General features: G+C 36.9%; 2 protein-coding genes across 5 annotated transcripts; one reads left to right on the top strand and one right to left on the bottom strand.

Annotated features, from left to right (window-relative positions):
• The first annotated feature begins 6,945 nt into the window (after window positions 1–6,945).
• On the top strand, window positions 6,946–27,907 carry LGALS8 (galectin 8). Of its 4 annotated transcripts, none has more exons than XM_044676865.1 (10): window positions 6,946–7,419; window positions 9,564–9,654; window positions 12,364–12,452; window positions 16,117–16,327; window positions 19,907–20,026; window positions 21,527–21,583; window positions 22,685–22,714; window positions 23,411–23,499; window positions 24,883–25,051; window positions 27,409–27,907. In XM_044676865.1, exons 2-10 carry the CDS (start codon window positions 9,613–9,615, stop codon window positions 27,556–27,558), a joined length of 957 nt encoding a protein of 318 aa, XP_044532800.1. In that variant the 5' UTR covers window positions 6,946–7,419; window positions 9,564–9,612; the 3' UTR covers window positions 27,559–27,907. The 4 variants fall into 4 exon arrangements, with proteins under 4 accessions (XP_044532800.1, XP_044532801.1, XP_044532802.1 ...); XM_044676866.1 differs by lacking the exon at window positions 6,946–7,419 and adding an exon at window positions 8,197–8,662; XM_044676867.1 differs by lacking the exon at window positions 6,946–7,419 and having other exon boundaries at window positions 9,468–9,654; window positions 22,688–22,714.
• A 19,644-nt stretch (window positions 27,908–47,551) lies between these two features.
• Window positions 47,552–104,385, bottom strand: HEATR1 (HEAT repeat containing 1). The gene is made up of 44 exons (XM_044676944.1): window positions 104,244–104,385; window positions 101,866–102,082; window positions 100,842–100,983; window positions 100,401–100,502; window positions 98,792–98,932; window positions 97,688–97,899; window positions 97,406–97,539; window positions 95,532–95,634; window positions 94,778–94,888; window positions 91,057–91,174; window positions 89,517–89,624; window positions 88,760–88,855; window positions 86,563–86,651; window positions 85,809–86,020; window positions 84,979–85,100; window positions 83,811–83,999; window positions 79,914–80,094; window positions 79,573–79,706; window positions 79,020–79,212; window positions 75,152–75,321; window positions 74,412–74,570; window positions 73,178–73,420; window positions 72,335–72,466; window positions 69,594–69,697; window positions 68,305–68,448; window positions 67,401–67,519; window positions 67,185–67,306; window positions 63,909–64,037; window positions 60,303–60,533; window positions 58,788–58,917; window positions 58,433–58,593; window positions 58,076–58,122; window positions 57,630–57,753; window positions 57,212–57,352; window positions 56,726–57,018; window positions 56,111–56,261; window positions 55,427–55,585; window positions 55,079–55,213; window positions 54,308–54,412; window positions 54,050–54,218; window positions 50,818–50,972; window positions 49,553–49,711; window positions 48,472–48,580; window positions 47,552–47,833 (listed from the first exon to the last, which is right to left on the bottom strand). The coding sequence occupies exons 1-44, from the start codon at window positions 104,383–104,385 to the stop codon at window positions 47,745–47,747; spliced, it is 6,426 nt and encodes a 2,141-aa protein (XP_044532879.1). The 3' UTR covers window positions 47,552–47,744.
• Between the last annotated feature and the right edge of the window lie 21,637 nt (window positions 104,386–126,022).

The following is a 126,022-nucleotide window of genomic DNA, read 5'->3' as shown; positions in this document are numbered from 1 at the left end:
TGTGAAGGAAGCGACGACCTGAACAGGATTCTGAGACACGCTCCATTCCATTCTCTGCGTCCTTTTCTGCGGTGCCTCATTTTGCGCCCCTTGCCTAATGCTGGAAGAGGTTCTTCTGTGAGCCGGGGCAGAAGAACCGTTGGCTTCACGAAGAGAGAATACGACATTTTCCATTGTGAATATGGATGAAGAATTAGTCTTCATTCCTACCACTTGCAGATGTTTAAAGACAATTATCCCCGTCACCCCACGTGATATAATCGATGAGTAAACCATGTACACAGAGCCAATAGCCAACAGGGTTAAATCTGTGTGTCTGTAGCGAGAATGTCACCAAGAAACTTCATTTCCCGTCATGCTTCGGGCTAGAGGAGCATCGATCATTGGTTTGGATTCCAAGAGGGTTGTTTATGTGCCTGAGGTGTGATGACGTCACTGGGCAGACTACTGGAAATGTGGGAGTTTCTTTTTTGCGGAGAGGGAGGGGGAGTTTCTAAAAGAGCAATTCCCGTGGAGGGAATAGACGCAGAGAGATAAAGATGATGAAGCTGTGGGAAGCAGTATGGCGTTATGGTTGGACCACCATGCCCCAGGGCTGAGGCAGAAAGTTTCTGACAATTTTCTAGTCTGCTGCAACCGATGGCTGCAAAGGAGGAGGAGACGGGGATGAGAAGCATTTATATAAGGCCCGCTAGATTATAGGCACTTTACAAATACCACATTTGATTCTCCCAACAGCCCGGGGAGTTGGGTGCTGCTAATTATCGCCATTTTACAGTCAGACAAACTGAGGCAAACGGGTTATGTTTCTCCCTCCCCACCCCCACCCCCCATAGTGTCTGACGTAGGATCTGAACGTAGGTCTTCCTGACTCTAAAAACTTCTCCCCACTTCTTTGTCTGACAGCACTGCATTCTGAACATGAAATGCTGAAGCGATGAGATCTAAAGAGGTAATATAGGTAAAGCACTTTGGAAACCGTAGTGCCACATAAACGAGGATTAGGATGCCGTGATTGTCCTCCCATTATGCTAGGAAATCAGACTGCTTTAGAATTAGATTGGAAATTTCATATAGAATATTGTAAAAAATATTTTATTGCTAGTTTCCCTTCCTTGTTTATCTTTTTTTCACATCTTAGTTAAAGACCTAATAAATGCTTAATAAATTCTTGTGAGCTGTCTGCCTTTTATCTGGTGGATGTAGGTATTGCCTTATGATATACAAGGGAGAGAAACTATGCATTGGACACATGAAAACATATGGTTTATCACTTGTTGATTTGGGTATATGTTTGGGAAGTTGGGTTTTATAAAATTATTCATTTACAAAAATGAATAATATGGAAATATGTCTTGTGGGATAATAACTGTATAACCCAGACCCAATTGCTTGTTAGCTCTGAGAGTGGGAAGGGAAGAAGGGAGGGAGACAATATGGATCCTATAACTTGGGAAAACTTATGTGGAAATTTGTTATTAAAAGAAAAAAATTTAAAAGAGAAATTTAAAATTTAAAAAAGAAACTACACATTGGATGGGGGCTTGGCAGGTGTTCACATCTGTTTATCCCAAACAGCCCCAGAGAACTTGAGAGAAGCATAGGACCATACAAATATTATGTTCAATAAGAGAGATTTTTTAAAACCCTTACCTTCTATCTTAGAATCAATACTGTGTATCGGTTCTAAGGCAGAAGATCAATAAAGGCCAGGTAATGGAGGTAAAGTAACTTTTGCCCAGAGGCACACAGCTAAGAAATGTCTGAGGTGGGCAACTGGGTGGCTCAGTGGATTGAGAGTCAGGCCCAGAGTTGGGAGGTCCTGCGTTCAAATCTATCCTCAGACACTTCCTAGCTGTGTGACCCTGGGCAAGTCACTTAACCCCCATTGCCTAGCCCTTACCACTCTTCTGCCTTGGAACCAGTACATAGTATTGATTCCAAAATGGAAGGTAAGGGTTTAAAAAAAAAAAAAATGCCGGAGGTCAGATTTGAACCTAGGACCTCCCTTCTCTATGTCTGCCTCTCAATCTATGGAGCTTCCCCCTCAATAAGAGATTTTAAAAATAAAAATTAAAAAAAAATTTTAATTAACATCATTAGATATTATTTTTCTGTTCATAATAAACAGCCCATTCATAGGAACTTGTAGTAAAGGCCTTTTATGAACACAAATATATATAGGAAGTCCCATAAGTTTAACCTGTTTTTAAGATATTAAGCCTTAAAATGGCACTAAGGCTTTTGGGACACCCTATATCACCTGTTATTTACTGGCATCCTCTATGAAACAGCAGCTTTCACATTCTCATATGCTGGACTAACATACGGCTTCATTCCTGAAGAGCTCTTTGGTTTTCAGTGGAGTTATATTAATTTATACCTGAAGCTTCATTGGAAAAAAAAAAGGTTATAGGGTATAGAAAAAACAAAGAAAACACAGAATTTACCAAAGAGGAAACCCCTCCCTCTCCTTGTTGCCACTAATGTCATTGGCTTAACAAACAAACATTCATCGTTGGGTGAATCTGGGATGATTTTAGGTTGCTGTGATTCCTGGGAGCTTAGCCTGATGCTTACTGACAGCCAGCCAGGACCAGAGATGCTGAAATGCTGAAGATGGTGCTGGCCTCATTCCTTCTTCCTGTCCTCTCCCCACCCCCCACCCCCACTTCCTGATTTAATGGAGTATTAAGGTCACAGGCAGCAGTGGGAGGATTTGCAAAAACAATGATCCCTACTGAATCATAGTGATTTTGCTTTTCCTCTTGGGGAAAGAAAGAGAAAAAATATAAGAGGAGACTTTCAGGGAGTAGTGGAACAATCCAGTCCAGCAATGACCGTATATCACTGCCTGGCTCAACCTTCTGGGTCAAATGAGGGAACACTAAATGCTTAGCTAACCTTAAAGCCCTATAAATGGTAGTTATCATTGTCATAATTGTGAAAATACAAACACCTCTTTTTGGCATTTAAAGCCCTTTACAATTTGGGTGAAATCTCTCTTTCCATATTAATTTCATATTACTCTTCCTCATCAACTCTACATTCCAGCCCAACTGCCTATTGGCTTCTACCCATCCATATACAACATTCTATCCCCCTGCTGAGTCCTCGCTTAAGCTGGAATGCTGGCCCATCTTTACCTCTATTTCTTGGAATTCCTAGCCCTCTCTAAGGTTCAATTCCAGTGCCAACTCTTACATGAGACTTTTCCTAATGCCCCCTTTTTTTGAGCTTTCCTCTCCCCAGAATTACTTTGTTTTTTCTTTGTATTTTTTGGTAGTTATTTCAAAGTATAGTTTAGAGCAAGGGTGTCAAACTCATGACCTGTGCACAGTTGAACCAAATTAAAATGTAATTAGGAAAAGTTTAACAACATTTTAAAAAATACAATATAATATTTTATTATATATGTAACAGTGTTGTTATATATGTATACATAAATATAAGACAATGTTAATTACATGTATGAATATAGGTAAGTGTATATATTATACACACATATTTTATACAACATATATTACAAATATTTAATATTTAATAAACAGATACTCTTACGGAGTGTTCAGAGAAAACTAGCACCTCTGGTCTGAGGGTTTGCTGAGCCCTTTTCAAAGCTGTTCAACCTCCTTCGGTGTCTACCTGCCACCCAGCTCTCATCGGTGGCTCTAAGAAACGATAGCATACACAGCAACCACATCTGTTTATAATAAACCTGATAAACCATCCTAGCAGACAGGCTAAACCAAGTTGAGGCTAAATCTAAGCATGTGAAGACTCACCCCCAGCAAAATAAATAGATGAGAATTCTATATTTGCTCCAGTAGCCAGGAAGGTGGTGGAAACAAGCTCTGTGGAGAGCTGAGAACTCGGTCAGATATAGAATAGGTCAAGGTCATCCACTGCATCCAGGGCCATCACTAGTCATCTTGACTTTCGTCTTGCCACTAGACTTTGATGACCCTGGAAGAGAAAATACATCTGAAGACCATGCAACTCTGCTTCACTTAAATCTAATATACTTGGGGGCAGCTGGGAAGCTCAATGGATTGAGAGTCAGGCCTAGAGACAGAAGATCCTAGTTTCAAATCCAGCCTCAGACACTTCCCAGCTGTGTAACCCTGGGCAAGTCACTTGACCCCCATTGCCCACCTATACCACTCTTCCACCAAGGAGCCAATACACAGAAGTTAAAGTTTTAAAAAAACAAACAAACAAATAAATAAATCTAATATACTAGCAAGTCAAAACATCACCCCATGATGTGACTGGTTCTCTTGGAAGGAAATGAAAAACATTAGTGACCCTCCTCTAAGGTAAATCTCAACCTTTCTAATAGGAGGAGTTAAATGAACTAGATTAGGATCTGTGTAACTTAAAATGTCCTAACAATCAGTTCTTCAGAAGTGAGAGAATGGGATAGCTGAAGTATTTAAATGAAGCCTTAGACATGCTGTAAAGTTTACTGAGTGTAAACTGAGGAGATTCCTATTCACATATGATCTGGATTTGATGGCCCCTTAGGTCTCTTCCAAAAAGGAGATTTTGTGGCTTTATTTTTCTCACTGAAGCCTGTCTGTCAGTGTCTGTGTTTTGGAGGTTACTGGCCCAGGCATAATTATCTGCTTCCCCAAAATATCTGTTACTATTGACATAACATGTGGCTAAAGAGTCATTTCCCTAGAGATCCTAGGTCAATGTCGAGATTTCTTCCAAGGTCCCTTCCAGATCTAAATATATAATCCTATGATTTATTTAACACTTTGACATATTTGTTGTTGTTCAGTAATAGCCCTACTTTTGTGACCCCACTTGGGATTTTCTTGGCAAAGACACTGGAGTGGTTTGCCATTTCCTTCTCCCTTTCATTGTTACAGATGAGGAAACTGAGGGAAACAGGGTTAAATAACTTGCTCAGGGTCACACAGCTACTAAGTGTCTGAGGCCAGATTTTAACTCCGAAAGTGAATATTCCTGATTCCAAGTCCAGTGCTCTATCCGCTGTGCCACCTCATTGACCACTTTGACATATACAAAGCAATATTTTTCTCCCAACAAACCAATGAAGTAGGTAATACAAGTATTATTACTTCCATTTTATAGATGAGGAAACTGAGACACAGAAAGAAAGATAAAGATGAAGGAACTACCAAAATTATACAACTGGTTAGCAGCATTGGAGACCAAACTCTAGATCTAACTCTAAGCCAAATATCTAGTTTTGTTTTGGTTTCCAATTGTATCAGGCTCTCAGACAAGACAAACCCCCATTTCCCTGACATTGTCTAACCTAGGTAAATCTCAGGATCTTGTTGAGCTTTGAGATTCTCTAATTCTATGACATACAGGCAAAGGTTCTAGAACTTTGTGTCTTCAATGCCACTAGAGAACACAAGGGGAACATGGGTGGTTCCAAAGTCCAAGGGAGACAGTAAGGAACAAATAGAAGTTTGGAGAAACATCTTTCTCTCTCTCTTTGAGGATTCTACCCTAGTGGCATCAGATTTGTGGAGAAATGGAGTGTGCTGAACCTGATCTAGGAAAGGTGGATGGAATGAAAGAGATTGAGTCAGGCCAGATTGGAGAGGATTAAGCCAGAGAAGCAGGTAAAATCAGTAAAATTCTCAAGAAAGTGAAGAAAAAGATTTTTAAAAAATGTGAAAGGTGGTGGTTTAGCAAGTAAATTTAACTCTTACTGAACAAAGAAGGGAGAGAGAGAGAAGCAAAAAAGTAGTCAGAGACTATAGTGATGTTTCCCTCTAAACTTGAGTTATTTTCAGTAGAATTCATTTGACAATTAGTCATGTACAGTCTTGCAACATCTCTTCCATTGTCTGAATTATTCAGATCTTCCATCATTTTAACTTGTCACATGTTGGTGCCTTATTTCCTCATCTAAAGGTGAGGGCCCCTAGAAGGGGAATGATGGGTTCAGATCTGGCCTTAGACACTTCCTATCTGTGTGACCCTGGACAAATCACTTAATCCCAATTGCCTAGCCCTTAACCACTCTTCTGCCTTGGAACCAATACTTAACATGGAACCAAAGACAGAAGTTAAGGATTTTTAAATATTAAAAAAAGGGGCTGGGGATGAGAGAGTAAAGCCAGGTCCAGGGTGCAGTGGGGAACAAGACGTGCTAATGAAAGCTTTTTTTATGGCACTCAGGAAGGATAAAAATGCAAATTAAGGGCTAGCTTGTCTGTCTGATCACTTTATTCAATCCTTTTCCCCACTTCTGTCTGAAGTCATACGATTATAGATGTTGAGCTGGAAAGATTTAAAGTACAAGTCCTTCCTTTCTCAGATGAAGAAACTGAGATCCAGAGAGATTAAATGACTTCTGGTCCAAGGTCACATACCTAGTCAGAAGACTCTGGGGCAGAATTTGAATCCAGGTCTTTCTGATTCCAAGATTGATACTCTCCACTAGACGGCACTACCCCCCCATCACGGTACTCCTTTTGAGTCACCATCTTCTCCAGAAAGATTTCCTTTGCCTAGCTGAGTAGGTGAAAAGAATCCATTCTTCCTTGCACTCTTATCTGGATTTCACCTTCTCATAGTATCACAGCCCTTGGAGTATTTAGCTACCCTACCTTCCCCCATTTAGATCCTAAGCTCTTGGAGAACAGTCTGTCCCAGCTCTCTTTGCAATTCCAAGGTCTACCAGAGGGTGCTCTTCCGTCAGTCTCTCCCTTCACTCTCTTCCTGCTCCCTCCCTTGGCAGTGCCATGCCCAGCAGTGATTCTGCAGTGTCCTGAGGTATCCTTCCACCCGTATCCTGGAATCCCGTGTCGCATTTTTATGCCCCCGCCCCCCACTACCCACCACCCCCGCCAGGCATGTATAATTGTGCTTGTCCTTAATGATTAAGATTAGGGTGCAATTCTAGACCGGTGAAGATGACAGTCAGCCAATTAGCATTTATTTAACTTCTACTATGTGCCAGGCACAGCTGCTGCCAGGACGTTAGAGTAAAAAGTGGCAAGCTCTTGTCCTCTCTCCAGGCAGAAGGATCTCCCTTTCATTTCCCCTGCCTCTAATTAAGAATCGACCTCGTACGAATTTGTTTATTCGGTTTTTTTAATGGTTTAGTTCTGTTTCTCCCACTGTTTACTTTTGCTCATTTGGAAACTAAAATCGGTCAGAGTTCTATGAAGCTGAGGATAGACAACAGCTCCCCCCTCGCTCACCGAATTGTGGGCAAGGGTAGGAAATTCAGCTCTGTAGGCTTCCTAAACTCGGCTTCAGGACGATGACGTCAAGGTGGAGGGACGCGTGAACCAGGAACTGGAAGCGACTCATTTTTGCTCTCCACCACCCACACATTGCTAAGTTATGCCTTCAGAAGACCACAAACTTGCGGGACTGACGGGCTTGTGCCGGGCTCTTCTGGAGGGCTGAGCACCCAGGGTGAGTAGGAAACGAAACTGATCTTTCTGGAGCCATGATGACTGTGCTGTGCTCTAGCGGAGGAATTCGTACGGGACTGGCTGGGTCTGTGGACCGAGCCCTCTGACACTGCCCGCGCGAGATCGTGGAAAGCATTAGAGAGAGGATGTTCCATAAACTCCTAACTTATTGGTTTGGGTCTGGCTGCCGCTGCTGGAGAGGAGCGAGTGCTCTCTTTGCCCCTTCTGGTAACACTTTACTTTGCAACGGGGAAGGCTGGTAACTTAAAACTCGCTTCTCTCCCAGTGACACTTCTTGGATCCGTTAGGAAGGAACATTTCCAGCTTTCACTCTTCTCCACAATTCCACAACCTCCCTCTACATATCCGGAAGCAGATTTGTTTACAGAGGTTTTACCCTTTATGGAAAAACTGTGACCACAGCGGGAGTAGTGGGATTGGAGGGATATGGGGGAAGTGTATAGCCTTAGAAGAGTAAAGATCCGCTTAGGCTGCACTTAACCCTTTCCGACCTAGTTTGCATTGATTTATCTTATCTCTAATCTCCCCATTCTTACTAGGGACCAGTATTCATTTCCCCTGTTCTGTGTGTGGTAAAGGTATCATAGATTAAGAAGAGACCTTCGAGGTTCTTTTTACAGATAGAAAACTGAAATTAGGCGATTCCTACAAGGGTGACACCAGAGGCAGGACTTGAACCCAAGTCCTCCAACTCCACTGCTAATGTTAGGTTCTTCCTCCCCCCCCCCCCCATGCTTCCTAACTTTTGTAGGAAAACCAGCGTTTATAGGGATATAACAGTCTTTACTCCCTTACGACTAGTTTCAAGGCCGCGCTCCAAGCTCCCCACCCCCACCCCGTTAATTACTCTTCTTTTCGAAAACACGTGATCTCATTTGCTGAGTCATCTCATGAGGAAAAAAAAGGATTAAAAACAATGCACCACAACAGAGTTTCACCTCTCCTGATTTCCTGGAAATCTTAGTCTAGATTCTCGTTCCTGTCTGGAGGAATGAATGCCGCGCTTGGGTCCTCTCAGAGTAATCCACTTTTAAAAAAAAACCTTCCACCCAAAGAAAAGTTCACGGAATGTGCCTTTAAGTAGGGCATTGCATCCTGAACTATTTTAATTATGAATGTGGATGTGCGGCTCTCTGTCCTCTTTATGGAACAAACTCCTCTCTCTTCTCGAAAGCTTTCTGAATTGCGAGTTTCAGTTGCTGAGTTTTAAAGCGATCTAACCGGTAGGACGCGGGGCGGGGTGAGGGGGTAAACTTTGGGCGAGTTTTTTTTTTTTTTCTCTTTAAGCTGGGCTGTGGAGCAAAAGGGGATTCGCAGTTTTCAGCGGAGAGAGACCAATCTATAATTTTGGTTGCTGTGCGTTGCCTTGGAGAAAAAAGACAGAGTTTCTGAAAATAGATTGGGGAGCACTTTAGTTTAATTCCTCTCCTGCTGGCAGTTATTAACTTAAGATTTTCCTGTAGAGAGTGCAGTACGCACAGTTCGAGTGGGTGTGGTTTGGTTTGTTTATTTTTTTCCCTCTTCAGAGTCCTAGCTGGGCCCGGTGCATTTTATCTGGACCTAGTACTTCTCTAGCCAAAGTATTGGCCAAAACATAGAAAAACCAAACCAACCAAAAAGCCAAAACATCGCTTGATTGGCTTTCTTTTTACCTCCCCAGGTACTGCTTCGGGTCTATGGTCCAGGTAATTAAGGGCTATGGCTTAAGTGCTGCTTAATATTGCGTTTTGGGGGCTTTTCAATAGTTTATTAAACCCTATATCATATAGTGTATACTGGTTTCTAGTATTTAAAAGAATTTCGTTTATGAATAAATCAGATAAAGGTTTAAGACTCAGTGCACTGTATTCTGTAAATATGATTAATAACAAAAAACTTAAATGAAAGATAGCTAGAGAGGGAGGAGTGGGGAATTACATTCATTAGAGTATAATCTCCCCCAGAGTGGGGATTTTTCATTCTTTCTATTTGTACCTTCAGTGTCTAGTATATAAGGAATGATTTAATAAATTCTTGTTGATTGATTGATTGTGTTGTGTTTTTTTTTTAATTTCATTTTATGCTGGGGCAGTTCCCCAGATTCCACCAGAAATAGCTTCAAATAAAACTTATTTAAATCCATAGGTCAGTGACACAAGAGAGACCCAAATCAACAATCAACTGGAAAGACAACATGATGTTCTCAAATAATCTACAAAATGTCGTCCACAATCCGGTAACTGACTTCTATGAAATTAATTTTTTGCTTAGGGAGAGAGTACTATTTAATATGGCTATGGTTAGTTTATTTATAAGAATATGAATGAAATCATAAATTATCTAATATTTTGGAATTATTTTTAGTATTTTAGTATTTATTATTTGTAATTAATACCAAAAATCTCACCTTATTCAAGAGATACAACTTCTTCCCCTGTGTTTTTTGTCAGACATATTTAATAAAGAGCAAAATAAAAATTGTATCAGTTCTTCTCATCCTTCCTTTGGTAGAAGTATATGGTTAAAAACCTTAGAATTGGAATGGAACTCATTATAGGATCATAGCTCTGGGGTATCAGAAACCAGCTAGTCTGACCTCCACAGAGGAAAGAAATGAGGCCCACAGAGGCTGTGACTTAGCCAAGGTCACAGAGATAATAAGTAATAGAGTCGGGATTTTAGCTCAGGACTTTCCTCCAAATATATCAATATAGATCACTGATCCACAATGAAATGAAAGGTTTTAGGGGAAAGAGAGGATATAAAGAGTCTGCCCAAAGCCACAGGAGACTTACTTATCTCCTAAATCATTGAGGATTGACTGTATCTTCTTAAGTAGGTAGACTTGGGGAGGGGGACGAAGTGGCAGGGGGAGACATACACAGAGGGAGATAGAGAAAAAGATAGATAGATTTAGAGACAAGTGGAGATAAGCAGGTAGATAAATGTTAGAGATATAGGCAAACAGATGCAGGTAGATAAATGTTAGAGATATAGGCAAACAGATGCAGGTAGATAAATGTTAGAGATATAGGCAGACAGATAAGTAGAGATAGAAATGGATAAGCAGAGATAGAAAGCTATAGATAGGTGGAGATAATAGATATAGGCTGGCAGATAGAAATAGATGTAGACAGACTGATAGAGGTATGTACTGATACATAGATAAGGAGAGATGGATAAAGGCAGATAGATAGAGAGTGGAGATATAGAGAAATAAGGAGAGATGGATAAAAAGAAAGATATAGATAGGTAGAGATGTGAACTGAAGTACAGAGAAAGAAAGAAAGAAAGAAAGAAAGAAAGAAAGAAAGAAAGAAAGAGAAAGACAGAAAGAAGGAAAAAGGGAAGAGAACAAATTTAACAACAAAACTCTTGGTTTATATAGTGATGCAACTATTGGGAAATGTGCTGATCTTCACGTTTTTCAGGCTGAGAGGTGTTTGCGGGCCTAAAGAGGAAACATCTTCCTCAGGGTCTTTGCTGGAGAATTTTGGACAAGGGAAGGAAGGTCAACTCAGGTGGGCAGAGGAGATGATGGTACAAGGTACCAGGGCATGGGAGAGAAAGTCTGGAATCAGGAGCACAGTCTGGAGAGGGATGACAATGTCACTGGCTCACTCAACCATCCCGGGGACAGGCCATCAGATCAGAAGGTGCTTCCAGTAGGAGAAGTGGTCCAGGGATGGCACAGCCTTCCTGGGTAAATAGATTTCAGTGGCCTGCTAGGGAATGTCTGTGAATTTCAGTGGAATTCAGTGGGCTTCAGTGACTTACTCAGAATCACAGCTAGACCAGGGTCACATTTCTAGTAAATGTCTGAAGCAGGATTTGAATTAGGATCTTTCTAACTTTAGCTCTAGCACTCTGTATTTCCTGGCCCAATGAGCCTCTTAAATGATTTAATCTCCTTGCAGAGCAAGGAAAATGGATTCCAAAGGAACACACTTAACTTCTATCCTTCATAGAAAAAAAATATTGTGTATTTGAATATCAGATTTAATTCATCCATTCAACAAATATTAAGCACCATCTGCCTGCAAGGTGAGAAGCATGATGCTATAAGAGCCAGGCTTAGATTCACCTCCGACACATGCTGGCTGAGAGGGAGTTTGGGCAAGTTACTTCCATAACCTCTGAGCACTCCACACCACTCTCTTAGGACTAAATTATAGAACTTTAACTTTCCTCATTGTAAGCTCTCCAAAGCGGTGAAATCATAGACCTGAAGAAAAAAAATAATATACAAGCTTTAGAGGTAAAACAGCATAAAAATAGCCCCTTCCCTCCCCTCCCCTAAGATAATCTTTCTCTTTTTAAGTCAGTACTATTTTTTCAGGGTCTCTCTAGAATGTGGATTAAATGGAAAGTCTAGCTGGGTCTTTTGCTTCTTTCTTTAGCCTTTGGGAGATTTCTGTGTTCTACAGTGCAATGCCAGGGCTGGGCAAGTTGAAATGAATAAAAACCTCACCCCTGATTTATTATTAAACATATATTGAATGCCCATAATGCACTCAAGTCCTTCCTCTCTCTGGTTTGTAGTTGGCTGCCCTTCTAGTGTCTGAAAGGCACAACAAGGTTCCAAATAGCTCCTCTGATCCATGAAGACTTGGAAAAGTTCTGGCTTCCGTTCCCATAAACATATTGTCAATCCATATAAACACCTTGTTATTTATCTCCTACTAGGACACAAACTCTCGTTCCATTTTAATTTTGTCTTCAAAAAGGCACACGCCTCCCTTTTATCTTTTTGATTTCTTTTATCTTAAAAAAAAAAAGTCTTTGAACCTACTATCCCTTTCAGCTACTTTTTTTACTTTACTTTCAGCTATTGCATTTCTTTTGTCTAACAATCATTTGTTAATGCTTCTACCATTTAGTAAAATAATTTATTTTCCTGTTAAACTGAAGTGTATTGAGAGAAAACTGTTTTCTTTTTCCCTAGGTGATTCCATATGTTGGCACACTCCCTGAGGAGCTGAGGCCTGGGAAGTTAATTGTCATCCACGGTCGTGTGCCTAATGACGCAGATAGGTAACTCTCTCCCTGGTGAGGGTCCTCTGCCTTGGCTTCTGTGACATGGAAAAAGACAAGAAAGAAATTGAATTCTTGTGGCTAGGAGCAAAAAGAAAAATCAAACACAAAGGAAAGACCATTCTGATAACCTTGTTCTTTCTCCTCCTTAACTTTAAGTCATGAAACTGATCTTATAAATAACAACTTACACTTTATACACTTTGAAATTAAAAAATACTTTCCCCCTTATTAGATTAGGTGCTTGGTAAAGGATGGATCAGAGATCCAGGGAGCGGTGATGGTCACAGGTGCATTTGGGGGTGGTGAATGACAAGGGGAGCTAAGTAATATTTTTTCTGGAAAGGGGGCGGTAGGCCAAAAAAGTTTGGGAACCACTGGGATAGAGTGTCAACCCTGGAGTTAGGAGACCTGGGTTCAAATCTGATTTCAGATACATCATAATTTAACCCCCACTGCCTAGCTCTTGCCATTCTTCTCTTAGAATTGATACTGGCAGAAGGTAAGAGTTTAAAAAAATTAAATTAAACAAAACTAAATAATACTAGCCCCCTCAAACCTTGCAGATCAGCATTTGCTAACTGCTGGTCAATTTACCAGAAAATTTCATGGGTCACTGATATCCTGATGATTAAAGTGAATATTAGCACAGCCTTATATGACAGAGTAAGTAAGCACTGGTCATTTTTTTCTTTGTACTTTTGATGCTGGGATTTGCCCTTGGGATATGTATATATCTCCAGGGTTTTTCTTCAAAAGACCTATCCCGATATTTGTAAAAATGGTTTCTTTTGTATCCATATCTCAGAAACTGTAGTGACCTTTGTCTGTCAAGTTCAGATATTTGAAATGATAGCTTTGAAAAAAGTAAACTGCCTTTTTCATTTTGAAAAACAAAAAACAAATGTTAAGTACCTGATGATGCAGTCTGCTTATTTTCATGGAGATTTTAAGATTTGTATTTACAATTTGGGAATTTGCCTTTTGTCAGTTAGTGAAAGATGACAAATTCTTACTGTATGATTATAGCTACCATGTCATATCTTGCTAAGTATTTGGTGGGTCATTATTATGATTGTCATCATCATCATCATCATCATCATCTCATACTTTCTCTTTTAAAAGGGTTCAGATAGAAACCATCCTGGGACAAGTTGTGATTCTACTGTTTCTCTTACATTTAATCTTCTGTGGACTTACTGCTACTTGTTGTTCAGTTGTTTTTCAGTTGTGTCATTCAATCCCATTTGGGATTTTCTTGGCAAAGATACTGGAGAGGTTTGCCATTTCCTCCTTCAGCTCATTTTACTGATTAGGAAACTGAGGCCAACAGGGTTAAGTGACTAGTCCAGGATCATACATCTAGTGTCCGAGGTGGAATTTGAACTCTGGAGGAGGAAAACATAGAAAACATCCTTTGTAGGATTCTAGTAGCAGAAAAGACGGTAGGAATGATAATAGGCTAATTTTATCCTGTTCTGTGTGATTTTGATCTCCTGCTAGATCTCTCTATATCGAAGCTTTTTATTCTAAGTAGTTTGGAGACTTGGAATGTTTGGAGTGGTGACATTTAGTTAAGATCTTTTCATTTTTCTGATCCTTGTTTTGGTTGTTTGGTTAATTCTGTTGTCTGCAGATGATTTGGCCCCTTCTTTCCTTCTTCCTTCTTCTCTGTTCTTCCTTCCTTCCTTCCTTCCTTCCTTCCTTCCTTCCTTCCTTCCTTCCTTCCTTCCTTCCATCCCTCCTTCCTTCCATCCCTCCTTCCTTCCCATTCTTTTTCCCTTCTCCCCTCCCTCCCTCCCTTATCTCACTATTTCACTTTCACTTTTGCAGCTATGACAAAAGATTTGGGGAGGTTGAAAGTAATAGCCAAAGTGTTGTTTTTTGGATTATTTCTCTCTGTTTTGTTTATATGCAGAATTCTTGCCTAATACATAGCAGACACTTAACAAATGTTTCTTGATGATTTCTCTCAATATCAAGAATCAGAATATTCCCTAAAAGGATAAACAACTATTGAAAGTTGCCATTAGAGGACAGTGGAATCAATGGAATTGCATATTGGAAAATCTAGTCATTTAACTCCCTGTTGCTTAGCCCTTACCTCTCTTCTGCGGTATCTTTTATACAGTAGTTAAAAAAAACAGGAGGGTTTGTTGTTTTTTTTTTTAAAGAAACAAACACACAAATAACTATCATACAACTTCAAAAGTAATGGGTCAGGGGGCAGCTGGGTAGCTCAGTGGATTGAGAGCCAGGCCTAGAGACAGGAGGTCCTAGGTTCAGATCTGGCCTCAGACACTTCCCAGCTGTGTGACCCTGAGCAAGTCACTTGACCTCCATTGCCTACCCTTACCAATCTTCCACCTATAAGTCAATACACAGAAGTTAAGGGTTTAAAATTAAAAAAAAAAAAAAAAGTAATGGGGCCCGTAGAAGATGGCAAATAAAAAGACTCCCAGAGGGAAGAAATCATTCTTCCTTGAGATATCAGGGAGGGTATGATAGAGAAGTTCTATCAGTCAATTAGCATTTTTTTTGTCCCTAAAATCTTTCTGTCTATATCAATTCTGAGACAAAAGAGCAGCAAGGGCCACCCAATTAGGGTTAAGTATTTTGCCCAGGCTCACACAGCTAGGAAGTGTCTGAGGTCTGATTTGAGCCCACAACCTCCTGGCTGCAGGCCTCTGTCCACCTCGTGAGTGCCAATGACGGGGGTATCCGATCTAGGCCTCGGGTGTTTGTACTTTCTGGGCACGAGGGCCTTAGACTCCTCAGACACTCCAGAAGAGCCATGGCTGACCCTTTCCCAGGTGCCCCGCTCTGGCCATCTGAGCCTTCTATGATGCCCAGACTGGGACGCCAAAACCAAACACAAAACTCTAAATGGATTTCTGTTATAATGGCTTTCTGCTGGAGTATCTCAGAAACCAATCCAGGCATCCCTACCACATCGTGACTTTCCCCATCTCCGGGCGGCAGGAAAACGTCAAGTGGGAATTTGGGGGGAGTTTCACGGACGTTGCGGAGGACGTACAAAGGCCAATAGATGACGCAGAAAAAATGTGGAAACTCAGAAATGCGTTCCCTATATATAGTGTTATATGATATGAACATATTTCATCTCTTAATACTATAAACCTACACGATTTCTTTTTTAAACTTAAAATAAGTAAAAAAGTTAAAGTTTTTTTTAAAGGACATATAAAGGCTAGAAATGGAGAGATAAGATCTTAACACCCAACTGCACACAGCCCATGACTTAACCCAGATTTTAGGAGAAGGTACTGTAAACACCCCACCAAGAAAAAGAATAAAATTCAGATTACTTCTCTGATTCAAAGGGAGGGCCGAGAACTTTTATGTGGATTGTTGGGGGGGGGCAGGGCCGGGCCCCTCACCCCAGCTGTGGGGAAGAATTCCTGGCCAGGGGCACTGCCGGGGAAGAGGCAAAGATCCCTGTTGGGCCCTTATGAGGAATTGGGGATGTCTTGGGGAAGCCGCAGAACCACTGGGGCTCGGGATAGGACCCCTGGAGGAGTGGCGGCCTTCTTGGTCTGGAGTAAAAATGGAGAGTAGGCCAGGGAGGGGAAGGGGGTGAAGGAAGCGATTTCTCTCATTTCCTAAAAGACAAAAGGCCCCTCACAGACTCCTCTCCAAACAGGTTCCAGGTGGATTTCCAGTGTGGCAGCAGCGTGAAGCCCCGCGCCGACGTGGCCTTCCACTTTAACCCGCGGTTCAAGAGGTCGGGCCACGTCGTGTGCAACACCCTGACGAAGGAGAAGTGGGGAAGTGAGGAGATCACCTATGAGATGCCTTTTGAGAAAGGAAAACCTTTCGAGATCATCATTATGGTTCTGAAGGACAAGTTCCAGGTCAGTTTGGGGGGAAAGAAATGATTGATTTATCCTCTGGTAGAGGATCTTCATCGCGTCGTGGATTTAGAGTTGGAAGCAGCGTAGACCAACGTGCTCATTCTCCAGATAAGGAAAAGGAGATCGTCAGAGGTACAATGACTTGTCCACAGAGGCCTCGGGAGGATCAGAGGCCGTCCTTGGACTCCAGATCTAGGGCTCTTTCTACATAATTTCAAATGTAAGGTTTTTAATCATCTCAGCCTTTCGCTCACTGAATCAGCTGCTCTAAGCTGGCTTTGGCACATGTTCCCCAAAGGGTTGCTGTCTAGTACATCCTCTTCTGTTCAGCCTCTTGTATGCCCTGGGAAGGGTGATGTCAGGCATTCATTATAGGTTTCAGAGTTGAGGATGGAAGTAGGAGGAAGGAAGGTGGAATAATTTTATTACATTCTAGACATTAAGTTATAAATTGCTTTAACTGCCTCTTGGAAAGGGACTCATCCCTTATTACTAAACATGCTTCTGATTTTGATTTTCAGTCTTTTCCATTTTGTTTAACTCTTTGCCTATATTTACCTCCCCTAAATTCTTTCATTGAAAAAACTTGGAAACCTTTCCTTAGATTAGCCAGAAGTTGTTATGCCCTATTGTACATTATTTTCTTTAATGCTATCAATTCCCAATACCACTCCTTCCTCAATGTAACCTCAATATATTATATATAATTTTAACATATTATATATAATAACCTCAATATATTATATATAATTGTATATGTTATATGTAATAACCTCAGTGTTATATGTAATTGCATAAATAATAACCTCAATATATCATACATAATTATGTTATATAATAATTTCAGTATATTATATGTAATTATATATGTTATATAATCACCTCAGCATATGATATATAATTGTATATTTATAACCTCAATATATTATATAATTATATATATTAAAAATAATAACCTCAGTATATTATATATAATTATATATGTTATATAACTACCTCAATATATGATATATAATTGTATATATAGTACTTATAATAACTTCAATATATGATATATAATAGTGTACATACATTACTTATAACCTCAATATATTATATATAATTATATGTTATATATAATAACCTCAATATATGATATATAAATATATATTTATAACCTCAATATATGATATATACTTGTATACACATATTACTTATAATAACTTCAATATATTATATATAACCATATGTGTAATATATAATAGCTTCAATATATTATATGTAATTATACACATATAACCTCAACATATATATATAATTATATATATTATGTATAATCTCAACATATTATATATAATTGTATATATTACATATAACCTCAATATATTATATATATGTTATATATAATAACCTCAATATGTTATATAGAATTATATAGAATATCGAATTTCTCAATAGAACCCTTTATAGTGGCAAAGAAAAAGAATTAAGCAAAACAACAGACCAATACTTTGACTATATCTGAGATCGTACAATTCTCCCCCTCTGTAGTCCACCATCTCTCTGCTTTGTTAGCCCCCTGGAGGCAGGATCAGAACCCTGATCCACCTTCTGAAATCATTCACTGTTACCTTCCTTTATATTATTGTAGTTATTGCAGATGTTGTTCTCTTGACTTTTTTACCTGCTTCTCTACCTGATTTAGCTGTTATTTAACTATGATGGGTCTAATTCAGTGGTTCCCAAACTTTTTTTGGCCTATCGCCCGCTTTCCAGAAAAAATATTACTTAGCCCCCTGGAAATTAATTTTTAAAAAATGTTAATAGCAATTAATAGGAAAGATAAATGCACCTGTGGCCATCACTGCCTTCCTGGATCGCTGCAGCACCCACCAGGGGGCGGTAGCGCCCACTTTGGGAATCACTGGCCTAAATAATGTGCTCAATATTTTCCTAGAAGGATAAGATCTCCTTTTTCTCTAGGATCTCACCAAATAAGGACATGCAAATCCACAGATCCTTAGATCTGGAACAGCCCTAAGACTTTGGTCCAATCCCTTCCTATGAAAGATATGAAGGCTTAGCACAAAAAGTGAATTAATTTCTAATATTCCCTCAAAAATATTCATTTCTAAACGAGTTAAAAACTTGAGGGAGAAAAGTGTTGTCCAGCCCTCCGTCGCTCCAATCCAGGCCGGGGGACACCTGCCAGGTTATGACCCGGCTGATTTTCATCTGACACATCAAAGGAAACTGTTCTCGAGCGGCATTCCTGCAGAGAAACTCAGCCAGAAACGATCGTCTTCCGCCCGGGCAGCCAGTCATCAATTCTGTTAGACCTCCTGTAGACATGGTCCAACATCATTATAAATAAGGAACTAACTAGTCCCAGAAATGAGTGAGATCACGAGACTTCATGTGGAAAATTGCTTCTCTTTGAAACCAAAAAACAATTCTTTAATACCAGCATTCATTTGGTGATGCTCTTTGTTCAGGTGTTCTAGTTTTGTTTAAACTTCATGACCCCATTTAGAGTTTTCTCAGCAAAGATACTAGAGTGATTTGCTGTTTCCTTCTCCAGCTCATTTTATAGATGAGGAAATTGAGGCAAACATAGTGAAGTGACTCACCCACATAAAATCTATCATCAAAAAGGCATATAAAAAAAGGTATGTGGGGGCAGCTGGTTAGCTCAGTGGATTGAGAGCCAGGCCTAGAGACAGGAGGTCCTAGGATCAAACCCGGCCTCAGACACTTCCCAGCTGTGTGACCCTGGGCAAGTCACTTGACCCCCATTGCCTACCCTTACCACTCTTCCACCAAGGAACTAATACACAGAAGTTAAGGGTTTAAAAAAAAAAAAAAGGTATGTGGCTAGAAAAGGAGGCGAACTAATAATGAAGTAAGAGTAAGAAATAACAGGTGGCCAGCCTTCTGTGCTGCCTTGGTACCAACTTAATTTCATGAGAACTAGAGGAAAAGAGCCATCACTCCTTGGAAAGATGTGTGGATGGTTTGTAGGACGTTATGTACAGGACTTCTACAGGAGGAGCTGCCACCTGTTTCCAGAGGTGACATTACCTGGGTCTTGGAGTAAGAATGTATCTTCCCAACATGGTGCAGCATTAAAGTGAAATTCTAGCATGTAGTAAAAACTTAATAAATAGGTGTTAATTGATTGAGAGCATAACAAAGCCAACATAACTGTGAAAGCAATGAAGAAAGAATGGAGAAAGAACGTGGTGCCAGGGAAGGACTTTTCAGCTTGGAGGATGGAATTTGGTTTCATTGGTCTTGAGTTCAGATCCTGACTCTGCCACTTACTACCTTGGGCATGTTACCTAATTTCTCAGGACCTCACCTGTAAAAAGATGGAATTGTACTAAATGACCTATATGTTCACTTTCAGCTCTAGATCTGTGATCCTAATGAAATTAATTCCAAATTAGAGATCAAAACTGTTAGCTATCCCAAACTTGGAGGTTTTAAATTAATTATTTAATTTGATTTTAATTTTAAGTTAAGTTTAAATTTTAAATTAAAGTTTAAACTGAAAGCTTTAAATTGCAGTGTATTTCTAGTTTTCTGCTCTCTTTGTAGGTGTCTGTGAATGGAAAGCATCTGTTGCTTTACAAATACAGGATTGATCCAGAGAAAATAGATACTCTGGGAATTTATGGCAAAGTACAGATTGAGTCGCTTGGATTTCGCAATAACTTTGTAAGTATTCCTTGGTAGCTTCATGTTTTCTTTTGGAATTGGTTTTCTAGCAATACTGTATACCTATAGGAACCAAGATCTTATTGTGTAAGCATCCTCAACCAACTGTCCATCAACTTAGTTTTATGATTTTTTTTTCTTAAGATAGGTGGGTAGGTAGATAAGACAGATAACTACATTTCAGTATGTATAATTAATATCCTTGGTAATACACTATATTTTATTTCATGCATTTAAAAACATTATTCTCAAAAGGGGTCAATAGGCTTCACCAGACTGTCAAAGGGATCCATGACACAAAAAGGTTAAGAACCCCTCATCTAGTGAGACAGAAAGAGCTGGAGCTCTTTAGGAAATATCTCAATAAGTATATTACTTGCCTTTTGGGGCGTTAATTAAGTCCTTTAGGTTTCTAGAAAACCAATGAATAAGCCTGATTTTATTGGAGTCTTTATAATGTGTACTATTTCAGATCTGGAATTATTTTTTATATTTTTAGGTGAGTTCAGGAATTTATACTGAGCCATTCCTGATCCCACTAAATAAATGATGTCTTTCCTCAAATTTTTATTCTTTTAGTCTGTCTGAATCTCCTTTGCCTTTATCACACTCTCTTATTATACTTCTTTGTGTATATGTTATACAATTCTTCTCCCCCAGACCCCATTGGATTGGAAGCTCTCAGAGAAGGTACTGCATAATTTTTAATCTTGTATTCTCAGCACCTAGAACAGTTCCTGACATATAGGAGGCCAATAATAAATGTTTGTTGGATTTAGTTAGCCAACACGGGCTATAAGAATTTGGCCTTCTGTTTTTAACTTCATCATTGTAGTACTGTTATTGTCAGAGAAATGAATAGTTTCTGGGAAAAGTACTTTTCCCCAAAGCTGAGTAATGGATTCCAGAGAGAATGTCATCCATAAAACCAAAACCAAAACCTTCTTTGGTCCTCTTTCCTTTCGGTTTCATAGATGTGGAAAGCTCAAAGAAAAATGTTTTAAATGACTCACTTGAAGTTAGGTCAGTGTATAGATAAATAGATATCTCTTGTCCTCTTTTATTGTTCTGAGGGGGAAAATTACTGTATCAACTAATGAATTCCATTTATATTTTAAGAACATGTCATCCCTTAAGCAGACCAGACTAAGAAAGAATGTTTTGAAGTGATAGATAATCTAATTTTTTTTAACTTGAAATTCTTCTATTTTTAAAATTTGTAATTGTACAATACTACAGCAGCTGAAATATGCTGTGTGTCTTATCTCCCTATATTAGGATATGAAATTGTTGAGAGTAGGTACCATCACCTTTCTATTTGTCTGCCCAGAACTTAGTGCTGTGCCTTGCACATAGTAAGCATTTTTTTTTTAAAAAGCTTTCTAAAATTAATTCATTAAACAAACATTTATTAGTATCTATTTTTCAAGACTGCTAAACTAGGGGATAAAAAATGAACTAAGACTTATGGGATAATCTAATTCTTAATCTGTTTTTCAGTCTTTACAAGGAACCCAAGAAACTTCCCTGGGAATGTTGAAGACGAATTCAGGAAATGTAAGTAGGAAAAATCACTGGGGTAGCTAAGAGTCTTTGGACCACTTTGTAAATAAGGTGCAGAAAAAAATTATTTTTCTAATTGTATCTCAAATAGGAGACCAGGCTAGAGGTGAATACATGAAAATGAAGAGAAACACTTTATATTTCTAGAGTTCCAGGTTCAGGCAGGAGCTTAAGCTAGCAATGAAAGGATCATCTTTCTTGATAAAAAAAATAGCTCTTTCCTAGCTGATTGGAAACCCATTACATCAGCCACTGAAAGTTAGAACACTGACCAAATGCAGTTATTAGATTAACAGCCACAATAATAATAATAATGTGACATTTTTCCAGCTCTTTCAGGTGAGGTTAGGGTTGATCAGCACTTCTTCAGACATTATCTCATTTACAGTCTGTAACATTGCAGAAAAGATTTAATCTCTACTAAATAAGTCTAACCAGCTGGAGACAGTTTGAGTATAAACATCTTTAGGTTGTTTACATCCCCGAGGTGAAGGCCTGGTTGACTTCAGCACTTTTGGACCTCACGTATGTTTCAGAGCACTCTCTGGGTAGGTAGAAATATAAAAAAGTATTGGCGCAGCTGGGTAGCTCAGTGGATTGAGAGTCAGGCCTAGAGACGGGAGGTCCTAGGTTCAAATCCGGCCTCAGACACTTCCCAGCTGTGTGACCCTGGGCAAGTCACTTGACCCCCATTGCCCACCCTTACCAATCTTCCACCTATGAGACAATACACCGAAGTACAAGGGTTTAAAAAAAAATATTTAGTGGCTCACCATGTACCAGGCACGGAAATTTGTAGAGTTCACATCTAACTGCGGAAAAATATTATATCATGATAATATATAAAAGCCATCCTCTCACATCCTGAATTATCATTTTAAATGACTCTCTTTATATCCTCAATAAATTTTAAATTGATATGATGTGCCAGTTACAGAACCCTGAACACAAGACACATAACATTAGGCATGAAAGATTCCTCAGCCCTCTCCAGTCACACGTTAGTAGAAACAATTACAGAATCAGACTTTCCCAGTTTATAGAACTAATTCCTTCCCTGTTGTCCTTATTCGCATTATTTCTTTTTTTTCCTAGCAGATGCAAACATTAGAGGCATCACAATTTGTAAGTATTTTTTTATTTCTAGAAAAAAGATAAAATTATTTCTACGGTGAATTAGAAATGAGCAATTCTGAACCTTGGTAGGCAAATTCTCCTACTTTGCTTCAGACCCATCTCCATGAAGCCCAGTGAGATAATGAGATAATGGATAGTGACCCCGGCAGCAGCGGTAAAGAGCCGTGTTAATTCACCACAAATATTCCGAGGCTGAATGCCGATTTACAGTACTTGCTTATTTATCACACGTTCATCTCCCTGTCCCTGAAATACAGTTTATCAATCCTTAATTCACTGGGATAAAGACTAAAAAAATTCTATATTCTTTCTAATGTCATATAAATCTTCTACTGTAGCAGAAGGTGAATGCAACCATTTCCCATCATCCGTAGCACATAAACTTCAAAGCTATCATTCTATCAAGTTTTTAAAAATATATACAAGAGTAATTAGCACTGAAGCAAGTCATACACATTTTCTAGGCTACTCCCCCACGGAGAAGCATTATTGGAGTACAGAATGCCAAATTAAGATAACCAGTTTAAGCAGTTCAGTTTGTGCCAGTTTTGTGTTATGGAGCTAACAATCTGGGGGCCCCTCTAGTGCCCCCCCATGCAGCGACTTCACTTATTCATTTTGCTCTCTTCACCTGCCTTTCTCCAGCCCACCCGGCATCACCAAAGATGTTTTTCTGTTTTTCAGACACTTCCTTATGTGGCAAGATTGAACCCCGTCCTGAGCCCTGGACGAACCATCGTCGTCAAAGGAGAAGTGAAGAAAAACCCAAAGGGGTGGGTAACACAAAGCCATTGTTCTTAAGATAGCATAGCCTTTTGCCTTTGTGCCGCCCCGATAGTTTTTTTTAAATAAAATTTTATTTTAAAATAAAATTTAAAAATTTTTAAATAAAAATTTTTAATAAAATTTTAAAAAATTTAAAAAAAATTTTAATAAAATTTAAAATTTTATTTATTTATTTTTATCTTTTGAAAGGTTTTTTATTTATTTAGAATATTTTCTCATGGTTCCATGATTCGTGTTCTCTCCCGCCCCTCTTCCCTCCCCCCTCCTGGAGCTGACCAGCAAGTCCAGTGGGTTATCTGCGTATCCTTTTTCTGATAGCGATTTAGACATAGGAGAGAGCAGCGAGTTTATGATCTGAGCTTCCGTATATTCCCTCCAGCCATGCCATCTCCTGCGGTGACAGCCTGGCCATACTCTCAGGCATTATGTGTCTGCCCACAGGGGGTTACTAAGCTTCATTTGGGTCTAGAATTCAGGTGAGACGTCAGGGCAGAGAAAGAGATTTTTGGAATCCTCTTCAAGGAGGACGTCGACGTAAATAACACTGTCATTGAGAGGAGACACCAGTGGGCCCAGGGAGGAACTTGTTGGATACCCCCATCGGGGAAGTGGTCTGTTGAGCAAAGGTAGATATTATCTCCATTTTTAAATAGGAAGAGATTGAAGCACAAAGAAATTAAATCATTCACTCAGGGTCGCACTGCACGAGCACTCAAATTTGGATCTCACCCAGCATATGAACTATATACGGGATGAGAAATCAAGAGATTTAGGTTCTAATCTGACTTCACTAAGCTTTGCGACTTGAGAAAAGTGACCTTTTAAGAATAGGCAGGAGGCCATGATGGTAGTCTAGAGGCTGGATGGGAGAGAAATGGCCACAAGAGCATCCAGGGGCATCAGCCACTGACTGGCTATGGAGAGGGGAAGGAGAGCGAAGAGTTGGGACTCAAAGTCGAGGGCCCGGGGAACTGAGAGGACGCTGGTGCCCCCAACAGAAACAGAGGGGCTAGGAGGGGAGGCGGGCTGCCGAGAGAAGAGTGAGTCTGATTTGGAATTCAGCGAGAGGATTCTGTAGGACACAGTGTCAGAGACTAATTCCACCCTGCACTCAGGCAAATAAACCAGCCCTTTGTGTCCTCGATGCCTCCTTAAGCTATCAGCATTTAATGTGGAAATCTGTTTTAGATCACTTCCTCTGTAGAATGAGCTCTTTCTTGCCTTCTTAATGGATGAGGAAGGAGGTAGAGGGAGGGAAAGAAAGAATTTAGAAATGAAAATTTGAAAAAAAAAACCCTTTTTAAAAAAAAATCTAGCATATATTGCCACCTTCCACTGTTTGTTGACCTAAGTTTGTTTTTTTCTTTCAGAAGCTTTAGTATTGACCTAACAGCTGCTAGTACAAAGGACATCGCATTGCACTTAAACCCTCGGCTAAATGCTAAAATATTTGTAAGAAATTCTTTTCTTCATGAGAGCTGGGGAGAAGAAGAAAGAAGTATTGCACATTTTCCATTTAGTCCTGGGATGTATTTTGAGGTAAGACAGTTGTGTGAATGGAATGAGGGGTAAGGGAGATGTTCACAACAGGCTCCATTTCAGTGGATGCTTTTAGGGGCTCCGTTAAGTAGGGGTGAGGGGGGCTCTGTTTTCAGTGCCCTTAATATACAGAGATTTCCAGTTGGCTGGCCCCTTGGGATTTATTCTACTACATCAAAATTTATGTCCTTGAAAGTAGTGGTCAGGGGGCAGCCAGATAGCACAGTGGGATAGAGTGCCAGACCTGACGTCAGGAGGATGTGGGGTCACATCTGCCCTCAGACACTTCCTTAGCTGTGTGTGACCCTGAGCAAGTCACCCAGTTTTCCTAGTCTTGCCCTTTTGTCTTAGCGGTGGAAGGAAGGAAGGGAGGGAGAGAGGGAGGAAGGAAGGAAAGAAGAGAGGGAGACGTAGAGTTTAAATTAATGTCCAATACTCCTTGTATTACATTTTATAAAGTTTATTAGCAATAAGTAAAGGAATAAAAAGGTAATTATCTAACAAAATATAAGGCCACGTGAATAAATTCTCCTGCCACTCACCCACACCACCTCCACCAAACTGATCGGAGCGAGAGAGAGAGAGAGAGAGAGAGAAAGAGAGAGAGAGAGAGAGAGGTGGGACTACACGAAATTTATATCCTCCCTATGTCAGTACATAAAGTGAGAAGGATAATGGGGTGCTGGGAATAGTAGTTTTAGGGCACAGAAATTCTAATTACACAGAGGGAAGGAGGGAGGGAGGAAGGAGGGAAGGAAAGAAGGAAGGAAGGGAGAGAGGGAGAGATAAAAGAAAAAAGAAAGGAAGAAAGAAAGAAGTTGTTATAAATTACTTGGCCAGCATTCATATGTCAAGAATTGGGAAAACTATTGTGATGTTGAATTGACAATCAGAAAGAGACAGAAGTTATTATTATTACATACCATTAGCCAACATATAAGGCTGTGCTAGAGGGCTGTCATAATTTGAATTGTTGTCTCTTTCCTTGAGATAATTACAGTCTTATAAAAAATAAATAGGATATATCTATAAACTATACATGGCAGTGAAATAACATAAATTTGCACTAGTATATACTATGAAGCTTAATTCAATATTAGTAGAATAAGGAAATAAACAAAGCTGGGTTTATCTGTCTGGTTGATATCTCAGAAGACATAGATCTTAAGTTGGGTTCAAATGAGAAATGTGTAATAGTGAAGGTTATAGGATAAGTTATTTCAGATGTAGGATATCTAGAGCAAATGACAAAAGATAAGAAAACTATTTGTGAGATGGTAACGTTTTTACCTGTCTAAAAAGAGAGTAAGAATAGATGAATTGGAGCCACTAGGTGGCTTAGGCCAAGAGTCAGGAGGTCCTGGGTCCAAATCTGGCCTCGGACCCTTCCTAGTTGTGTGACCCTGGGCAAGTCACCTAACCCCAATTACCTAATATTGCTCTTCTGCCCTGGAACTGATACTTAGTATTGATTCTAGGACAGAATGAAAAAGTTTTTAAAAATGGTTGAATTAAGATCATCAAAGTATGGTAGGGGAGAGCCAGGTTGACTGAGTGCCCTTTAGGAAGGAATTGATATTTGATGCAACTGGTGCTATTGGATTAAATCTGCATACTTAGGGAAAAGCTGAATGAATTGAAATGATAGGAGAAGATGATGGCACACCTTATGAATTCACCAAAGTCTGTTTGAGGGGTTTTTGTTGTCTCCTCACAATCTAGAATGATATAAACAAATACAGGTGGCTCTAGGAGGGGGAGGGAAGAGGAGAGGGAAAGAAAATATATCATATAAACATGGAAAAATATTTTTTAAAGTAAAAATATTTTTAAAATAAAAAATAAAATAAATACAGGGTTGCCATAAATCCATATGATTTGGCTAAGGTCGCCTAGTCACAGAGCTATCATGAGAATACACATCTCTTGACCGCAGAGCCGTTACCTGGCCTGACTTTATCTAAAAGAACCGAAGGGCTTCCCCCCTTTCCTTCTGCCCGAAGCATGTCCATCCTTTTTGTGCCAAACCCCATCATGCCCTGGGCTAGGGGAAGCGGAACAGCCCCGGGCGGTAGGACGAAGGGTACAAAGAATGCTAACAGGAAAGACCTCGAGCTCCAGGGAACAGGGGGCGATGGCGTTCCCTTTCCTGCTGGACGTCCCAGAGAACCACGAAGGACCCCACGGGGGCGCCACGCTTAGAGACGCACCCACGGCTGGCTCCCGGGATCGCGCTGGCAGAAGCCCATCCCACGGAATCCCAGGCTACTGCTGCGGCTCTCACTCCGCCCGAGTAGTCAGTGTTGTCGTTCTTCAGGGAAAAACACCTCCATTTCCCCTTTTTGTCTGCGTTTCAGATGATCATCTACTGCTCTCCTGACGAGTACAAAGTCGCCGTCAATGGGATCCACGCGTTGGTGTACAAACACAGATTTAAGGATTTCGGCAAGATCGACACGCTGAAGATCAATGGGGACGTGGACGTGTTAGATATAAGGATCTGGTAGCCGGAGGCTCCGGGCCGGGAGGGGCCTTTTAACATTGTCCTTGTGCAATTCCTCTCCGTTGTCCATTCCTCATCTTGTCCCTTACCTTTCCTCCTATGAAAACCGAGACAAGGTATCCCCCCAAAGTTATCCCTGCAGCCGAGCTTAGAGTGGGGGCGGGGACAAGAAAGCTGGGGGCCCGGCAGGCCACTTCTCTACACTTTCCTCTTTTCCTTTTCTTTCTCCTTTTTGCCCACTTCCTCCCCTTTTCCTTGGGCCTTGCTTAACTGCCCTGGGGCAATGAGGATTAAAAAGGGTTACTGAGGGGGCAGCTGGGTGGTTGGGGGGGCGGGGATTGAGAGCCAAACCTAGAGACCAGAAATCCTGGGTTCAGATCTGGCCTCACACACTTCCTAAATGTGTGACCCTGGGCAAGTCCCTTAACTCCCCTTAACTTGCCCTTACTGCTCTTCTGCCTTAGAACCAATGCTTAGTATTGATTCTAAGATGGAAGGTGAGGGTTTAAGAAAAAAAAAAGACTGTTGAATTCTTTTCTAAAAGAACCCCAACCCAGTGTAAGCTGCACTATATTTATAGAATCAGACTTTAAAGCTGCTAATAATCTGAGTCTCTAGGTTTGGCTTTCCATGATGTATTTAGAATGTACTTAAAAGCTAACTGTAAACAATAAAAAAGCAGGACTCATAGCTGATTCCTTTATCATAATATTCATTTAAATGGTGCAGTAGCCTTAATTCCTCAGTGACCGGACAGGCAGGGATAATGAATCTCCTGAAGTGGCCAATTTATTTGGACCTGCCTTACACGCATTCCTTGGGCTAGAAGTGATGGCCCTGTTTTATGTGATGGCATCTTTGAAGAGGATCAATTCAAATACAGGCGACCACTTTAGGAGATTCATTCCTCAGACCAGTCAGGACCCAGCTGCAATCCCGAAGAGCTAAAGTGAAAGAAAAAAAAAACAACCCAGCAGCCCTGTTGATCATGAATCTGGATTGTAGTCATTGTCTGTGGAGTGTAGACAAAAAGAAAAAGGCTCAGGGTGGTTATTCTGTGTAAGAGCAAACGCCAGTTTCCAGAAGATCTTCGCTTCTAAGATGCAAATGATCTTTCATGCACTTTCATGGAAAGTCCTTGTGGACTTACACTAAAAATAACTTAGAGACACACCAATGATGCTGCCGCTATAAAACGGCATGTTTTTGCGATTTATTCCTCATCGCTTTGGGTGGGCGAGATCAGGGCACTGTGGACCATCCAGGCCGTGTTTCTTACATCTTGAACATAGGAGTCACGCTGAACGTTGATAGAGCAGATTCGGTCAGAAAATGCACTACTGAATTTTGAGACAAGGTGGTATGGAAGAAATGATGGGCTTGTTTGTATTCCCAGGAGCATTGGACCCTTCCCATCTTGTCATCAGGACCTGAGATCCAAAAACTATTTACCTAAGGTGATTAAAATGAAACCTATATTAGTAAGCCCTGATCCTTTACATTTTTAACTTCAGTACTATTCTTCAAAGCTAGCTAGTTGGTGGAAATTCAATGTAACCAGCTCACTATATATCAAATCTTATTGTAGTAAATTTCAAGGAGGTGCCTAAATCATTTTTAATGTATTTGGGAAATATTTAATAAAATAAAAAATATAATAAAACATGGCTATTGTTAATATGTGATTTTTTTAAGTTAATATGTGGCTCACAGGGATGTATATGGTTTAGAGCCTCCCACCTTTTTTTTTGAGTTTGACACCATTGGTATAAAATATACTGGATTCGGCATTTTGGTGACTATTTTGGAACTCCTTATTATGTTTTCTACCTTACCCAAATCACTTTGTATTTGTGGACCTCAGCATATGCCTCTGTAAAATGATTTCCTCATTTCTTTCAATGTTTATCACAAATCCACTTCCTATTTGAGTACCTTCCTGATGATCCTCAAGCTGCTGGTTCTTATTCCACTTTGGCCCAAATCATTTTGTTCTATGGAATATTGCTGAACTGTACTTGAATGTTTTTTTCATTAGGGTGAAATTTTGATAATATAATATGAGAACAGATCTATATAGATTTATATTTTTAAAGAGAATATTTGAAAATTTCATTTTAAAAAATACTTAGGACAGAAACAAATAGTTGGAATGTTTGGGGTCTTTTCTGTCTCTCTCATTTGTATAAAATGTCTATATTCCTTAGAATTCATGGGGTAGCTTCTTGAAAGAAAATATTGCCATAGCTGACATGTTTAATTTGTTTAAAGTCCATCACTTTTAGGATGGAGCATAAAACCCAAAAAGTCGCAACTCCTCAAGAATCTTGGGAAACCACAAATTACTTTTCTCTCTCACACAGGCAATTTTTGATCATTTATCCAAGGAAATCTTTGCCAAATTTGTAATCCCAAAGTGACTTTTTCATGGAGCCTAAAGTGTTTCTTAGCCACTTCCTATAAGTATCTCAACACACACTGACCTCGATAAAATAAGATTGAGGCACCAGAATGCTGAAAAAACAATCATTACACAACCAAATGGAAGAAGTTGTTGGCCTTTCCATTGTAGTTGCTGTTTTTAATTATCTATGCCACAATTCCCTTCTGTTGACATAGATAGCTAAAAGTTGACTATAAATTCTAAAATGACAAATAGATATTAAGTGATTCCAGTGTAATGTACAATGCTTAAGTGGATTTTAAAATAAAATGCTATTTTGAGGACGATGTTTTTTAAAACTTTTTTATTATATAATACTACTTTGAAAATTTTTAATTACCTACTTCTCTTTATAAAAAACTATGTGATTTCATCAGGGTGGATTTACCCTGTACATGTGAATGTCTTCCTTTGAAGCAAGCTGCCACTATTTTATAACTTGGTGCTAAGTCCTTGACTGCAATGGGAGGCAGCAAGTAACTGATGATACTTGAATTCAGGTCTTCCTGACTCAAAGAGTCTAGAGAGCTGATCCTAGGATCAGAGTGACCTGAGTTCGGATCCAGCTTCAGACGCTTACTTAGCTGGGTGACTTTTTCCTAAAGTCCAGCATTCTGTGATCATCAAAAATAAAGAAATATAAGATATGATTAACCCCCTTAGTCCATGTTTGTGTTTTACTGCATGTATATACCTTATCCCACAATAAAAAATAGATGTAAAAAATATTTACCAAAACAAGGCTAAATACTAAAAGTTTACTAGACCCTAATACTTTAATCAGGGGCAGCTAAATGACTCAGTGGACAGAGCGCCAGGCCTGGAGTTGGGAGGACCTATGTTTAAATCTGACCTTAGACACTTCCTAGCTCTGAGACTCTTGGCAAGTCACTTAATCCCATTTACCAAGCCCTTGCTCTTCTGTCTTAGAGTTGCTACTAGGACAGAAAGTAAGGGTTTATTAAAAATAAGTAAATAAAAAGTTTTAATCATTGCAAGACATTTAAAGGCAGGTAGGTGTTGCAATGGATAGAATGTTAGACGTTGGGAAGTTGGGAAGACCAGAATAACCTAATAGGTGTGTCAAGATGCCGAACTCAATCTCTGAGCCACAATTATCTGTAAAATGAGATTATTTTGGCAATTTAGTATAATTTGATAGGTAATAATACCTATGAGGCAGAGCTATTATGAAAAGCAAAATTGATTACATTTATGAGCTCTTTACAAAGTATAATATTCATGCCTATCTACATGCTGTACCAACTCCACATTAGGCTGTAAACTGATGGCAGAGATGCTGTGCCTCAATTTTGTATTCCCAGCACTCAGCCTCAGGTCCTTAAACACAGTTAAATGCACAGAAATTGTTTATTGAATTTTCCAAGCAGACAGATTCCCTCCTCTAAAGGTTTTTTGCTAAATTCAATTGTTCAAAAATGGTTCAGGAGAAATACAGGACACTAACACCTCTCTTGTTTTCTCAAATTTCTCATTCTACTCTTTCATTATTTCCTTTCTCTTTATGATTTTTTCTCCTGACCCCTCAATGTAAAGTCTGCCCAACCCCAAGACTTTGTCACTACATCTCTTTAATGAGTTCATTAGTAGGCCCTCCATCTTTTTAGTTTGTAATCCCCCTCATTTTTTCATTAGCACAAGAATTAATGGAGCTTTTCTTAAAAAGATAAATAATACCTACATAAAACCATGAACAAGCATTATCTGTAATGGAGATAAACTAAATGTTTATGACCTCAGGACCAAGTAACTATATTTAGTCTGTTTTGTATGCCCCAAACAATAGTTTTTACATTTTTTAATTAAGCAAAATAAATAAATAAAAATAAAAAAGTTTGAAAGCTCATGATCTAAGAAAGGTTTCACATATTGAGAAATGTAAAAACCATTTTTGGCTCTCTGGCCATACAAAAACAGGCTTCAAGCTCTATTTAAGTCAGAGTTGGACAGGCTCTGGTTAGAATGATTTATTTTTTAAGGACTTGTCTTCAGTGAATTTTTGTATCTCCTTTTCCATTTGAACACCTCTACTTTATAAAGAATTGTTTTCTCCAGCAAATTGTTGGATATCTTTTCCCATTTTTTGTGCTTCCTTTACCAAGCCATTGATTCTCTTTTCATGGTTTTTCTGCATTACTTTATTTTCCTAATTTTTCTTCTAAGTCTCTTATTTGTCCTTTTTGAGCTCTTCCATGGGATCTTTTTGAGCCTGAGACTAATTTATATTTTTCTCTGATGCTTTACATGTAGCTATTTTGACAATTATTGTCCTCTTCTAAGTTTGTATCTTGATTGTCCCTGTCATCCTAGTTAATATATAGAGTTAGATTTTGGGGGAGTTCACTTTTATCAGTTTATTTATTTTTTACTGGATAGCAAAGTTGAGCTCTGTTTAAGGACTGGAGAGGGAGCTGTCCTTTGCTGCTTGTGCTGAAGCTTGGGGCTTTACTGCTGGCTTGCACTACCTGGAGTGCTTCTCACTGGGGGGAGACTTCACTGCTAGCCTGTATTGAGGGCAGAACCTCCCTGCTGGACAGCTCCAGGGGTGGAGCCTCAGTGCTGAGGGGGCGTGGTCAGACTTTGCTTCCCTCCCACCCCAGTGAGACAGACCTTTTGTGCTGATTCTCCAGCCTGTTTTGGTTCATAAAACTGCTCCAAAATTTGGTTCGAGGCTTTGGCTTAAGGTTGTTTGGAGGGGAATCTGAGAGGGCTTCAGTTGCTACCTCACCTCACTATCTTGGCACCAGAAGCTATTTACACAAATATTTTTAAAATTTCAAAGTACTTTATAACTATTATGTCATTTGATCTTCACATCCTCACTTGATCCTGGAAAGTAGGTGCCATTATTATCTCCATTTTACAGATAAGGAAACCAAGGCTGACTTCAAGTTATATGACTTACCCAGAGTCTCACAGCTAGTGTCAAAGGCTAGATTTGAATTTTGGTCTTCTTGTCTCCAGATCCATCACTATAGGTGTCCCCTGAGCCACCTAATTGCCTCATAATAATAATCATTATACTTAAATTAGTTGCCTTTTGGAAAAGAAATAATTCATCAGAATTCTTACCTTTAAGCATACCAGTTAGAGGCAACATGGCTTAAATAAGCCATTGTCATACATTTATTTTTTTAAACCCTTACCTTCTGTCTTAGGATACTAAGTATTGGTTCCAAGGCAGAAGAGTGATAGAGGCTAGGTAATTGAGTCTGAGTGATTTGGCCAAAGTCACACAGCTAGGAAGTATCTGAGGTCAACCTCCCATGGCTCTCTATCTACTGAGCCACATAGCTGTCCCCATTTTCATACATTTTGCTTCATGTCCAGTCATTGTCATGAAACAAATAAAGTCTTTGTTCAAACACTTCATTTCAAAATTTTACCCCTATATAATTTATATATATATATAATAAATTTTACCTTTATATAAGGAAAGGATGGTGTCCTGAGTTTGTAATTAATATTATCTCAAGCCACTTCAAGTGCATTTCTAAAGGGATAAATTTCCTATAGTACCTTGTAATTTTATTATTCCATACCATAGCAAATATTTTTTTTAAACCCTTGTACTTCGGTGTATTGTCTCATAGGTGGAAGATTGGTAAGGGTGGGCAATGGGGGTCAAGTGACTTGCCCAGGGTCACACAGCTGGGAAGTGGCTGAGGCTGGGTTTGAACCTAGGACCTCCTGTCTCTAGGCCTGACTCTCACTCCACTGAGCTACCCAGCTGCCCTATAGCAAATATTTTTAACTAGTGTGTTCCCCAGATTTGGTAATAAACAGCTCACCTGTGGCTGAAGGGGAGAGAAGATAAGCTGCCACTAAGAAAAAAATAGCCTCAAATACTCTGATGTCATGCCAACCCAAAGGTTGAAGCTACCAGGGTGTCTGTCTGATTTCAAGCCAAAATTCCAAGTGAGCTGATAATGGAAAATTTAACCATTGGGGAAAGGGGATGGATGGTGGAGGGAAGGCATCCAATTGTACCTTAGGCACTTAATTTTTTAAGGTTGTTTTGAAATATCTTTATAATGAATGGTTGGTCAACTATTTGGATAAGAGTTATATTATTGAAAAAAGGAGAAAATGTGTCATAATTAATCCAAGGGTGTATTCACAAAGCAAGCTACTACCTGAATATTAGGCAAAGTACATAACTTGTAATTCAGATCTAGGTATAATGATCAAGGTACCATACTGCCTCCCAGTAGCAGCATAGCTAAAATGCAATTTGGGTCTTTTTTTGAGATGTAAATAGCCCTTTGCAATCTTCAGTTATACAGCAAACAGCCCAATCACATTGATGGGCTGGTAATATACAGAAATGCCTATGTGTAAAATGTGCTAGTATTTCCATTGTGTTCTTTTTTCACCATCAATAATACATGTTTATACTCTACATTTGTGTGTTCTTTCTTTTGATTGTACTGGCAGTTCTCCATTTTTATTTTTTGTTTTTGATGAAAACAGCATCAAGGTCAGCTAGCACACAAATGGTAAATTATTTAATTTGAAAAGACTTTAAGCCAAAACTTAAGAGGGAGGAGAATTGGTACATAACTTTCTGTTCACAGATGATCGTGCATTCAAGACAGTCTCTGAGGCTGAGATGCAACAGAGAATGGATTGATTCTCTGCTGCTTGTGCTCATTTTGGCCTGATAATTAACATCAAGAAAACAGAGGTTCTCCACCAACAAGCACTATGGATCATCTATACGTGGAATCACCGGTTTATAGTAAATGGAGAAATTTTGAATAAGTTCACTTGCCTTCACAGTACACTTTCCAAGGATGTCCACATAGACGATGAGGTTGACACACACGTTGCCAGAGCTAGCTCAGTGTTTGGGAGGCTCTAAAGGAAAATGTGGGAGAGAAGATGTATTGGGCTGCCTACCAAATTAAAGGTCTACAGATTCATTATGCTGACCTCATTGTTGAATGCTGGTGAAACCTGAATTGTCTACCAGTGCTATGCCAGGAAATTAAATCACTTCTGTTTGAATTGTCTTAGGAAGACTCTGAAGATCACTTGGCACGATAAGGTACTGGACGTTGAGATCCTTTGTCAAGCTAAACTGTCAAACATTCAAACCCTACTACAGAGTGAGCAACTCCAATGGGCTGGCCGCATTGTTCAAATACCAAATGTCCGTTTGCTTAAAAGAGTGCTTAGGCACAGGTCAGAAGAAGCAATACAAAGACATTCTCAAGGCTTTCTGAAGTACTTTAGTATCGATTGGGAGACATGGGAGACACTGGCACAAGAACATTTAGCATGGTGTGCCCACATCAAAGAAGGTGCTGTGCCCTAACAGCAGAGCAGAATTGCAAAAGCTCAACAGAAACATGAGATGAGAAAATGTAGAGACATCTGCAGCCCAAATGTCCTTCCAGGCTGTCTGTGCCTGACAGTTGGACACATTGCACACTGACTGACATAGTGGCATTTTGGCTTTCTTTGAGTACAAAGAACAGCAACCAACCAACCAACTGGTGGCTTCCCAGAGCTAATGAAAATCCATTTACTAGGGAGTCTACTACAAAACATCTTTGGATATGAAGCATTAACTTAGCTCAGTTTTTCCCAAATGGAAAGAACATTTTGGGGCTTGAGATCTAATTAGTAGAAAGCATAAATGCTGGTTGCATGTATGGAAGGAAGCAAAACATATCTGAAATAATTCTATGATATAAGGAAAAGGGAGATTTTGAAATGAGACAAGAAATTAAGTCTATTATTATACTGACAGTGACTACATATAAAAGGTATATTTATATTTTAGAGGAGATTTTCTCATGAAACTCCTACATTATGCTGAACATCTAGGTCTCATGGGACCCTGGTTTGGAAAATGTCGATTTAGCAGACTTTGAAACATGAACTGAGAAGTCCTTTCCATCTGTTGACTTCCCCAGGCTACTCTTCCATTATATTGGGAAAAGAGGGAAGAGGATAGTTACTGTCCATCTCTCAATCAAGTGAAGTTCTATCCTAGAGCTTTCTTCAGTTCAAGGCAGTCCTGCAGTCTTGCTATTGCTCTTTCATTTTCTACACCAAAGGGCCTTCACCAGGACAATTAAGACCACCTGGCCTCCTGACTTGCCTCCTATTTCTGCCTACTGTGAAGTATACCTCTTTGGGGTCTTACAGGACTCAACCTTTCCATCTGCCAGGAGGCTAAACCTGAAGACAGGACCTTGAACTGTTTAATTTCTTTCCTCCTTTGACAAAGTTCTCTCCAACCACTGATACTTTGTCTAGACTCATTGCTCAATGGTTGGAAGACTGCCATATTCTCATTTCACCCCATCACAGAGATTCTAGACCCACAGGGACCAACATTAACCCCTCTTTACCCATCCTTGACTTGGGACTTCCTCAAGTCTATTTTAGCCAATGTCCTACTATAGATCTTTCCATCCCTTCCACTATGTCCTCTGAAATGCCTGTTTCATACTTTTAAATTATCCTTTCTTTCTTAAACCTTTCTCCTTTCTTCCATCTTCTAATCCATACTGAGGCAGGGCTCCCTCCTAACAATATCACTTTTCATTCCACTTTTTTTTGTACTGATTCACTAGTCATGTGGGAAGTTGGAGTATTCCTTGATCTCCATTGCCACTTCCTTGACAGCATTTGCTAAGCAACTTCTTTGAGATTCATGTTCATCAATCTTATGACTCACACCACAACTTTGTGGCTTTTTATTTACAGATCCTCAAAACATACTCTGTCCTTCCTCAACAAGTTTAGTGTCTAGCTCATAATCTTTCTTCCTCATAACTTCATAACTTCAACATAAAACTGATCCATACTTACTTCCTTGTTCCTCGATCTATTCAATTCTCATGACTACTCCATTCCACCTCAGCTACAGAGATGGTTTTATTATTGACTTTCCATCACTCACAAGTGTTCACAACCTCTGAAATTCCTTTATCTGATGAAATATGCCATTTCATCTTTCCCACATCTTACATCCCCTAATGCAGTTAGTTTTTCATCTGCTTCATGAATTCCATTCTTTCCACTTCTTGGTTCTTTCCTAGGACATCAACTCTGCAATAATTTACTACTTCTCTTCTCCCCATGTTGCTCCTTGGTGAGCCAACTCAACTCTATAATGTCCTCCATACTCAATTTCTCTTGTTCCCTGTCCTATCATTGATCAAGTCTGAACCTTGGGCTATTCTGACCATTCACTTACTCCCATTCACAAGCTGATGGATGGAGCTGGTTGGGGTCTACTACAAATTTATGTTAGCTAAGCTCAATTGCTCCCATTGCAATAAGGCAAACACTCTATTCCTATAAAATTGATTTGCTATATCCTACTCTCCATTATAACTCTTCCACACCTTTTGATATTTCTTCAAGCTTCTCACTGCACCCCTCCCTCCACCTCTGCTAAGGACTTTGCCTCTTACTTCACTGAAAAAATTGGGATCATTCAATGAGTGTTCTTTCTTCTCCTCTCATTCTTAAATAGATCACTCAGATGTCTTCTCCCATATCTTTTTGCACTCTAGCCTCAAATGAAGAAGTAATTCTCCTTACCAAGGCAAATCCCTTTACATGCATTATCTCTCTACAAAAGAGATCCATCCTTCTTGATTCCATTTCCCCCCATCTTTTTTCAGCAAATTGCTACTACTATCATCTCTATATTGCCTCTCCCACTGACTGCTTCTTTCATATCTACAAACATGTCCATGTCTACTCAGGCCTTAAAAACTCTAATATGATCCTACCATTCCCATTAACTATCATCTTATGTCTCTTCCACTTCATGGATAAACTCTTAGAAAGCCATCTACCATTGATGCCTCTACTTCCTCTCATCTTACTTCTAAACTCTCAGCAATTTGGCTTCTGATACCATCATTCAATTAAAATTGTACTTTCCCAAATTAACAGTGAACTCTTAATTGTCAAGACTAATGGCCTTTTCTTAATCATGATTGTCCTTGACCTCTTTACAGCATTTTTACACCATTACATTTTCCTTCTGGAAACACTCTCCTCTCTTGGTTTTCATGACATAGATATCTACTGGTTTTCTTCCATTCTAACCACTCCTTCACAGTTGCCTTTATTAGTTTTTCATCCATACCATGCCCTCTAGCCATGGGTATGCCCCAAGGCTCTGTCTTGGGCCTTCTTTTTTAAGTCTTACTTGGTGATCTCATCAGCTCCCATAATTCATTATCATCTCTGTGCAGATGATCCCTATAGATGGAGCCTTAGTCTCTCTGCTAAGGCATAGTCATGCACCTCCAATGGCTTATTAGACATCTCAATTGCCATTTCAATATGCCTAAAAACAACTTATTTTCTCTCCTAAGGCTTCTCCCTTTTACAAATTTCTATGTCACTCTCAAGGGCATCAGGTTGGTGGTGGTCATCTATCTAGGCAGGCATCTAGGCTTGCAATCTTGGTGTCAGCCCCAGTTCCTCACTCTAATTGACCCCCACCAGCAATCACTGCTGAGAGTCTCACTACCATTAACAGGCAGATGGGGACAAGAGCCCTAGAAATCATGGCATCCCCATGATAGCATTTTTGCTTTTAACTCGGCCCCCACAGTGATTATCTGGGGAGGTGTCTGTTGTGGAGAAGAGGCCAGACATCCCCACCAACTGCCAAACAACTACTATTCCCAGGACAAGCAAGCCAGCTTTATACCAAAGCCACAGTGCACGCTGAGGGGAAAGTGGGAGACGATAATTTACCTTACCAGACAAGTCAAACCATCATCGCCACTTTGGCCGCCATCTTCTTTCAAACCCTGTTGGAAAGTCGAGGACTGTGAATCCTAGAGCTTTTGAGTTTTTGAAATAGCAGTGCTTTCAGTCCAGTGTCTGCAGCCATCACCTTGGGGAGGTCCACTCTGTAAAGACAAAGCCTGGCAACCATTCCAGGAGGTGCCACATTCACATCTATTGTAGGCCCGGTTATCACCAAAAGCCCTTGGCACTGTCAAATGATTCAACATCGGAAGCTGATAGGATTTTTATCAGTGGAAATCATATTAAGAAGGGATTATAATGTTTACAAAGAGGCAGCTAGGTGGTGTAGTGGATAGAAGTTAGGGCTTGGAGGCAGGAAGACCCGAGTCTGTCATGGCCTTGGCTACTTTCTTGCAGTGTGACACTGGGCAAATCACTTGACCTCTATCTACCTCAGTAAATTCATCTGAAAAATGGGCATAATAATAGCACTCCCAGGGTTGTCGTGAGGATCAAATGACATAACATTTGTAAAGCAATTAGGCACTGTATAAATGTTGGCTGTTATCTGCTTTGCTGTAGCACCCTGAATTCCTATGATCTTTCCATGTGACTTACAGCTAAATCTTTACATGGATGCTGTCCCCTTCAGAGCAGGGATTTTCTCATTTTTCCATTTGAATCCCCAGCGCTTATCACAGGGTTTTGGACATAGTAAATCTCTGATAAATGCTCTGACCTTTCACTTCACTTCCTAATTTCTTGAACTTCCTTCAAGCCTTAGCTTGCCTCACCTTCTTAAAGAATTTTCCTGGTCTACTCCTCTTCTATGGCTTTCACCTTTCAGATTACCTTCCACCATCTCTCTTGGTGGGTGAAATGAGGAAAATAAGGCACCATCAAGATCAGATTTCCTCAGTTTTCAGATGAAGAAATCAAAACTATCAATAATCACATGAAAAAGTGTTCTGAATACCTCCTGATTAGAGAAATGCAAATCAAAACAACTCTGAGGTATCACCTCACACCAAGCAGACTGGCCAATATGACAGTAAAATAAAATAATAAATATTGGAGATGTGGCAAAACTGGGACACTAATGCATTGCTGGTGGAGTTGTGAACTGATCCAACCATTCTGGAAGGCAATTTGGAATTATGCCCAAAGGACTTTAAAAGACTCCATGCCCTTTGATCCATCAATACCACAATTAGGTTTTTATCCCAAAGAGATAAAAAAAAAAGTGGGGGGGGGAAGAAGGGGGAGTTTCTGTTTGTACAAAAATGTTTATAGCCACGCTTTTTTGTGGTGGCAAAAAGGTGGAAAATGAGAGGGTGTCCCTTGATTAAGGAATGACTGAACAAATTGTGGTATATGATGGTGATGGAATACTATTGTGCTCTAAGGAATGATGAACTGCTTGATTTCTATAAAAACTGGAAAAACCTACATAAACTGATGTGGAGTGAGATGAGCAGAACCAAGAGCACATTGTACACAGAAACTGAAACATTGTGGGACGATCAAATGTAATCAAATTTGCTACTAATAGCAATGCAATGATCCAGGACAATTCTGAGGGACTTATGAAAAAGAATGCTATCCACATCCAGAGAAAGAACTGTGGAAGTAGAAATACATAAGAAAACACATGATTTATCACGTTTATATGGGTATATGGTTTGGGGTTTTGGTTTTAAAGGATTATTATAAAAATTAATATGGAAATAGGTTGTGAGTGATAATACACATATAACCCAGTGGAATTGCTTGTCAGCTCGGGGAGGTGGGGCAAAAGAGAGGAAGAGAGAAGATGAATCGTGTAACCATCAAAAATATTTTTAAAATAAAATTTAAAAAATCAGATTTCCTTTGTCTTAAGTATTTATTCAGTCTTGGATCGTTGATAGAGCTTATATTTTCAGAAAATGCATTACTGAATTTTGAGAAAAAATGGTGCTATCAAAATGGTTGACTTGTCTACATCCAAACCAGCATTTATCTCTCACAATTCAAAATTTCACCCATTGTCATTAGTAACGGAGATCAAAACACTACTCTACCTAATGTGATTAAAATAAAGCCTGTATAAGCAAGTCCAAAACCTTTACATTTCTCCAACTTTAGTGCTATCCCTCAAAGCTAGTTGGCAGAAACTCAATGCAAATAAATTACAAGTTAAATCTTGTAGTGAATTTATATCAAGGTGTCCAGATTATTTTGTTGTCTTAAGTATTGCTGAAATGGGCCATCTGCTGGGCTGTGGAAATATTTTCATTACAGTAAGATTTGATATGATGAGATTTTGAAGTGAAACCAATGTAAATTAATTGCTACAGCAAGGAGACCAAAGAGGTCTGAAAGCACCTTTGTCAGCAAACATTTGATTTACTTGCCAAATAGGTAGAAATGGCTGCCAAAGGCAACACTGGGTTAGAATATAAACTCATTTTATTAAGATGAGTTCTTTGTAAAAAAATCATATGAAGAAGGATAATAGATGATTATGAGCAGTACTATTTCATAAAGGAGAGAGAAGCAGGGAGGCCAAAACTAATTTAATGAAAGTTTGGCAAGGCATTCCAAGGACACTTAGGGATAAAATGAAAAGAGAACTACAAACAGAAGAAAAATGGAAAAAATTTGCAAAAATTATTACAACAGGGGGCAGTTAGGTGACTCAGTGGATTGAGGGCTAGACCTAAAGACCTGGGTTCAAATATGGCCTCAGACATTTCTTAGCTGTGTGACTCTGGGCAAGTCACTTAACCCCCATTGCCTAGCCCTTACTGCCCTTCGGCCTTAGAACCAACACACTGTACTGAATTGAAGACAGATATAAGGATTTAAACAAATTATTACAACAAATTGTTTTCTTCATCAAGAAGAGTGAAACCACCATACTTAGATGCTAATATCACATTTTATAGAGAAATAGAAATGGTACTAAAAAGAATAAAACATGACAAAACCAGACAGACATTCCATTCCTATTGAAAATACTAGAAAGTATAGGAATAGAAGGGTCATTCCTCAAAATAAAAAACAGTATATATTTAAAACCATCAGTAACTATCATCTGCAATGGGGACAAGTTAGAAGCCTTCCCAATAAGATCAGGAGTGAAGCAAAGATGCCCATTATCACTTCTTTTATTCAATGTTGTACTAGAAACACTAGCAGTAGCAATTAGACAAGAAAAAAGAAATTGAAGGGATTAAAGTGGGCAATGAGGAGACTAAGCTATCACTCTTTGCAGAGGATATGATGGTCTACTTAAAGAACCCCAGAAAATCAACTAAAAGACTAGTGGAAATAATTAACAACTTCAGTAAAGTTGTAAGGTACAAAATAAACTAACATAAATCATCAGCGTTTCTATATGTTTCAAAAAAATTCAGCAGCAGGAGTTAGAAAGAGAAACTCCATTTAAAACCACCCTAGACAATATAAAATATTTAGGAAACTATTTACCAAGACAAACACAGGAATTATATGAACACAACTTCAAAACACTTTTAACACAATTAAAACTAGATTTAAACAAATGGGAAAACATTAATTGCTCCTGGGTAGGATGAGCTAATATAATAAAAATGATAATCCTACTCAAATTAATCTTCTTATTCAGTGACATGCCTATCAAACTACCAAACTTTTTTTTATAGAATTAGAAAAAATTATACAAAGTTCACCTGGAAGAACAAAAGATCAAGAATATCAAGGGAAATAATGGAAAAAAAAATGTGAAGGATGGGGACCTAGCAGTACCAGATCTTAAACTGTACTATAAAGTAGTGGTCATCAAAACAATATGGTATTGGGGCAGCTGGGGGTAGCTCAGTGGATTGAGAGTCAGGCCTAGAGATGGGAGGTCCTAGGTTTAAATCCGGCCTCAGACACTTCCTAGCTGTGTGACCCTGGGCAAGTCACTTGACCCCCATTGCCCACCCTTACCACTCTTCTACCTAGGAGCCAATACACAGAAGTTAAGGGTTTAAAAAAAACAACAATATGGTACTGGCTAAGAGACAGAAGGGAGGATCAGTGGAATAAACTTGGGGTAAATGACCTCAGCAAGCTAGTGTTTGATAAACCCAAAGACCCCAGCTATTGGGACAAGAAGTTACTATTTGACAAAAACTACTTGGAAAATTGGAAAACAGTATGGGGAAAATTAGATTTAGATTAACATCTTACACCTTATGCCAAGATAAATTCAAATGGATAAATGACTTAAATATAAACAGTGAAATTATAAATAAATTAGGTGAACAAAGATTAGTGTACCTGTAAGATCTGTGGGAATGGAAGGAATTCAAGACCAAGCAAGAGACAGAGAGAACATTGCAAAATGTAAAATGAATGACTTTGATCATATCAAATTAAAAAGGTTTTGTACAAACAAAACCAATGCAACCAAAATTAGAAGGAAAGCAACAAACTAGGAGAACATTTTTATAACAAAACTCTCTGACAAAGGTTTAATTTCCCAAATATATAAGGAACTAAGTCAAATCTGCAAAAAATCAACCCATTCCCCAATCGACAGATGGCCAAGGGACATGAATAGGCAGTTTTCACATGATGAAATCAAAACTATCAATAAGCACATGAAAAAAGTGTTCTAAAACCCTCCTGATTAGAGAAAAGCAAATTAAAACAACTCTGTGGTACCACCTCACACCTAGCAGACTGGCCAATATGGCAGCAAAGGAAAGTGATAAATATTGGAGGGGGTGTGGCAAAATTGGGACACTAATACACTGCTGGTGGAGTTGTGAATTGGTCCAACCTTTCTCGAGGGCAATTTGGAATTATGCGCAAAGGGCTTTAAAAGAATGCCTGCCCTTTGATCCAGTCATACCACTGCTGGGTTTGTTCCCCAAAGATAAGGAAAAAGACTCTTAGAAAAATATTTATAGCTGCACTCTTTGTGTTGGCAAAAAATTGGAAAATGAGGGTATGCCCATCAATTGGGGAATGGCTGAATAAATTGTGGTATACGATGGTGATGGAATACTATTGCGCTCAAAGGAATAATAAACTGGAGGAATTCCATGTGAACTGGAAAGACCTCCAGGAACTGATGCAGAGTGAAAGGAGCAGAGCCGGAAGAACATTATACACAGAGACCAATACACTGCGGTAAAATTGAATGTGATGGACTTCTGTACTAGCAGCAATGCAAGGATCTGGGACACTTATGAGAAAGAGCACTATCCAGAGAAAGAACTGTGGAAACAAAAATGCATTCTACATATGATTGACCACGTAGTACAATAGGGATGTGATTAGGGTTTTGATGTTAAAGAATCTCTCTACTGCAAATATGAATAACATGGAAATAGGTTTTGAACAATGATACATGTATAACCCAATGGAACTGCTTATTGGCTTTGGGAGAGGGGAGGAAAAAGTGGGGGGGCAGAGATCATGAATCATGTAACCATGTAAAAATATTCTAAATAAAAAAAAAAGAAAAATAATTAAAAAAAAAAAAAAGAAAACCAGACAGATTTTTTTATTTGATCCCAGGTATGATAAAGAAATTGAAGTATGGAGCTGTCATGGCTGGACTTGTGTTTTAGGAAAATCGCTTTGGTGGTGGAATAGAAGACAGATTGAAGCAGGGATTCCGGAGATGTTGCAAAGGAGCAATGGATAGGCCTTGGCAACAGATTAGGCATGGGAGTGGGGTGGGGGAGGAAGAGTTGGGATGATGAAGAATCCAGGCTGACTCCTAGGTTGCAAGCCTGAGGGCTTGGGCAGATGGTGGTGACCTGTGCTGTAACAGAGAAGGCAGGGAGGGGGCAGGATTTAGGGGGAAAGATAACAGGTTGTTTTGGATATGTTCCATTTAAGAAGTCTCTTGATAACCAGTGTGAAGTGTCTGAAAGGCATTTGGAGATGGGAGATGGAAGGTCAGCTGAGAAGTTAAGGCAAGAAGGGAAGAGTTGAGCATCATCAGTGTAGAAATCGTAACTAAATCCACGGGAGTTGATGAGGTCATCAAGGGAAACAGTATAGTGAGGAGAGGCCTGTGGAACACCTACAGCTGGAGAGCGTGATTTGGATGAGGATTCCGTAAGGGAGATGGAGCAGCAGACATGATAGGAAGGAGTGAACTAGGAGAGTGGTGTCTCCAAAACCTAGAGATGTTATAGAGAATTGGGTGATCAGCAACGTCAAAGCCTGTTGAGGAGAAACTGGACTGCGGAAAGGCCACTGGATTTAGCAACTAAGGTCATTAGTTTTGATGAAATTAAGTTGAAAGCTAGATTCTACAGGGTTAAAAAATGGAGGCGCCTATCATAGGTGTCCTTTTCAAGGATTTCAGTCCCCAAGAGCAGAAGAGATAGAAGATAGCAGGGAGATGCAAGGCTCAAGTGAGGGTTATTTGAAGATGGTTATTTGAAGATGGGGAGAGACAAAAACACATTTATAGGAAGTAAGAAAGAAGCCCATAAATAGAGAGATTGAAAATTAATGATTAAGTGGGGGATTAGAGAGAGGGGGATCTGCTGGAAGAGATGGGTTGGAATGAGATTGCTTGTGCAGGTAGTGAGTGGGATTGGCCTTGGTGAGGAATAAGATCACTTCATCATGAGACAGCGTAATAGGAGAATATAGTGGCAGAGGGCAAATGTGAGTAATATAAGATGAGGAAGAAAGAAAAGCACAGTACAAAGGAAAACCCCCATCCCCAAGCTAAATAGAAAAAATTAATGGCTTTCATTTTTTTTTTATTTTGACCTTAACATCAAGCAAAATGTGCATTTCAACATAAAAGTAGAATAGGAAAAGGATTGTACATGAAACAAAGAATCGCTTATTATATACACATTGCTTTTCCTTTTAAATATATAATAAATTCAACATGTAAATTTTGAATCTGCTTGTCTGATTTCTTCTAATCTCTTCTGTACACTTATAAAATGCTTCAATCACCCTATTTTCTGTTAAGATTAAAAATGATAAAGACTGATATAATAAGAGAAATTAGTAGTTTAATTAAAGCCATGGTCATGTTGGTAAAATATATATGACCGTGCCTGACTAACTTTTAGATTTACCGCCGGAGCCCATCTTGTCCCTCTCCTACGCCAGCCAGCCACTCGGCAAAACCAAGAGAGCTCCTCTAGGCCGTCCTCTGAATTTAAGCTGCCCCCTGCGTGGGGACCTTTGACGTCCCCACACCCAAAGACCAGAAACCCATTGGAATCATGGGTAATGTAGTCTCAAAGCCCCCACGTGTCCATAGGGAGTCTGCTAGACACTTCCAAATAGCACTTCCCTGAATTCAAAATAAACATTTCTTTAATTTTTTAAAGTTTGTTTAATTAATTAATTTAGAATATTTTCCCATGGTTACATGATTCATGTTCTTTTCCCTCCCTCCTCCCATCCCCTCCTGTTGCCATTGAGCAGTTCCACTGGGTTTTACATGTATCACCGATCAAGACCTATTTCCATATTATTAATATTTGCACTAGGGTGATTGTTTTAGAGTCTACATCCCCAGTCATATCCCCATCAATCTTTCATTTATTTTTTAAGCAACGCTCTTACTAACCCCTAACTTCTCCCATCATTGTTTTTCATTACTTCTGACACACTGGCCTCCCACTAGGATAGACAAATGAAAGATGATCACGTGACTTAAATAGAAAATAATCTTTATATCTAAAAAAAAGGTTATCTTTTTCTCATATAAAACTTCCAGTGAACTCTGAACAGGTATATCTTTACATCGAAGGATCTATGATCGTATAATCTTGTCAGGTGTAAGAAATAAAATGAACATAAAAGGATAGATTTTAAAATATGGTTTCAATGGTTTTTTTGAAAGCCGTTTAGAAAACTGAAGCCACGTGCCTGTTGAGTTATTTTAAAGCGACCCACCATTACCTGCTCCTCCCATCCTCGCTCCTGCTCCACAATCACAAAAAAGGAAGTACCAATCCAGGCCTCAGTCTTTATACTTTTCTCTACATGATTATGCTTCTTGCCCACGTGATTACGCAGGAGAGGGCACCAGTTACCTCTTGGGAAATGTAGTTTGAAAGAGCCCTGGGGCAGCTGGATAGCTCAGTGAATTGAGTCAGGCCTAGAGACAGGAGGTCCTAGGTTCAAATCTGGCCTCAGACACTTCCCAGCTGTGTGACCCTGGGCAAGTCACTTGACCCCCATTGCCAACCCTTACCACTCTTCCACCAAGGAGCCAATACACAGAAGTTAAGGGTTAAAAAAAAAAAAAAAGAGCCCTAAATGTCCACAGAAAGTTTAAATCAGGGACCTCAAAATTAGTTCAAGGACCCCCAAATTTCCAATATCACACAGGGTAAACTGCATGTGGAAACTTCTTCCATCAACATGGATGGCAAATGATTTATTACTTAGGAGGTAAGATTTGGGAAGTTGCCTGAAGCAAGAATGGCTAAGTGACTTGTCCAAAGTTACCTGTCAAATAAGGGTTAGAGGAGAATTTGAAACCAAGTATTTCATACTCCAGACCCAGTATGCTATTATTCACTAGAGAACCAAGTGCATTCTCTTGCAAATTACTTATAGTACATGCACCTAACATTATGGATTATAGTTAGGTGTCTTCTAACCTTCAGTACTAAAATTAAATTGTTTTTATAATTGCAATAAATAATTTTCTGTAAAAAGCTACAGCTCAACTTTAAAAGAATAACATTTCTACAAAATAAGAAATTAGGCCATTTGATATAAAAACATTTCATTTAATTCTTTATGCAAATATATACAGTTAAACGATGTATTACAAATTAATATAAATCAAAAGAACTGAAGAAATACTTCTTTAAAAAAAAGCTCATGAAAAATTTTAATTTCAAGTAGCTAGTTAAGGCACCAATTAGATGGATCTTGGATGTTCACATGTACAACCATAATAGAGAAGTTCTGAACTCTAAACAAAGAGGACAGAGCCACAAAAAAAAAAAAAAAAAAAAGGATTCTTAGAAATAGCTCTGGAGCGGCTCTCCCAAAATGACTTCCAGTTGCTGAATTGTCTTCTGGCACTGATTTTCCACTTCTTCACATTCATCTGACAAAAAAACAAACAAACAAAAAAAACCAAACCCTTTAGTCAGTCTTCTTGACCTGGTTCCCTCATTTTCCCCAGCACCCCTCCCAAAAGGACCTGAATACTGCACAGTAACAGCGTATGAAGTACTGCAGAATAAGACTCCAGATATACCCCCCAAATGAGAAAGAAACCTTTGAGGTCACAGGACAAAGTCATCTACTTAAAACTTATCAGCACTGTTGCTCTTTTCAAAGACTACAAAAAGCTCTCTAAAGTCTAGAGAAACAAAGCAGGGAATACTGGTTGTTCCTCACATGTGCAGTAGAATAGCTATGATTGCACCATATTCTAAAAATCTATCCACTACCTAATTTCTACTTTGTTGGGAAAAATTTTCTATAAAGCATTTCCAAGCTTGCCAAACACTTATAGTTCATTAGATATTAATTTAATTTACATTATTTCATTCAATCATCACAACAGCTATAGTAATAAAGTGCTCTTTTTTATCCCATTTTACAGGCGAGGAACCAGGCTCAGAAAGTGTTAGTGACATTCCGGGCCCTCACAGCTCCTGGGCCTAACTTTATGTCCATAACTGGCTTACACACATCTAGTAAATCTGGGTATGACTTCAAATTAAGTAACAGGATTACCTTCCATGAGCTCTGCTAAGAAAGGAATGGATTCAGGGAGGAGCACAATGTAGTTTTCCCTTAGCTTTTCAGCCAGCTCTAGTACAGTAATCAAGGCAGCAAATCGAACCTAAAATAAAGAAAAAACTACAGCTTGATACATACATCCCTATGTAGAGACCTGAAAAATGAGAGGGCCTCCAACTTTGGAATCTAAGTATTTCTTTAGCTATAGAGCAGTGATTCCCAAAGTGGGCACCACCGCCCCCTGGTGGGTGCTGCAGCGATCTGGGGGGGTGGAGGAGCGGTGATGGCCACAGGTGCATTTATCTTTCCTATTAATTGCTATTAAAATTTAAAAAAATTAATTTCCAGGGGGCTAAGTAATATTTTTTCTGGAAAGGGGGCGGTAGGCCAAAAGAATTTGGGAACCACTGCTATAGAGAATGCTCTTCAAATTTTTACTTCAGAGGGCCCATAACTTTTAATAATTTATGGTAGGTAGCATGGACAATGATTAGGCAAAAAATTAATTTATTTTACTCAGAACAACATGTGGATGTCCATTTAAAACCAGCTTATCTGACCATATGTTTTACAAATAAGGAAAATGAAACACAGAGAACTAAATCACCCAATCAGTACTTGAGGTTGGTATTTGAATTTGGGTCTCCTGGGTTTAAGTTGAGTGTTCTATCCATTATATATCATGCTGGGATTGGAGGGTGGGGGAGAGGGGCCGTCTTTAATCATTACAGTTAATCAATACAATACAATTACAACCCTTGTCTAATAAACTTGCTGAAGATAAAATGATATTCAGAAATCAGGAAGATCCAGAGGAATACAAGATCACCAACCACTTCTCGTATTTCCCTGCTTATCCATCTTATAATAAGGGTATCAAAATGTTTAATAGCCTGATAACTAAACCAGGCCACTAAAACTTCTGCCCTTATACTTGCCCTGTACTTCTGTCTTCACTACTTGGTGATACCGAAAACAACTCTTTGCTATGGGTATGCCATAATTCATCATTATGTAAAGTTATGGGATACTACAGACAAATAGCAGCATCACTGAATGATCACATAGCTCCTACCTTAGGTGACGTGTGCCGCATCTTAAGGAGAATTTGGTAATTTAATGGCTTCCAAAGAGAGTCATCTGCCATTGCTACAGAAAACTGAGCAATACACGGTATCAGGTGCTTTGTCACTCTTTCCTGGAATGTCTCTTCTCCTCCAAGCATGTTTTCGAGCTATTAGGAGGCAAAATAAGTACTATTATAAATTGTCTGAATGTTCAATTTGCACAAAAATCCTTATTTGTACATTTCAGTAATTTTCAAAGATGAGCAGAATGAAATAATTTTAATATTCTAATTAATACCCCATGAATTGTTATATTCAGCAATATAAGGCAAATATTACAGGGATGAAATCTGCAGGGAGGTTAGCAAATTTATCAAGTTTTTAAGCCTTCATATCAAAAACAGGTGACATTGTCATCACTTACCATGCCCTCTTCTCATCAAGGATCTGAATGGATAAAAACTTTACATAAAATATGCATCATATACTTGGGCCAAGTTGCCTTGTCAGAATAGAAGGAATATTAACAGAAGCAGGTACTATGAGAGAACAAAAACCAGCTCTAGAGATATAAAAACTCGTGAGGATTTCCTGTTCAGTCTCATGAGTATTATAGATATACACTAAAATAAGAGAATGAATAAAAAATGAGCAGCATGGTTTTGTTTTGAGATTAAACATCTCTATCTTGGCCATTCACATGTCTGATCCCACTAATGACTGAGGTTTAATTTGCTTCCGGCCTGTGTCAGTTTGCACCTCTTAGGCAGCTGGGTGGCCCCATCCAGGGGCTCTCAATATTGGCAGTGGTCTTAGTGTATTCACCTGATCAGTTTAGTCTAGCGTAGCAGCTCATAAGCCCTGAGCTCAAGCCCGCCACAAACCTTATCATTCTCTCCTTGGCAGCAGGGTTTAAAGACATGTGACACCACATCTAGCCTCACGCAGATGAATATGAAATATTCCCCCAAACTCAAAACAAATTCAATGATGCTATAAGAATGTTAACAAAAGATTCTGAGTGCTCCATAGGGGCACACAAAGGAATTGCCTTTGTAAAGTATAAGCTTTGAAAACTAAAGACATGCTTGATTCCAAGAAGAGAAAGTTCTTTTCTTCATCAAGGACAGCAGTGCTCCTTAGCCACAAATTCTTATGACTAACATCACACACCTACAGAGTATTATCTACAATTTATTAGTTACAAGATACAGTTTATTTGTGAGAAACTGAGGGAATCTTCTTTATAAAAGAGAAAATCTCATTCCAATACCTGATCCACCAAAGGCATCATCAAGGCTTCAGCTCTCTCTTTGCTTACAAAATGCTGAGTATCAAAGAGAAAGATTTTGTGTAGACAATCCAATATAAACTGCAGTAACAAACAGCTCTTTTCTGGGTCATTTTCAGAGTCAAAAAAGGCTTCATCTACAAATGGGCAAAAATTTGGAAAGAAAAGTTTACATGGCTCGGCAAATCTCTGTACTGTATGTATTAATTGGAAGAGGAGATAACCACTAAGTCTAACAATATTTACTATTATGTAAAATCCATATTGAATCTGCTTAACAAATCATACATCAAAACAAAAAGAAAATGAAGAGAAAAGAAACACAGATTCTCCTGCTTTGTACCCTTATGGTTCTTCTTTAACTTTCACCACATTAGTTGCTGGCTTTTCATTTTCTTTTTACTCTCCTTCAATGTAGGTATGCCCCCAAGGTTCTATCATAAGCCCTCTTCATCTCTTTCTCTATATTCTATATGGCCTTATTCATAGTCTCTAGATATCGATTATGTTCTTTAAGCACCTAATTCCCAAATCGATATTCCCAGCTTCTCCCAGAACTTGAGTTTTTTATTTCCAATTACACTTAGATGTTAGGCAAGTACCTCAGATTCAAATCTTAAATCATACCCATAGTCTTCACCTTTAACCAGCTCCTCCTCCTAATTTCCCTACTTCTGTTAATGGAACTAGTACCCTCTCAGTTCCCAGGGCCACTCCTCCTGTTCTTTAAATGTCCAATCAACAGTTCCTAATGTGGGCATTTCTCTTTCTGCAATATCCTTCAATTTCTAACCCTGCTTTCCACTTGTACCGAAACCCCTCTAGCTCAACTCTTCTTTACTAAACCATTAGAACAGAGCCCAGTAATTGGTGATCCAGTTTCTAGTTTATTCCTTTCCAATCCATCTATATCTTAATGTACTGCTATGATCCTGTCATTCTTCTCTATTCAAAAACCCTGGGATTAAAACTGGTTTCCAATTGCCTAATGAACAAAGCATTAAGCAACCGATTTTGGAATTCAAGGTTTTCCAAAATTTGGATCAAACCTGATCTTGCATGATCCCTCCTTTCAGAAACACTGATCTACTCTTCACCCTCTGATCTTAACCTGATTTCCTTTCCTCTGCTTTCCCTGACAGCACCGCCTTCCCCTGTCTCCCACCTTAATGTAAGTGACCTTTCCCTCACCAAATGTCTCATAGCACTTCCTGGGCTTATTGTTCCTTTGCCTCTAGCACACTTAATCCTATACCACACTTAATTTGGTATGTGTCCTGCTAATTTCTTATTAGACTGTAAACTCAAAAGCAGTAATTGTTTCATTTTATCTTTATATTTCCAGAACTTATCACAGTGACCTGCATATAGAAAAGTTTAACTGGATCAAATTTTTCCTAAAATTAAAAAAAACAAAGTTTTTCTTGTGCTAAATCTTCTTGTTCAAAAAGCGAGTAACTAGGGGACTAATATTTTCTCTTCCCTCACCATTTTAAAGCTTTCACCCCACTTTTACTGCTCTTTCTCCATTTTCTTTCATGATTTTTCCTGTCTTCTAATCGCAGAGACCTCACCCTAAAGCCTCCATCTTTTTTTCTCAACACCTTCTCTACTGGTAATTTCATTCTCAGAAATTAAATTACCACACTCTGTAGACAAATCCCAGATTCTTTCTATAATAATATTATGATCTAACTTCAGACCTAACCTTCCTTAAAACTTATGCTTTCCTGAAGATGGGAGGTCCTAGGTTCAAATCTTGCTTTAGACACATTCTAGCTATGGACAAGTCACTTAACCCCAACTGCCTAGGCCTGTGATGATGAACCTATGGCACGGGGGCCAAAGATAGCATGCAGAGATCTCTATGGGCATGCTCACTGTGCCATCTCTGCCAGAGTTAATTAATAGAAAGGCAGAGGGACTTAGGTGGAACTGTTTCCTTTCCCCTCTCCACCATGTCTCCCCATTCCTCTGCCCAGCAGCCCAATGGAAGTGCTTAATCCCTTCTTTAAGCAGAGCACCTGGGCCACTCCCTCCTTTTCTCTCCCTTCCGTCTGAGGTGGTGGGGGTAGGGGGTTGTGGCACTTGGTCTCTGGGGGAAAACAGGGTGGGGGTGGGGGCAAGGCACAGCACAGTCTGGGGGATGGGGCATGGCATGTGGTCTCTAAAAGGTTTGCCATCGCTGGCCTAGCCCTTACCACACTTCTGCTTTGGAACCAGTACTTAGTATTTATTCTAAGATAGAAGGTAAGGGTTAAAAAAATATATATATATATTTATATTTCTATTGGCTTATAAGATGTCTCCATCTACCTGTACCTCAGATTCAACACGCCTGAGACTGAAGTCATCTCTCCCAAAGTTTATCAATCCCTCCTCTACAGTTACCAAGGCCTCAAATCTGGGCCCCATCTTTGAATTTTCCTTCTACCAAGTTACTTCTAACAGTCAATCAGTTGTAAAGTTTTTCCTCCATAACATTTCTTCTATCTATTATCTCCTTTCTACTCACTGCTACTGCCCCAGATCCTGCTCCAATCTTTTCTCTTTTGCCTAGACTTTTCAAATTCCCAATGGAATTGCCTTCTACTGATTGTGGCTCTAACCCAAACTACAAACCATCGCCAAAGGAATCTTCCTAATGCACAAGTCCGATCATTCCCTGGACCTACAACCTTTGCTGCATTCCCACTATCTGCCAAAAAAAAAAATCCAATCTCCACGGCTCTCTGTGAGTAGTCCTGTTCAATCTTATTTCGCATGACTCCTCTTTCTGTTTTCTATGCTCCAGCTAAAGAATACTCATCATTCCCCAACTCTGCCCTTCAGTCCCTTCATCTTTAATTTAGCTTTCTGTGATACATCAACCCTACTTAAGTACCTTTCCTAACAACTCCCAGCACCTAAGGCAGGAGCTATTCCTCCTTCCCCAGATTCCTCACAGCACTTGTGCCTCCCTTCAGTTTCTTGTGGGCACTATCACTTTCTATGTCCCTATATATTATCTTTCCTCAAGCCTTCAAGTAAGCTCTTCATAGGCAGGGGTTTTCTTATTCCTCAGTTTCCTAAGAACAGAACAAGAATTCCCTGAATCTCAGAGGGGCTTCAGAAATGCTCACTGAAGTAAACTATCCCCTCCATTACACCTTACAAAGTGCTACAAATATGGTACATGGTAAGAGTAAAATATCCAAAAGAGATAAAAATATACCTGTTTTGGAGATGTTGATCTGATTCAAAATATCGGCAAAAGGTTTCACTAAATGGCCAGCAAATAAAGTGAAAAGTCCTTTCAGTTTTTCAGCAATGCAATCTGCCAAGTTGCAGAATGTCAGCAACCTATCCTTTACAGCATCTTCTGTTTTGGCCCAATCAAACAACTGAAGGAAGAAAAAGATCCATTTCCATTGCATACTTTTCTACAACAGCTGTCTGGTGCAATTCAGGACAGAATGAAGAATAGTCTTACCTTAAAGAAGAGGGGTCTGAAAGTAACTTCAGAAAGTTTCATAACCATGCTCACTAAACAGTTAATTATACAACTTTCAGTTTGACCAACTTCCTCTAGGTTATCCTGAATGTGAAAGAGAAGTTTTTTTAGTTCATCAGTCATAAAGACATTTATTTATGGTTTGCTAAGTAATTTACATTATGTCCTATCAACTTCCCTAAATTCTTGTGGTTTAAATACTATAGATATCATAATCCTCATTTTATATGAGGAGATGTAAGGCTCAAAGGGATCAGTGATTTTCTCAAGATCAGAAAAATCTTAAAGGTAAAATGAAGGACTTGCAACTAGTTATTGCTATTCAAGTACAAGGCAATAGAGGTATCATACTCAAGATCCGTAAAACTCTTGAGTGCAGCCTAAACCAGATTAAAATGTAATTCAGAGATATTTAACAAAACATATAAAAACTCAAAATGGATGTTAATTTGTAGTTTTCCACATGACCTACAAGGATATTTTTCTATTCGAGTTTGGCACTACTACTAAAAAAACTTAAAATCTAGTTCTTTACTTTGACCCCAAATAACTTAGGAATTATGATCTTCAGTAATAGTGAAAAAACAAATCTCACTTGATATTTTAACTCCTCTTCTCTCTTTATCTCAACTGCCATATAACCTATAAATTGAAAGCTATATAGAAAAGGTAACCAAAATTTATTGCCTCAAAATCTATATAAGAAAAATTTGGATAGAAACTAAATCAGAATAATTAGAAATATCTCACCTCAGAATGTTCTGCTCTGAAGTTCAGGGCTTCTAAGAAAAATGATGTTAATTGAGACTGGTGGGAGTTGAGATCCTCCTTCTCCATTACTGCAATGTGCTCCTGAAGGATGCTCATGAATGGACCTATTTTATTCTACCAAAAATAAAGTGAATAGCTATAAGTCCAGGTTTCTCATTGAGTTTTACTATTCTAAAAATCATTAATAAAGAATTCAAAGAGATGTATATTATAGCCAGGTCCATAATGCCCAAAGATAAAAGCCTCTACATGTAGTTTTATAAAAAAACAAAAACAAAAACAACAACAACAACAACAAGAAAAAAAACCCCTGAAAATTATTCTGACCTTCCAGTTTGTCCCAATTTGTTTATAAACTGTGTTGAGTGCTAACAATAAGACTCTTGGAGAAAGTGTAGTAGCCAATGTTGCTTTCAGGGATGTCACCCGGAGATTTGCCTGGGAAGTAGAACCCATTTCCTTAGTAATCACTTCCCAACGAATTGCCTATAAAAATAAAAGGGGATTATTAGGGCCTATATAAAGCATGTGTATAGGAAATTCTTTTCTCCAGTAATATTTTATTGAATTTCCCCTCACCCCAATTATATGTGGAAATAATTTTTAACATTTCTTTTCTAACATTTTATGATCCAAATTCTCTCCCTCCCTCACTTCTCCAATCCCTGAGATAGGAAGCTATTTAACATAGGTTATACATGTGCTATACAAATGCTATCATGCAATACATATTTCCATATTCCATAATGTCATGTCATGAAAGAATGTAACAGATGTACAAGAAAAAACTTATGAGGAAAATAAAGTGCCTGGTAAGGAACTTCTTCCAACGAAGGACAGCACTTGCTCTTTAATTTGGTGAATACTGCAGAGCCACTGAAAGGCTCAGGGACTTCTTCAGTGTCACATAACCAGGATAACATGAATAATTCACAGCTTTTCCATGTTTGGATTTTTAAGATTCAGAATAGACCATGACTTCCCTACCCCACCCCTAATTCTGTGGCCTACCTGCATCAAAATACCCTGCAGATATGGACTGAGAAAATGTGGAAGAGTTTCAACAACTTTCTGAAGGGCTGCCAATGCACTGAGCAAGTAAATCTCACTTGAGACCAGCTCGTTGGTATTCTCCAATGTAGCCAGTAATGCAGGCATAAGTCTAAAAATAATGGGCAAAACATTAGTACATCTAGTATAAGATTAACTGCTCCAAAGAAAAGGGAAGAATGCAAAACAGATGAAACCCCAAACCAAAATTCTACTGATTATAGCAATATATAAATGTAGTCTTATACTTTTTTAGTTACTTATGTATCTAATGTGCTATAACAAACAATGGGAGGGTCAGTAATGTTGGCACTATCACCACAGTTGCTTATTATGAGATGGATATGCAGGATCACCCTAGAAAGTCTGGCTCATCCTAACCCAATGGGATGGGATCAAGTCATGGCAGAAACAAATACGTTCCCACCTCTCCATTCTTAACCTTTATTTACAAATGGGAATTAAGTTATTTTGTATTTGTTGAAATGGCAAATCATTCTTTTCTAATTGCATTTACATCAACCCCAAAACAAAGACTTTAGCAACTTCTATATGTATTTTGTTCTATAAGAATACCTGGGAAGATGAGGTATTGCCAGTGCTCCCAGGACATAGGTGACTTCAGCTATACACAACAAAGCACTTCCCAATACATTCTTCTCATCCTTTGTTTCAGGATTGATAAGGTTAATGGCTGCACTCAATACAGGAACAAAAGTCTCTGAATTTTCTGTGCCAAAATTTTTGCACAGTAACTTCAAACTGTACAAAGCAGTCTGTCTGTTAATGGCTTGTTCTTCTTCTTTCTCTTTTATTTTATGCTGTGCAATAGTCAAGAGATCTGGAACCAGTCTCAAGAAAAGGGCCACCTTAGGACAAGAAGAATTTGAACAAAAATTTTAACAAAATTTGAATTTGAACAAAAATTCAACACAACTGAAGTAAAAAAAATTTTTTAAGCAAGTAAAACAAAATTTTTATTCCACTACCAAAAAGACTTAATAAGATGCAATAATGCACATCAGACACCTAAGGTGGAGTAAAGTTAGACCTTTCCCTTACCTGTCCTTTTTTCCACTTTGTGTGCTGATGTAGCTTATTGTTTAAGAGGTCCATTGCTTTACGACGGACAGAAGGTAGTGGGTTAGTAACCAGTCCTCTAATCACGGGAATAAAGGTTTCTGTAGGCAGTAAGGAATTAACCTGTGAAGCATAAAAAGGAGAGATTCATTCATTAAACCATATAGTCTATGAGAAAATATAACACATTCTATTTCTGGAGAAATAAGTACAAGTACATAATTGGGGAATGCTCCACCAATTATTAGAAAATCCTATTTCCAATTACTGGGAAAACATAGGACTAACTGAAAACCAACCAAACAAACCCATAAAGGTGTAAAAAAGGTAAATTAAGCTAAACAACAAAATCAATAGCAACAATGAAACACCTTCATTGAGAAGGAAAATTAAAACTCACCTTATCCAGCATATCATAAGCTTTACTGAGGAGTGCTCGCCAAAACTTTGCAGTTAATTTGTCAGCATTTTCCTCTACAGACTGTGCCACAGAATTAATGTAACCAAGAACAGTTTCAAGTAATCTAAAAGCAAAGAATTGTTCAGTTAACAGTGATTATGAAAACATTTAAAGCAAAGAAAGAAACAAAAATTCACATTTGTATTCTTCTGAAGCAGAAGGCAATTAAATCAATGGTTTCTTGGTATCAAAGATGCTTACATATGTTCAAAACTTACAAAACTCCTTAGTATTTCCATAAATGATGAAATCTACTAAAAGTCTTTCTTAGATAGACAGAAAGGTTGGAGGGGTAGTTAGGGAGAAGTGTAGTACTCTCTTAATTTGAAATATTAAGTAAGAAAAAGAAAAAAGTCTTATTAAAAGATTTTTAAAAATTAACATACCTCTGTTCAAGGCCTTGTAAAGCTGTAGCACCACCACCTTCCACAACCTAAGTTTTCAAAAAGATTATTACAAAAGGATGAAAGCTGAAATTGAAATTGCTTAACTTGTACCAAAAACTTAAGTTGAAGACTCTACTTTCCATTGCAATTGTTTTCAGAGATTATAGACTTCATTCAGATTGAAACCATTGATTCAAACCAACCCGCTCTTCCCACTTATAAAGTATCTTGGTTTTCCTTCAAATTTAAAAGACCTCAAATTCCAGATATTTCTGCTTTGGCAAATTTTCTAAATTACTGACTATTTCTAATTCAAGGAAGAGTTCCCAGAAGAAAAGAGTGTAATGAAAGCATTACCTTTTGGATAAAATTATGAGAAGCCAAGAGCTGAGATATGAAAGACACCGACAAAAATGTAAAATGCCGTAGCTGCTTGCTAGTATGAGTATCCACATTGAAAACCTGTACCATTTGTTCTTGTATCTTGGGCTTATGAGATAATGTTTTGGGGGTTTCGTCTAGAGAAATAAAAGGTAATACAGCTGATATCACTACATTTCAAGCTTAAATATTAGTACAGAAATGAACATGATGTGCTTTAGTACATGCACAGGATATCATGGGAAAGAGGGAGTAATAAATATTTACTTAGAAACTTCCATGGCATTCACAAACACATACAAAAGGTTGCATAAGAGTGATCTCTACTCACCTTCTTCTTTTTTCTTAGGCATTTTGGTTAAATAACTGAGTATATTCATTAAACTTTGGAGTTGTTGCTGGACAGTAAATTCACAAGAGACGGAAATCCAAAATTCAGTGTCAGTCTCTAAGATGGCATCCTATTTAGAGAAGAGGGGAAAAAAGGCTGAAAAGACTATCTTTCGAGTCAATAAAAGTTAAGGAAATTTAAATGAGTGGGGGGAAAGTTTCTAATTTTCCTTCAGTAAAAGAAATCAGAACACATTATTCCCTACAGTCAAGTGTCTATACAGTACAGTACACACTGGTAGTGCTATATTCTAAATCAAGAAAAAGGGGTGGAAAAAAAATATTCTGTGACTTCCTACTGGGAGCCATTTTGTAGCTACTTCATTATCCAGAATTTCTAAAAATAAAATGGTAAGAAAAATGAAAAAAAAAAAAGAAAAAGAAAAAGGGGTGGAATAGGAGGAGAGTGAAGAAAACAGCCAAACGACTGATGGATCTACTTATATATAATATTGAATTCCATCCCAGTAAGCAAGAGACTATCATCTTAGCCTTCCCTTCTCCTGGTATCCTTTGTTTTAAGGTCCTATTCATTTGCAAAGATAGTTATCAAGATTAAACTTCCTTGTAAACAGGCAAAGACAATTAATAGTACCCTATACTCTACCTTGTTTGAAATATTCCCTTTGAAAATCCCTTATAAGAATGAAAGCCTAAAATTCTCATAATCTGATTCAAACACTAGTACTATCCAGTCTCAGTGGATATGTCCATTCATATGCCCATTCAGTTTTTATCCCACCCTAGTACTGGAACTAACACCTTAGAACCATGCTATCTTAAAACACAATGGTCTAAGAAAGTGAAATCATTAACTTTCCTGTATAACTATACCTCATATTGATGTTAATGCAATAAAGTTGCACTAACCCAACTTATTTACCAACTTTTCATTGCTTCCTAAACAAAACCATGCTCAAAGGATAAAGATTTGCCACTAATAAAAGGAAAATGAACTAAACTCCACCTTAGTTATTATAAATAAATCAATTCTAAAAGCTTTCTGAGCAATTTAAGTATCAATTGACTAGATGGAAGATCTTTTAAGGTGATTAATTTAAAAGGGACAACACTTATTTGAATGTGTAAATTTGGGTAAATTTGTTTTAAAAACCAGTCTCATTATAGTTATATACTTTCTGTTGAGTTATTCTTTACTCCCAAACCCACACCCCCATACAACCAATTACAAAACAGGTTTTGATATTTCATCTCAGCCATTATACTACAGAAATAATGCTTTCAGACTAGGGAAGGGAAACAAGGTCAGTTTTTAAAAGTTCACTGTTAAATGTTTTACATAAAATATAGAAGTAACCACAGACACATTTAAAGTGGATATAATCTCAATCAAGAGCAATGCTGTTAAATTTTAAATTCACATGTTGGGAAGATACAACAGATTGTCTATAAAGTATTAACATCTTTTTCCCATGTCCCAACCCAGTATTCTGACCTTTTCTCCATGGGCAGCAACCAACACTGTTTTAGTAACATACTGTTCAAAAAGCAACAGCAGGAGAATCCAGAGGAATTTCTCTGCACCAAGAGTATCAACAAGTTGTACAAGGATGGGCAGGCGCCTGTGCTCAGGGACATGAGGCAGAGCATCCACAAACACATTTATAATTTTAACGACAACTTCTTCTATGTTTCTTGTGACATCTGCAGAGCCACTACTGTCTGCCTGTAAACCAATAAACAAGAGTAAGAAAAAAAAAAAAGCAAGTTTCTGCCAGATGAAGCAAACTGATTCTCTGAGTCATGAGTCAAAAGAAAATTAAGTCCTAAGATCCCCTAAAAAATATTCAAGAAAATTTAATGACTAAGGTCCTCCCAATCCATACATAACTGCCTACTTAGCGGTTAAGACATTGTGCTAATTGTGTGAGGACCCAAGGAGGCATAAAGAAATATACAAAAAGGAAAGATAAGGAACATTTAAAATAGTTTGTAAGAGCCAAATTCATAGTAGCTTCATAGTGAAGTTAGGAGAAGCATGGGCTCAGATCTCACTTCCAACAGTTACTAGTTATAAGATCGTTGCCAGACTTTATTTAATTTAAAGCTCTGGGGTTTTTTATATGTAAAATGGGCACAGTAACTGAACACTGTGCCTTCAACTTGACTAAAATAAAACGACTTATCTTCTCCATTCTTTCCCTTCTATTTCTGTTGAAGGCACTACCATCTTTAGACATTTAGGTTCACAACTTGAGAATCACCCTCCAACTCTTCCCTCCTCTACCTCGTTGCTCACATCCACTGAGTTGCCAAGTCTACTTGATCCCGCCTCCATAATATAATTTGTATACATCCCCTTTTTCCTACAAACCACCACCACCTAAAATCAGTCCCTTCTTATTTCTTAATAAGACTATTACAATGGATTCCTCTATCTGGTCCCCTAGCCTCCAGCTTTTCTTCTCTTTAAAATACCCTTCATATAGCTATGAATTGATATACACAAATAAAGGTTTGAATATGTTACTCTCCTGCCTAAGAAAGTCAAGTGGATCTTTTTTACTTCTAGTATAAGTTAAAAATACCTATTTGGCTTTCAAAGGTCTTTACATATGAAAGGCTGTCTTATTGCACATTAATAACACCAGTTAGCATTAATTATAGCATTGTAAGGTTTGCAAAGCACTTTATATGTTTTTTTACATGCACTTTATATGTTATCTGTTATAAGGGGATTAAGTTAGTAAGGTAATAAACTGGTTGTAATAAGGGAATAGGCTAGAGGTTAATAGGGAAATTAAGGCAAGAGGTAAGGTTGTAATAGGGGATAAGGCAGGTAAGGGACTAAAGGTAGTGTGAATAGAGATAAGGAACTTGTGGATAGGGGTTTGTGGACCCCTAAGGCAGTAAAGTGGATAAGGAGACTACAATAGTGGAGCGTGTTAAATTGAGGTGGTAGGAGAGGTAAAAGAGTTGCAAGGGAGAGGATGAGGTATTTTGGGCAGGCAGCTACAGCGTAGGAGACACAGACTGGGAACACAGGTTTGAGACAAAGACACTGAAGGGAAACAAACTGAGCCCTTCAGGTAGGAAGGGCACTTCTACAGACAAAGGTCAGGGCCAGCCAAGAATGGCTTGAAACTGACTAGAGGGCTTTCTAGTCAGTTTCTCAGGTTCACAAAGGAAGAGTCCAGAGGAAGTATAGGGATTACACTTCCTCCAAAATGGAAGCCTCCAATTCCCTTCAGGACCTAGATACAATATTATTCCTTTCTCCCCTTCTCTCTCTCCTATCAATCAACTAATGAACTAGCCAAAGGTTTGATTAAGTGACAAACAGGGTTTATTGAGTTTTAGGGTTGATTGGAAGGGATGGAGGGATACAAGGTAACTCTAACAGCCGCCTAGAGAAAGCCTCAGGTTGGGGAGGGACACAGGAATATGAGACTGAGAAAGGACCTAACTCAGCCTTAAGAGGTTTTGTAGCCTATAGGGTTAGGAAAGTTGGATACAGTGATTTAAGAGATAATTTGTAACAAGGGTAAGCCCTATTTGACTATGGGAAAACTAAATCTACCAAGTTTAAAAGCTACCACCCAGATCCACCCTCCTTTCAGAAACCTACAGAAATTCAGGAATGGAAAATGATGACTGGGAATAGGGGAGGTACGGGAGATCCAAAGGAAATAGTTAAGCTATCAAATTTTAAGAGAAAAGCTGCAGAATATAGGCCAAGTTTTCAGTCCAAAGACAGAGCTCAGTTGACCCTTCTATTCTCACTGAGTCTCCAGGGTCAACTGTTCCTCCTCAGGATTCTAAACCCTTTTCAACTGTCAGAAATTGTGCTGTAAGGCTTTGCAGGGTTGATATGCACCCTTTTGCACTACATATCTCACTAGATTCTCATAACAACCCTGTGAGGTAAGTGCTAGCAACAACAACAACATCAACATCATCATCATCATCATCATCATCATCATCATCATCATCATCATCATCATCATCATCATCATCATCTTCCACATGAAGAAACTGAGGCCAAAAGTTAAGTGACTTGCTTAAGACACAGAACTAATAAATATATGGAGTAGAATTTGAACTCAGATCTTCCTACAAATTCTGGGTTTTATCATTTTTGCCATCCTAAGTTCCACCCAACTGGATTGTTTACTATTCCTTGTATGCAACAGTCCATCTCTTATCTCTCCACCTGGTTGTTCCATATGCCTGGAATGTGTGCCCATCCTTACTTCAGCTTAATAAAATCCAGGATCCTTCTGAAATCAGTTTCTTAAAATCACCCAAGAACAGTGATGGTCTTTTTAAACTTTTTAAAGAGGGGGCCAAAAGAAAGGAAATGGTCATCTGTTAGTCTGTTTCTAAGGCAACTCTTTAGAAGTTTCATTGTATTGTATACTACTCATGGTATTCATCAGATTAGGAATAATGTCACAGGGCCAAATAGAACTTTTCAGCCCCCCACCCCACCCCCCAATCTGTAGTTTGCTCATCACTGCCTTAGACAAACCTATCTTAATTCACCTACTTGTTAGTGTTCTGTCAGAAATTACTTTGTATATATTTTGGATTTAATTTTCTATGTACTTGTTGCTCCCTTTCAATAGCATACGGGCTCCTGTTCTTCTACCCCAGAGCTTAGCGAACTATCCGATATACTGGAGGCACCTAATAAATGCTTACTGAATGACTACCTAGGCCACATATTTCTACCTTTTCTACAAGAACAGTGTAAGATAAATTTCAATGTTTTGTACATTCACAGCATTTCCTTAATATAGCAGTTTAGAAATGGTGTCAAAAATTTTTTCATGTACATGATCTATTTTTTTATGAAGTCACACTAGCATTTTGTAACTTCTATTTGCTTTTCTAGACATATACTAACCTTTTCTTTAAGGATTCACTAGTATGAATACTTCCTCTACCCATGCAGATTGCAACTACCCTTAAGTATTACTTAGATATTTAATGACATGAATAATCTTATTATGGCCTAAAGATACTCTTGGGTTTTCTCTTAATTCAAATTTTTTGTTAAACATCTAAAGAAAATGACAATGCAATACTGATAACGTACCTGGATAAGAGCAGGAATGACCATTTTCACAGTCTTGTTGATAACTTGAAAGCTATAAGTATCATCAAGGCGCATAACATTGGCTCCCATGAATGTAAAAATGGGCATAATGTTGTGCAAAACTTTATCCTGAAAGGAAACAGATAATCAGAATTGTCATCTTTAAAAACATCTAATAGAGGCAATATGGCTTCTTAAATTATGAAATACTCAAGTATTTCAAGACAAATCACTGCTATGAAATAATATCTTTATAAAAAAAAACTCATTTAAGAAAAAAATTTTTAATTGCTTAGGTACAACTAACGCTATTTGTAATGAATACGCACTATCTTAAGACACAATTCATGAGTTGCTAAATATTCAAAATAGTTTATAACTTTACTTTTCAATGTAAAATAGTTTAAATCAGTTTATTCCTGAGATTTGGCAGGTATAGTTCACTTGTGGTTTTCAAAGAAAGGTAGGCTGTCACTAAGAGAAAACAACCTAGAACACTTTGCTGTCATGCCAAATTGAAAAATGAGATTAAGAGAGATGTTTGATATTTGAAGCCAAATTCAATGTAATCTGATAAAGGAAAAGTTAAGGGTCAGCAAGAAAAGCAAGCAATGGAATATATTCTTGTCAAAGTCATTCTAAAACATGTCAATAGTTTGAATAAAAGATTAAAACTTCTAATAAAGAAAATGGATAGGGGGTAGGTAAGTGGCTCAGTGAACTGAGAATCAGGCCTAGAGATGGGAAGTCCTGAGTTTAAATCTGGCCTCAGACATTTCCTGGTTGTGTGACTGAGCAAGTCATTGAACTCCAGTACACTAGCCCTTACCACTCTTCAGTTTTGGAACCAATACACAGTATTGATTCCAAGATGGTAGGTAAGGGTTTTAAAAAGAAAAAGAAAGAAAATGTATTATAAACTTGTGAGCATGTGCACAAGGGATCCACCACTTAAATCTCAGGCAAAGTATACAATCTGTAGTTCAGATTAAGGAACAAGACCAAAACCTCCTGATGTCTGTTGGCAGAAATATATTAAAAATACAATTTGAATCCTTTTTTTGGGAGGCATAATTAGCCCTTTTTTAAGGCGCAAACTGCAACTTTAAATTACAAAGTTAAATTTAAATATCACAATCATGTGTATGGGGTAATAATATACAAAATGTATATATTTCCCCTACTGAGGATTTTCTAAACACAAATGACATCATGTATAAGCCCTACTTTTGTATTTCCTTTTGGGGAAGAATATGCCAAACACTGTGCTAAGTGTTGCCCCTGGTCATACAACATGTAAATATCTAAGGTTTGATATGAATTCAGGCCTTCCTGACTCCAGGCCATTGTTCCACTAGAAGTTCCTCTCTAAAAGTTCCTCACAGTTAATTAAGCTTTATTCATTTATCTAGAGAACTAATTACAAAATATCTCTGCATCTGAAACATTAATTTAGTCCAGTATTTTCCAAACTGAACACTTTAAGGCTTGAAATTTTGAAATCATAATTGCTGAGGAGAAAAGATAGGGGTGGGAGTGAGGGCAAAGAAAAAGGGATGGAGAACACCCCTGGAACATAGAGGAAAGGGAGATTTTAGAGCAAATCAAGAAATTAAGTCTATTTTCATTCTGAGAAATTATCATATGTAATAAGTACTTTAATATATAATTTCATTTTGAACATTTTAGAGCACAGAAGTTCTGGAATACTAGACTCCAAAAGGGATTATATCCCACTTTCCCTACAAAAAGCCAACTATTGTATAGGGACTATCTCCAACACAATTCCACTTCTCTCCCCCACTGTGTCACAAATCCCACTGTTCATTCATCTCTTGTAGCTAGAGGTGCTGGGGATACTTGGTCTCTGTGCTCTCTGATAGGCCAATCCCTTTTGTAGAAAGGGAAAATTTTGGAGCTTATGCAACTTCAGGAAGAAAAGGAAGGGAGGGATCTGCAATGTAGATCTCATTACCATATCCCTCCCTCCCACCCCCAAAGCCAAACTTCTTCAGAACTTCCTATTTCTGTTAAAGGATCTTCTTTTTGCTGAAGGGTCCTCCAGGTTTTCAAATTCATTATCTCTTGACTCCTCAACCCACCCGAAACAGCATCTTTAAAATTACTAATGATCTTTTAAGTGCCAAACCGATTGCCTTTTCTTAGCCTTTCTGGCCTCTGTAGCATCTAATGGTTAGCCACCCCCTACTGAAGAGATACAGACCTTCTGTTGGGTCAACTATAGAAATTCATCTCTGTCCATTGTAAAAACTTAAAGCAGAATTTTCTAACCTATTTAAAAATCTTCCAAGTAGAAAATTTCAATGGGTTTTGACCCCATTTACTAAAAATATAAAAATACATATTCTAATTAGTTAACAAAAAAGGCTAATTGACAATGGTGTTAATTTTTTTTACTAGCCAAATTTCATATTTTACATAACTGTTGAAAGAGTTGAAAAATGATTTCAAAAATCATGATTTAAGCATAAGCTGCCAATAAAGCACTTCTTCCCAAGGTTTCTGTGTAGAAACTCTATTATATCATGTAATATACATGAGACCAGGATTCTACAAAACCTTTCCTCTTTTAGAACAAATGATTCATTCTAGAACTTGAACTCTGTTGTAAAAATACTTTAATAACTAGAAAGTAGGGATTCTGCTTCATAGTCATAAGAAAACTTAAACAATCCCTAAAATTTAACATAAGAGGCTATTCTAACCAAATCAGAAAGGACCAAAGAACTGATTTATATTTGAATTTATTTATTATTTGAATATAAGCTCAAGAACAGAAGCTATATATTACTTTTGTATTTGCACAGTCAGCACTCAGAACTGTGTCTGTTGGGAAATAAGGCACTTAAATGTCTCATTATTTAAAAATTATCATATTACTTTTAAGTTACAACTGTCCTTGAGTTAAAATAATTCCAGCCTTAAAATGTCAAGCTAGTTAGAAGATTAAAAGGATACCTCCTTTTTTTCTAAATAGTTCTGTACTTCAAATGTCCTAGAATTTTCTTGGAAAATTTTCACAGGGAGTGGGGTGATGAGAGTGGTGGTGGTGATGTTTGTGGTAGTAGTAGAAGAGCGAGGGCTGGACTTGCATCCTAACACCCACTCATTGTGTGATTATGTTCAAAATTGTCAACCTCTCTAAGATTACCTTAATTACAAAATAAGGCACTATTATTTGAATTACTTTGTATGATAGGACTTTTGTGAGGAAAGCACTTTATAAATGAGTTATAGAAAAGAAAAAAAACTTACAGGAAATATTCCAGCAACAGCACCCAAAAGCAAGAGGGCATGGTGATGCGTTTGAGGCATCTCTGAAACCCGCACACACTGAACTAACAACTCTACGTTGAACTTTTCTTCATCAAGAATACCTATTGTGGGAGGAGATAAAAGTTTTAAATGAATCAACAGATAAATGTATCTTCAAAATAAGTTACAGCTCCATCCTTAAAATGTTGTACATACCTCTAGGGATCTTAGAACCATCTGGAGACAGTTTTTGGCAGATATTGAGAAGACAGCTAAGAATTAGCTGCTTGGTATATTCCAGATTTCCCTGCTCCGGAGGCAAGGTTTCAAGACACCTTCAGATTGCAGTTCAAGAAATGAGGAATAAAAAAGTTATATATTTTTGTTGTTAATGTCCATTGAAATGACAGATCATAACAGGTTTCATAAAAATAAAACAGAAATGACTAAAATAGCAAATTTAGCACTTTCAGCATGATGCCAAATTTTAATGCTTAGTTCTCTCTAAACTCTTCCAAGGAGTTTAATGACAAATTGCTACTCTTATCATACTGCAAAGAAAGTAAGAGCAGGTAGAAGCTCCATCTATCTAGTCTTGAGATGGAAATGTAGGAGATGCACTATGATGATATATTTAAGTTTCAAAAACTATCCACTCCAGAGCCTATATCCAGGAGAATAGAAACAGTTATACCAAACTATAATTCCCTAATACTCAACTCTGAAGTAAACTATACCTTTTATGCTCAGGTAATAAGGTCCAAAGAAGTGACAGACACACACTCTAAGTGTATTTAATAGAACACCTAATGGAAAGTAGAATGGATTGTGTTCAATGACCATTCACTTAATTCAAAACTAAGATAAAATTCAAACTTTCGGGGTGGGGGAGTGGGGGTGTGTGTGTGTGTTTCTTACCAAGGGCTTCCCAACACCACCCATTTGGATATATTCTACTTTTTATTCTTCAATTATTTTATTTGCACAAAATAGTATAAGCAATACAAGTTGAAGCCTCATATTCTATTAGGAAGCAAGTTAGAACAAGAAAATAACGACAATTTTCAGGTAGATGTTAGAATTCTGCTAATTATCTACAAGTAATTAAAGAGTGGTTTACCTAGAGAGCAAATTAAAGAGACATGGCACTAATAACTGAGGACTTTTGAGTTTCTTTTTGTGCTGTAGTAATTCTAAGATGAGGGTCACTCTCTGCCAGGAAGCATTGCCAAGATCCTGTACAGGTTCTGAATCTTGTTGTTTTCTGCAATAGGATTAAAAAAAGTATTCTTATAAGAAAAAGGAGGATAAGGAAACATTATTAATATTTTAGTTAAGAAGCGATCATAAAAGCCACAAATAGCTAGAATAAGAGAAACTTCATTTAGTGGGGGGAAATGGTTATATAAAAATTATCTGACACTCTCTGTCTCATCTCTCTCATACACACATAATAAGAACTGAAAATCACCAATATGAAAAACTCCTCAAAATGACTAGGAAGAGGAAAAGAAATTAAAATATTCCTGAGGATTTGATGACAAAAAGCAGTTTCAGTAAATTCTAAAGGGTTGTATGAAGATAAGGGCATTTCTACACTGCTGTTAGAAACACTAACCAATCTGAAAAGTATTATGGAATTATATGGAAAATTTCTCTGAACCTAAATTTCTTTTTTTCTTTTTCTTTAAGTCCTTACCGGGTTTTAGAATCAATATTATGTATTGGTTCCAGGGCAAAAGAATGGTAGGAGCTAGTGGTAAGAGGGTTAAATGACTTGCACAGGGTCATACAGCTAGGAAGTGTCTGAGGCCAGATTTTGAACCTAAATTTCATACCCTCTGACCCAGGATATGTTCCAAACTGGTCAAATTCAAAAAGGTCAAATACATACAAAAATACTCATTGTAGTAACTTTTTGTGGGGAAAAAAAGATAAAGCAAATACTGGTATCAATTGACTAGAAGGGCTGAACAAATTATGGTATATAAATAATGGAATATTAATGCAGTGTAACAGAGGATTTTACTGATATAGTGGAGATTTTTAAGCAAAATCAGAATGTGTGCAATTACCACAATAAGAGGCAGCAAATTTTGATTAATTTTAATGACTAAGCTAATTTTCTCTTCTTAGTTAAAAAAAAGGTGGGGAGTGAATAGAAGGGATTATTGGCACCATATGTAGTCTATGCTGCCAGACAGTTATTGTGTTGGTTGGCTGTCTTGTTTTAAGTTATTTTCCTTTGTTATGAGAGTGAGTTCAATGGAAGAGGAGAAGGTGTATTAGAAAAAGATTGCAATGTAAAAACAAAGAGCATCAATAAAACTCTTATCTTATTCTATCTATAGATAGAAAAGGTAGGTAATGTACCAAAAAGATTTTTCTTAACAAGTTCATAGTTCTTACTTCTGTTGCATTTTTTGCCTTCTTGTTTGCTGAATTGTACCCAGGGACTTGGCTTTCTCTGGTGGTTCTAGTTCTAGTCGGATTTGTTCAGCATCAACAGAAATCTGAAATTAGGTTAAATTAAGAATTACTAATAATTTCTATATTTAGGATAAATAAGTACAGTGAATATATATATTAAAATCCAAAATAATTAGTTGTGTTTAATCGCTTTCATTCATTCACCAATTTCAAAATAAGGAAAAATAACTATCAAGGTATTTTGAATTTAAATTAGACTAAACTGACCTGTCCTGCTTAAAGGAAAATTCTTTTCTTATTTAAAGGGATTAAAGCTATTCAAAAAGCAAAATAGTGGGGCAGCTGGGTAGCTCAGTGGAGTGAGAGTCAGGCCTAGAGACAGGAGGTCCTAGGTTCAAACCTGGCCTCAGCCACTTCCCAGCTGTGTGACCCTGGGCAAGTCACTTGACCCCCATTGCCCACCCTTACCAATCTTCCACCTATGAGACAATACACCAAAGTACAAGGGTTTATTTAAAGAAAAAAAAAAAAAAAAAAAGCAAAATAGTAAGTGACAAGTTCTTTATCGTAAGAGTCCAAATCATGTGCTGTTTATCTCATTTGGGGAACTTATGAAATATGGGTAAGCATAAGAGTTTGCAAAATTGCAAAGATAGAGTAACCATACTGATAGGTTTAATTCACTCAGTTAATTAACACCTAAGAGTGGGAGGACATGGTAAGCATTTAAACTTTTGCTAAAGATCTTCCCTGGTGCCAATCCACTTGGCAGGTAGAGAAAATGTTTTGGACTAATATTACTTTCTAATTTATATGCCTTAAACCATCCTAATTTAAGCTTCATGTGACACATACTGAGACACACAGAAGTTCAACTTAATAGTAATAAAACAAATGACAGTATAATATGTACATTGTGTGTATGTGTGTGTGACAACAAAACTCATCATAAAACATACGGTGTCAAAGATTACCTATCTGTATCATATTCATATAGTTTCTTTCATAGTGTCAGCAAAATTCATAAAGCAAATTCATACTATTCCTTTGATGCTAACAGTATTACTGCTAATAAAATTTAAAGCTCACATTTTAGTGATTTCTTTGATTGTTAATGACCTTTCCCGAACAAAATAGATAGTTCAGATATTACGAAACTCTTCAGATACTTCCAAAGAAACTTAAGTTACCCTCCCCAAAAGAAATCAAAAAGGAAAAGGACCCATATATACAAAAATGTTAAGAATAGATCTTTTTGTAGTGTCAAAAGTGGAAACCAAGAGACTGTCTCCCAACTGGGGAAAGACTGAACAAAAACAGTATGTAAATGTGATTGGAAAACTACTGTGCCCTAAGAAATGATGGACAGTTTCAGAGAAACCTGGGAAGATTTAAATTTACTATTAAAAAGTAAAGTAAGCAGAACCTGAAGAATTTATTCAACAAATAACAATATGTAAAGAAAAACCTGAAAAAAAAACTTGTATTAATTATGTGGACTAAAGTAAAGGGAACAGGAAAACAATTTGTACAATAACAACATTATAAAGACAAACATTTGATCAATGGAATTAACAACCAAATTTCCAGAGGCCTCATGATGAAACATGATATGTAATGATAAAATCTGATAGGTGATGACTGAGATATATATTTTGTACAGGGCTAAAGTGGATATTTCTTTTCTTTAACAATGCACATTTGTTACAAGGTTTTTCTTTTGGGGGAATTGAAAGGAAGAAGAGGATTTTCTTTAATTGGAGAAAAAAGAAAACTCAAGTTACTCATAAGTCTGGCTAAATAATCTGAAAAATGTTTAGCCTTTTCTAATATGTTCCTTAAACAATTCTAATACTAGGAGGCAGAGGAGTGATTATTTCCACATTTTACATCTCCCTATAAACTTGCAGACTAAAACTAAGCAACAGTATTTCAGACCAATTTCCTGATTTTTGCACATTGAGATACCCACTTTCTCTCCAATTTGCTTGTGTCACTTAATTCTATTTCCATCTTTATTTCTTACATATCTCTAGGCAATTAACAATTACATTCTTTTTTTTTTAAACCCCTGCTTTCTGACTTATTATAAATTCTAAGGTGGAAGATCAGCAAGAGGGGCAATTGGGGTTAAGTGACTTGCCTTGGGTTATACAGGTAGGAAGTATATGAGGTCATATTTGAACCCAGGTCCTCCACACTCCAAGCCTAGCACTCTATCCACTGTACTACTGAGCTGCTCTAACAATTATTCAATAATCATCTATAGCATCATTGAACATGTTCTCAATTCCATCATTCCTGTCATCTTATTAGCCCGTTCAGTGTCATAATGTCCTCCCAGGTCAACTGCAAACCACTAATCACTACTTTTGGTATGCAATGCTACATACAATCTATTATGTATTACTTAATAGAAGTCTTATTCAGATTAAATACTCCCAACTGGTTAAACCATAAGTAACAGAAAGTAATTAGAAAGGCCTACATTTCATGTTTCCGTAGATACTAACATTTCTGTGTCTCCTAAAATTTTTCATTATAGCTGTCATTTTGCAAACAAACAAAAAAAATTAAGAAAAATCACAATACGAGAAAAGACTAAGATAAGGAAAATAAGACGTCTAAGCAAAAAAATTTAAAATGAAGAATGCTCAAAAATGTTCCAAACCACAACAGTTAACACTAAGTAATAAGGCTCTAAAAAGACCATAACTTACCGCTTTAAAAACACTGCTAACAGTCTGTGCACAGAGTGGATTTTTGCAATTCAAAAGTAAATCAAACAGCATTCCCAAAAGCTTCTGCTGAACTTTCTCATTTGATATAGCAGCAAAGAAAGGTTTTGTAATCTAAAAGTAAAAAGAATCACATGAAAACAAATTCTTCTAAAGTCCCCGTATGTAGCTTTGTCCTATTTTTAAAAAAATTATGTACAGTCTCTTCTGTGTCTTAAACTTCATCTTGAGTTAAAATGCAACTCTTGCCAATAGCATAACTGCAGTATTACCAACAATTCAAGGATCTATACTTTTTTCAGGATGAATATTTCTCCTTCCACTGGCATAAAGTATAACTTCTCTACAACTTAATATCAAGTCTTCAACAATCAACCTGTTTAGAAACTTCTCCAAACTAAGTGAGGCTGGTACTAGAACTGTTCATCCCAGAGATTATACTTGAAGCATTTCTAGCTCAGATGAGCTTGTTGCCAGAGCTTTTGTTTCCTTTTTTTGTTGTCCTTTAAGAATTCAGAGACAACTCCATATTAGGATGAGGCATTAGAGAAGGACTTTAATAGACAATTATAAAGTTTTTCAAATTAAGTGAAGTCTTAACTCTGTATGTTTCCCAAGAACTTGTCCATCACAATAATCGCTAAATAAAAACCATTCCATATTTTAAAACACTTAATACCATTCAAAAACTTCATGAGTTCAGTTATTTGGTACATACCATTTACCATCTAATTCCTGAAACTGCAAATGCATTGTTCTCCAATTCTAGGAGTGATAAAGAGAAAGCAAACTTACAATCTAGATTCAATTGGAAAAAAAACCAACCTTTCCAAGTGCAATGATCTGGAATGTTGGCATCCCTTTGAAGATTTCCTTTGTTGTCTGCACAGCTTTTATGAATATATCTAAACTTTGTGGGTCCTTGTGTAAAAGGGAAGCTGAATGCTCATTGTACTTCCCAAGGGCAAGGTGCAAAGTGATAACTTCATCCTTCAGTATTGTAGAGGGTTCCTTTAGGATTTTCTCCAGCAACTGATCGATTGTGGGCAACAGCTGAGAAAGCACCATCTAAAAATTGGGAAAAGCTATTAACTTCAACTGACATACACTTCTACTTGTTACACAAGAACATGATCAATTATGAGAAAAATTTGATATGTGAAGTAGCCCAGAAGATCCCAGAGAGGTGGTAGGATCTTCAAAAATAGAAAACAGAAAGAACTAAAGAGTTTTGAGAGAACTTGAAAACTCTGGTTGGAACATATCTAATTTGATTTATACTTCATCTATCTGCTCAAAATTGTAAGACTGAAATAACAGTAAAAGATAGTTTTAACCTGATATTAATATCAGTATGTAATTCTCTTTGTTGCCTCTATATTTCCATTTAAAACTAATAGTGAAGGTCTTATTGCTACTATAATAGTAATAATAATGTATATTTATAAAATGCTTAAAGGCTGGCATAGCCATTTTCCTCATAATACCATGAGATTGATAGTCCAAGTATTATCACCAAAACAAGACTGGAAATTAAAGTTATTTGCCCAGAGTCAAACAGCTAGTAAATGTTTGAGGCAGAACTTAAAATCAAGGTGTCCAGATTCCACATCTGATATCCACTACTATTACCATTTTCAGGCAAATTTGCCATTCTTTACAACATTATAACTTATATAAACATTTATAACTTTATAAATTGGAAGACACACAGGGCAGGATTTTCATTGGAAAAAAATGGTTATAAAATCTCAAATGGAAGTTCTACCAATACTCATATTGCATTTTGATTAAATATACAAATATACATATAGACACATATGTAGACATATCCAGGCATACACATAACATCTCCAATAAGCAGGAATAATATGCTTAAAACAATCCTGCCTGCCCTTATTCCCCCACCAAAATTCAATCTTTCATTTCTCTGTATTCAATATCCCATTCTTGTTACCCTCACCATGCTAATTAATAAAATTTACTCCTTATACATCAATTATCACAGTATTTTGGACACTCCAGATTTAAAATGTATTTCTCATTAAAATATACACACCTCACTATTGACCTCCTGAAGAATTTTCATCAAATTTTTTGCAATATAGGATGGACAACTATGTACACAATATAGGAGATGTTTTAAAGCTTCAGACAATTTCTGGTGAGATTTCGGCATTTTTCCTATTTGTAGATCCTCAAATAAACTATTCAAATCCTAGAACATCAGAAAGTAAAACACAAAAAGTTTATAGAGATTCTTTAAATGGTAGCAGTACTAATTTCTAAAAACAACTAATCAAATGACAATCTAACATTATTTCACTAATAATTTGTCATTTTTTGTGTTTAGTTGCTCATAGGTGATACTTTTGACTAATTAGACATTACAAACATTCTGTCAAAGAGCAAAGACCAGTCTTTGATTTATTCAGGGGAAAATGCTTTCAACAATATTTCAATAGTTACAATAGTGTTTCAAAAATTCATTTTCCCATTGATTTGATAGCTCAACTCTTAAAAAACATTTTTAATGGGTTTCTAATAATGCTTTTTGGGTGCTTCTTTAAAGTTCCAAATATATTTCCCCATTTCTTCACATTAAGAAGATTGTACTTTCTATTTCATATATATATGTTTATATATATGAAGCAACTCCATCAAATTTCTTAGGAAAGAGGATGAAAATCACTGATATAGATGCCAGTTAACAGGACAGAGGAATAGGCTTGACTTCATAAATGTTGATGTAACCATTATTTAGCTACCTAGCTAGCAATTGCTAATGGGAAGAATTACCTGTGCTACATAAGTAGCATCTGAAATAATTTCTTCTTCTTTTTGGACTAGATGCTGTATTATTGGATGAAAGGGAGACTCTACATCATGTAGGGTCTGGAGGCACAGAATGGCAGCTCTTCGTACTTCTCTTATAGGACTTCCCAAATTTATAAGTAGACATGTCACCACTGAAGGAAAAAAAATTATATTAGGCATGTATAAACACCAAACTTGGGGCAGAAAAAATTCAATTTATACCCTTCCCTTCTTTTATGTATATTCCTTTTAACTGCCCTAACAATGACAAAGTTATGGAGCACTATAAGAATCATTTCCCTATGTAAGGATGTACACAGTTTAATCTTATTGAATACCTTTCAATTTCTCTTTCTTATTTAATTTTTTCTGCTTCTTTTGAGTCTTGTATTTGAAAGTCAAATTTTCCATGCAGCTCTGGTCTTTACATCAGGAATGCTTGAAAGCCCTCTATTTCATTGAATATTTTTTCCTCTGAAGAATTATGCTATTTTGCTGAGTAACTGATTTTTGGTTGAAATCTCAACCAAAGCTCAGTGATGGCAAACCTATGGCATGGGTGCCAATGATGGAACTTAAGAGTGCTCTCTGGGGGTACTTGGCCACCCTCCCTCCCATCCCCATGCCCAAGATTGTTACTAGAAAGATAGTGGGACTCAGGCGGAGCTGATTCCCACTCCCTCTCCACTGATGATATTTTTTCCCATCCCCAGTCCTTTTGCCAAGCAGTCCAAGAGGAGTGCATAGGACTGTGATGGCAAACCTATGACGTGTTGGCACTGACATATATAGCCATTTTTTAATTACATGCAGCCATATACAGAGAAGTATGGGGCTGCATGCCAAGGAGGAAACATTTGCTGTAGTGTAGTGTAGACACTGTGCACTATAGATGACAATTCTACCTATATTAATTACCTATTTTGGTATTAAATACAGTTGTATATTATAATTATACATTTTTGTTATTTAAACTATAAATGTCATGAAATTATGTTTTTTTTCCTTGAAGTGACACACCACCCAAGTTATGTTCATTTTTTTGGGCAAATTTTGACATACCAAGCTCAAAAGGTTGCCCATTACTGGCATAGGAGGTAAGGTGGGTAGCTCACAGCTGGCAGATCTGAAGGGGAACAGAGCACTAGGACTACTCCCCTCCCCCTCTCTACAATTCACTAAGGACATTCCTCACTTCCCCCACTCCTTCATCCAGAAGCTCAATGGGAGGACTTTCTCCCTACCCTGTGTATACTCTGCATATGTGTGTGGGTACAGCACAAGGTCTTGGGGGTAGGGGTGGTGGAAATTTGGCTATATTCTTGGAAGTTATCATTTTGTATCTCTTTCAGAAGGTGATTGGTGAATATTTTCCATTTCTATTTTGTCCTTTAGTTCTAGAATATCAGGGCAGTTTTCCTTGATTTCTTGAAAGATGATGTTCATGTTTTTGGTTTATTATCATGGCTTTCAGGTAGGCCAATAATTCTTAAATGATCTCTTCTGGATTTATTTTCCAAGTCAGTTGTTTTTCCCATGAGATATTTCACATTTTCTTCTATTTTTCTACTTTTTTTTTCATTCTTTTGATTTTAATTGTTTCTTGATGCTTCATGGAGCCATTAGCTTCCTACCAGCCAAATTCTAATTTTAAGACACAGTTTTCTTGAGTGAGCTTTTGTACCTCCTTTTCCATTTAGCTAATTCTGCTTTGTAAAGTTCTTTTCCTCAGTGAATTTTTGTACCTCTTTCCAAAGAACCAATTCTGTCTTTCAGGAAGTTTTTCTTTTCAGTGCAATTTGTGTATCTTTTTCCATCTAGCTAATTCTGCTTTTTAAGATGTTCTTCTTTTCTTTTGATTTTTGTGCCTCTTTTACCAATTTGCCTACTCTGTTTTTTAAGGTAATTTCTTCACTATTTTTTTGTGTCTCCTTAACCAAACTTGACTCTTTTTTTAATAATTTTCCTGTATTATTCTCATTTCTTTTCCCACTTTTTATTATATCGCCTTTATTTGAGCTTTAGAATCCTTTTTGCACTCCTTCATTCTTTTTGGACTTGAGAGCAATTTATATTTTTCTTGGAGGCTTCAGTCAGCATTATTGACTTTGTCGCCTTTTTCTGAGTTTGGGTCTACCCTTGTCACCAAAATAACTTTATATGTTGAGTTTCTTTTTTTTATTATTTGCTCATTTTCCTGCCTTTTCCGTTTCTTTTAGTTTAAAAAACTGTTAAAAGTTGGGGCTCTCAAACTGTGGTGAAGGGAACACTGTTTTAAGCTTCAGGTTCTTCCAAGGTGGTATGATGTAAGGAGAGGTGTGTTTAATATTCTCCAGCCCTGTCCTCTGGTCTGGGGATAATCAAAACACTCTTTTACCCTTTGGAACTGTGACCAGGGTTCCCCTGTTTCCTTGTAGCTACAAGTTCTAGGGTATGTTGGTGTTCTTCCTCATCCTGTGACTGCATTCTATACTGAGATCTGGTTCTGAGTATGGGCAATGGGACAAGTCTTGCACCCAGAGCCAGCAAAAGGACCCCTATAATCTCCTTCTGAACCACCCAACCTCCTTTACCCCCTGTGGCTGAGTTGGGGAAACTTTGGTTGCTGCTTCAATTGTGCCCAACTGTTGCCTTGGTGGGGGCCTGGTGTGCTGCACTCCAATTCTACCATAGTGCACTAAATCCCTCATGCCAGCTTTCTAAGTTATTTTGGATTAAAAAATTACTTTACCTTTTTTTTGGTTGGGTTATGCTGCTCCAGAATTCATTTTGAAGCATTGTATCATTGCTTTTTGGAGGGTAATTTAGTAGAAATCTGATGGGTTCTTGAGCCTTCTTTGCCATCTTGGCACTGTTACCCCCATATCCACCCCTCACTGATTTTCTCTGGCAAAGGTATTGCAGTGGTTTGCCATTTTCTTCTCTAGCTCATTTTAGAGATAAGGAAACTGAGGCAACAGGGTTCGGTTACTTGTCTGGGGTCACACAGTATCTGTGGCCAGAACTGAACTCAGGAAGATAAGTCTTCCTGATCTCGGGCCCACTATCCTATAAATTGCACATAATATACTTAGTATTTGCCCTCAAAGAACTTCCATGAAAATATGGAATGAAGGGGAGATACGACATGTACAAAATGTGCACAGAACAAAATGAAAGAGAATGGAATAAAAAATTTGAAAAGGGCTAATTAATAAAGGCTTCATGGAAGAGGCAGTATCTAAGCTAAGGTGATGCATCCAAACAAGAGGCTAAGGTATATTTCTTACCCTCTAAAGTTTATTAGACCTGTCATAGCTAAGACTCTAGCCATATGCTCCTATACCCTTCTAAAGAAGGCAATGTCTAAGCCTTTCTACATCAGGTTAATTTATGAAACCTCATAAGAGAGTTCCCACTTATTCTGACTTCTAAACTTCTAAAGTTACTAATTTTCTTCAAATAAGTTAGTTCCCAATACAAACGAGGCCATACTAAACAACTGACAAAACAATGACAATTTATCTTTATCTTTTTTCTTTCCTTTTATAAAAATCACTATCTTTTTTTGAAGGAATTTCTCAACATATTTTGTTTCTATATTATTATTCAGGAAGGTTATTTTTTAAAGTTTTGAAGTGATTCTCTGTCCCCACCACTTGGTTCTAGTCTTGTCCAAGAACTGGAGTGGGGGAGAGAGGAATGGTTGGTGAGAACCTAAGGCCCAGTTAAAGCAGTAGCAAGTATGCAAGATATTATAAATACACTTTTGTATAAATTTGAAACTTAATGATCTCCAACAGCACCAATAACTTAAAGAAATTAGAGAATGGAAAAAATCATGGTTATAAAAAAATTACAATTATAATACCTGGAGAAGATGTGGATGCCAGGTATTTTTTCTTCTGTGCATCCTGGCCTGACAGCATCGCACGTCCTATGTAAAGAGCTTGAGTCTGTAGTACTGTTTTTACAGTATAGTTCAAAGGATTTGAAATGCTATAGTTATAGGTCCATAAAAGTGAGAAGAACTTGAATAATTCGAAAACATCTTCTAAATGTACCTATTTAAAACAAAAGTTAAGAATCATTTTCCTTTAAATTACTAGCTAACATACTCCTAAGTATAATTTTCAATGCAGCACAGTATGTACTGGGAAACAGATGTGTTAGCAAAAATATACTTTTTAAAAATTTCCTGTGTTTAAGCAGAGCTGTAATTTCTGAATTATGGTACAAATAAAATTCAAAATAAAAAACCAGGTTATTAGCTAAATGCCTTTTCCTGAAAAATAGATATTGCAACATGAAATGGCTAGAATTGTGGAAGGCAATTAAACCATACTACTTTCTGTTTTCCATACTATAGGATGACTTGACACAGGTTTTCTCAATAACTAGCATAAAGCAGAACAATAAAATACCTTTAAGAAAAGTCTCATCAGAACTCTGAAGTGAAGGGCATCAGCACCATCAATAATAACCTCAAATATCTGAATCAGTAAGTGCAGATAGTCTCGGCTATCTTCTTTCATATGTTCAGGATTCCACCACTTATCTAAAGGGCATGGAAAAATGTAAGATAATGAAAATAAATAATCCACAAATCTAGTAACATATAGCAAACCTGCAGTGGTTAAACACAAAAATTTTTCACCCTAGATAAAGAACAACTTCCAATTATAACACAAAATAATTAGCAATTCTAATATTTCCTAATAGGTTTCTAGGACAATTCTATCTAAAAATCTTCACAATGATTTACCTTTAAGAAATGATTTAGGAGGCTTCAATACTTGAATAAAGTTTTTCAATGAAAACACAAGCATAACTGCATCTTCCTCAGCAATCATCTGACCTCTGTTGAGCTTTTCTACATACTGAATCCATATCTTCACTGGGATTCCTTTGTCTAACAGTTCAGAATGACATTCAAAAGGAATTTTCTGAATTGGAAAAAAAAGGGGGGGAAATTCAGTATAATCTTAAATGTAAATTAAAGAACAAAAAATATCTTTTTTTTTCTTACATTCTTGAGTCATTATTTAAATGTTGGGACACGGAAAGTAGTGAAGTCAGGGTTTCCTAATTTTTCTAGAAATGACACTAGGAAAAGAAACTGTTTTTCTACTTGAGTCCAGCATTTTATTTGAATAAGGAAATAGTGATTAGAAAATGTTTTTTTAAAAAAAAGGAACACTTTTCTACATGAAGTAAAAATAATAGGATTCCTCAAGGATTTAAGTTCATTCAATATATTTAAAAATTTAAATGCAAGAAAGAATGTAGAGTCAAAGCTCTATATGAATGCAATACCAACATTTTTTGGGCAATGAAACAATAGCTCAAGGTGATGTTACCTCTAGAAAGTTATGGCAGGAAAATGACAGCTAAGAATCTAAAGATATGTGGAGAAAATGTGGACTCAGACTATTCATTCTGACCTTGGAAAAAGACAGATTGTTCCTTAAAAATATTGGCCTAATGTAAACTATGGAATGGGAAGAAGAGGTTAGTGGGGAAAGAGATAAGACCCCCCACCCCAAAAATAAAGAAAAAAGAAAAACATCAAAAAGGGTACTGGGGGAAAAATAGAAAATATTTTCCATATATAAAAATTGGATTTATCCATACTATGTGAAATGCTATGTAAAGAAATAAAAGATATTAAGAAAAACTCTTGGGTTATAGATCTGTGATGGGTAATGGCAAAGATAATTTAGGATGCAATGTCTCTCTTTTGCAACATTAGATGACCAAGCATACTATTTATTGCTACCTCCAGATTTATTTGTCTAGGATCATCACTAAATGACATTTCTTTTTTTTTTTTTTTGAGAAATATTATTAATGACCATGTAGTCTACATCAATCTTCTACTCATGCTTTTTGTCTTCATCTACAGACCCTGAGGTTGTTCTCCCAACTTTCTCCAACCTTTAAGGTCCTACCTTAAAGCTTTCTCTCCATAGCCTCCCCTCCAGATCATTAGCCCAGCAACTTCATATTCAGCTTCACAATATGATCAAATATTAGGCTCTACTATCTCATTTGAAATTCCATTTGGATCACAATCTCATACACTTCTACCTTCTCTCACTCTTGGATTTACCCTACCTTTGGTTTTCACCCTTAAAAATCCATTCCTATCCTCCCAATTTATCTCTTTACTTTGACACCCCCCCCCCCATTTTATCTCAATGATAAAGACATGTTAACACTTCATTAGCTACTGCTCCTGGATCCTTTGTGCCCTCAGACCTGAGAAAACTGTCCTTAAAACACACACAATCCAGTTTCTCTAGGCCTACTCCATAGCTGGTGAACAACAGGGGAAAAACAAATTCAACTTAGCTTGACTTATTACAGTATGCTATATAACCTCAGCTGTGCCCTTGTTTTTGTTGAACAATCTTGTTCCCCTATTTCCAACTGAAATTATTCCCTACATTTTCATCTCTATGTCTTTATTCACTCAGATTCCTATAACTAGATTGCTCTTCTTTTACTTAATGAATTCCTACTCATCCATTAAAGGCAAACTCATGGACCATATCTCCCTCCATAAAGTTTTCCATAATGCTTCTATTCAGAATTCACAAAGCACTTTGTATTTACTTTTAAAATACATTGTAACATACTTTTAAAAAAATCATAATTACTTATGTATCACATTGGGTAGGTGATACAAAGGATAGAATGCCAGGCCTAAGTTTTCAGATGAAGAAATCAAAGCTATCAATAAGCATATGAAAAATGTTCTAAATCATTCTTTTTTTCTTCATTTTTAAATTTAGATTATTTTTCCACGGTTACATGATTCATGATCCACCCCTTTCTCTCCCTCCTCCCGGAGCTGAGAAGCAATTCCACTGGGTCATACATGTAACACTGTTCAAAACCTATTACCATATTATTAAATCATTCTTAACTAGAGAAATACAAATTAAAACCACTCTGAGGAACCACCTCACACCTATCAGATTGGCCAATACAACAGTAAAGGAAAATGATAAATGTGGGAGGGGATGTGGCAAAATTGGGACACTACTGATACAACCATTCTGGAGGGCAATTTGGAAATATGACAAAAGGACTAAAGTAATCATATCCTTTGGTCCAGTAATATCACTACTAGGTCTATATCCCAAAGAGATTTTAAAAAACGTGAAAGGACCTATTTATACAAAAATATTTATAGCTGTACTTTTTGTGGTGGCAAAGAATTAGACACTAATGGGATGTTCCTCAATTGGGGAATGGCTGAACAAATTGTGGTCTATGATGGTGATGGAATACCACTGTGCTATAAGGAATAAAGAAGAAGATGATTTCAGAAAGAGCTGGAAAGACCTATGTGAACTGATGCAGTGAAATAAGCAGAACGAAGAAAACATTGTACCCAGTAATGGCAATATTGTGGGATGATCAAAAGTGATAGTCTTTACAACTAACAGCAATACAACAATCCTGAACAATGCTGAGGGACTTATGAAAAAGAATGCCATCCACCTCCAGAGAAAGAACTGCTGAAGTAGGAATGCAGACGAAAGCATGATTTATCAGTTGTTTTATCTGGATATATATTTTAGGGTTTTGGTTTTATGAGATTATTCACTTACAAAAATGAATAATATGGAAACATGTTTTATGTGATAATACATGTCTACCCCAGATTAAATTGCTTGCCAGCTCTGGCTGGGGGGAGGACAATTGGGATCATATAACTTTAGAAAACGTATGTGGAAATTTGCCACCAAAATAAACAAATAAATGAAGACTAGAATGCTAGGCCTAGAGTCAGGAAGGTTCTTCCAAGTTCAAATCTGGCCTCAGACACTTAGTAGTTGTGTGAACTTGGGCAAGTCACTTAACCTGGTTTGCCTTAGTTTCCTTATTTGTAAAATGATCTGGAGAAAGAAATGGCAAATCATTCCAGTATTTTTGCCAAGAAAACCCCAAGTAGGGTCAAGAAGAGTTGGACATAACTAATATGACTGCACAACAAATATATCATATTCTGTTCCTGCAGGATAGGTTCTATGAAGGTTCTGGCTTATTTAAACTTTTAACCTCTTCAATATCAAGGGAAAAATAGTCCCTCAACAAAATAAATAATGATTTCTTACCAAATTAAGCTGAATGGACCTTGGATTTGGCCCAGGATAGCAATTCTTATGTTCTGGTTTAACATTTAACTTAAAATAAGTTATACTTATTTCTTTTAAATATAAGAAGAGAAAGAGTCATGCTCTATCATTTAAAGGAAGTAAAGAAAGCCATTGGGGCAACAGTGTTGGACTTGGCCTCTTGAGAGTTGGGTTGAAGTCTAAATCCAACTCAAATTAGCTATGTAACTTCTCTAAGATTTGTAAATCAGAAATAAAGTTACTTGCACTACCTACCCCACAGGCTTGTTGTGAGGTAGTTTTCAAATCTTGAAGTGCTATATAAATGTAAGCTGATTCTAAAGGACTGGGACAAAAACACTAATCTACCATTATGAGAAAGGGGCAAGGTTGTCTGAAAATTCTACCACACATTTGACCCTATCTACTTAAAGTATTTCTCATTCCAGCTTCCCACACCCATTGTTATTCTAAGTCTTAAAGAGAGCCATTTAACCAATCATGAACTTTCAGAGGTTTCTTTAATTTCTTACCAAAGAAGTAATAACTTCAGCTTCTCTTATTTTTCTTTCCAGTAAATTGAAGACTCTTAATGCAAATGGAAAATGAGTTTCCTTTAATGAAGAAGAGCAAGAGACAAGTACTGAAATGACCACTTGGGAAGTTACTTTCTGTCTCAATGTGTAGCATTCTTTTTCACCAACAGCTATCAGATCCTCCACCTTCAAAAACAAACAGAGAAGTCATCATTGTCTACTTTGTACTTGATAAATAGAATTCTGTCTAAAGCCAATGCTTATACTTCTATACAGCATATGGGATTCTAAAAATTACAAATATAAATATATAAATGTGAAATATAACTAAATATTTAAAATGAAGTATCTATACTACAAGTTCCAAAAAAGCAAACAAAGAAATGACAAGTTCTAATAATAACAGTCAAATAATCTGAGCAAAAGGTACATTCAAATACTGGAAAGTTTCTGACTAAACTGAATGCTTATGGTCATATTTTTAAGGATTTTTTTTATTGCTAGCTTTTGTTTTTATATGACCCTGCGCTATTCTTTCTCCCCTCACTTAGAAAGCTCTTTATAATAAAAATGTTTAAATAACATTAAGAGAAAAAATTAGCTAAGCTTATAATTAATACTTTAAAAAAGACTTAACATTATAAGCTATTCCACAGCCAAGGATACTCTATCTTTGCAAAGAAGGGTAGGATTTTCTTATTTCTCTTCTTTGGGAAGTCTTGAGGTTTTAACTATTATTATATTATTGAAAATATTATTAAATATAACATTATACAACATATTATGTTACTACATTAAGGTCATAATTCATTTACTCTTTCTTTGGGCTGTGCTTTCTAAATTATTACAGTCGGTATTTACTATTGAGCATAAGAGAAAAAATAAAGTGAGAGAGTTGTAGGCTTTCATGAAAAGAAGAAGAGGACACATTCAAAAGTGTAATATAAATTTAAAATCTAGGTATATTCTCTCTGTAAATGTTGATAAAATACCACTTTTTTCCTGTAAAGTTATTTGATATAATGCTATTCATTTTTAAAAGCAACATTTATGGCATCAAAAAGCAAAAATGTTCACAAAGAACTTTGACAAAGAAAAATCCAAGAATCGAAATAAAGTTTCTGCAAGAAATATTTTTAAATGGGCAGCCTGACAACACACTTACCATCTTTAACATCGAAGAAGGATTCCCTGAAGCTATATTATCAGCCAACAACTGAACCATTTTCTCATTTGCAACACCAATCAATTCTGCAGGTTTTGTGGTTTTAATCACTTTTTCAAGAACTGTGAAAAATGGTGAATGTAAATTTATAAATCACTGAATAAAACTACATGAAAACCTTCACTTCTTTAATCTTATTCTGAATATAACCTTAGATTTTATTAACTTAATTTCCATCCCTCACAAAGTTTACTTTCCCTTCATTATGTACCTTTTAGCCCCCCCCCAAAAGATTGTCACTAGTTACTGTGAAGATAAGATTAACTCTCCCCTAACTATTTTTAGATTTAATCACCAGATATGTATACATCTCATTTTAGCTTTAAGTAGGGGAAGGTCTGTGATCCACATGTGTTATAAAGGGTGACAAATCAGAAATGACTGACTACCCCCTGGGCAGCTCCAAGCAAAGCTAAAGCTACAATCCGTCCACGTAAAGTGGAAGGAATGTACAGGAAGTGACACAAAGAAACATCTTTAAAAACAACTGCAACTTCCTGTGACAGTCAGTTCTTTGGAGTTCAGAGGCTGGTGAAGAATCTGCTTCGCGGACCTGAGTCTGGTGAGGTAGCTCTTAGATCTTCCCTTAGGACTACCACGTGGGTGAATGGGAAGGTCTGTGACCCACGTGCGCTATAGTGGGTGACATTATGAATATGGACAATTCCTTTTTTAAGCATATGATTTTTATGTTTTTTATCATTTTCTTCTGGAATTAATACTCTGTTTTATCTTTTTTTAATTTAAGAGAACACAATTAAATTTCTTACCTTCTTTCCATCCTTTCAGTAAAGGGTGCAAAGAACAAATTCCTGACTTTGACAGATATACAGCCATTTTCATCTCTTTGGATTTTGAACTGTCATTGGTAACAACCATAAATGGCAGCAAATGTACAATCACTTGATTTAGTAACTGTTCATTTCCACTCAGAATCTCTTCCTTAATTAAGTTGTCAGCTGCTAATTCAAGTATCTTGTACCTAAAATATTTAAAGAACTGGTTAAGGAAAGTGTGGTAGAAACTGAAAAACAGCTACTTACAGGAGGTAATTTTTTCCTTATAAAGATTCCAACACAATTTATTATAACTATTTTATTTCCCATTAAATCCTGACTGATTTCTAATGGAATGGAAGGAGGTAATTACCAAAGAATTTATTTTATTCAAAATGCATAATATTCTAAACAAGTTCCCACATAGGAATTAAAATTCTCAACATTAAAATAACAGTCTGTATCAGGAGTTCTTAACCTGGTGTCTATGACCTTGTTTTAAAAATATTTTGAGAACTATATTTTAGAAATAACAGGTTTTCTTTATAAATCTATGTATTTTACTTTATGCACTTACAAACAAAATTCTGAGTAGGAGAAAACAGGATGCACCAGACTGCCACAAGGGTATTTAAAGATAAAAAAATTAAGAACTCTTGCTTTATAGAATGAAAATACCAGAACTCCAATATCAGATGACTGACATTGTTACAAAGCAATCAATAATATAAGAAAAGTAAATACATACCATGTCCCATCCTGTGAAAGTTCTGCTCTTTGAAAAAGACTCAAGAGACTTGAAACTGTTACTTCTGGGCAAAACTCTGTTTTGAAAACCTACAGATAATAGGAAATAAACCATTTCATATGCTTCTTGTCCCTTTACACTGAATTTGAAAGAGAAAATATTTACCCAATATCTACTCCTAAGAACCTGAAAGCAATTTATATCCTTACCACTGCAACATTTCTGAAAGGGAATTACAATAGGCCATTTTATTTTAACAAAGTGTAATTTTCCCGAACACTATTGATAGGATAATACCTTTGTGCCCTGAATTATACAATGCTTTATACTTTTCAAAGTATTTTCAAATCTACTATCATATTTGATGATGTGACTACTTCTGTGATAGCTAAAAAATGTGGACTATCAGGTTATTCCTCTAAAATATACTATTGCTTTACACTGTACAGAGAGTTATCACAAAACTGAAAAAGGGTAAATGTTGTCTTGATTTTTTAAAAAAGGTAACAAAACAGTCTAAAAACCAAAGGCCAGTGATTGACTTTAAGTCTTAGGAAAATTCTATCCTGGATTAAAAAAAAAATGATTTGTGGACATTTAGAAAGTGATCACAGGGGCAGCTGGGTAGCTCAGTGGATTGAGAGCCAGGCCTAGAAATGGGAGGTCCTAGATTCAAATCTGGTCTCAGACACTTCCCAGCTGTGTGACCCTGGGCAAGTCACTTGACCCCCATTGCCTACCCTCACCACTCTTCTGCCTTGGAGCCAATATATAGTATTGGCTCCAAGACAGAAGGTAAGGGTTATTTAAAAAAAAAAAAAAAGAGTGATCACAAAGGGTCAGCATGGCTTCATCAAGTACAAACCATAAGAGATTAAGAACCACCTTTGTGGGAAAGAATCACATAACTAGCAGATAAGTAGAATGCTGTGGATAAAGCTCGCTCAGATTTTAATAAAGCTCTTATAAAGGAGCTCCTACTATTTTTGTGGTGAAAAGGGAAAGACAAGGACTAGAATAGAATGCAATTAAATTAATTCAGACTCAAAATGCAATTGTTAATAGTTCAAGGTTACCATGGCAAAAGACACACTGTGGAGCTTCCAAGGATCCAAGTTTGGCCTATGCTATTAAAATTATCTTTATCAATAACTTGGTTTAAGAGATCAGGGGCATGCTCATCAAATGTGAAAATGATACAGAGCAAGGAGGATCACTAGCAGTGGATGACAGTATACACAAAGATCTTGACAGGGAAAAGCCCTGGGCTGAATAAATTAAAAACAAAGTATTATACTTGTATTCAAAAAGAAAATCAACTTCACAAATACAAATGGCATACACATTTTTAGAAAGTTGTTTGAAAATAAAATGTGAGGGTTTAGCAGCTTCCAAGTTCAATAGGGTCAGCAGTACAATGTGGCCGTCAAAAAATTCATTTGATAAGTACAACTTTGAGAGTCTACTACCCTCTACCCTCATTGGCCCTCATCTCAAGTACTACGTTCAGCTCTAGGTGCCACAATTTAAGAAGATTTGTAACCTGGAAAGAGGTCAAGGGAGGGAGATCAGGATGGTGAAAGGCCTTGGGCCCATAGGCATGGGGCATGAACCATAGGAACTGGGTTTGTCTGGCCTGCAGAAGAGGAGATTCAGGGGAACATAACAGTGTTGTCTTCAAAGATATGGAAAGTTCTCATGTGTGAGAAAGGATTATTCTTGCTCTGTGAGGAACAATGGGTGGACTTTTGAGGTCAATTCAGGTTTGAGAGGAAAAATCATTAAAGTTGTCTGAAAGTAGAATGGTTTATCTTGAGACATACCGAATTCACCATCTTGGATCTTCTCAAGGACAGGGTGTTTTCTAATCTCAGTATTTCCTATACTTGTTGATAATATGAAAATGGAGATTCCTTCTAGGAATGGGTTGGACTAAAGATTTGCTATGGTTCCTTCTATCTCTAAAATCCTCTGAAGTCACTTAAAATTGCGGAGTCTCAGTTATCTATTTTTCCCACAAGGAGGTAGTGAGTTGGACTAATGACTCTTAAGGTTTCCCACCCACATTAAATCTTGATTCTATGAGAATAATTTACATGAAGAAATTAACTTCCAGATACAACCCTGATTGGGAAAATGGGATATGAGGAAAAACAAAGGTACTAATATTACTTAACAATGTAACAAATATATTTACCTCAAAAGCATTCACAGCTGACAGAACAACATCTAAATTGTCATCACCAAGACGCATTATGATAGCTTCTCTTATGAAGGAATCATCAATACTCTCCTGGACAACAGAACAAAAGGGAAAAATAAAACATTTTCTAGTTAAAAGATCTCATAAGCCTTCACTGCCAGGCTTCCGGTTACTGAGGGAATCAGGAAATCCAGGTTCTAGTTCTACTTTGCTACTTATTAGTTATGACCTTGCACTCACTAAATATCTCTGGGATTTATAAATAGAAGGAAAGTGGACCACATGTTTCCTTCCATTAATTCGTTTATATAAATTTAAGGGAAGCAATTCCATGTCAGAGAAAAGGGAAAAAGAATATAGAAAGGCTAGATTACCCTAAGATATTAGGCAGGATATGTTCCTGTGTGTAAAAGAACAAGTTAGCAGAACATTCAGGAGCAGTCAGCAGGGATAGGAGTTAACTCCAGACCAATCTCTTATTCTCTAATTCACTTGAGCTCACTTAATCTTTTATATTAAAGTAAAAATTCAGTTTGTAATTAAAAAGAAAAGGAAAATAAGGGTTGTTGGAATCTATAATGCTAGGAAGAGAACAACATACAGAAGTCATCTCTACATCCAAAGCACCACAACCACTACATTTTACACCATCAACTATACATGATGTAATGCCAATTTCTTATTTCAGCATATCATTATGCATCATAAATATAAATTATATACAAACACATAAAAGTAATTTGTCACTCACTTTTGATGTTTCCATAACATTCTTTAGATGGTTAACTGCCAAAAGTCTCACTGGAGCCAGTGGATGGTTCAAGCTAAGCATGAGGCAAGTATCGGATTCTGCCAAAAACTACAAAGTACAACACAGTTACTAACTTTGTCCATATGAAAGATCACCAATATCCCATTAGAAAAGAAGTTGAGGAAGATCAGTTTTGACAAAATGGCCCACCTAACTGTCCAACATACATAGTAGTTGCCAGAAACTAGTTTTAAACGCCAAAAGCAAAACACTTTCAAGCTTACATTTTATAGTAGTTCTCCATGTATTAGCTCACAACAGACCAAGAATCTATAGTGATAGATATGAATATAAGCTGAAAGTAATTTTATATTTTTAATTTTTATTTGACTTCAAATAAAAGCTATAACATTAAGAAGTGAACAATTTACCATCTAATTACCCTCCCAAAATAAATAAATGCATGACTAAAATGGGTCCTTGAATAAAAATCAAACTCATTCGAATGATTTGACAATAAAGATTAGTATCAGGGGGCAGCTGGGTAGCTCAGTGGATTGAGAGCCAGGCCTAGAGACGGGAGGTCCTAGGTTCAAATCCGGCCTCAGACACTTCCCAGCTGTGTGACCCTGGGCAAGTCACTTGACCCCCATTGCCTACCCTTACCACTCTTCCACCTATCAGTCAATACACAGAAGTTAAGGGTTTAAAATACAAAAAAAAAAAAAAAAAAAAAAAAGATTAGTATCAACTTAATGACTAAGTAATAGCATTAAAAATTTACCAATCATCAAAATAGGGAGATATGTATATATCTGTATTGATTTAGAATTCAAACATGTTATTATTAAATATAGAAGACTAATGTTTAGAGAAGGGAATAAATAGTATAACTAATCAGTTATGATATGACTTACATAACTATTCTCAAGACTAGGTCTTTATTAAAGATCTTAGTGCAGGAAAAATGGTGGTTAGGCATGGATTCTCAGAAAACTGAAAGTCCAACATGTCTAATAAAATGCAAACATCAAAAACCTGAGGGGTAAATTCACAAGTCAACACTGAATTATTAAGGTTATTTTATCTTTCTTTACCCCTTAACTGAAGAAAAAAAGAGTTAGATAGAAAGGCAGAGACAGGAAAGGATGAAAGAAAAGTATGGCTCACTTGAAACTCATATTATATTATATTTTAGAGAACACTAATGAAGACCAGGCAGAAAAACATTACTGCTAGGAGCTTCCATGAAACAAAAACATCCAGTATATGCCTTTTTAATCATGTTAACACAACTCTGTCAAATCATTCTATTCCAGCTAGAGCCTTTCCTCAGACTGTACCCCCAAATGGAAACATGCTCCTCAACAGACTCAGAGTTCTTCTTCTTTACTCAGCAATTCCTGAAATCTGATTTTCTCTAAGAATTTTCTAAGTTAATGGGGAGAAATACCACAAATTTTGCTTTGCTCCTTCCTACAGCATGTCATTTTTGTAAATCACTCCTTTCCTCTAACCCTCTGTAGTAATCAGAGCCTACCTGAAACTTTCCTCCACTTGTGGAGAGAGAAATAAATTGATGGAAAAATTCCTGCTTTTGGGGATCTGTAATGTCCTTCAGATGGTCCTCCAATACTAAATCTAATGTCTTAGGGTATCTGTAAGAAACAAAAAGCCACCAATCAAACAACCAAAGGATTATGTTATAGAGCTAGAAAAATTTCATCTGGAAAAAAGAAAAGATCAAGCATATCAAAGGAATCAATGAAAAAAATATGAAGGAAAGCAGTCTGGCAATACCAGGTCTCAAACTATGACAAAGCAGTAATCATTAAAAACAATCTGCTACTGGCTAAGAATTAGAGTGGGATCAGTGGAGTATGTTAGGTATACAATACACTGTAGCAAATGATCATAGGAATCTAGTATTTGATAAACAGAAAGATCCAAGCTTTTGAAGTAAGAACTCAGCATTTGATAAAAATTGATAGGAAAACTGAAGAGCAGTTTAGCAAAAATGACATATGCATAGACCAAAATCTTATGCTGTATATAAAATATGGTTAAAATGGATAAATGATTTAGAGGAAGATGGAAAATTTTTACCTATAGGGGTAAGAATTTATGACCAAATAAGAGAGAACCATGGGAAGTAAAACGTAAAATTTTGATGGCATAAAATTAAAAAGGTTTTCCACAAACAAAAGGAAGTGTTATAAGGAAATAAGGAAAGAGCAGGAGCTGCTGTAAAGGCAGAGCCAGGAAGGTTCCAGAATTCTAGGGAAGTGACAGTGTTTCGTCTAGGAGACCACTGAAAGAGTAGGTTGAGTTTGTCTGATCTCTTTGGGTAGACTTTGTGAGTTTGACTATTCTCCTTCTCCTGTGGCTGTCCTTCTGATCCAACTACTTGTTCCTGTGTGTTTCCTGTTGCTGCTGACTGAGAGATTCCAACAGAGCTGCTTGTGACATTTATAGCCATCTGTCAGTGAGAACCTTTTCCCTTTAGTCCTGTTCTTGCTCACCTTCCAGCCTTACCACCTCTATTCCCCATCTAAGGGGGGAATTTGGTTAGTGAAGTGCATTTATTGTAGGAACTGGGAGTAAAGGAAAAAGGTTCTCACTGATAGATGGCTTTAGGTGTCACAAGCAGCTTTGTTGGAATCTCTATCAGTCAGCAGCAACAGGATACACACAGGAACACAGGAATAAGTAGTTAGATCAAGACAGCCACAGGAGAGGGAGAATAGTCAAATTCACGAGGTCCACCCAAAGAGATCAGACAAACTCAACCTACTCCTTCAATGGTCTCCTAGAATTTTGGAAGCTTCCTGGCTCTACCTTTACAGTAGCTCCTGCTCTTTCCTTATTTCCTTATAACAGAAGTCAAAATTAGAAAAAGGGCAGGAAACCGGGGAAATTTTTTTTATGGCAAGTTTCTCTGATAAATCTTTATTTCTCCAATTTTTAGGGAACGGAGACAAATTTCTAACAAGGTAATTCCCCAATTGTTAAGTGAGAAAAACAAAGCTTGGGTACCAATTCAACTAGAATTCCTATAATTTTGAGAATTTTAGAAATAAAAAAAAATTTTTAAGACGTTTTTATAAATGAAATGAGAATGCTAGAGAGGAAAAATTAGAAAAGAAATGAGAGCTATTTAGAAAAGTTAATTAATAACTTTGGTACCAGAGGTACAAAACTTAGCATAAGCAACTAACTCTCTGAAAATTAGAATGGACCAAAATGAAGACAATGATTCCATGAGGAAATAAGAAATATTAAAACAAATTCCAAAGTCTTAAAAAGGAAATTAGCAAAAAAAAAAAATCAGCCAGAAAACAGTTTTAATGGAAAAAATTTAATAATCATTGGATTTTCAGAGTAAAATGACTGAACAAAGAGACTAGACACATTATTTCTAGAAAAACTGAAAGGAAACTGTCCAGAGTTCTTGGAACCAGGTAGGTAAAATGGAAATAGAAAGAATCCACTGACCACCCATCAAAGAAAACCCCAAATGAAAATTCCTGGAAACATAAAATCTAAAGCTACCAGATTTGAGAAAATTTATTGCAAGCAGCTAGAAAGAAATAATTAAAGTATTGAGGGAACCATAGTAAGGATCACATTCCAGAAAACAAAGGATATAGGTTTACAGTCAAGAATAACTTTCCCAGCAAACCTGAGTACAAGGGGGTAAATGGAAGTTTAACGAAATAGAAAAATCTTCAATAAAAACAGAAAATGTTTAGTTCAAACAAAGGATTTAAAAGAAATACATTTCATTCAAGAGAGAAATAAAAGGAAAAGGGGAGAAGAGAAATTCGAAAGAAGCATTAGTTCTAAGTAAAAGCAAGCCTAAAGATGTAAAAAAATATTTAGATGACAAGGAATGGGTGCTCATAAATTTGGGGAAAGGTGGAACAAGTTATGGTACATAAACATGATAAAATGTTATTGTATGTAAGAATAATGACAGAAATGACTTCAGAGAAACCTAGGGAGACTTGTAAGAACTAATGTAGTGGAATTAGGCAAAACCAGAAGGACAATTTATCCAATAGCAAAATATCGTAAAGACAAACAACTCTGGAAGAATTAGGGACTCTCATTAGCATAATGACTCAACAATTCTAGAGAACTAATGGAAATACATGCTATCTACTTTTTGATAGAGAGGGAGAGTGCAAAATGAGACATAATTTTTTGGGCATGGTCAATAAGGAAATTTGTTTTGCTTAACTATACATATTTGCGATAAGGGTTTGTTCTTTCATTCTCAATTGTGGGAAGAGGAGAAATTTTTATGGATAAAAAAATGTAATGAAAAAAAAAACCACCTAAAAAGGCTGGAATGGGCATTAAAAATGGAGGCAATATGGAGGAAAACTGGAACTGTCTAAAGTAGGGATGTCTTAGAACCACCCCCTCTCAAACAGATAGGGCATTTTACACTTTAAGAAAACTGGTTAAATAAATGCTTAACTGCTATAAGATGTGTCATTTACCTGAAAGAAAAATTAAATGCACAGAAATGGCTTTTAAGACTTCTTTCAAAATAGACTTAAAATTTTTTCATCTAGAATCTCCTGAGAAAGTCTTTAAATTTTACTCTTTTCTACTTCCCATTCCCTCTCCCTTTCTCCTCATTCAAGGAAAAAGATGGAGAAGGAAAAATGATCCAAGTGTAAGAATTATTGTTAAAGCATGCTTTCTCCATTAGGCAGAAATCAATCTTACTGGATCCCATAAAAGTCATTTTTAAACTTTTTTAAGTCTAAGGAAACTAAGTAAGACAGGAATGTAATAAACCAATACAATTCCAATTTAAAAAAAAATCATGATTCTCTCTGATTTCATTGCAGGTATATATTAATTAGGGTTCTGATAAATTAACAGTTCTAAAATCTGGACTGTCAGCTTTTTGAAGACAAAGTATTTTCTGGATCTTTTTATATTTGTTACTATAGTTTCTGACAAAGAGTAGGTACTTAATAAATGCTTACTGACTAAGGACAAAATAGGCATCTTCAAAACCAAACATAGCAGACTAAATTATGTTAGAATAAATGTTTCTCTAACAAAATCTCTGTAGAACAGAAATATTTCCAATACTTTCTCCTCCAAATAATAACTCACTGAACACTGCAAGCAATTCAGTGCAATAAAATTTCTTCATAAAATGATTTTTAATTTACAGAACTGATTAGACCAGGGAAGTTAATACATAAAGAATTACACATAAGGAAAAAGTAACTTACTTGCTTTCCAAAAGTCTAATGAGAGGAAGAATTTGCTCATTGAGTTGTGATATTTCATTAGAATCTGTTTCTTTCTGTGAACTGTATGAAATGTATTCTTCAAGAAGAGTGCTATGAAACAAAACAATCAATAGAATACAGGTCAATATGAGGTCTCCTTATCAAATATGCAAGTACCTTTAACCAAGGACAAGAACTGCCATTCTACCTGCAATAATTAAGGCTTTCCTTTGTTAACATTTGCTGAATGATATCAAAGTATACTTAGTTTTAGTTTCAGACTAATCTATCCTAAAAACTCCTGAATGAAGAGTCACCAATACAATGGAGCATTATTACAGAAAACAAATGCAATCTAATCACAGACAAAATAATTAATGAGTATTTTCACAGACCAATATGCAGAAATAAAATAATGGTTTCCATCAAAACAAGTTGTAGAGGGGCAGCTGGGTAGCTCAGTGGAGTGAGAGTCAGACCTAGAGACAGGAGGTCCTAGGTTCAAACCCGGCCTCAGCCACTTCCCAGCTGTGTGACCCTGGGCAAGTCACTTGACCCCCATTGCCCACCCTTACCACTCTTCCACCTATGAGACAATACACCAAAGTACAAGGGTTTAAAAAAAACAAAACAAAACAAAACAAAACAAAACAAAAAAAAAAACAAGTTGTAGAAAAGCAAGGGAGCATGGGAAAAATGCAAATTCATCCCTGAACTAACCTAACTAAAGACAAATTTAAAAGTGGTATCTTACCTGGCCAATAAATGATCTAAGTTGTTTTCCAATGATATATCTTTAAGTATTTCTTCTAAGAGTCTTGTATAAATGTGGTTGTCTAGCTCCTCAGTTTCTTCTTCTTCTTAGTAAGGAATAACAAAAAAACAAAGATTATGGGAGGAAATTTCAATTATTTTTTAATTAATGCCTCATACCTCAATATCTCATGGTCTTTCAGCAGAGAAAAAGCTCTATTTAATCCAATCCAGTTAAAAAAGATCCAAGTACAGATCTAGCAACAGCCTTTGTATCTATTGCCTAGGGGCCAAGATAAATAGTGAAGGCTTGGAACCAGAAAGCTAGGTCACTGAGAGATAAATCTCTTTTGGACAGTGACTAAACAAATATCATCTACCCACTAAGGCAATGATGGGCAACCTTTTGACCTAGGTGTGTCAAAATTCACCAAAAAACCGAGCATAACTTGGGTGGTGTGTCACTTTGAAAAAAACCATAATCTTGTGATATTTACAGTTTAAATAACAAAAATGTATAATTGTAATATATAACTGTATTTAATAAACCAAAATAGGTCAATTAATATAGGTAGAATTGTCATCTATAAAGCACAGAGTGTCTACACTACACTACAGCAAATGTTTCATCCTCTGTATGTGGCTCCATACTTCTCTATATGCGGCCGCATGTCACCAAAAATGGCTGCAACATATCAGTGCTAACACACGTGCCATAGGTTTCCCATCACCACACTAAGGCATAGAAAGGTTGCAATCTACATAAATGGAAGGATGAAATCACAGGTCTTTGTGAAACTGTATCATACAAAAATACTAATTCTGGGGGCAGCTGGGTAGCTCAGTGGATTGAGAGCCAGGCCTAGAGATGGGAGGTTGTAAGTTCAAATCTGAACTCAGACACTTCCCAGCTGTGTGACCCTGGGCAAGTCACTTGACCCCCACTGCCTACCCTTACCATTCTTCTGCCTTAGAACCAATACACAGTATTGACTCCAAGATGGAAGGTAAGGGTTTAAAAAAAATACTAATTCTATTCAACTTACAAACAGTGGACAAGTTTTTAAGTCAGGATGGTTTCAAAAGAAATATTTTACCCTATATTTCACCATTATTCAAAAGGATATTTTAAAAATAAAACTTAAATATATTGCAATCAGGAGTTAGGAAGATCTGGGTTCAAATCTGAACCCAGACATTTTCTAGCTATGTGACCCTGGGCAAGTCACATAACTCCAATTCCCTAGCCCTTACCATTCTTTTGTCTTAGAACTGATTCTAAGACAGAATTTAAGAGTTTGAGGAAAAAAAGACTGCATAGTGATTTATATTTTTCTAAGTACTTTCCCACATGAAAATGCTTAGATTTGTTTATAAATTAAAATACTCTACAGTAAGTAGCACCTCCATTTTACAAACGAGAAAAGAAAGACACAGAGAACTCAAATAACTTGTTGGGCCACATTTCCTATGACAAATATTCAAGTTTTTTAATTCCTACTCTAGTCCAATGCAAATTTACACAGTAGTACAAAGGATTCTAAAAAACCCTTAAAAATATGAAATATTGAATCCATCAAAGAGTTTTCATGGTCTTTACTAGATGCAATATCAGTACAGTCATCTCTTGCTATATTGCGGTTCACTTATCATGGCTTCACTATATCGTGTGTTTTTTTTGTTTTATTTTATAAAGTTTTAATTAACATACTTAAAGAAAAATTCTCTTAAGATTACCAGGAAACTACAATATTTAATACACAAGAAAATCCAGATATTAGAGGGCATTTGAAAAACCAACATCTCTCACTATTAGAAAAAAATAAATCAATTTGTTTATGACACAACCATTTGGCACAAAGTAAAATCACATACCTGTAACACGATGAATGATGGCGACAACAAAATGGGGAAGCATGTAATGCAGAAGAGGACCAATATCATATGATACTGAAATTTCATGTAGTAAGGAAATGAGATCAGGAACATTACATAGGTGAACAAATAGCCTATAAAGAATCAAATTCATATTATTTGCCTCTAGTACTAGTCAATATATGGTAAAAAGAAGTTAAAAGTATACTCCATTTAACTCAAAACAAGTTTATTAGCAGTTTTAGCAACGAAGAATTTGTTTTTGCATTTTCCTATACTTACTTTTTCCCAAGGCCTTCTGTCTTCTGCCTCTGCAAAAGCACAATCAAGCAACCTAATCCATCCTTGATCAAAGAGGGGATTTTGGTCAGGGTTTTGCCAATCTGTGATGCCAAGGAATGAACAAAAGTATCTTCCATTGTCACTTTCACTGAAACTTGACAGATTATCATGTAGGTTGCAGCTCTATAATCAGGTAAAGATGACTTTAGTCCCTAAAATTTTTTCAAAAAATTGAAGAAAATTATAAGCTATGCTTCATCTTAAATATTCATTCTTATCCTGGGACAAATAAACAGAACTTTGCATCACGTAACTATAAATTTGCTCTTTTAGAAATGGTCTGAGTACTTGTTTACCTTGGAAAAGTGAGAGGAAAGAGATACAAGGAGTTAAGGAACAACATAAGGCACATGCCAACAGAATATGAGCTCCTTGAGGGCAAGACTTTGTATCCCTGATGCCAAGCAAAATACCTGGCACAAAGATAGTACTACTAATAAATGCTTGCCAAAAATATGCTGAAAACACATATTCCAGAGTACATAAATTCCTCTTAAAATATAACCAACTCACTATTTCTGCTCTACTCTTTCCAAAGTTAATTAACATATTTTTGTCAGATTGTTTTCTTCTTAATACTTAGCTAAGACCCCTGGGACACTTAGAGCATTAATTAGGAGAAATGTTAAGGTGCAAGGGACTGAAGGACACCAAGCTGACTACTGACAGAAGAAAACATGAGGATGTTAAGGCCCATGCTACTGATATTAATATGGGAAGGAGATGTAGAAAGAGAAACAAAGTTTGGGGTGCCTAGATTGGATTAATCCACACTTTTCTAGCTGCGTGCTTCAAATAGTGAGAAAAGTAATTAGAAAATTTGTCCTTGGAGATTTCCCAGTAAGTTGCCAAAATGGAAGCTTTGGAGAGGGGAAATTCTTTGTCAAAATTATTACCTCAACAATTATCATATTTTTCAGAAGGTAATTTCAATAACTTACACAGACTTATGTAAAACATCAACATTCTTCTAAAAGAATTCTTAGAAATCACTGAGTAGATGGGAGCTCAAAATAATCCATTTCACATATAAAGAGAACTAACCTTTTGAATATAGGGGAAAAGCTTAGCAACTAAAGTGTCAGATATATCATTAGCAGACACTAGAGCCGACACAATTGTGGAAGCATAAAAAGTCAGTAGGACTCTCAATTGAGCTGAACTTCCAGGATATTCTGAAAAAACCTACAAAGGAAATGTAAGAAAGAATTAAAATAGGAAGGCAATAACTTGACATAAGTATAAAACAAAATAATTTTCTTTATTCTTTATATACTTTATTTTTTGCATCATCTTAATTTTAATGAAACAAAATCAATTCCAGATTATATATCTCACAAGAGAGTCTGCTAGTTGAGAGACTGTGGTAGTAACCTAACTAGCATAACAGAAACCCGGTACCAATAGTAATCTGTCATTGCACCAATGTAGCTACATATTTTAAAGACAGTGCTTAAGTAGGATGCATCTAGCTACCTTCTATACTAATCATCCCTGCTCCTATTATCAAGCTTTTCCTCTACGCTTCTTTCAGGGGACAATATTTTGTATACTTGAGTCTAAGATAGTAATGCATGTTTTAACACCCCCTCAACATAACAAGGTGTTTTTTTGGCCACTTCACTTGGAATATAGTTAACAACAGGGCCAACAATGGCAGTGTGAATTTCAGGGAGATGTGGTAGTATATAAGTCTTTAGATTGCTATTTCCAAATGCAATCTCATGCATTAGGACAGGCCACATGAACATCTAGAGGACTGGAAAGCTCTGGAAATTCAGAGGGATATATAGGGCTACACCCACCATTGGGGGATTAAATATATGTTTCACATAACATAACACTGATGACTTCACAAGGAACTAGAAGTTAAAGGATTAAACCATTTCTGATATTTTTACTTTTTCTTCTGTATAATTAGAAGATTAGCTGCCTAAATACAACTACTAATAGACTAATGATTTTGATAATGATTCCATTATTTATATATCTAACCCAGACATATGAACAAATATTTCTAAATTTTTTGGCAACTGTATTTCAGCTTGTACTAAAATAATCCAACAATTTTCTTTTAAACTTTTACCTTCTGCCTTAGAATCTATTCTAAGTATGGGTTCCAAGTGAGAAGAGCCATAACGGTTAGGTAACTGAGGTTAAGTGACTTGCTCAAGTTCTCATAGCTAGGAAGGGTCCAAAGTCAAATTAGAACCCAGGACTTTCCAATTCCAAGCTTGGCTCTCTAGCCACTGAGCCACTAGTTGCCCCTCAACAATTTTTTTTTAGAGCATTTTTATATCATGCAAATATATTATCAAACTGCTGACTTACTGAGGTACATTCCACATCAAAAGAAAATTATTTCATGTGATGATATAAAGAAAGGTATCCCCACTGTATCTACCCTCTCTACAGCTTAATGGCCAGTCTCCAATAGTTGATATGGCCAAGAAGTCCTTCATCTTGATGTAAGGCTTTCCAAAACAGAGTGTACATCACCAGTACACTGAACTGAAGCACTTCCTGCCAGAAATTGCATTCTACTGGCAAAATTTTGAAAAGCAGAGGGTCATCTTCATGCCTAGATGAAGTACTACAACAGGACTTTAATGGATGCTATACATACATACATAATGAAACAATATATACTAACCTTTACAGATTTGGTTACCAGACTGCAAATAAAATCCATGAAACCAAGGTCTTTGTAGCAATGAGTAACCAAAGTTCCTTTGGCTAAATGAACCCCAGACATCTGTCATTAGAAGAAATAGTCAAAATAAATTAAAAAGGCTCTAAGGCCATTCTATCATTTTTGATCAGCTAAACAAATACTGATTAAATGTCAATATAGTGCTCTGAATTGAAATAGACACTTGATAAAAAATTATTAAGATGTAGTTTTTGCTTTCAGAATGTGTAAATCTAGTTAGGGAGATATTAAGAATAACATGAAACAATAATGGCAAAAGAGAATTCTGAATACAGGAAACAACATAAAGGAAAACATGAAGGTAAGAATGCATGATGTTTTTGTAAGGAAACAGTTTTTGCTACAATGGAGTAGGCATATTGTATCATTTAATAATCATACCTTAACAGGTTCCAACCAGTTCCATTTATGAGTTGGATTACTTATTTTTAGAAGCTGTATAACACGTACAAATATTTTTGTCTCATGATATGGAAGAACACAACCAATGAGGCTATCTTGATTGTAAAGATGGATGTGAAATCTAGGAAGAAGGTAAACAGTTAAACTTATATAACACATTATCAATATATCTTTTCCTAATAGACACTTTAAAATGCCATGTTTTCTAAATTTAGGTGTGCTCTATTTTTTTTTTTTATTTTAAACCCTTGTACTTCGGTGTATTGTCTTATAAATGGAAGATTGGTAAGGGTGGGCAATGGGGGTCAAGTGACTTGCCCAGGGTCACACAGCTGGGAAGTGGCTGAGGCCGGGTTTGAACCTAGGACCTCCTGTCTCTAGGCCTGACTCTCACTCCACTGAGCTACCCAGCTGCCCCTAGGTGTGCTCTATTTTATAAAAACATGTCATAGACAAATACAGGACATGTTGATAATGAAATTTACTTTAAAACACAATTGTTATCAAGGGTCAGCTAAGTGGTTCAGTGTATTGAGAACTAGGCCTAGAGATGGGAGGTCCTGGGTTCAAATTTGGTCTTAGACACTTCCTAGATGTGTAACCTTGGACAAAGTCACTTAACCACTATGCCTAGTTCTTACCACTCTTCTGCCTTAGAACCAATACAAAGTATTGATTCTAAGATGGGAGGGAAGGGTTTTTTTGGGTTTTGTTTTTTAAAGAGTAATGTAGAGTGAGTTCTTTTAAATAAAGGCATTGTAAGCCATCTATTAAAAGTTTCTGGTATCTATTTTTGTAACTACCAAAGTAAAAAATAATTATGATGCTGGAATAGGGTATTTGTCTAGTATATAGGCACTGCACTAACAGAAAAAAATCTATTAACACACTTAATTTTTTAATCTTTAAATTAATTATACAAATAAGTACTTTGAATTGTTTTAGTAATTAAAAAATGTTCAGAACTTAAGCCTATTAATATGAACACAGATTAAATGATTACCTGTGAATCAACCACTCCAGGCACTTCTGTGCTGGCTTAAGCATGAAATAAGGTGACAAGTGTATAAGAAATAATGAAATATTTTCATCCAGCTGTTTGTTCACTGCTTTGGTCTGAACACTCCTTTCCAAGCTTTTAGCTAACTGGCTGAATAAGGTTGACTCAAACTTCTGAAATGAAGGATCAATCCCAGTAAGTTCTTCAAGGCCAGTACATCCTTTAAAAAAAAAAAAAGTGGAGAGGTTTATAAAAATTAAAAAAAAAAATCTTATCTAGATCTAGAATGTTAGAATAAGATCTAGAAATGTTAGAATAAAATTCCATCACTATTTATTCTCAATTCAAATATATAATAAAATTTAAAAACATATGTAATTCAACATTCCTTATTTAAAACATTCTAGTGGCATAGTGATGTCTAGAGGTTTGGGCAATGCTACAGTCATAAACTCTTTTCCAAATCTGAGCTTACTAGCAATTTGCTGTATGATTTAAAAAGCATTTAGCTAAACTTCCAAAGGAAAAAAAAAATACTTATCAACCATTAAAATGTAACAAGCAAAAGAAATCACCATACAAATAAAACACAATGACTTTCAAGTGAGGGGTTCTGTATTCAAAGAGGCATGACCTTACTTCTTTAAATTTCAATTTCCTTTTTTATAAAATGTCTAAGACTAGAAAATGTTTAAGTTTTCTTCTAGCTCAAATATTAAAAATGACTAATACAAACTATAGTATTTACTCAATAGGTGCTTATTATAGTTAAATATTAAGAGTTGCAAACCAAATACAATTTATTTCCACTCAAAACACTAAGACTGAAACACATTTCTGATCAAACTTCCATCTTACTATTCTCTTCCAGTCCAATCAGTTTTGGCTAATATTACTGTCATTCTCATTCTTATTACAAGAAAAATTTTCTCAGTTCAAAATAATATTTAAAGAATCATATAGATGGAAGGAACCTTGGAGGTCCAACTTAATCCTGAATAGAATTCTACAACATCTCTACAAGTTGTTTCTGTCCCCTGATGGAATAATCTCCCCATTTCCCTCCCAGCCCCATGATAGGGAACCTATTACCTCTTGAAGCAGGCCTTCCTGGTTTTGAACAGCTCTAACTGTCAAGAAGCCTTTCCTTATATATGGTATCACATCTACCCATGCTAAAATGGACAAATGGCAGTCTCTTATTCTTGATTTGTTACTTATTGTCACGTGTGGGTAACTCGTCTCCCCTCCCCACTAAGGGAGGTGGGAGTGACATCATTAGCACGCCTGGGTTGAGTAGATTTTTGACTATTAATGGGATCGAGCTAATTCTATTTTACACAGTATCCATCCATTGCTACTAGTTCTGTTAGCTGGGGTGAAGCAAAACAAATCTACACCCTCCTCTACACTATAGCCCTTTAAGTATTTGAAGATAATGAAATTCTTCCTCCAAAATTCCCTCTTCCCTAAGCTAAACATTCCATTTCTACATGAGCTCAGTTTATCACCTCTAATCACATCCTGATTTATCAATGCTCTTCCTAATTTGTGGTACCCAGAAAGTATATGGATTTCTATAGCATTTGTAGTCTGTAGTACAGAACCCACAATGAATTATATACTGTCTTTTAGGTTTTAAGTTTTTTCTCTATCATAGAAATTCCTCCTTTCAGGAAGTCTAAAACTCCTACTTTACAGACATAGAAGGAACTTCATAGGTCATCCAGTCTAATCCCTTCATTTTACAAATGAAGAAATTGAAGCCCAAAGAGAATAGATGACTTGCCTAAGGTCACTAAAGTTATCAAGGAGAAGAAGTGAGAATTCAAATACAAGCATCCCAATTCTAAAGATAGAAGCAGTTTATGTAAGACACTGACATCCATTTTTGTATCACTCATACTGTATAGTAAAGGTATCAAACTCATGGCCCTCCTAGAATGCAGTCAGATTAAAACTGGATTAAAATGTAACTGGGAAATATTTAATGAAATAAATTAAAATAAGATCCAAAATAATGTTAATTTGTGGTTTTCTGGGTCAAAATATGGCCCATAGGGATTTGTTTCTATCTGAATTTGATACCACTTCTATCTACATATAATATAATCAGGATCATGGTAGAAACTTAATGAATATTAGTTGATTTTTTAAAACTCACAAAACTTGTGGCAGAGAGCTAGTTTAATGCCACAAGTTTTAGTTCTTGATCATCAAATCAGATGCCATGCAAAACAACTCCTAAAAGTAGTAAGCAGCACAAGAAAATGTTAAATATACCAGAGAAGGGAAGGGGGAAAAGGCTTCTGTATTATGTACCAATACAGAAAATAAACATTAAAGACCTTTTTTTTTGTTTTTTAAAATGTAATGCTTACCTAGAGCAAAGATGGTATCTCTGTCAATGCTGGCTGCTTCCTTACAATCAAACAGCAAGGATGCAACTTCATGCCTAGCCAAGAGACTAGGATCATTTTGAGGTAGAGCAAGCCGTTGCAGTTGCTGTGATAAAGATGTCATCTTTTACCACCTTTAAAAAAAAGACAATAATAATGAATAATCCTAGGAAAGAATAAAGTAGACATGAAGACCATAAGGAAATACCACTGATGTCAAGCATTCCCCTGCAAGAACCATCAGAACATTTAATAAATCAAACATCTATTAAACATACATCTACTTTGTGCCAGACTGTTTAGTGTTGGAAACACAGAGACAAAAAGGAAACAGTTTCGGACCACTGAGTTCACATTTGAACAGGTGAGATGACATGTTTGTATACATATAAACAGAATATAAAACAAATTTAATACAAAATAATCTGGAGGAAGGAGGCATTAGTAACTGGGAAACTCAGGAAAAATCTCATGTAGAGACCATAACTATAGGTTTTAAAGGAAAGAGGTGAGGAGACTGCACTTCAGGAATAGGCATACTTGTGTAATAGAGAGATGGGAAATGGAGGGTCAGGTATGGCAAATAAGAAGTTAGTTTGGCTAGAGTGAGAAATGTGTGAAGGGTGACAATGTGTAATAACCCTAGAAAAGCAGATATAAGGTTGCAAAAGGCTTAAAGTGCCAAACAGAATGAGTTTTTGTTTTACTCTAGTCAAAAAGGAGCACCAGAATATATTGGGTAGGGAAATGACATGGTCAGACCTAGATCGTAAGAATTTAAAGGCATCTGGGAGAAGGATGAACTGGCATGGAAAGTGCTGGAGCAAAGAAGACAGGTTAAGAGATTACCAGAGCAAAGAAGACAAGTTTGAAGACTAATAGAATAGTACAGGTGAGAAGTGATAAGGGTCTGAACTAGGAGAATAGTAAGACCTGAAAAATTATTAGATATACGTGGTGAAGGAGAATGGAAGATGACTAAGTCTTCATGGCTGGATGACTAAAAGGTTCTTTGGTATCTTTGAAAAAAATAACAAAATTAAGAAGAGGGGTAGATTTGGGCAGAAATATGAATTCTGTTTTGAATATGTTGAATCTAAGATGCTTATGGGGCATTCAGTTGGAAAATGCCAAATAGGTAATAGTGCTGCAGAAGAATAGGCTTGGAGATAATGGTTGTTGTCTTACATCTTCAAAAAGGCCAAAAATGACATTTCTGAATGATGTCTTTTGACTGAAGCATAAATTGGTTTTATGTAAGGCAGAATAGTGCAAAGTCTTCCAACTTCCTCTCTCTTTTAGTCATCAGAAGTCTAGTAGCAAGATAAAAGTCCATTTGACTGCTGATGGTTTGGTTTGGCTTCTTCAATGTCTAAACAAGCTCTAAGTGTTTTACAGCATCCTCTTCCACCACTTTCATGACCACTGAAACAAACTGTTCTCATACACCCCTTCTACCAGGGGAAGTCTTCACATACCAAGGGTAAACAAGGCACTAACTCACCTAGTCATGTGAGGCCTGTCAGTTACCATCAACTGGTGTAGCCCCTCTGCTAAGGTTTTATCTGAATATGGCTGCTATGTATGCTACTGCTTCTGATGTCACAGGTGAGAGCTGGGTGGCAAAGGAGGAAAGCAACCCTGAAAAGGGCTTGGCAAACCCTCAGGCTAGAGGTGCTAGTCCTCCCTGAACAACCGATACACTCTAGGAGGTAGACTGGAGATAGTTAGAAAAAAGAATAAAGAAAAATATTTATATCTGGAAATTAGCTGCATAGAGATGCTAACTAGGTGCTGACAGTTCACCCCCCCCAACAGAGTGGAGAGTCCAGAACCAAGCTTTTCACTTACATAAATCAATGGATGAAAAAAGGATTATAATCCAGGAAAGAAGACCCAAAAGATTTCATACAGCTAAGAGAACACAAAAGAGCAGCACCAGGAAAATTTAGAACAGCATATCCAAGAGAAAGGATGGTCATTGTTGTCAAATACTGTAGAGAAATCAACCTGGTCTGAGGACTGGGCAAAAACCACGCAAGGTCAGGCTGTTATTTGGTAATTTTGAAGTGCAGTTCCACAAGTCAGATTGCTAAAGGTTGAGAAGTGAGAGAGAGAGAGAATATAGACAACTTTCCCCTGGGAATTACAATAGCCTGAAGGGTTAAAAATTAAGGAAAGATATTTTAAGGATGAAGGGGAGAATAGACAGTAAATAAGAGATGAAAGATTGGAGGTGCTATGGGGCAATCTGCCAAAGAACATAGGAAGGAAAGGGACCTGGCTAGTACAGAGGACTAGCCTTAGAGGGACGGGCAACCTTCACTAGAGACCGGGGAAAAGGAGTAAAGATTGATGCCCAGGGGTTTTAAAGCAGTAGGTAAGAAAGATAGAGGCAAAGGCTGGCGAATAGTCTATTTTGCCGGGGTTGGCGGATCTCCCCGGGCAGACATCAGAGTGCCAGACACGTGAGAAAAGACACACTCCGCTTGGGGCCCTCTAGAACCGGGTCCAGGTTCCGAGGACTCTCCCCAGACCGCGGATGTCCGCCACACACTGGCTGCAGCTGTCTCTGGCCCCAGCCCCCCAATCCCAAGGAACCCCAGCTGCCCGCGCCCCTTCCACCTCGAGGTGGTGCCCGCACTAGCGCGACTTTGCTCTCTGCTCTGCTCTGCTCCCCGCCCCGTCCCGCGCCATTCCCTCACCGGTTTGATGCGTGGTTACTACACGAAAGGAAGACACTCTTCATTAAGGTTCCCGCACATGGGAACAGTGAGGCGGAGCTCTAACCCGGAAGGATAGGTCGGTGCCCAAGTGTACTTCCGGGCTTAATCTCGCGGGAGATTAAAGGCAACTAGTACCAGCCGCCTGAGTGGGTGTGTCCCCCTGTTGCCGGTGTAGCCCCGCCCAGTCTCTCTTCCTAATACGGAGCTATAAGTCCACGTGACTTGGTGACTCCCCGTCCTTCCCTCCTTCCCAAAGTGTTAGGTCTCTTTTTTTTCTTTAACCTTTAACTTTTAACTTTTTTAATGCATGTCCTTTTATTCAGTCTCTTTTAAAACTGTGACACCATTTATGGTTTTTTTTGGCCAAAGTACTGGAGGGGGTTGCCATGAGGAACTGAAGTAAACTGGGGTCAAGTGACTTGCCCAGGGTCACATACCCAATAAGTGTCTGAGGCCAATTTTGAACTCAGGAAAATGAGTGTTCCTGACCCTAGACTCAAGATTCTATACGCCGAGACAGCTGGCTGCTCCCTAGCTACTGCCTTTGGAATTGAATTCGCTGCTTCCAGACTCTCCCTTTGTCTTCTCTACCTTTTTTAGGTAACCTTACAGGATTTAGAGAGAATTAGAGATCCAATAGTCTACCTCCCCGGGTTTACAGAAAAAGAGAAAACCAGGACTCTGAAAGAAAAAGTAAATTGACCAAGATAAGTAGTATCTGATAGGTAGTGTCTAATTTTCAAAGCAACATCGAACCCATGTCCCAATCCTAATCATCGATTTACTCAATTTTTATATAGAATTCTCACCCATGAATATTCCAGTTGTTCACTCATGTGTGACTCTTTGTGACCCCATTTGGGTTTTTTTGTTTGTTTGTTTGTTTTTAGCAAAGATACCAGAATGCTTTACCATTTCCTTTCTCCAGCTGATTTTACAAGTGAAGAACTGAAGCAAATAGGGTTAAGTGACTTGTCCAGGGTCACACTTAAAAGTCTGAGGCTAGGAACTCTTAAGGCAGGTCATGCACTACCTAAGTGCCTCATGAATATACCATACTTATTTCTGATTTTGTACCTTCTTTCATATTGTTCCAACTGAAACACTTTCCCCTCTTTTTATCCACATGTTTAGTACTTTCAAAAAAAAATAGACTGATTTGATTTGATTACATTCAAAAAAGATTTTTAAGGTAATACAAATTCTGCAATAATGCAGGGAAATAAGATCCCCCCCCCCCCAAAAAAAAAAAAAGAAAGAAAGAAAGAAAGAAAAGAAAATAGGAGATCTGGGATTCAAACTAGGTCTGGTATTTGTGCAAAGGCCCTTTACTGCTTGATATGGTACATCACTGTCTGGAGCATATGTAGAACATATGAATGGATCACATTTTCATGAGTACTAAAGTAGATCAATATTTTTCAATAGATCCAGGATCTATATATGTGGGTATTTCTTCTACTAGTCCCCCACCCACACCGTTTCAAATTATGCAATTCTTATTGATTTATCATAGATTGCCCATCAGTCAGTCAGTCAACATGCATTTATAAAGAATTTAGTATGTGCAGGGATGATGCTAAATGCTGAAGAAACAAAGAAAGCCAAAAATAGTCTCTGCCCTGAAAGAGCTCACATTCTGATGGTAGAGACAACACAAAAACAACTATACACATATCAGGAATACACAAGGTCAATTGGAGGCAATCTCAGATTAAGGACACTATTATTGAGGGGGACAAGGAAAGCTCTCAGAAAGATTTGGGAAACTAGGATTAGAACTAGAATTTGAAAGAAGCCAGGGAAGTCTGAAGGCAAAGATGTTGGGGAAGCAGAGCATTCTAATCAGGGGAGACAAACAGTGGAAAAGACATCAAATTTGGAGATCTAGTGTCTTGTAGGAGGAAAAGCCAATAGGAGTTTTTTATTCTGTCATAGAATTCATGGAAGTGTAAAAAGATAAGATAAAATAGAAAAAGAAAGATAAGAAGGGGTCATGATGTGAAGGGTTTTAGTGGAATATTTAATATTTAATGCTGGAAGTAATATGGAGTTACTACAGTCGATTGAATGGAGTACGTGTTTATGGCACGATCAGACTTTAGAAATATCACTTTGGCATTTGAGTGGAGAATGGGCTGGAGAGAAGTGAGACTTGAGACTGGGAATCCAAATAGAGGACATATTACAATAGTCCAGGTGTATGGTGATGAGGGCCAGTATAAGAATAGTAGTAGTATTTAAGGAAATAGGGGGCATATATGAGAGATGTCGCAAAATTTTAAAGGCAACTGACTGGATACGAGGGTGAGAGGGATTGAGGCATCAAAGATTAAGTCTAGCTTGTGAGTCTGAGTAACATGAAGGATGGTGGTACCCTTGATATTAATAGAAAAGTTAGGAAGAGGGGAAGGTTTCATAGGACAGATGAGTTCAATTTTGGAGATGTCATCTTTAGGATATTTATGAGACATCCATTTTAGATGCCTACTGGGCAGTTTGAGATAAGAAACTGGAAGTCTTTGTACCAGTACCTAGCAAATGGTTAGTATAGTGTCAGTCCGGCTGACTTAAGTGGGCGACCTGGAGACAAATGAGAGTAGAGTGAGGTGGTATGGCAAAGCTTTATTGGAGGAAGGGAGAGGATGGAGGGAAGAAGCAGAAGTGGTATAGCAAGGCTCTATTGGATCTACTTTTTCCTTTACTTTTGAAGAAAAGGTAAACTTTTTGAAGACATTAAAAGTACAATAAAATTCAGTTCTAGGTAGGGGAGAGTGAAGGGATAGTTCCTAAGGAGTCTTTAATGATTGCCTTGAAGAAAGGCACTTCATAAGGGACAGCCTGGGCAGAAATGATCTTGCCCACATGGCAAGAAGAGATTTCCTGATTGATGTAGAGTGAAAGGAGCAGATCCAGGAGAACATTGTACACAGAGACTGATACACTGTGGTACAATCTAACATAATGGATTTCTCTACCAGCAGCAATGCAAGGATCCAGAGCAAGGCTGAGGGACTTATGAGAAAGAAAACTAGCCACATTCAGAGGAAGAACTGTGGGAGTAGAAACACAGAAGAAAAACAATTGCTTGATCACATGAGCTGATGGGAATATTATTGAGGATTTAGACACTAAATGATAACTAGTCCAGCTATCAATAATATGGAATTAGGTCTTAATTAATGATGCATGTAACAACCCAGTGGAATTGTGCATCAGCTATGGGGGGTGGGGGGAGGGGAGGTTTGAGGGAAAGGGAAAAAACATGAAACATGTAACTTTGGGGAAACATTAAAAATTAAATTTAAAATTAAATAAAAAATTTTAAAAAAAGAAGAGATTTCCTGGAATAACCTTTTAACCTTCTGGAAACCATGGAAGAGGGAACCACACAATCTGAACAATGAGGTACTAAACAACAGCTTTGTGGAGAAATGCCAATCACTTCTTAGCTTCAACCTACTAGATAGGGGAGTGCTTGCAAAGTTGATCCTAAACTCTAGCCTCTTAGGAAGGGGAATTTCTTTTTTAAAATATTCATTTCTATTTCTATTATTATATATTTTATTGTATATTCTATCACATTACATTTATACATTTAGTATATATTTCACTATCTTTTTATAATATTTTGAACATTTAATAAATTTTTCAACTAGCAGTCATTTAAACAGTTGATCTGTTTCTCTACTATTGAGCATATTAAAAAAAAACACAAAATAAAGCCCATATTACATAACTACATAGTCTAGTACAAAAGTTCTCAATCTTTTGAGTCTTAGGACCTATTAACACTTCAAAATTATTGAGGGCCAATTTTGTTTATGTGAGTTTATCTATTGAGATTTACCACATCAGAAATTAAAATTTTTAGTATTATTGTGAAAATAATTTTTATCTCATGTGCCCTGTCCAAGGGTCTTAGAAACCCCCAGGTGTCCTTAGTCACTTTGAGAATTGTTGGTCTGGTAAAACAAATTGCCCCATTAGTCATGCCTAAAAAGGTATGTTCATTATCTCTCTCAGGAGCTGAGTGGTATGTTTCATTTTCATTCTTCTGGAGTCCTGGCTTATCACTGTGTTGATCAGATTTTTTGAAGTTCTTTTTTTCTATAATGTTATCATTGTATAAAAAGTTCTATTTTTGTTCACTCAACTCTGTATCAATTCATATAGGTCTTCTCAGTTTCCTCTGAAATTGTCCATTTCATCATTTCTTATGGCACAATAATATTCCATTATATTCGCATGCCACAAATTTGTTTAGCCATTCTCCAATAAGAGCACACCCCTTTAGTTTTCAATTTTGGACTACCATAAAGAGAACTAACATAAATATTTTTGTACACATATATCTTTTCCCTCTTTCTTTCATATCTTTGCAGTATAGTCCTCATAGTAGCATATCTAGAGGGTATGCAGAGTCTGGTAATTTTTAGGCATAGTTCCAAATTGCTTTCCCCAATGGCTAAAACAATTCATAGCCACACCAATAGTGCACTAATGTGCTTATTTCCTCAAAGCAAGGGAAGAGAATTTCCTGGGCAACAATCAGTCTGCTAGACATCAAGCCTTTAAAAAAATTTTTTTTTAAGAAGAGAAGGGGATATTACCTGGCAATTGGCTTTTTTTGACAAGAAAAGACCATGCCTAAATAGCACCCAGTGCCAAGAGATATATTGACAAATTGGTGGAAGCAAGACCCTGAACTTTGTATTCTGCCATTTCTGTGAGTTTCTTAAATGGGCTAGATCTGATGGGAAGGGGTGCTGCCTTTCTAGGGACCCTAAGTATATTTCTTTCCTGAGAGGAAGCCAAACTTTAGTTTAGAAAGGGGCACCCAATAGAAAGGAAGAATGTTTATGAGATTGTTTATGGGATCCTTTGAATTATTTAAGCATTTTTTGTGGGTTTTTATTTTAGATAGAATAAAAACTTCCTATACCTGGTATATGCATTATCATCTTGAGAGATGTAACAGAGTGCTGGCCTCAGAATCTGCAAGATTAGGGTTCATATTTCAACTTATATCTTCAATGTGTGACTCAAGGCAAGTTACTTGATTTCTTATTCTCAGTTTCTTCATTTGTAAAATGGAGTTGCTATTAGTACCTACTCACAAGATTGCCATGAGAATAAAAATAAAATAATATATGCAAATGTTTTGCAAATAATAAAGAACTGTATAAATATGAGTTTTGTAATCTGGGAAGTGTTCCCCATATGTGGTGTACCCTGGTGACCCCATTACCTTACATATATTTTCTTACAGTGGAGACCCAGAAATAAACTACTTTCACAGATTTTCCCAGGGTAAACTCTGGGTATAATAAGGGCATTAATGAGCCAAAGGGAGAGTGATTTTAGGGATAGTTCACAAGACTGGATCTAGTACAATTAAACCCAGATTTTGGATACTAGGTTACTATTACATGGCCTGTATAGGAAAATGGAAAAAGTCTCAAACAAGATTGGAAAAATACTTTACCAACCTAAAAGCTCATTAAATTAATAGGGAACAACCCTGATCTATCCTCTCCCCACAAATGTACTGATTTATTAGGTTGAAAAATCATCCTTCCAGCTGCATATCATAGTTTGAAACACAGTCATTTTTCATCTACTAGATCTTCCCCATATAGAGTCTTGGGTTGACTTCTTTTGAATAATCATTGACCTTACACATGGTTCCATTGTCTTTTAGGTCACTTGCAATTTTGGGTACATGATTTACAATTATATAGCATCACTGGAAGAATATTAGTATCAAAGATAGTGTTTATTTTTTTTCAGCAGCAGTAATACAAGTAAATTGAGGTCATTGTTTGAGATGAGGGCTCTGTATGAGATGGAAGAATTTCAATTACAAAGAAATGATCATTTTCTTCTATCACTTTCTATATTGGCCAGCAACTGTCTCTCTAAATCAGTAATTTCCAAAGTTGGCGCCACTGCCCCCTGGTGGGTGCTGCAGTGATTCGGGGTAGGCAGTGATGGTCACAGGTGCATTTATCTTTCCTATTAATTGCTATTAAAATTTTTTAAAAATTTTATTTCCAGGGAGGCCAAGTAATATTTTTTCTGGAAAGGGGGTGGTAGGCCAAAAAAGAACCACTGCTCTAAATGAATGCTCACATGTTATCCATACTACTAGGGGGAATAAAGAAGAAAATCTCCATAGAAGACTTGGAAATCCAAATGAGAATTATTAGAAAACAACTAGAGATAGGGCAGGAGTGATAGAATCTTCAAAATTTGCAACCATGCTTCCCACAAAGAAAATACCTTATATTATTATTAAAGTTATTGCTAGTTTGTCTGGGTTATTGGTACTGAGGTCTGGCTTTATATGTATGCAGGGCTGCCAGGGTTTTGATTTCCTCTATTTCTTTTTATTTGATGGTAGAGTTAGCCTCTTTTAATTGGTCCTTTGAATCTTTTATGATATCATCTTTTTCTCTAGTGAATTCTTTGGATTCTTTGGCTTCCTGATTTCCCAAGTGAACATTTGAAGCAGTTTTATGTAGGTCTTCCAAACTTAATGATTCCCACCCAGGACATGCAAATTAAAGTATGTTCTAATTGGTAGGGAACTGCCCTTAATAAACTGCCTCCTTATGTGCTGCAAATTGTTACCCCAGCTTCCACTCTTATCGAAGAAAATTGAGAAGAGTCAGGCTAATGGTTAGCTCAAGACTGCTCCAAAAAAGTCTCTGAGCTTTTTAAATTATATACCTTTTCAAAGAACATTTTCTCACAAAGCATAATGGAGTTCACAACTGCACAGACACATCAAGGTTACAGAATTACATCATGATTAGTATATGGCTTACAAGAAAATTTTCTTATGAAGATTATGCCCAGATGAGACAAGGTTCAAGGTTAGAAATGAGCCTCGTTTTATCTAAAAGTTATTTTAGTAAAAAGCTTTCAAACTTCAAAAGATATCTTTAAAGAATGAGCCTTTAAGATTGTGGGGTGGAAAGTACCTGACTGAATGTGGAATTTGTCTGGCTCTGCCTACAATGTCCTTGGGCTGTCTGGAAAGAAGATACAGGGCAGCTTCGGTTAATTTCTGCTCTTTTCAGCTTGGGGGAAAACTGTTAACTCCTTAACTGCTGGTTTAATATAGAGTACTTAGATGCTTTCTATGAAACTTAAGACTATTCTAAAAATTTTAATTAATATGCTTTCAATAATAAAGGGAGCCACCAGGAGGGGTACAGCTTTTTATCTCAGATAGGCCACCCATCGAATGACCCAAACTTTTCAGGCCAAACGAGTCAATATAGGGCCTTGCCAGCTACATTGACCTTGATGGGGTCAAGATAAAAATATCTATTAAAGACCCTATTTCTCTGAGTGGCTTCTGACAAGCAAGTATTCATTTTCCTGTTTCATACCTCTTAATCTTGACCTTAGTACTCATCAAGTTTTAAAATAAAGTTACCTTCATGATTATATTCACCATAGAATCTTATATAGTTTCAATAAATGCATGAGGACAATTTGTTTGAAGACACTGTCAAAGCTGAATTTTGCTCTATGCTTTAGAAAGAATCAAAAGCTTTCAATTATCTACAAGCAAAGGCATAACAGAAACTTATACTACTTACAGTAAGTTTTATATTCATAAAGATGTGTATAGTCAGTTATAAAAAACTGACTGAAAAGTATTCCAATATCCCTTCTTCAAAGGTAACCTTTATATGTATATATAACCTTTTCATAAAGATTTTATGCTCTAAGATGTCAAGGATAATTTGATTAGTATGGATCCTCCCTCTGAGGCAGATGACTTCTATGACATAGAATTTTGTCTCCATGAATTGCTATGGTCAAAAAGTTTATCTCCTTGAAATGAATCTACCCAAATTTAGCCAGGTTGGTCTTCTTTAAACTTAGCCAAGCTGTCCCTCTCCAAACTTAGCCAAACTGTCTCTCTTCAAATTTATCTGGGCTTCTCTAGATAGAAGATATACCATCCATTTCCAGGCCCATACTCACAGCCTTTCTAATTTCTAGGCCCTGCCAGAATTTGCCTTTCTTTTGCATTAACTTTGATAATCAGTGCCATCTCTAAGCTTTTGTTCAAATAAAAAGAGTTTGTTCAAATAAAAATTAGGCATGTGGGTCTATACTTGTTTGATGCTTTCATGGTTGCTATCTCCCCTCCTTTTTTCTATTTTTCCTCCCTTTATCAGTTAGGTGGATTAGTGGATAGAGTGTTGGACCTGGAGACAGAAAGACATAAGCTCAAATTTGACCTCAAACATGTACTAACTGTGTGACTCTAGGCAAGTCACAACTTCTGTTTGATTCAAATTTCTCATCTGTAAAATGGGATAATAATAGCACTTACCTTGCAGGACTGCTGTGAGGATCAAATGAGATAATATTTGTAAAGTGCTTAGCACAGTGCCTGACACATAGTAGGTGCTATATTCCCTATTTTCCCTTCCCCTCCTACCTAGAGATAGCCTAAAGATTGATGCCTGAATGCCTTTGGTAGTACTAATTCCAACACTGACTTTTTCTCTGTGTATTATTCAGGTCCAGACATTCTGTTCATTTATTTTATTTTTTTGTATCAGCATTGCCCATGTAGTATATCTGGCTCTGAGATAACACCCAAATCTTTGCCAATGAATATAGACCACTACAAAAACTAGTCGGAAACTTTGCATCTTTTGTTGTCTTCATTTTAGTTACATATACAAGTGGTGTTGGCAGCATTATGTGATAGAAAGTGCATTCAATTTTGAGTCAGAAAACCTAAGTTCAAATCCCAGCTCTGCCCTCTATGACTTTATGTGAACTTGGGCAAGTCACAATAATAATAGCTGAAATTTTTAGAGTATTTTAAAGTTCATAAAGTATCTTATATGTATTTCTATGCCTGTGTATATATTATAATTAGTTGTTGCCTAAGATGTTTTGGCACATGGTTTTGGCAAAACAAAAAAGTCTTAGAAAATTATCAGGAAAATTTAGATCTATTCTGGTGGTATCTGTTCTTTCAGTAAAATCTTTCAAAGCCGGGGTTAGCTGGGTAGCTCAGTGGATTGAGAGCCAGGCCTAGAGACAGAAGGTCCTAGCCAATACACAGTATTGACTCCAAGATGGAAGGTAAGGGTTTAAAAAAAAAATCTTTCAAAGCCTCATCCTAATATAAAGGTGAGTGTACTGTCTCAGACCTATGAAATGATAATTTTTTTTATTCTGCCACTTCTAGAGCTAATAACCACCAGATGGCAGGAGAACCCTTCTTTGACCACTAGTTCTGGCTCTCTTTTCATAGTGGTGAAAGATTTAGGTTTCCTAGTAATTTTAGCATAAATGAGACTTACAACCTATGATAGGTAACATAAAATTAGAATCAATGGCACAGAACAAAAAAGTCCTTGGCAAGGAAAGGATTCACATATATTACATGCTTTCTCATACGATTATTTTTATCTGTCATTTTATCTTTTAATCCATCAGAAAATTGTCTTTTTAGGTTATCTTCTCTAGGACACCTAAAAACTAATGTTCTTCAAAGAGTTCAGTAGTTACAGAAAATAATAAGACTATGAAAGATATATTTGGGTATAAGGTTCTCTAGTCTCTAGTGTTGGGAATTTGTTACCTTAGAATGTCAAAATTTTTTGTATTTTTGTTTGTAACTGAGTCTTTTCTTCAAAGTAAAATCACATCTTTGTACAATATATACCTCAAACTAAAGTCTACTTATGATTGGCTTTTGGACAAAGTAGTCTAACTGACTAAGATGTAACATGTTTATAATCTGTTTGGGCAGGGGGAATATCCAGGTTAATGAAATCACAGAGCCATTAAAAAAATTCTTAGGGTTTTTCCCCATATATTTTTTCCATAAATTTTATTTCATGATATAATGGAAAGAGTGCTAAATTTGGAATAGGAAAATCTGGGTTCAAATTTCACTTCTCTCTTATTACCTGTGTGCCTCAATGAAGTTAATTTACTTTTATAGATTTCCGTTTCTTTATCTATAAATTGAGGGGTTCAACTCAATGATCTCTGAAATTCCATTTCTAAACCTGTGATGATGATGATGTAACCCAACACCACAATCTTTTCTCTTTTTTTTCACTCATGCCCCCATTATAATCAAAACAACTTTCCTAAACAACTGCTTGAAACATGGGCTGATGGAGATATTATTGGGGATACAGACACTAAATGATAACTCTAGCCCAACTATCAATAATATGGAATTAGGCCTTGATCAATGATACATGTAAAACCTAGTAGAATTGTGTGTCTGCTAAGGGAGGGGTTAGGGGAGTTTGGGGGAGAGGGAAAGAACATGAAATATGAAACTAGGGGAAAATATTCAAAATAAAAATTAAAAAACAAAAAACAAAAAAACAACTTTCCTCCACTCTGGTAAATCCTATGTCTCTCCGAGGACCTATTCAGTTCTCGAGATTTATTATGAGGAAGCAAGAAATAGTAGAAAGAGAGATGGCTTTAGAGCTAGAAAGACTAGCTCTAGTATTCTAGTTCAAGTCTCACTTCTTTTTTTTTTAAACATTTATTAATATTCATTTTTAACCTGTTTACATACTTTATGCTCCTACTTTCCCCTTAACCCCCCCGCTCTCCGCCCACCCATGGCCGATGCACATTTTCACTGGTTTTAACATGTGTCATTGATCAAGACTATTTCCAAATTGTTGTTAGTTGCATTGGTGTGGTAGTTTCGAGTCTACATCCCCAATCATGTCCGCCTCAACCCATGTGTTCAAGCAGTTGTTTTTCTTATATGTTTCCTCTCCTGCAGTCCTTCCTCTGAATGTGGGTAGCATCTTTACCATAAATCCCTCAGAGCTGTCTTGTGTCATTGCATTGTTGCTGGTACAGAAGTCCATTACATTCGATTTTACCACAGTATATCAGTCTCTGTGTACAATGTTCTTCTGGCTCTGCTCCTTTCGCTCTGCATCAGTTCCTGGAGGTCTCTCCAGTTCGCCTGGAACTCCTCCAGTTTATTATTCCTTTTAGCACAATAGTATTCCATCACCCGCATATACCACAGTTTGTTCAGCCATTCCCCAATTGAAGGACATACCCTCCTTTTCCAGTTTTTTGCCACCACAAAAAGCGCAGCTATAAATATTTTCGTACAAGTCTGTTTATTTATGATCTCTTTGGGGTACAAACCCAACAATGGTATGGCTGGATCAAAGGGCAGGCATTCTTTTATAGCCCTTTGAGCATAGTTCCAAATTGCCAGCCAGAATGGTTGGATCAGTTCACAACTCCACCAGCAATGCATTAATGTCCCAATTTTGCCACATCCCCTCCAACATTCATTACTCTCCCTTTCTATCATTTTAGCCAATCTACTAGATATGAGGTGTACCTCAGAGTTGTTTTGATTTGCATTTCTCTAATTGTTAGAGATTTAGAACACTTTCTCATGTGCTTATTGATACTTTTGATTTCTTTACCTGAGAATTGCCTATTCATGTCTCTTGCCCATTTTTCAACTGGGGAATGGCTTGATTTTTTATACAATTGATTTAACTCCTTGTATATTTGAGTGATTAGACCCCTGTCAGAGTTTTTTGTTATAAAGATTTTTTCCCAATTTGTTGTTTCCCTCCTGATTTTGACTACATTATTTTTGTTTGTACAAAAGCTTTTTAGCTTAATATAATCAAAACCATTTAATTTACATTTTGTAATTTTCTCTAACTCTTGCTTGGTTTTAAAATCTTTCCTTTCCCAGAGATCTGACAGGTATACTATTTTGTGTTCACTTAACTTATTTATAGTTTCCCTCTTTATATTCAGGTCATTCACCCATTCTGAATTTATCTTGGTGTAGGGTGTGAGATGTTGATCTAAACCTAATCTCTCCCATATTGTTTTCCAAATTTCCCAGCAGTTTTTGTCAAATATCAAGTCTCACTTCTGATACTTTCTGGCTGTGTGATCCTGAGAAAGTCACTTAACCTCCTACAGGTCTATGTAATTATAAATCACAGAGAAGGTATTGATCTGCTCTGGCAGAGGGAGTTACATCATTTGGGAGAAATCCCAGTTCTATTCCTCATTCCTATCCTATCCTGGCATTAAGCTTCCCTCTCCCAAATAGGAAAAAGTACTTGTAATTGCTGGAAAATCAAGCAAACTATTTCTCTGGTTGAATTTAACTTCCCCTAGACCAAAGGTGACAAATTCAAATAGAACTGGGGCCACTAATATGTTAATAAGGTGACTACATATTGACTTAGTACACAGTACTGGAAATAAGACCACTCTAACTCTCTTTATGTTGGAGAGAGTTTGATGGAAGCTGCCTTGCCTCTAGTGTGTTTTAGGATACCTTCTTCTCTTTTTTGCCCTCCTTTTAGTCCTTCTGACCACATAATTTTTATTTCTGGGACAAGAGAGGGAAGGGAGCAATTGGTTTGACTGAGGAATAGATGAATGGGTTCACATGCCATGACCAGGGTCAACCAGAAGAAACAATACAATGAGGACAATTTCCAAGCTTGGAGCAGAGTCAGTGACAGAAGTTTAAAAAAAAAAAGATCAAGAGTTGCTGAGACCATTAGCTTTTGTGAATATTATTCAGTTGGACAATTGTGGAGCATGGCTTCTCTTTTAGTTCTTGAATCTGAGATAAGAATAGAAGCTCATCACAATCTTCTCTGCTTTCTTCTTAGAGAAATTGTGAGGTTGCTTTTTCTTTACAGAAATCTATAATCCTGAAGTAGGAAGAGAACACTCCTCCTATTCCTTTTCCTTGAGTTATGGATATGAGTGATCTGGTTTTCCTCAAAGAGGAAAATGGGAGCAGGACTAGGAGATGATTGTTGGCAAATGTCTCCATAAAAGAGAATTTGATGTTGTTTCTTTTTTCAATGTATGTTATGTGATCACAGCATGCTAAGTCTATGAATCTCTCAGTGCATTGAAAAATTATCTGAGAAAGTGGAATATACTATAGGATGAAGTCTCTAAGCTCAGTGTACACAACAAATTTAGTATTTTTATATTTTAACCAAAATTCTATCCAATTTCCTAGATTAAAATTGGATTTAAAGTCACGATTTATCACTACCACTTCTTGGCATTGATAGTTAATAAAGTGACATGCTGACTTTCTATAGATTTAAGGAAGACATCTTTCAAGCTATGCAATTAAACCATGCAATTTAAAGGCCCCAGATTTCTTTTCTTTCCTCATCATAAACTGTAGAATGCAGTGGCCACTTCCTTCCAAGGTTTCTATCATTTCTACCATAATAACAAGTTCTTTCTTGTTAGTTAGTTCCAGAATAAAATTTTCCCTTGTTGGTTCCTCCAGTTCTTGAAGGATGAAACTATCACCACGTTAATTGAAGAAATTATCTGGGACATACAAATCCAACAACAAAATGTTCTTTGCAGAAATAAAGATATATGTAACTAATGGTATAAACATTACTTACTAATGAGTAGGTCAAGCCAATATAATACTATTGACAGCTCTACCTATCTGGTGCCATAACAAACTTTCAGAAGACTATTTTATAGAGGCAGGCAAAAATAAAAATAAAATTAAAATGAAAGTATGAAAGGTTAAGAATCTTACAGGAAGTAATAAAAAAATGGAAAGTCCAACTAGGATTACCAGATTTCAAACTATACTTAAAAATAGTATTCACTGAAGTAATTTAATACTTGTTAAGAAATAGAGTTCAAGAATTGGAAACAGAAGGGATGTTCATCAATTAGGGAATGATTGAACCAATTATATATGTGATGGAATGCTATTGTATTGTAAGAAATAATGAAGGGGATAGTTTTAGGGAAAGTCTTGGAAGACTTGTGTGATCTGATGCAAAGTGAAGTGAGTAGAATTGGAAGAATGATTTATACTTTAGGATAATTCTATAAAGACAATACATTTTTTTGAGACTATTGCATTTAATTGTTCAACTTAACATAGATATCTTTCTACACATTTATTTGTATATCTGCATATAATTCACAATTTCCAAGCCACAAACTTACAAAAACTTTATGAATTGGGCAAATTAGGTAACAGTATCCCCATTTTACAGATAAAAGTGAGAAAGATAATTTATAAAGACAATAAATTTTGAAGGATTTAGGAGCTCCAGTCCACAAAATAGAACCGACCAGCATCCCAAGGGACCAATATAGAAACATGTTATCTATCTCCAGATAGAATGGTGTTGGACTTAGAGTGGAGATCGAAGTGTTTGTGTGTGTGTGTGTGTGTGTGTGTGTGTGTGTGTGTGTGAGACAGACAGACAGACAGACAGACAGACAGACAGACAGACAGACACAGAGTCAGAGACAGAGATGGAGAGACCAAGATAGCTAAAGTAGGAATTTGTTTTGTTTGATATATATATATATTTGTAGTGGATTTTGTTTTTCTTAATTTCTCAATGACTTGGGGAAGGGACATGAGTAGGTTAGAATTTGGAACTGAAAGTAAAATTTAAAATTGAATTAAAAAATAGAGATATCAATCAGTGGAACAGATAAGTATACATCATATAGAGACAAAAACCAACAAAAAATACAGTAGCATAGTGTTAGATAAACTTGAAGACTCCAGTCACTAGGGTAAGGTACCACTATTTGATAAAAAATAATAGGAAAACTGAAAGTCTGGCAAAAATTTGGCATAGACTTACATCTCATATCATAAATCAAGATATGAAATAGATACATGGCTTGAACATAAAAGGTAATAACATAAGCGAATTATATAAAATCAAAGTTTTTATGCAATCAAATCTAATGTAATTAAAATTAGAAGAGAAATGCATAATTGGGAAAAATCTTTACAGCAGATTTCTTGCTAAATTTCTCATGTCTAAGATAATAGTTATAGCTATTTTCATTGTAGCCCCAAACTAGAAACTAAGGGGATGATCATCTATTAAGGAATAGCTAAGCAAGTTATAGTACATAAATATAATGGAATCATTATGCCATAAGAAATTATGAAATAGAAATTGGGAAGACCTCTATGAATTGATGTATAACAAAGTGAGCAGAACTAGAACAATTTATTTGTTGTTATTGTTGTCATTTTTCAGTTCAGTCTGTCTCTGCTTGACCCCATTTAGTTTTTTTTCTTTTTTAAGCCCTTATCTTCTCTTTTAGTACCCATTCTAAGATAGAAGAATGGCAAAGGGCTAGGTAATTGGGGTTAAATGACTTGACCAGGATCTCACAGGTAGGAGGTGTCTAAGGCTAAATTTGAACCCGGGTATTTTCTGACAAAAAGCCTGGTGCTCTATCCACTGTGCTACCTAGCTGCCTCCATTTGGAGTATTATTGGCAGATGTACTGGTGTGATCTGCCATTTCCTTCTCCAACTAATTTTATGGATGAGGAAACTTTCAAACAGGGTTAAGTGACTTACTGAGGGTCACATAGTCAGTAGGTGTCTGTGTCCAGATTTGAAATCATAAAGATTAGTTTTTCCTAATTCCAAGCTCAGTACTCTATCCACTGGACCACCTGGCTGCCTTCAATGACATTATAAAGAAAAACAACACTGTTTCTAGTTCTGGAGCCAAAATAACTGAGTAGAAGTAGGGAAGCTCAAAATCACCATAAAAATCCTCTCCAGCAAATCTTAAAATAATGCCACAAAACAAATACAGGAATGAAAGAACCAGTGAGGAGACAGAGTGAAACAACTTTCAAGAGGAGAAAAAACTTAAAGGTTAGAAGAGAACATCTGGGGCACTGGGGTAAGAGGGGAGCATAGCCAGTAGAAGGCTACAGCAAGGAGTAAGGAACAAGCCAAGTGTAAGCTTCCTGCCCCCTCACCCCCCACAAACACAATCTACTGTGACAAGTTCTGAACCTGAGCCCATGGCAACATCCAGAATCTGAGACCCTGCCTGGGCCAATAGTGGTCCAAACAAAGCATACCCCTTAAAGTTCCAAGCAAACTTGCAATAAGGTCTGGAATTCCAGTCCAGGACAGTCTGTGCTGCTCAACCTGATCTCTGTGTTCCCAGGCTTATGGTGAGGACATAGATCCCACTTTGGGGCAGTTGGTAGACCCAAAGCTAGGACTCCTGATCATCTTGCCAAAAGCTCAAGGTGGAGCCTCAGGGCAGGGGAGTCTGCTCTGTACCTGACCTTATCAAGCCCAGAGTGAGACCAAAAGCTTTACCTAAACCTGAGACTAGAATTTCAGCTATCAGCAGTCTCAGGGGTTAATAGAATCAGCAGTGGGAGGTGGCTCTCAGAGCTCCCAGTCCACAGGCCATCATACCATCTTGAAAGAACTGAACCCCAGAAATAAGGCTAAGGGTACCATCAAAGAAAGACTAAAGTTTAAGAGGGTACCCTAACCTCCCAGAGAACAGAGCCTACCTTTAAAAAGGCTTGGAAAATGAGCAACCATCAACAAACCAAAACACCTAACTATACAGAATTTTAATGTAGACAAAGAACAAGGAGCAGACACAGAAGGAGGCAGTAAAAACCAAGCAAACACATGCAGCGTCCAAAAGAAAAATATGAATTAAACTCAGATTCTAGAAGAGCTCAAAAAGGAATTCAAAAATCAAACAAGAGGGACAGCTGGGTGACTCAGTAGATTGAGAGCCAGGCTTAAAGATGGCTCAGATCTAGCTTCAGACACTTCCTAGCTGTATAACCCTGGGCAAATCATTTAACCCTTATTGCCTAACCCTTACTGCTCTTCTGCCTTGGAACCAATACACAATATTGATTCTACAATGGAAGGTAAGGATTAAAAAACATCAATTAAGAGAGGCAGAGGGAAAATGGGGTAGAGAAATAAAAGCAATGCAAGAAGAAATGGGCCAAATAAGAAAAGGAGGTTCAAAAACTGATGGAAGAAAATCATTCCTTAAAAATTAGAATTAGGCAACTAAAAGCTAATGACTTCATGAGACATCAAGAAGCAATAAAACAAAATCAAAAGAATGAAAAAAGAGAAGGAAACATGAAATATCTCATTGAAAAAAAAACTGACATGGAAAATAGATCCAAGAGAGACAATTTAATAATTATTGGACTACCTGAAAGCCATGATTAAAAAAAAATCCTGGATATCATAATAGCTAAATTCAAGAGCTCCCAAGCCAAGGAGAAAATACTACAAACAACCAGAAAGAAACAATTCAAATACAAGGGAGTTATAATCAGGATCCTACAGGATTTAGCAGCTTCCACATTAAAGGTTTGGAAGGCATGGAATGTGATATTTAGGAAGGCAGAAGATCTAGATTTACAACAGAGTCAACTATCCAGCAAAACTTAATATATTCTTTTAAGGGAAAAAATGGTCATTAAATAGGATAGAACAGTGATGGGCAAACTATGGCCCGTGGGCCAGATGTGGCCCCATGAAATGTTCTATCCAGCCATCCAACATTATTCTGATGAATATAATGAGTAGGATACAATTCAATGAAACTTTGAAAGAGATGCCTTAGAAACAGACTGACAGATGAGCATTTCCTTTCCTTTAGCCCCCTCTTTAGAAAGTTTGCCCATCACTGGGATAGATTTCCAAATATTTCTGATGAAAAGACCAGACCTAAACAGAAAATTTGAAGTCCAAACACAAGATTCAAGACAAACCTAATACAGTAAATAAGAAAGAGAAAATTTAAGAGACTCAAGATCAAACTATTTGTATTCCTACCCAGAAAAAAAGATATTTGTAATTCTTTAATATCCTTATAAATAGAAGAGTAGTTAGAAGAGTTATACTTAGACAGAGGGTAGATGATGATATATGAAAAAAAAATCAAGGAGTTAAAAAGTGTATTGAACTAATAGAAAAGGGAAGGGAGATATGAAATGGGGTAAATTACATAACAAAGTGATATGAAAAATTATCATAGTGGAGGGAAGGTTGAGGGTGGTGATGGGCAAAGCTTAAATTTTACTCTTGTCATAACTGACCCAGTGAGGGAATAAAAATCATAGTAATTTGGGTATAGAATCCTTTCTTACCCTACACAGAAATAAAAGGGGGATGATCTGAGATAATACTGAAAGATTTATGACAGAGAATGCTATCCACCTCCAGAGAAAGAACTGTTGGAGATGTCTTTTATATTAGTGTATCTTTGGTTTTATTTCAGGGTTTTGGTTATATGTGAGTGTCCTGTTACAACTATGATCAATATGGAAGTGTGTTTTGCATGACAATAAAAAATGGAAAGAAAAGAAAGAAAAACAACTCTGAAAGACTTTAGAATTTTGATCGGTGAAATGATAAACCACAAGTCCAGAAGACTGAATATGAAATACTATGTATATTTACTAAGATGATTTTATTTTTAATATTATTATTCATTTGGGGAAAAGGAATGAATTAATAATAAATGTGAGTAAAAGATAATCAATTAATTTTTAAAAAGGCATTATTAGCTTCTCTGCATGTGTGTGTGTGAGAGACACACAGAGACAGACACACAGAGACAGAGAGAGACACACACAGAGATAGAGAGGAAAGAGAGATCCAGCAGAAATTTGGATAATTGGAATCTCCCATCACTACTCTGTTATTCTTCTAAGCCACTCCTTAGTTATTTTTTTTTTTCTGTCTAGTTGGCTCCAATTGTAGTATACTCCAATAATCAAATAATTTCTATTTCTTCCTCTTTTAGCCTTCATCCAAATACTTCTCCTCATTCTCTGGTTCTTTTCTTAAATTTGTTTCTTGTGAATTCATGGAGATTTCACTAGCTATTCTTCTGACAAAATAACCTAAATTCATTATGATACTTACACTGGTTCATAGAATAATGGACTTTTAGAGTTGAAAGAAATCCTATGGATCACTTCATTCAACCCCTTCTTTTTTCAGAGATGAAAACAGAAATTCAAATTATTCAAATTTTGAAGTAAAATAAATGGCAGAACTGGGACTAAACCTGAGATTTCTGTTTTGTCCTTTACATGAAGATTTCTTCTTTCTTCTTCTTTCTTCTTCTTCTTCTTCTTCTTCTTCTTCTTCTTCTTCTTCTT

The sequence above is a fragment of the Gracilinanus agilis genome, chromosome 4 (assembly GCF_016433145.1).
Source record: "Gracilinanus agilis isolate LMUSP501 chromosome 4, AgileGrace, whole genome shotgun sequence".
NCBI lineage: Eukaryota > Metazoa > Chordata > Mammalia > Didelphimorphia > Didelphidae > Gracilinanus > Gracilinanus agilis.
This window is presented reverse-complemented; position numbering and strand designations above follow the sequence as displayed.

What these genes read in the sequence shown, in the direction of transcription:
- HEATR1 (XM_044676944.1), bottom strand. Translation starts at nt 104,385, where the DNA reads ATGACATCTTTATCACAGCAACTGCAACGGCTTGCTCTACCTCAAAAT. An exon ending in ATTAGACTTTTGGAAAGCAA is followed by an intron (nt 91,175 to 94,777) that starts GTAAGTTACTTT and finishes TGTTTCTTACAG; the next exon opens with ATACCCTAAGACATTAGATT. An exon ending in TTACAAGGCCTTGAACAGAG is followed by an intron (nt 57,754 to 58,075) that starts GTATGTTAATTT and finishes CTTTGCTTTTAG; the next exon opens with ATTACTTGAAACTGTTCTTG.
- LGALS8 (XM_044676865.1), top strand. Translation starts at nt 9,613, where the DNA reads ATGATGTTCTCAAATAATCTACAAAATGTCGTCCACAATCCG. An exon ending in GTGCCTAATGACGCAGATAG is followed by an intron (nt 12,453 to 16,116) that starts GTAACTCTCTCC and finishes CTCTCCAAACAG; the next exon opens with GTTCCAGGTGGATTTCCAGT. An exon ending in CATTAGAGGCATCACAATTT is followed by an intron (nt 22,715 to 23,410) that starts GTAAGTATTTTT and finishes TCTGTTTTTCAG; the next exon opens with ACACTTCCTTATGTGGCAAG.